At 45.9% G+C, this 142119-nt stretch overlaps 4 protein-coding genes and 5 long non-coding RNA genes across 16 annotated transcripts; 4 read left to right on the plus strand and 5 right to left on the minus strand.

Annotated features, from left to right (window-relative positions):
* Window positions 1-24653: 24653 nt before the first annotated feature.
* LOC138241355 (uncharacterized) lies at window positions 24654-28052 on the plus strand. The gene is made up of 2 exons (XR_011190565.1): window positions 24654-25215; window positions 27301-28052. It is a non-coding gene; the product is annotated as an uncharacterized lncRNA (long non-coding RNA).
* On the minus strand, window positions 25873-38404 carry LOC102682185 (sorting nexin-10). The gene is made up of 7 exons (XM_015358108.2): window positions 38235-38404; window positions 34083-34128; window positions 32731-32817; window positions 32259-32359; window positions 31482-31580; window positions 27918-28136; window positions 25873-27533 (listed from the first exon to the last, which is right to left on the minus strand). Exons 2-7 carry the CDS (start codon window positions 34113-34115, stop codon window positions 27407-27409), a joined length of 666 nt encoding a protein of 221 aa, XP_015213594.1. The 5' UTR covers window positions 34116-34128; window positions 38235-38404; the 3' UTR covers window positions 25873-27406.
* A 73-nt stretch (window positions 38405-38477) lies between these two features.
* LOC107078704 (uncharacterized) lies at window positions 38478-41330 on the plus strand. Its single transcript, XR_001479671.2, has 2 exons — window positions 38478-39135; window positions 40857-41330. It is a non-coding gene; the product is annotated as an uncharacterized lncRNA (long non-coding RNA).
* Window positions 41331-50967: 9637 nt separating this feature from the next.
* On the minus strand, window positions 50968-57035 carry LOC102699099 (chromobox protein homolog 3-like). 7 transcript variants are annotated; one of them, XM_015358168.2, is made up of 7 exons: window positions 56630-57032; window positions 54984-55128; window positions 54851-54880; window positions 54384-54510; window positions 53917-54035; window positions 53012-53186; window positions 50968-51342 (listed from the first exon to the last, which is right to left on the minus strand). In XM_015358168.2, the coding sequence occupies exons 2-6, from the start codon at window positions 55121-55123 to the stop codon at window positions 53057-53059; spliced, it is 546 nt and encodes a 181-aa protein (XP_015213654.2). In that variant the 5' UTR covers window positions 55124-55128; window positions 56630-57032; the 3' UTR covers window positions 50968-51342; window positions 53012-53056. The 7 variants fall into 7 exon arrangements, with proteins under 7 accessions (XP_015213654.2, XP_015213655.2, XP_015213652.2 ...); XM_015358169.2 differs by having other exon boundaries at window positions 50968-53186; window positions 53917-54032; window positions 56630-57035; XM_015358166.2 differs by having other exon boundaries at window positions 50968-53186; window positions 56570-57033.
* Window positions 57036-58583: 1548 nt separating this feature from the next.
* Window positions 58584-63833, minus strand: LOC102684019 (chromobox protein homolog 3-like). The gene is made up of 5 exons (XM_006636053.3): window positions 63559-63833; window positions 61808-61950; window positions 60898-61063; window positions 60300-60394; window positions 58584-60042 (listed from the first exon to the last, which is right to left on the minus strand). Exons 2-5 carry the CDS (start codon window positions 61942-61944, stop codon window positions 59916-59918), a joined length of 525 nt encoding a protein of 174 aa, XP_006636116.1. The 5' UTR covers window positions 61945-61950; window positions 63559-63833; the 3' UTR covers window positions 58584-59915.
* Window positions 63834-64985: 1152 nt separating this feature from the next.
* Window positions 64986-77263, minus strand: nfe2l3 (nfe2 like bZIP transcription factor 3). Its single transcript, XM_015358092.2, has 4 exons — window positions 76200-77263; window positions 72030-72176; window positions 71189-71296; window positions 64986-69128 (listed from the first exon to the last, which is right to left on the minus strand). The coding sequence occupies exons 1-4, from the start codon at window positions 76644-76646 to the stop codon at window positions 67965-67967; spliced, it is 1866 nt and encodes a 621-aa protein (XP_015213578.2). The 5' UTR covers window positions 76647-77263; the 3' UTR covers window positions 64986-67964.
* A 26307-nt stretch (window positions 77264-103570) lies between these two features.
* Window positions 103571-106702, minus strand: LOC138241632 (uncharacterized). 2 transcript variants are annotated; one of them, XR_011190892.1, is made up of 3 exons: window positions 106279-106702; window positions 104118-104228; window positions 103571-103860 (listed from the first exon to the last, which is right to left on the minus strand). It is a non-coding gene; the product is annotated as an uncharacterized lncRNA (long non-coding RNA). The 2 variants fall into 2 exon arrangements; XR_011190891.1 differs by having other exon boundaries at window positions 103571-103863.
* Window positions 106703-111618: 4916 nt separating this feature from the next.
* Window positions 111619-114553, plus strand: LOC138241615 (uncharacterized). The gene is made up of 3 exons (XR_011190871.1): window positions 111619-111847; window positions 112639-112746; window positions 114242-114553. It is a non-coding gene; the product is annotated as an uncharacterized lncRNA (long non-coding RNA).
* A 15459-nt stretch (window positions 114554-130012) lies between these two features.
* On the plus strand, window positions 130013-132874 carry LOC107078678 (uncharacterized). Its single transcript, XR_001479622.2, has 3 exons — window positions 130013-130880; window positions 131806-132221; window positions 132616-132874. It is a non-coding gene; the product is annotated as an uncharacterized lncRNA (long non-coding RNA).
* Window positions 132875-142119: the final 9245 nt, after the last annotated feature.

Here is a 142119-nt window from a genome sequence, read left to right on the forward strand (position 1 = left end):
ATTTAGTAAATGGGGAGACTGGAAGTGGTAGATTTGAATCGCACTTATACTTCCACAATAAATAATGCTGCCCTGACAATGCATGGCTGTTTAGGAAAAGGACTGAGTTTTTTTTTTGCATAATTCCCTCCTTAGCAATTTTGAAATATGACTCTGGGAGCCCAATAATAGAAAGGATTCATCTCTGCTTTGTTCTGGCTGTGATGTCTATGATTGGTGTTATAATTTCCAGTCAATTTCCAGCTTCAGTGCCTGAAAAACATCTACAGGAGCCAGTTAGTTTATTGTTGCAATAAATGGTTTTGTTTCAGTAGCTGAGGTTAGTCAGAGCTGGCTAATGACAGGCTTTAATTAAATGTTCACAACATCTAAATTAAATGTTTTATTCAGGTGGATATTCCTTTTGATTTTTGGCAGTTTTGCTTTTTACCAACAAGTATAAATAAATCAGTTCCATTGCTTGATCTAAACTATGGTTTTTTTGTTACTGACGCAGCGGGCTGGGTGAAAGACGACAGTCATCAGGCGCAGGCCGGTCTCTGTGTCAGGAACAGCAGGGGTGGGCTGTGATGTAAGATGTCCATCATGTTCTTGCCATGATGATTGAGATGCGGCCGTGGAGCCCGTCGAGGTTCCGGGACAGCGGCAGGTCAATGTTTCTTCTCCGAGGCGGAGGGGGCCTGTCTGCAGTGACCGATCGAGAGCCCGCTGCGAGTGTCCCCGGTCGTTCTGTCCCCACGCCTGCGCGTCGCGCCCTGGGACCCGGCCTGTTCGGCGCTCCTGAAGCACGCTCGCCGTTTCCGAGGTCAACCCTGAAAACCGGTTCACACCCTTTTAATCGTTCGTCCACTTTGTTGCGGAGGCTCCGGCCAGCGTTGAGCGGTCCTGCCCTGGCAGCGACTCGTCAGGTGTGAACTGGGTCTTCCGCTGATTTAAACACAGACCCGCCACATCCAGAAGACTTGAGCCTTTATAGGCAGCTAACAGGCTGTGTAAATAGTAGTTTTGACATACTTATTGTGTGTTATGGTATTAAGAAGTCATTGGAAAAGGGCTGTTACTACATTTAATACAATATTTATAACTGATGCTTAAATAGAAAGTTAACATTTGTGTATTCTTGAGAGGGATACATTTTGATTTTCAAAATACAATCTTGGGGAAATTTAAATTAAATTTCCGTGTAATATTATCTACTTTCCCAAATAGGAAAAGAAATAAAATATATTGTTCTCTTGGATATAAATATGACCGTTATCTCTGTATTGATGTCATTAACAGAAAATCAGATATTGAATCATCTCAAGTGATAAATCAAGAGTCTCTCCTTTCCCTTCCCCATTCCCTGGAATTGGGTCCCAGAAGGTAATTGTTTTATTGGAGTGGATTCTGACTCTAAAGCTGGGCTTATGCGAGTGTGATTTAATACTGTCAGGGAAGCGGTTGAGCGTGCACGTTTCCGCACTGGAGCTGTGAGCTGTGACTGGCCGTTGGCTCTGGACTTTGAGCATCTCGGTAGTACGATTGCATGGGACCAGCATGTGTCTCCTCGTTCTTTCGGGCTGCTCGGAATCGCGTAACTTCCACCTATCTGTGTCGTTGTGCTGTAGCCGCTGCAGAAACGGGTGATGCCGTAGGAGGAAAGAGCAGAGCCGGCTGGTGCCCCAGTGTGATCAGCATCACAAGCTCCGATCTAGAGCAGGACCTCTTCCTAGTCAGCGACCCAGAAGGCTGCAGTGATATTTCATCTCCAGGTCGGCCGTGTGCCACTCTGCCCCATAATGACTTCAGGATAATGAGATACTTAAAATTCATGAGAATCTTGCACTTTATTTTTAATTCACAGAAGGTGGAGCAGAGCAGTTTAAACTGCACCATTTAGTTCTTCCTTAGTAGCTGTTTTGCACTGCCCTGTTCCTATATTAGGATTTCAGTACAAGTAAGTTGTCTTTTGTTAAACTTCATATTGCTGGCAATTTCAGTGCCACAGAGCACAATCTGTTACAGCTTAAATACAGCCGAGGAAGCAAAGGCACCTACGTTTCGGTCTGCAGAAGGGTGTGGAAAGGTGACGGGGGAAGTCAGACTGCAGGGCAGCTTCGCGTCCACGTCCACACTGCACAGCTCCTGTGAGGCCTGCTGGTGTTGGTCTCGGAGTAACGTCAGCCGGCCGGACACATGCCTGGGGCCCCTGGGCCGCTCGCTGCGCTGCTGGGCACCCAGCCCCTCTTCTAGAAAGAGCTCCCTGCAGTTACTGTGCTGGAGCAAGAGCAGGCGCTCGCAAACAGGGCAAACGCCCTGTGGCGACAGGCTCCGCTCCGGCCACCAGAGAAAGTCCTCTGAGGACTCCGAGCACCACTGTCCTAATGAGGGGGCTGAGAAAATGTATGGGTTCCAGGATTCAGTGAGACAGAATCATTTATTTGATGATAAAAGTTTGAGAAAATCCCTGCCGAAGCATACTGTAAAGAGCATGCAAAAATTCCCTGTGAAGACCCTATTATTGATTGATTGTTGGATCGATTGATTAATCTGATGCCTCCGGTCAAGGAGACTTGCAAGGGCTGCTGTGAGAAATTGCAGCTGTGAAAGACATTGTTCTGTATGCGTTGGTGGTTTAGTGCTTAATTTCCAGCCCTGTAGTTGTTCATTTTATGCACAGTAAAGTCTGTATACCAGGGTGAATAGATATGTTCCTGAGCAGTGGGTAAAGCTGTTGTTAAAATAAGTTGTAATAAATAATTAGACTTTGGAAAAGAAGTATGCAACTTATCTCTAAATGACTGAGATGTGCTTTTCGCTGACACAAAGGGGTAAAATTACCAATTAGTCTGGAAAAATGTGTTTCTGTAATTCATGTGGTCTGATCATAAAAATGAGGCTCATGAAATATTAAGGAACATAGTCATTTTATCAAGTATCATATAAATCTACATTCAAATTAGTTATTTAAATTAGACTAATAAAGAATGTGGTTGGATACCTTTCAACCTAAATAATGACATGCATGCATTTCTAGTTCTTCAAAACATGGAACTTACTACCCGCTGTATAAACTACCTCGTGGCACAACTGGCGCAGGGCAGGGTACACTACGGACGGGACTCCAGTCCATCGCTGGGCGCACACAGACACACGCCAGGGCCCGTTTTCCCAAGAGCCAGTTAACCCAGCAGCATGTTTTTGGACTATGGGAGGTAACACATAGTTACACATGGTAACACAGGGAGAACGGAGAGAACTCCATATGGAAAAATATATCAGTATACCAATAGCACAATAAAACAATTTGACACATTTTGAATACTGTACATTTCAAATGCTGGCCTCATTCAGAGACACAAGTGTAGACTTTAATATGACATTAGACCCAGGTTTAATCAGAACTCCAAGCTAGTTCAACCAGGTTTGTTCCAGTAGTCATTCATGTTCCAAAACTCACCACTAAGTCCAGGGATACAATTTGGTCAGTAGGAGAATTGAAGCTTTGATGCAGCCCAGGCCTGCACAATCCTCCTCTGGGCAGCGTGACTGTGAGCAGCCCAGGCCTGCACAATCCTCCTCTGGGCAGCGTGACTGTGAGCAGCCCAGGCCTGCACAGTCCTCCTCTGGGCAGTATTACAGTTGTCACTGTTGTGTCTGCTCAGACCCCAGGGTAACTCATCCAGACTCTTTGCTTCTTTAGAAGTGCTGTGGAGTTCAGATCAAGCATTTGCTCTTCCTGCAGTAAGAGATTCTTTGCTTGTTCTTTCAGATCTGGGTGATATGCAGACACTTATTTGTTGTTTGTGCTTCTCATTAGAGGACCTTTGCTCTTCTTTTGGGAATACTACTTGTTTTCCACCTGTGTGAAACCTTTGTCTCACATTATCCTTGGATTTGTGAACTTGGCTCTGGACTCCATAATCATTCCCAGTTCACACAATTAGTATGTTGTTCACAGAACATTACTACATTGGAAATAAACTCTGTGATGGATTGTTGCTATTAATATAATAATGAATTACAAAATTATCAGTCAACCATGTCACATCTCTACAGAGTCCCATGTACATAATAAAATATGTAGTTTGTGCAGCATAAGCAAACAATCTTAAAATCACTTTATAAGCCTCATTGAAAGAGGTCTTGAACAGACAAATCATAAAAATAAACCTGATATCTCTAGGAAAAGAGTTCTAAATTAATTGGAAAAATAATTAACTTACCCTTTCTGGTTTCATAGTGATATCTCACATGACTGCTTGATTACTTTTTGGACAGACACGATGCCAGAACTTGAAAATTGTTTGTTGGGAAAACATGCTACATAATGTGTTCTGTTATATTATTTCTGTGTAGCATTTTAATTCCATTATAGAATATGATTGTGATCTTTACTACACTGGATATTTCTTATCTGCATACTTAAGTTCAGGACAGAGAATATATTTAACGTTAAGTGATACGTTTTCTAAAGCAGAAAATGATGATTGAAACAAATCTGATCTCTTATCTCTGGTTCCCGTTTGTATCTTTTCACTCAGCTGACATTTGTCTGAACAGCAGCTTTATGTTTAAATCTGAGGCAAAGGATGGGAGTGGAGTGATGAATATGTGCGCTAAACCCCATCAACAACAGTGTGACTGGAGTCCCACACCAGACCTTTGGTTAAATCGGTGATTTCGTGAAGGTTCCAGCCTTTACAGGGACAGCAGAGTTATCTTGTCTCTGAAAATGATGTTTATCATTGGGGTCAGCGGGTGAACATGGTGATCTATCGCTCCTCAACAAGCCTAATGAATAGGTCCATAATTATCCAATTTAAAAGATGGCGGGAGAAAAAGAGCCTGCTATAATTTAAATAGTTTTGTTTCCCTGCAGCCAAGATCAGCAAATGATTGACACAGATTAATGATGATTCTTATTTATATGGTGATACTAATTGTACAGATATTTAATAAGCTCACTGTTTCTGAAGTGCATGTTCTTAACCTAAGACTGAACCTTATTTTTAATTCCGTTTCCTTTTGCTCCCTTTTCTGGCGCAGTGCGGGATGAAGCCCAGATACAGATAATTGAACACAAGAGGATTTTCAGTCTTCTGTGGCAGGATGGAAATTGGAATCTTCGGAATGCATTAGGGGAGCAATTCTGCAGTCAGTCACACTTATACGGGCGATAGTGAGAGACGCAGTCAGGGGCTTGTGGCAGGAAGAAACTGTGAGCATTTTGTGGAAAAAAATATATTTTAGCACAGAAAATGTGAAAAGCTGTTGGTGAGACTGGGAGAGGGTTAAGAGGAAACGAGGGAGAAAGGTGCCCGGTCCTGCTGGGCGGGGGCTCACGGCCCGGTCCTGTGTTTGGAGCCACCTTTGCCCGCCTCGTCGGGATGGAGGGGTCATTACTCATTCCTACCTCGGGGCGCAGCTTCTCAGCGGTGTGCCGCCCCACCTACAGGGGCTATTAGGGCCTGCAGACCTCGGAGCGCTGGTGTCATTTCTCTTGGCTGGGAGGGAGGACAGGCGAGAGATTTCACCCACAGCCCTCTCAGCCAGGATGCACACCGTCGGCACCGAGCTGCCTGGGGGTCCTGTCCCTCTGCGGGTGTACCCAGTACCCCCTCATTCACCCTCCCCGGGGGCTCACTGCCTTGCTAGCCAGTGCAGCTGGATCGTCCTCTATTCAGGAATAGAAGAGCAGCGATATTGTTCCTGGAATAAAGAGGGGAGGGGAGTGGGGAGTAGGGAGTAGCGTGTCCCATTTCAATCAGATTTGTAGGAGTCAGCCGGAGTGGCGCTGGAGCCGGAGCACAGCGAGAACAGGCAGACTCCTGTGGACTCATCAGCAGGCCAGGAATTCCAGCACTGCCAGACCTGCCATTTCCCGTCAGTCTGCAGGCCGGTGGGCGAGCCGAACGGCTTCACTCATTCCTGTACCGGCAGACAAAATGGATGCCAGAAGGCAAAAACTTTTCACTTAGAGATGATTTCTTAGTAAAAATGATTTGGGCTCATTGCAGAGGCAGGCCACACTACAGAAGGTACTACCTTCATGAACAAAAATGTTAATACATCTTCGTATAATTGTACATTTTCACATGTGTAAAGTTGTTTTCCAGCTTTTCCTGATGCAGTTTTCCTTTTTGTAGAATCATCAGAATTTCATTGCCCCTGTAAGTTGAAATTGCTCTTAACTGAATTCTGGAAAACCCAGCTTTCCGCCCCTGCTGTCTGTAGCGGCGTGAGTTAACACCCTCTGGCTGCAGAAAAACCCAACAACCCTAGAAAGTTTCTGAGCAAGAGGTGGCCACTCGGTCCATCTAACCTGTTTGGTTGCTTGAAGCTTATTGATCCTGGGATCTCGATCTTGAAGGAACCCAGAGCATCAGCTTCAGCAGTTTGGCTGGGCAGCTGGTTTCACTGGAAAGAAGTGTCTCTTCTTCTGCCTGACACCCATCAGTGAACAAGCAGTGTTCCTTCCTGCGGGCCGGGTTGGATTGGTCCAGCACACACAAGCCCTGCGCCTGTGCTGGCTGTGCAGGAACCGTGCGATGCTGAGCAATGGTCTCTCCCTCTGCTTTCTGTTGCTCATTTTCAGTGACGTCTGGAAAAGCTCCCACTATAGCTTCCCACAGAGCTGACAGTGTCATGTTATCTTTGCTGTGTGAGTCTCCTGTCCTGCTTTTCGATATTAAGCCAATTAGAGGAGACGCCAGACAGGACGCTGCTTCTCTGCAGTCGGGGATGTCGGAGGAAGTGTCTGTAAATACTTGCGTGCCGTGTGGGTTATTTGATTAACTCCAGATCAAGGTCCCATCAGGTCTGCTGCAGAGAGTTAAAACAGCTGACAGGGATCCTGAGCTCAGCAGCTGCTGTGCTCTGGCAATTAGGCGGCGGTGTGAGAGGTGGTGCTGAAGATGGCGTTGAGACAGGAAGAGGAGTCCTTGTCACTCTCCCGTCACTCGCTGAAGACGTGTAGCCATTGATCCCTGCCCGTCTCGGGCTGCTCCAGGTGCAGCAGTGTGCTTACTGCGCATCCAAGTGTGGCCACTTCAGAGGCTTAGCCAAGTATTTTATAGCCCCAGTAAAAGGCTTTTATTGATTTAAATTACTGAGCCTGCTGCTTCTGGCTTCCTGGAGGGCAGAAACTCAATAAAAAGATCTCCACATAGGAAGCCAGTCACATATTGTATTATATAAAAGAAAGAAGTCTTATAATTAGGCAAGTGCAGTTTATTATTCTCTGATAAATTTCGTTACGTTCTGTGCTTGAAGTGGGGATCTAGTCTGGACAAGAAGTGGGACAGCAGAGCTGAATCGGCCCTTCTGCTTCAGAAAGTGTGGAAGACAAAGAAGGGGGTTGTAAACCAGAGGAAACATCTCGGGAAGCTCAGCTAGCCCATTTGGTAGTAACCTGGTCTCATCCAGCCATTGCTGGGAGAGAAGCCATGTTAGTGGATTCAACAGTGAGGCTGAGTAGCTTGTTCCTCACTCCCACAACCCCTGCTGTAACTCTTCGACACCGACATCGCCGTGGTCATGACAGTTCTTTTAAGAGTTAACATTTTGTATCTCATATGTTAAAACTGAAGCAGAATGGCCACTCAAAAAAAATTCAGGAAGAGCTACCCACTGAAACAGGGCGGAGGTGCGTTTTCAGGCTGTAATTTCTCACACAAGTTTCACACCATGTCTTCTCACTTCGCACTGCAGAGGAAGTCCGGTGTCCAAGCGTGTTCCTAACCATCGAGGTCAGGCTCGTTCCTATAAATGCAGTTAGCTATCACTCCTATTATTTATCCCAGTCACCTCCATGCCATATGTTCTCGAGATTAAGAACAAAGCTGGCCAATACTTAATTCAAAGGTTCATTGATTGAAGAAAGAAAAAAGTATAGGCTGTTTTACAGTGTTTGTAGAAATAAAACCTTTTTTATTTTTCTTTTCGTTTGTCAGGCACTCGGTTGTTCTAGTTTTCGCTTTCTATGTGACAACCTACAGTATAAAGCAATTTTAAACCATTTAAGCCATTGTGTATCGTGTACGGAGTCATTTTTATTTAAGGATGAATGCGTATCTGTTGCTTTGGTTTCAGATTAATTGGTATACATCCCTTTCAAATACATGTCTGTGTAGATGTGTGGATTCCTGTAAGAGTGGACTGAAATGACTATATGTGGCTCAATGTCCGTTACGTAATGTTAGACGGTATTTATCTTTGATGTAAGGTTTACTTGAACAGTTGTGTGTTTTTCAAGTTTCCATGTGTGTAGAACATAGGTGTATTGATGCAAAACAAATTTCTGAGAAATATGGCAATGAAGTATAATTGTTTCGTATCATAAATCCTTGGTGAAGGAGCCAGGAGCCCTTTCAGATCTTCCCCAAAAAGTTTTTTCTCTTTACGCACAGAAAAAAAAATCATCCATCATGCTACCAGATGGAGAGACATTCTTTTGCAATCTCTGTTCAGTCGGTGAGGAGTTCATTAATAGAAATGTAAATGGATCTGAGAGCACTTGCCTCCAGAAGTATTAACTCTGTATCTGCAGTGAAAGGATGTGACGACTCCTCTATGGAGATGTATCGGAGGGTAGGGTGCCTGTGTGGTCGTTTTTCCTTTGTGTCCTTCAGGGTCTGTTCCTCAAGTAATCACCCCCACTCTCGCTGGGCAGCCCCGACAAAGCCAAAAGCACACCACCTAACAAATAAGTACCATGCGACTGACATTTGCGTGACACATTTCCCCCGAATTGACATTACAAGAGCCGTTTCATTTCAAAATGTTATTCCTGATGTAATTTTTTTTCATTCATAACAGGCGATTCCATGAATTCACTGTAGCACTAAAGTCGCTGAGAAACATAGGTCAAATTCATTTCATTTCTTTTATGTTTTCCCTCTCACCACTAGATGAAATAAATGATTAAGCCTGGAACAGTTGGCAGTTCAGTGAATGCTCTCGGTTGTACCATTACAAGATCGATTTTCTCAATACAGGAGTCTTTCTGGAGAGCACATTGCTTAGCTGACATCTGTCGCGGTTGTCATGGCAGCGCCTTCTCCAGTGCCGAGATAGGTCAGGCCTGACAGGGAGGCCTTGCCTGCTCAACCTCCGTCATCTCAAGGTTAACAGCCAATGGACCATTGAAATAGGCAATTATAGCACAGTCAATTCCACTTAAGGGAATACCTGAGAAGTAAATATTTCAGATAAGGGAATACAAATAAAAGGAGCTGAATATTCCCCCCCCCCCAAGAAAATCCATTGCTATTATTCATGTAACACTGAAGTGTGTACAGGTGCCTGGAAATGAAATCATTGCAAGAAAAATCAATATTTCAATTGACTTTAAGGCCCTCCGAATGTGTAATATGAAATCGTAAGCCTTTTTGTTGAGCAGAAGGGCTCAGGGATGAAGGAATGGGAGGGGTGTGTGGGAGAATGCACATTCCTAGATGCCTAGAGAGACTCCTGCGCCTTTTCAGGGATGAGCACTGTTACCCACAGCCTTGAGTCCGTGTATCACAGACCATCCTCTTACTGGGAGTTTCTGGACTTTCTGACTTTCAAATGTCATTTAGTTGGGATAGCTGTTCTTCAGAAACTAGAGCTGTAATGCCGTAGAGGAGGGGTGGATTACTGTGGAGTGCATCAGCTCCAGCAGTCCTGAATAATCGGACTTGTGGCCTCCGCAGAGCCGCCTCTGCAGGAAGGCCGGAGTTCCTCGCATCCATGTGGCATACGCTTGCGTTATCTGTTCATTCCTTCATCGTTCTCAGTTTTACTTACTTACGCTGCAGTGATTTAGCAGTGCTCCCCTCTGCAGTGTCTGAGGGTCGTCTTTTTCAAGGCCATGCTTTTAGAGAGTTTACCAGGGTATGAGCGTGTGCGCAGTGTTTTTGCCATGGTTTTGACATCCTGCGACAGTGCATTTCCTTTTGCGTTGGCATGCTTGTAGCACTTCTCACTGTTTCTCTCTGCTCTCCTCTCCACCATGTTTGAATGCTCTTTCCCACAGTTCGGTCTGTTTTTACCACAGTTCGCCACTGCCCCCTGTCGCAAAGCCCGTACTCCATCTGCAAGGTGGCAGGAGTTTGTATGCAGCGGAAAGCTCATTCTTAGTTTCACCAGGCAGTCCAATGAGCAGAAAACACAAATCTCTCTTAAACTTCACTCGTTGTAACAGAAAGGATTAACGAGAGGGGCCGGCCTTTCTGCCTCTCTGTGGCTGGCCCACCACAGGGCATGACTGTGTAGTGTGTTTACTATATGTCAAGGAAGAGAATAGGAGAGGACAGGACACACTGGCTCCGCCCATCTGTAGACTCCGCCCCTGTGTGGGATATGCTGACTCCGCCCATCTGTAGACCCCGCCCGTCTGCGGGACACACTGACCCCGCCTATCTGTAGACTCCGCCCATCTGCAGGACACACTGGCTCCGCCCGTCTTCCAAGTGTCAGTGAGCTGTGATAGCATGTCCAACATTATTAAAATTCTAAATCTGTGCTGTATCCTAATAGATAATTGCTTCTCAAATCTTTGTTCTTGCTGTATGCTTCAAAGAGTAAGGTCATGTGTCAGCTGGTCACACTGTTTGAATGAGCCGATGTGATATTAGTTCAGTACACAATTAACAATAACATGATGGGGAAACATTTTGTGTTGCATATATGTATTCTACCTGAATTAAGAGGACTATTAGTCTTATCAACAGGATCAATAAGCTACTAGCTACCAAACGGGCCGGACAAGCTGCATAGCCTCATTTTGTTTGTAGGCTCCTGTGTTTTAGATGGACACTCGTTCGTTCAGGTTGCGATAGCAGCCGGGAGCTGGGCAGTGGAACAGTGAACTCGACTGTAGACTGAGGTGTCAGCATGTCTTGGACATTGCAGCAGACTGTTGTCTGTCTAGGACTGTGCTGCTTCTGTTTTATGGCCATTAATGACTCAAACTAACACCTACCTTACTCACCTAAAAGCAGTAAGGAATTTTAGGACCTGTTACTGGTAATCAATATGTTATAGTTCGCATATAGCATTGGCCTGCCCAACACAATATCTGTAAAAGTCATGTTTTAAGTCTTCTAGTTGCTGTGTCTTATCGATGTATTTGCTTGTCTGCTCACAGTAGGACCTAGACTTGATGCATGTACAGGCCCTTCCCTTTCCACTGCGTGTAGAAACGAACTGGGAGCTGCTGGCAGTCTGAAGGCCACGAAGTGGAATGATGTATTTCAGTAGAGGAGTGTTGCTTTTGTCTATATTTGTCTAAAGCGCTTTGTTAGTCTGCAAATGTAAAAGTAAAACAGCTGTATCAATTGGGGATTGATTTCACAGCAGTAATAATGGCTTATCATGAGATGGTGGCTTTGTTATTGATATTTTAATTTCAAAGGCTGCTGCTGTGTTCTGTGCTATCTCGGCAGGTTCCTTGGCTAAGCATCCTGTGTGACTCTGGACAAACGTTTTCTTTGTGCAATTACAGGAACAAAGCCCAGCCTGCACGGCTCTATCAGCCCAGCTCCAAACATCCTCCTTCCCAATAATTCTTCACCTTTATCTCACTCTGCCTGATGCTTAATAGGCTGAGTGCTATTTACTTTGGACCAACAGCTAATCTGTTAATGATTGATTTTAAATTTTTAAGGCCATTTGTCTCTGGCAGCAGCTCAGGGCGATGAACAGTGGTCTTAACCTGGCTGATGAATTGGCATTTCTAAAAAAGTAGGATTTAAGTCAGAAGTCCTCGCAGTAACAGTCTACTGACAAACTGTCTGTGCTTAAGAACAGAACCCTGGTGGGCATTTTACTTAAAGGGGCGCTATTTCTTTCTCCCAACAAGCTGCCTGTGTGAGTGGGGAAGGAGAGAGGGGACGGCAGTGTTTCCACGGTGAAGGTGCCGCGTACCTCCGTCCGTGAAGCGAGGGAGCAGCAGGTTCTGCTTTCGTTTCATTGTTCTTGAAACCAGAGATGAGTGGCTTCACCACTGTGGCGCTTCACTTCTCCAGACAATGAGTGAGGAAGAAATCCTGATGTCCGGCAGTGACCTGGAGACCCCGGGTGCCCACCAGGAGTGACGCGCGGTGCACTCCTCCACAGCGCCCCACCCAGGGCTGTAGCTTAACAGCATAACACAGACGTCAGTGGGTCAGAGCGTCCTCAGCTTGCATCTTCTTGTCCACGCTGGTGGTTTAGTGATTAGCATAGATGCCTTCTAAGAATTTGTCCCGAGCTGAATTTCTGACCAATGCATGACTACAGTTCCATCTTGCTGTTTCCACCTTGACTGAGCCAGCAGTGAGAAGGCTGGACACCTGGAGTACCTCCCTGACACTGCTCCAGTCACAATACTCCTGTCTCTGGGTTTTCACTGTAAATGTGAGTTTGTTCTCTGTTGACTTTCCCCTGATACGATAAAAAGGTGTATAATTATTAACTGCATTTCAGGGAGATCTGCTTCGTCCTGGCTGCCACATTATGCAGCAGCCGTGTCGAGTCTGTGTCATGGGCAGGCATGGGTGACAAAGGGTGCCTCCAGTCCGCGCAGCTCTGTTGACCTTGCTGTGAAGCAGATATCATGTGACAGAGATTGGCTACCTCACCAGATGAATCGGGAGCAGGAGAAAGTGTTAAATATAACTAGGTGGACACTGATGAATTGACACAGTAAAAAATCGAACGCTTCAGTAATCAGCCAATGGATCTGATAGCAACAACATTTTTCAGTTTTGTCTAAACTCATCATGTGAGGTAGTTCAGCAAATTCACTTCTTGTTGGCTAATCTCTACATCTCTCCCCAGCTTTTCTGATTGGATTTTAGATCATCATCAGTTTTTCTAATTCTTCGTCTACATGGGAGCAGGCCAGACGGAAACAGATGAGGCTGAATCCGTGCCGTTCAGTGAAGTGTGGCTGGAAGCAACGCGCTGCTATTCCCATTAAACCGGCATCTGGTGTTGGTTCTTTCCGGGGAATTAAAGCTCACAAAATGATTCGCATTTCTGGATTTGTTTTAAAAAATCTGGAAGTGCTGCAAATATTTTAAGAGCTAATGAAATGTGTGAAAACACTTCGGGAAATACTAAAGGTTTTGTAGCATTATCAGCAATAACAGCTACAAGAAGAAACACACCGGCTGCAAAAGAATTAATAATGATAATATTTTTATCACACCATGGCAATGTTTCTGATTAAACTCCTCGTGCAGCTGCACACAGGGCCTTCATAAATAAAAAATAAAACCTGAATTAAGGGGGAGACTTGTGATTTAGTGCGATGGGTTGAGCCTGCTGCTCGTCTTGCACAGATCTATTTGCCTGTAGAATTTCAAATAATGTTCCTTCTCTCTCTGCTCCTCTGCTGCGGCCGATTCTGTCCCTGTCGTTCCTCGGCCGAGCGTTCAGCGTCTGCTCCGGGATTTTAATCGGCTGCGATAAACTCCAGATTTCTGAAATGGACAAGGCTCTGTGCCTCTGCCCGTGTACGTTAGAAATTCTCTTCCCAGGGGAAGTGAGTGTTTCTCTCTTTCGGTTTTGCCTTTAAGAAACATTCTGTTTGCACACAAACACAGTGAGGTTCTGCAGTCTTCACTGCCTTTGTTAGAAGAGAAGCAAAGGCCTGGACATGCTGATTTGCTCATCCACAGAAAAGACGGGCACAAGGGTTGCTAGGAGTAAGGGTGCTAATCTGGCCAGAATTCAGCAGCATAAGTCCATAACTCAGAACCACTGTAAACTTTGAATCTGTCAGTTGTTATAGGTAAAGAAAATAGCACATTTATTTCAGAATTACCCATGAAATAAGCTTACATTGTTCTCCACCGTTTCCATCTATCTGCCTATTCCAGATTTTTATTTTCCTGCAGTACTGGTTTCCTGTTTTATTTCAGAACAAATTTAGCAAAAAGAAAATTATTCTAATGATTTTTTTGTGTAGCTCTCTTGAAGATGGCACGTGCTTGGTGGAAGTGATGGTGAAGTTGGTGATTCACATCGGTCTTTGGTTCTCTCTGAGGGGAAATTCAAGACCTCTGATTCTATCAGCACGAGCTGTGGTTCTCCACACAGGACAGAAGTCAAATCCTAACATGTCCTGCTGTTCTCCTGCTTCCCCTGTCTGGTTTCAAGTGATACTTGCCTCACAGTCACAAGCAAGTTCATAATCAAATTCATCTTATTGCTACAGACAATCGCAATATACAAATCATGATTGATCTAAATTCTCCATTTTTTTTCATTCATTTTGAAGAATTTAAATATTACAATTTGAGATGTCTGATATTGGCTTATCAATATTTGGGTATATTTGCCATTTGTCAGATTTGTAAAAATAACTATTCTGTTGATTTTATTCTTGCCTAAATTCATTTCAAGATATCTTCGAATTAATTCCTGTTCCCATTTTAATGTGCTTTAAATCGCTTCAGAAATAAACTAGAAAATGTTCATTTTTATTTTAGTCTTTCAAACTCATTTTGAAATATCTTAAGGCTTCCCGTTCATTCCCATTAAATGCTGTAATTTTATTAAATTACATTTCAGCATACCTTTAGTTGATCCTAAAACACTTTATATTTAACAGAATAGATTCTTTAGAAAGCAGCTCTTGTATATTTTGAGACATCTCAGATTCATTTTGGAATATCTTAACATCTTATTCATGTGAAATATTTCCGGTTAATCTTGAGAGATGGAAAGTGCTAGACCAAAGAAAATTCGATCATCTTATCCTTTCCCAGTTTCCACCACGGCCGAGGGTGTCTCCATGGCGTGTAGAGAGACCTGCTTGTATTTGACGATGCGAGAGGTGTGTAAACGGCGCTGGCCCGCTGGGCAACAGAACCTGGGTTCTTGCAGTGGGAGCTCATTCTCCCAGCACCCCCCTCTCCACCACACCCCTTTCCAGCACAGCGCCGCAGCCCCCACTTGGCACACCTCTGATGTAGCACAGAGTGCTGCTCCCTCACAGCTCCTGAGGCCCTGGCTTGATTCCATCTCCAGGTGCCTGTCTGTGGGGAGTCTGCTTGCTGTTCCCAGGGCTCTTGTTAGGGTAAGTTTTCTCCTCGTGCCCCAGTGCAGGCTAGATTGGCCCGTGGTGGAATCGGTTGAGCTCAGTGATCCGAAGGGGCTCCTCTCGCCCGCGGCCTGCCTGCTGCTCTGCACACACCTCTTGCTCAGACCCCAGCTGTGGGAGAGGAAGAATTCCCCCACACAGCACTGCAGCACACTGCAGGCTGGGGAGCCAAGCACAGATTTAATGCATTCATCTTGTGCGAAAGTCTCGTGCAAGAGAGAAGCACAGCACTGAGGGAAAGGGAGTCTATTAAGAGACATTCACAGCTCATTGTACAGCCGGGAGCAGGGCTCATGGCGCTGCTTGCTTATTGACATTGCACTTCCTGAGGCTGCAGGCGTGGGAGTGAGGGGAAGAGGGGAGGCAGCTGCCTTCTCTGCTCCTCCCCGGCCCTGCAGCCCCAGCGCCTTTCCGCCTGCCGACGGCGATGGCCCTCTCCTCCTGGGAGATCCTGGTGCTCCGGCATCGCTCGAGTCGCGAACGCCTGTCCAGACCCCGGAAGCCTGCAGCAGGTTGGCGTAGTGACAGAGCCGCCTCAGCAGGGGGCAGCGGTGAGCTCTTCACCGCCCCTCCTTCTCCCATCAGCCTCCTGTCTCTCTCCTTCATGAATTAATGTGCCAGATGTGACCAGAATAATGAGGCAGCTCCTCAGCCATTCACTTGTGCAGACCTCTTGAACAGATTTGTCTTCCCGTGGTTCCTGGTATTTTACACCTGTACTCTGTCCTTGTTTTACCTGTTTGGCTGCAAGTCTCAGTGATTTGTCTTACTGTTCTTCCAGGCCTGAAGCCACCTTTGAGCCTGGTGTTAGTTTATCTTCACAACGCACAACACCCTCAGTCTTTTTCCTTTCAGTTTCCCCTGGTATCTGTAATCAGTTCAGTGAATCCTTGTGGTCTCGCACTGTGAGTTGGATAGTTACTTGGGCTTGTGACCTGTGACTAGTCGCTGTGTGTAGGCAGTTGTACAGGAGCTGCTGTCACCAATGGAACTGTTGTGATTCTGCTGTGTAATTGTTACATCAGATTTAGGAGTACTGCTTTCTCCACAGGTACTTGGTCTTGGATCGCTTCGTTTCTTCAAATATATAAGCTGCTCACACGTTGCAGTGCGTAATTCCATATAACCATGCGTGAACTAGAAGGTGAAAGGTCTCCTGTCTGAAAACGTGTACGTAAGGTCCTTCTAGAACCACGCCCGTCGGAAATCGCCGTCACTGCGCCTCTTGCTTCCTGCTCCTCCAGAACGACACCTCTGTCAGCACACGGAACTGTAGCTCGAGGGCTGAGGGAGAGACAGGCTATTATATATTCTTAACGGACTGCACAGATGGCGTGTTTTATCTTTAAGAAGATCACTGTTGGAACGTGTGGACTTAACCCGGCCCGCACGGCAGGCTCTGAATTTCAAGAATGTCTTGAAGTGCGTCTGAAATAAGTTTTGCATCCCAGGCACAGACCAGGCATATACAAACAAAGCATATGCTGTTTATTTAGAGCGAATGACCTAGCTGCACTCATTAGCAGTCAAAGGATTAATTGTATCTGCAGCTCTCAAATCCCAGGGTGGACATCTCGCCTCCTACCTTGAAACAAAGCTGCAGTGGCTGTGTATAATTGGATCATTCACACGGCAGCTCGGGAGCCTGCAGATCAGCTGGGGATGAGCCCATTTGAATATCAAGCTGTGCCACACTGAGGCTTTGCTGACAACTTCATTACCTCCCTGTATAAAAATGACTGCAGGGTAATGCAAATGGCTCTCAGTCACAGGCATATTTCACTCGCAGGCTGAGGGCATCCTGAGGCATCACAGAGAGGGAGACAGCTTTTGTCCAATTTAATAAGCCGTCTTCAAGAAGTAGTCCTCCTACTCCCAATTTATTATGAAGTCCGGTGCCCCGGCGTCTCTCCGAGCTGAGGGGTGACGTCCCCCCGGTGGTCCTGCCTGTCTGTCAAGGTGCGCTGAGGCCTTTGTCTGCGTTATTATGAATTTCTAATGAATGTTAACTTTCCTTTCAGTGGGCTGTGCTAATCTCATTAATATTACAGAAATGCCAAGTGCGGCTGGGTCTGCTGCTAGCGTTGCCGGGCCGGAATGGGCCGCACCGGGCCGGGCCAGTGCCCTGGTGCTGCTGGCCGGCTGGCTCTGCCCGCGGCCCGAGCCGCCGGTGTGAGGCGTGCGGCACTCGCAGTCTCCAGGACCCCCGTCTCCTGGTGGTGTAGCCATCGACACTCGAGCAGGCCAGTCGGAGCAAATACTGCTGTTGGCACAGCTGTGCTGGGATGTGACTCCCAGTGTTTAATAATAATAATAATAATAATTGCTTACACTTCTATAGCACTTTTCTGGACACTCCACTCAAAGCGCTTTACAGGTAATGGGGATCCCCTCCACCACCACCAATGTGCAGCCCCACCTGGATTTGTTTGTGTTCTTTAGACTGGCTGGTAACTGCGCGCTGGCGACTGCAGCAGGGGGGCGTGTGAAGGCAACAACATGAAAGAACGCGTGGAGGAACCACAAGTAGTTGGACTCCCTAAATACGGAGAGAATTCAAAAGTGAGTCTCTTCCGCGTGTGGTGGATACACGTACAGTAAAGGAAGAAGTAACGGGTTTATTCCCTGCTGAAAAGAGAGGGTGTGAGCAACCTAAAGAAGGCTCCGCGGCCCAAACGTTGCGCTTCCTTTCCTCTCTTTTAAGTAAAGCAAAGGAAAGTAAAGGAAGTAAAGGAATGGGTTTCCTTTTCAAGTAAAGCCTCCGAGCGGCTCTTCCTCACGCCCACGCTGCTGCCGCGCGTCCCGACGGGAGACAGACGCGCGGCGACGGCCGCCGAGCCACACGTCCATGAACGATATTGACAGTTGCCGGCCGCGAGCCGTAATGCAGCTTATACATTTCGTCCGACTTTGCGACCTGCGACTAATTTGAATTGCTGCTTTCTTTGGGGCGTAGCAGTGAAACGTATTATATCCTAAATCAAAACCGCGTGTCTGTGTTTTACACGATAATGGGGCCTGATAAGAATTTGTCTTGAGTAAATAACGGCGGCGGCGGTGTGTGGAGACAATAATCTGCTCCAGCAGAGCTGCCATGTTGACAGGCCTCTGTCCCTCTGGCACCCTGCTCTCAGACAGCGCGCAGCGTGCCGATTAACAGGGCTGGGACCCGCCTGACCTACACGTGTACCGTTAATCACTCATGAGTGGATTAGCTGTGGTCCGCGTGATCGGGGACAGAGCACGCGGAGCGAGGCAGGGGAGCCAGCCCCGATAATGAAGCAACACAAACCCCACCCCTGCGTGGCCCCAAGGCGCCGGTGGGCTCTGGCTGGGCGGCTGTCGGCGTGGCCGCCTGCTGACATTCAAGGGGCAAAATTATTTCTATTATTTGCCTTCGGTATGTGCAGATCAAACATATAATCAAGTGGTGTTGGGTTTCAGCTGATTCTGAAAATCAAATCCAGACTGTGCAAGTTGCTGCCACCAAGACTCCAAGCTCTGCAATACAGTTTATCAACAGGTACACAGTGCTGTGTGCTTTGACATCTTCTGTACTACAGGTGTTGCTAAATGATGTTCAACTGCAGAAGCCAATGCATGTATGTATTATGTGCGTGTGCTCAGAGTCATGCCTGCATACACACTTAAAGAGCTGAAGAGGTGGACTTCGGCGGAGCTGCTGCAGCTGTGTCGCTCAGTCTGGATGAAGACACGCCGCAGAGAAAATGACATCGACCAGAGGTGGATACAGCACTGAAGAGGAGCTTGTCAGTGCGTCGCTGACATGAACACAATAAACTGGGCTGACACAGGCTTATCTCTGTGGGAGTGTATCCTGATGTTACCTCCTGGGACGTAACCAGCACTTCCTTGCTGGGAAAATCTCTCCAGTGAAGTGGCAGCACACCCCTCTGAGGTCTTATTAAAATTTTCCTTTCGACGTTGTGAAGTATGTTGTGTCAGGCAGATGACAGCAGTCTAACGGCTTGTTCTTTGTTCTGTAATGGAGGGACAACGGGAGCAGTCAAACCAGAACGGTGCATCCGGTGTCTGATACCGTCTTGCAAAACTGCAGTGTCGGCACTTTTAAAAAGGGGGTGAGAGGGAGGCGGAAGGCAGGAGAGCGACCTGCTACATCTCCGAGGCAAAGGCAAGGGAAAATTGGATCTGAGAATGAGGAGCCTGAGCCATTATTCGACATGAGGGCCCTACAGCATAGATAATTAAGTGAGATTCCATTAGAAGGAGAGTCAGACTGCTGTTTCTCAAACCGTCGGTAATATTAGCGCAGAGCAGCCAGCCACAGGACAGGGGGCCCTGGAAAAGCCTGCACAATTACACGAAACAGCTTGCTTCCAGTTCGTAATCAAAAGTCAGTGTCGTTGCTACAAACACTAACACCTCGGTGCAAGGCCAGGCAATTCGGTCACGCCACTGTGTCACACCCGCAGCACAGGCTGGGAGACCTGCAATGCGATCGGCTGCCTTTCAGGGGAGGAATCAACATGAAAGCTACGCATTGTGATACCTCCTGCAGAGGCTGACAGCTCTTTCTTCCAAATGAAACCGGCTGCAAGGCCTCCTCTGCACACAGGGAAATCACCCAGATCACAGGAGTTCCTGTCTGGACTGCCTGTGCGTTTTAACTCATTAACATCAGCTGTCCATAAATAAGATTTCATCAGGTAATTAAGGGAAAGAGTGGGAAAAGGCATTACAATTACTATGCAAATATTTCCAATATATTCATATAAGTATTTGTGTAATCCTTGAGAACATTATACCTTATAGATTTACACCACCTCTATATTTAAATGTAACTGAATTAATTTTGCAATAAAAATATATGGACCCAACAAGCGCAATGGGCTAAAGATGTTTGTCTTTCTCATGTGCTCGTCTCATCTTTCTGTTCGATGACAGCTGCATCCTGCTCCTGAGATCTGATTTGCTGCGTTTCTATGGATGAGAATGAGCAGATGATCCTAGTTTGTACGCAAACGTATTTCTGTTCTTAAACTGTCCTGCTGCAGACTCCGCAGTGTTTTACACTAAAAAAACAACACATTTACTTATCAACAATTAACCATAATGATCAGTACATTTTGGAAAAATTACAAGGGTTGAACTTTCTTTAAAATTGTCCTTTAATCTGGATTCTTTTGCAAAAGAGTAAAAAATATTATTTTAAAAAAGAGTTAAATTATCATGAGAAAAATAGTAAGAAAGGTTTGAGAAATATTTTATGGAAATGTAAATATATTGAAGAGATCTTAGCAAAGCTAATGAGTTAATTCTATCTTTTGATTTAAAGTCATGCTGTAAACATAGCTGTGTCTGCATAACCCTTCTTCCAAAGAAATGTCAGATTGTCAGTTTAAGGGAGGAAGGGGGATGATATCTTATAAACTGATGTCATTATTTTCCTTGTCACTGAGCTGTGAAAAAAGCACATCGTCTCTCCACCACACACTGCGCAGCTCGTCTTTGCACATCTCTGACAGAGCTTGGAGACGAGGAATGCTGGACTGCCCCTTCTAATTGGACATTTGCATTTCTGTGTTCTGTTTGAAAGTGTGTGTGTGTATATATATATCATTTTCAAAACCTTAAACATCAGCCAAGATGGGGGGAACCGCATTTCACCTCGGGGTTAGAGGAATGTGTCCTTCCCTGTTCTCAGCTACAGCAGGGCCCTTTATTCATTGTTGTGCTCGTCAGTCCTGGATTATTCTTGTTGCACAAGTGTCCCTCCCAGAGATACCATCGCGGATTGTTTTCCCGGACTCGTTAAGATTTTTTTATTAGAGGCCCCCACAGAGCATCAGAGCTGCCCTAATGGTTATTTATCTAGTTTTTGTTTGAAAGAGTTTTCACTTATTATGGGAGTTCTTCTAAATTCACAAGAGGAAAAAAATAAAATGGAATATGTACCTGAACTGCTTTTGAGCAAGACGTTTTGAAAATGTAACATCTGCCCTCTGCTGGCGTAGTGTGCATCAGCAGCCACAGAACTCCACTGATTCCCTTATTTCCTCTGGCCACTTCAAACATCTTTCATCAGGGTCAGTGTGTCCACAGGGTGTCCAGTCCTGGTCCTGGGGGGTCAGTGTGTCCGCAGGGTGTCCAGTCCTGGTCCTGGGGGGTTCAGTGTGTCCGCAGGGTGTCCAGTCCTGGTCCTGGGGGGGTCAGTGTGTCCGCAGGGTGTCCAGTCCTGGTCCTGGGGGGTCAGTGTGTCCGCAGGGTGTCCAGTCCTGGTCCTGGGGGGGTCAGTGTGTCCGCAGGGTGTCTAGTCTAATGACTAGTGACTTAGTCTAGCCCATTATTGGCTTAATTTGACCAGTTTAAAGAGGAACTGCAGAACTCAGACTGGTTATCAAATCTCAGTAACAAAATTAATTAATTGTTAGTATTGCAAACTTTGACAAATTCTGAATTAAGCACAAAATCATGTATAGTCTCTATGTTGTCACAAACTGTTGGCCTCACCAGGGACGAGAATAAGAGTTTGTGAGAAATGCAAAGTGATGTGGCCCTTCCTGCTCACTAGTCACTGTAGTGACTAATATCACGCAATTAACTAGCAAATAAGTACAGGTTGTGCAGCAGACGTTTCACTGCAGAAATGTTCCAACATGATCTTCATGCTTAATTCATACTTATCAAGTAGGTCATATTCATCTCCAAAACCATCTCAAAGTCGAGAGCAATATTTCTTTTGGATTGTAAGAGATGTATTCAGGAGCCTGCTTGTTTACAGTCTAATAGGGGTATAACAAGTCACTGGTGTTTTGTTGCTTAGTTCTGAATCACGGACAATAACAGTTATATGTGCCACGCATACCAGGAAATTATGTGAATTGGAGGTTTTTCAAGTTAATGTGTACATTTTACTTTCCTTGTGGTTTAAAATGGTCATCAATGCCAATTCATCATGTGCTTATCAATGACAGTTCTTTCCAATCCTGAAAAATATATAAAAATAGCATTTTGGTTCCCTTTTAAAATCTTCAGGTGCTGCAGCTTTAGAGAAACTTAGAAAACGCACGAACACCCCAGGACCAGGTTAGAAAATGTGCCGACACTCCAGGACCAAGTTTGATGAAGTTTTTTATAGCTAAACCCTGCTTAACAAGATTTTTATTGATTTTGTAAATAGTTTTGAACTTGGTGTCCTTGTTTCAGTACTGATCCTAGTTTTGCCTCGTCCACCACAGCTCAGTGTGGTTCTGTGTGTGTTTCCTACACTACAGTGAACAGTCTGGCTTTGCTTCTTGTCTCGTTGTGTTTCCTGAGGAGGCTGGCACCCTTATCCTGACACTTTACTGAATTCCTTGGCAGGAGTGAGCAGGAGTGAGCAGGAGTGAGCAGCTCCTGATGCTCCTATTCCCACAAGCAGCTGGACTAGACTCCTTCCGCTTCTCCTCTCAGGCCTGGTGTCCTGCTGGCTCAGGCTGGGAACACAAAGCCACGCCGGCGGCCCTTCACCGCCCCTGCTGGGCGGCTTGTTAGAGGCCCAGTCCACGGTGCCACCTAGTGTCCCTGCGCCGGTCACCGCAAGTGAGCCGCCAGACCCCCCGGCGTGACTGCCCCCCTCCCAGGGGAGCACATGGCCTCCGACAGTGCCCAGCACTCTGGGTCCACGTCCTGGGCGGTTTGCGGCATGACAGTGAGCTCCCCAGCTTGGGCACATCACACTGCCAACACGTTTACACACTGCAATCACAGCAGCGCCATTTGCATTGTATTTCCCATTCCAGCTGCTCCCCAGGTCAGAACTGAAGTGATGCACTTTTGTACACATTTAATATCAATACGAAATATTTATTGAATAAGTTAAATGACCCTAACCGTAACCTGGTGATTTAGATGGGTAGAGTTTTAGCACCTGCACTAAATAGGAGGACTTTCGAATAAATGTTGCATTTTAATACAGGGAATCGTCACTGAGTATCATTAGCTGGTGTGATGATTTTTTTAGTGCTGTGCAGGGCTGCTTGTAAATCAGCACACAACCAGTGTTCACTCCAGAGACAGCAGCTCCTTTCCATGTGGGATTTTTTTAAAGCACCCCGCGTCCGATTTCGGCAGCTCTGAAATACGTCCAAAGTGACTGAATTAAAATGCAGAGCTGGGCTGGCAGTTTGATCCTGCGTTTCCAGCAGAGGGAAGTGAAAACCTCTCCAGTCCGCTCACAGCTGTGTAGCGATTCGGGAAACGCTGCCTCACTTGAACACTGACATGCTCTTCTTTCCCTTTTTTCATTACCCCTTATTACAAAGCAGGGCTGCTGATTACAAAAAAGGCAGTCTGACTTCTGCAATAGGTCTTTTTCACTAACTCTTCCTGTCATGTAAATTCAAGCTGTTACAATGAATAAGAGTCCCAATCCATATTTGCCAGTCCTAATATGAGATCTGTCAGGGCCCAAATTAATGAGTTCCAAATTCCTTACATCAAGATAACTACTTAAGACTGGTCAATTAATTATATAAATCCTTCTCAATTATTTTGCGCTGTTCAGCTTGGATTGTATCTTACATTACAAGAAGCCCGGTTGACGTTTGTTGTTTTATAGAAAGCTTGTCTTAAAGGTAGGCTCTGTGCAGCCTTGAAGACTACAGCAATTATTGGAGATATGCAATCACTGCAGTTGTGCTCATTTGCTATGACCAGCAGATTCTGTGATGGGTTTAGGTTTGTCAAAGCTGTAAAATCAATGTTGGAAATATTCTTTATTTACAACATGCAAAGTAAAGATTGCTTAACTGTATTCCCATTTGAATAATTTTGAACTGCATGCGTGGTAATGTGTTTGAATAATGTAATAAATTCCTTTGACACTTACGAGTGATCTTTTTCTTGCAGCTCGTTTTATTTTTTTACCATTATTTTGTATATTTCCGTAAAGGCACTTGAGCACTTTTCCAAATAGAAACGAACTTTATTGTTGAATAAGAAATGAAAATACTATTAAATTAACCCAATCATTTATTTATATGAAAATCTAAATGTAAACTGTATTTTGAAATTCTATTTTATTTGTAAATAAAATATCTGAAATGTATTTTAACAGATTGCTAACGGATTATATGATTTCCAACTTGAGGATTAAAATGGTAGGATATTAAATAGATATTATAATAAATCGGTGGATATTATTGATAATTATTAAATACATTCGAAATGGTGAAAAATTAGGTTAAAATCTTTTTGATTTTTTTAAGCATTTTCTAAAAATGCCTTAAAATTTGCAATAGTTTCATAATTATATAAGTTAACCGTGCACGTGTTATTGCACGACAAAGCAAACCATTTTAAATCAATGTGCTTCAGTTTAGCTTCCCACTTAAAAATTATTAGCATAACACATGATAACATCGTTACCATGGAGAGTAAATATAGTATCTAAAACCCAGTATTCTAATTTACTTTTCTACTGTATCGAGCGATCTTCTTTTATTTTGTAGCAAGAAAAATCCATCCCAGAGACTTAGACGGGTAATGTTGTGTCACTCTTGGGTCTGTGATGTACATCCACGCAGGACGTGCTGCTCAGAGCCGGGCTCTGGCGAGCACTAACCGGCCCCAGCACGCCTAGCTCTGCGGGGCACACGCACACAAGGCCCGGCGGTGCTCCCGCCTCACCCACGCTCGCACCTGCTGTTCCCGCTGTTTGCAAAGGTCGAGGCCGCATGTGCGAGTCGCTGCAGAAGTCCGAGAAAACTTGCATTTGTTAAACACAAACTGCGGCCAGGCGTGACCATGCGTGTCCACTATCTCTGCCCCCAACACGGCAGAGCCGTGCTTTCCGATGTCCGATGTCACTCACACGGTGGCGCCCAGGCCGGGGCACTCGCCTCAAACCCACCCAGGCCCCCTGCGCTTTCCCGGGCTCCCCTGCGGCTGGGTTGGCGGCGCGGAGGGGGGGAGGTGCGGGCGAGTCAAGACTCTTCCTGGATGCCTGCCTCTGGTTGCTAGGGGTTACGGCGTTGCTATGGGATACAGCTGGTACCTGGCAAGCAGGAGCATCGCCGCGGCACGAGAGAGAGACCGCGCTGCTGCCAAACAACAATAAACCCCGCACGCGAGCTCGCGCCTCGGACACGGACACGGAGGACGTGGACCCCAGCAGCCGGGAGGGAGGCGGAGTGAGTAGAACCCCAAGCCCTGGCGGCTGGCCAGCCCAGTGCGCACGGAGAGCACAGGCACAGGGTACCGGGACACCGACTCCAGCTTCCCCGGCAGCGGTTTAAGCTCCGATCTCACTCGCAGAGCAGAGGCGGGCATCTTGTCATGAAAGGCCCCGGGCCGATGCGCCTAAGCAGGTGGCGCTTGAGCATGCAAAGGTGTTTGCGGTTTTCAAAGCAATCATCCTTACCGCGCAACGGGTCCGATTCCTGCGCTGGCAGGGGACTGGGGGCTGAACAGCCGCCGCGAACCCGCGATCTGCTCGTCTGGCAGCAACACAGCAACGCGCGTTCCGGCGAGAGACGTGTCGCCACGTCAGACTTACTGGACTGGAATAACATCGTGGGGTCCCTGTGGTTCTCGAGCGCCGGCTTGGGGCCGTGGGATAGTGAAGTTTTCAAGCGAGAGCCGCAGTCCAGCGTGCGTCTCCTGCTCCGCGTCCACGGCTATAAAATAACCCTGCCGGGCACAGCAGTCCACAGACGCGTCGGAGACGTTGGCTACGGCTGCATATTGCCTTAACATTTGCGAACTCTTAAACTTCTAACAATAACAGATATTTGCGGGGAGGTTAATTGTGTCGCCATGTTGAGACAGAGGAGAAACAAACACTAATATATTTTCTAAAACTTTATTGAAAATAGTCAAACGTGATTATCAACGCAAGTGAATCAATTTATAAAAGATCGAAAGAGCTCACTCGCTGTTCTGGTGCGGGAGAGGACAGCTATTCAGGCATCATAAAACAAACTTCAAACAACTCTTCAAAAAAAAACTTAAACGTCGTTTCAGTATTCAGCTACTTACAATACATTAGCAGACTGATTTACTTTTGCTTCACATTTCAGTGTTTTAAAAATAAAAACAGGAGCGAATAAATTACGTCATTGAGCGCGCTCGCAGTTGTGATAAAAACGGATTTAGTCCTGTGTAGATATTGCACTTTTCTTAACGCCGTCATGACTAATCCTGGAATACAGTAGTAACTATTAGCTCTAGCTCAGAGTACCGTGTATTATACAGTACACACGCCGACAAGCGGGCAGACTTGACACCACCGTGTCGAAAAACTACATTTCCTTCAGTAGCGACCGCCTCTCTGCGTCGTTTACTCCGCAATAGTCTGGTCAATCGCCGGCGTCTTAGGTGTGGAGAAAAAAAGCGCGGTCAACGCCGAACAGTACCTGGACGTGCGATGATAACGCCTCTCTGTAAGCGGACTAACACTTCGGGGACACATCACATTCGTGTATAACTAGCAGCACCCGGGCCATAACGCCTCTTCGAAGTTTTGAACGGTGTGTCGAGGGAACAGAATCGCCGTGGCAGTGGGCGATCGTGCCCTTCCTCTCCGAGTCCAGCGGCCCGCCGCGCCCAGGCCGAAGCGCAGCGGATCTCGCAGACGAGTCTGTAACCTTACACACAGACACGCATGAGCACTTTTAACAAACTGAAGACGTGTCGCTATTATAGGGTCAAATAATTCCGAAAGGCTTTTCTCTGGAGCTACTAATAATATTAAATAAAAACGCCCCAAGCTTCCACACGCACACAAGTTGAAGTCTGGCTCCTTTACTGGTAGAATCTTCTTTCTTTTGAAGGAAAAATGACTAACGTTTTATTTGTGTGTGTGTGTGGGGGTGAGAACATGTTAAAGCCTGTCGTTTTAAATGTTTCAGTTTGAAATTTCTCCCCTCGCACCATCAGTGTGTAACGTTACATTCTGGCACAGGAAAGTCGATGAAATTGTACAAGCCTCGCTGTGCAACACGCCACGCATCTCTCCATTAAGGCCACGTTATTTTCCGGAAAGGAAAAAAAAAAGCTTCGATAAATTAATGCACTGTAATGAAAAACGATCTATACATATAAAAAAAAATCACCGGCGGTCTCCGACTGCACTGTTCTGAACAAGACAGAATCCCTCCACAGAGCGGCCGAGCCGAACTCTCGCGGGTACCCGATCCGCACCAGCTACACGCGTGAATGCGTATACACACGAGCTGGGGCAGAGGTCTCCGGAACCTATCTTTTTCATCCACTAGCGTCCTTGTTATTCTTGAAGAAGAAGCGCCGCATCACCACTTGTCCTGCCTGTCCCGCAGCATCAGGAGCAGTGAGTGAGACGGACTGGGCCGGGCGGGCCGGGCGCTACGGCAGCACCTTCTGCGCTTCGGACGGGGACTCCGAGAGGGAGCTGAACAGCTCCGCCTGCCCGGGCTTCCTGCACTCTCGGGGCGCGCTGTCGTCGCTGCAGTGTCCCAGGCCCGAGGAGGAGCTGCAGGCCAGAAAATAAAAAGGAGGGGGGATTGGTTTGCCACAGCACGCTGGAAGCCTGAGTAACGGAGGAGAACTTTAATTATCTCCAGTCACACAGAGGGACAGGAAATTTGGACTTTTAATTAGCCGTTCAGAGTGCAGCCTGATATTTTTTAGCTAGATAATTTAAAAGGAAATAATTCAAGTCTGACTAAATGAAATTCACATAATCGGAATGCAGATAATTGAATTTCCCCCACATTCATTAATTCAGTGCAGAGGTGTAGGCTTCTATGATGAGCTGTCTCAGCTCAATAAAATTTCAGTCAATTAATTTTTTCATTATCTTAATATTAAATCAACAGAAAATAATACAGGCCAGATAATGCAGAACACAAAATACCTCTCGCAGTCAGAATCAGAGTAGGGTTTGCATTTGTCCTTGTACTCCTCCTCTTCCAAGGGGAATCTCCTGTTTAAGCAGCTGTACTTCTGAATAGCTTCTGCCACAGTGTATGTGCTTTGCCCAGAGGCACAAGCCTCAATCTTCTCAGTGCTCAGCTGGGACTGAAGGAAGAGGTGTAGCCTGCTGTCTGACAACAGCACTGCATTCTGCAAGACTCTAACAAGAAGAAACACACCATGAACACACCTTTCAATAAGGACTCAAACCCAATTATTCACAGACACTGCAGAAATATTATTTAAACTACGACTAATCCGTAGGCTTTTAAGTGGTACGGGAGGGTATCCTTAATATTTTAATACAAAAGCTTAAAAATGATTTTGTTAAAAAGGTACAGAGAAAAAAACAATGTTTTTATAATATATTAGAAGTCTAATTAATATTGCCTTTGCTTCTCCCCCCTCCCCAGAACAATAACATTTTTGTAGAACTAAAATAATTTGGAGTCTTTCAAAGAAGTGTGTGAGGAGTTTGTAAGATGTGTCTTTGTTTTGATACAGCAGGTGTGGAACCCCACAGGGATGACGTGCTCTTCTTAGAAGCCTGGAATCCCTTCAGAATCCAACACCAACATCTATCTTATTCCTGTTTAACATCCTCTCCATCTTGAAGATGTGAAACTGCCGGAATGTCCTGCAGCGATCTCCACATTGATTTCTGGGATGTCAAAGCCTTGTGCAGGAGCCCGCAGAGTCTTTTTCGTTTTGTGCTAGATGTTACAGGTGTGACGAAACATTTCAGTCACTGTTGCTCGGCCGAAAAAAGGAGGACTGTTTAATTTAACAATTTTAACCAACATTTATTTTACTAAATAATATAGCAAGATGCATTAAAAGAGAGTTTTTAATTTAAATGTTAAAAGGGCGTTATTGAAAGACATATTTAAAATCTGCTCAGAAATGTCAATCAATTTTTTTATTGCTCTTTTCAAACTTACAACTCCTTTTTGCATTTGACCAACTTTAATTTTCGAAGGGATGCAGTTTTACATATTCACAGATTTGTCATAACTGGTCACACATAACTTGGACCCGTGTATAATTCAATTTAAATCTGTACATTTGGTTGTTATTTTTGAATCCCAAAATGAATACCGCATTGAATCACAATTTAAATGTCATGGAGGGAGATACTAATTATTTGAAAAAGGCATGCAAGCTTGAAGTGCTCATCAAAATCTTCATATGAAAATATTCGTATATTTCCGTTGTGTTTTTATAAAGGTGCAGCACATTTGAATTACTAAAAATCAATATGCCTTGGATTGATAAAACAGGATGCAATTATCATGGCCCTTGTTTAAAAAACAAATATGCCTTCAGGTTTCACAGATGACCTACAGTAAAGCTGTTGGAAGACCACATGTGTGTGAGTTAAATGAAATTCAGTGCAGTGCTCATGATGACACTGTTACCACCCTGTAGCCTGATCAGGCCAGATCTCAGAAGCCCAGCAAGGCTGGTCCTTCAGGACTGGGGTGGAGACCTCAAGAGAATCCTGCTGCTGTGAGGGGTGTTAGTGGACCTACAAGGTCTACGAAACTGTAAGATGCTAAGAGTCGCTTTCCTTCTGTACCAGACTTTCTAAACCAGTGTGAAGTCCTGGGCAACTCTGCTGGAGCTGCAGTCCTTTAGTTGAGACATTATTAAGTCAAAGTCCTTTGTATTTGGTCACTTGGGATAAAACTGCTGCTCCTCATGTCTGGACCCAAGCAAGAGGTTCCTTTTTAATTCAGTTGGTGAAGCATTTTCCAACACGTCCACCTGACCCGCGGGGTCACCCAGGTGAGGTGGGTGAAGTGGGTTCCCGCCGTGCACGTTTACTTATTCGTATTTGCCAACAGATTGCTCAATAACATTTGTTAAACGGATTTAAATAAATTGAAAACGAACACTATGTAACACTAAGTCATATCTGTCTCAATGACTTCCAGTGAAGAATGCTTCCGAAACCCCCCCGTCACTACACAAAATAACCATCATTCCTCGCTACATTTACAGTTAGGAAACATGAATTTGCTTTAATTTGTTGACTATAAAGGTAACTAAACTTTCAAATCCCATCTGCGGTAAGAGTCAGAACGGCACCTCTGAGAGAATTATCAGCCTCGATTCCCCCAGTGGAATCCTATTGCATCCCTGTCCTGCCATCTCCCACCAGCCCAGTCAATGGCAACCAGTTACACAGCCTCGCGCGCACCGTCGGTTTATTATTGTTTTCTGAAATTAGATTTACTTTCTTCACAGAGTAATTTCATCTGCGAGGATATTCAGGATGGTTTCAGGCAGTCCCTCACGCATACAACAACCGCTAATGCAAACGATGGGAGACATTAATTTATTTCAACTTGATTTCACGTCCAAAGCAATTCTTGCAAAATCCAGACCATTGAAGCACTTTAATAAACTTCACTTCCTCCAACATGAGGGAAAAGCCAAGAGAGGAAATAAAACGTGTGTATATATATATAAACAAACTGTATGGCTGCAGAGATTTCCTCTGTACAAGATCACATTTTAGTGCTCCTGGGATCCCCGAGAATCAGCACCACCATTGAAACACTGGTGTCAGATACATTATCCTGCTGAATGTACAGAAGAAACCTCCTATATTTATTGTGTACGTGTATATAAATAGCAGTCTGTAGATTTGAAATGCTTTTATTCCTCTCTAGATCAACATGCTCAACTCCTGCCAATACAAAAGCAGAATGCTTAAATTATATCATCATTTTGTAACCACAAAAGTTCTGAGCTAGAAGCAGAAAGCAGTACTCCCACACACACACACACTGCATCACAGAGTGCATTCCTCTGACTACAATGTGCCGCTCAACAGTCTGTCATTTTATACATCATACATTTAACACAAAAACAAGAGAAAGGTTTAGAATGCGAGTGCAAACAGCTCACAAAATATCTGACGAGCTTGAAGAGTTTATTCAACCTTTGAGCCTCTTGCTCCCGGCTCTCTTCCTACACTGCCCTGTGGCCTGAGAGGCACAGCAGGTAACACACACTCTCAAGCACGAGGCAAAACATCCATATTCAACACCGAATACATGCAGTGAGCTGGTCCCCCATCAGGCCTCGTATCCCCACTCTAGTTCACCAGTGAAGCACAGCTAGTCGAGTGCTAGTAAATCACTAATACAGGCCCTACTGGGGCAGCATGCAGGGTGTGTACAAGCTCTTTATCAGTGGCTAAGAAGTGACTTGTGAAAAAAATGCAAAAGATTCTGAGCTTTAGGCTTTTTACTGGATAACGTACAACCCAACAAGTCAATGTTATCTAAAAAATTGGAAAGGCCAGTCTAGACGTTTGCATCTACCAATCCTTCAAAGACAATACAGTCAGGGCGCTTAAAAATGGACTATTCCCAGAAATAGCCACAAGGTGGCGCAAATGTCACAGTGAACCAGCAACTCAGATTAGGCCACTGTCAACGCTGGACCCACACTAGTAAGCGAAGTAAAAGCACAATTACACATAAATACTCACTCTTCCAGGAACTGCTGCAGGCCTTTCATCCTTTCTGCGACATGCTGCTTGTTAGTCATGCTGAAGAACAGGTTTCTGGGTGGGAGTTCAGGTAACTTTCTAACAGGAGAGAAATTCACATGGTCAGGAGCACAGAAACACATGGCTCAACACAGCTAGCAGGCATATGAGCTCAACTGTTTTAGAGTTTAGGCTTGCTCCCTGGTATGCTGGGTGGAGAGGGATTTATGTGGAGACTGAATTCACTTCACCACCCAGAAGTGTTTTTAATAGTTAATCTCTTCAAGCGCGGCTATGAGCTACATTTTAAACGTGATGCACCCTTCCCATTCAAGCTAGCGTTCAAACTAGAAAAATACATTGCTCAGTAACTTCAAAACACGCAAAATAAACAGCTGTTGTATAATATAAACTGTTATGCAAGCTTATACACTCTGAAAAATGCACATCACAGTAATTTAAAAAAATCTCAGTAAACTGGCTGGGACAGTGTCAGATGAGGTAGTACAGTATATGAAATTAAGGAGTCCAAAAAAAAACAGAGGATCCTTTCTTTTGTCATAATGTTCCAAAATCACATACTGGATCATCCCAACAACACAGATAAAACAAATCAGCAAACATCCCAGTATTTCCTTGCCGATGTCAGTTTGCACTAAAACACTCTTGCAGTGGGGCATGGCTGTGCAATACACAGAAATCACACTGCACGGTAAGCAGATCAGTGTAGATATCCAGCATGTAAGCTGTTAATATCCTGTGCACTCGGATACCTACATTAGTGACGCATTGTCTTGAAGTCGCTGCCTGAGCCACACAAACTCTCTGTGCCGCCTTCTCACACAGGAGGTCTTCCTTTGGAAACACATGCTGTTCGTCTGTGGGGTAATTAGCACAGAAGGCTTCCGTGAAAATGGGCAATAAAGCACAATGGAGCAGGAGGCCACAGGCTGCCCACATGGCTGAGGCCAGGCTTGTGAACACAGAAACACAGGCACTCCAGCGCCTGGAGGCCTGCGAGGGACAGGAGGCACGTGTGGCTCCTCACAGAACTGACATTAACCAGAATAAGCCGATTGCCAGAGACTACCCCTTCAGCCATACACTTGAGGGGGTTTACTTCTGAACACAGTAAAGGCTGCATTTCCCTCCTCACAGAAAGAAGGTGAAGAGTTTGTGCTGGAATTCTGCACCCTCTTTCTTCCCCAAAGCCCGATTAACCTAATTCCACAGGACAGCCTACACTCACATGTAAGCCGATCTCATAGTCCATATAGGAGTGCCAGAAGTCTTCCTTCTGGATTCTGGGGTCTCGCACCCAAATGCTGACGAATTCCTGCAGGAACACGGGAACGAGAGCTGGTCAGAGGGAGGTCCAGATGCGGCTGCTCTCAGTTTTCCCATGGGCATATGGAAAACAACAAGTGACTCATTCCTGCAGAGCCAGCAGCACGGACGGGAAGAATTTCCATCAGCATGGAGACTGCTCGTGACCGGCAACGGAAAATAATCACTCAAGGAACGGCAAGTCTCCTCCCATCACTCAAGGCTCATGTTTCATTTACTCATGCAAGCACAAGGAACAAGTAACAGGCTGATTCCCTGCTGAAAAGAGAAGAAAGAAAATGCAACGTACCAGCTCACACCTGAAGAAGGCTCCACAGTCGAAATGTTGTTTCTGTTTTCCTTCTTTTTTCAGCAGGGAATAAACCTATTACTTGTTCCTGATGCAGCTACCCACCTGAACTAATGCAAGCAAAATGCTTCTTTGCTGACCTGAAATGATCTGCACAATAATGTCCATGGTGATGTAACACTGCATCAGTTTGACCCAATGAGCAAACTTCTTTTTTTAGGAAAGAGGCTAAAGCTGCAATTGTTGTTAAATACTGTTCACGTGATCTGGCGTTTAGCCTCGGTGCCTACCAGATGACGACATCTCCGATCAGCGTTTTCCTACTTGCTCTTAACTGCTCGGCCTGACTCAGTTCTGGAAGTTCCCATCTAGTGCAACTCTTTGCGACTGAGGCAATAAGAGAATTCCCTCAACAGGCTGGATGTGTTTCAGCTCTTCTGGCCACCCAGGCTGTGACGTCACCAGAGTCACCAGTCTTTCCACTACAGAAAGGGGACTGGGCTTCGTAACTCGCAACCGCCAAGCAGGACACACACCCACACCAACGCAGACACTCACAAAAAGACGAGTAGGTCAAGGGCATGAGAAGACAGCAGAATGACAGGACAACTCTGCTCAGCTGGCAGCAGTGGCAAGGGCGATATCATTTCAATACAACAGACATCCCGAGTACGAAATCACACTGAAGCATATTCATTTTCCTAAAGCAAAACATCCTCAACCAATCAACTCAAGAGCTCCACTTCAAGCAACTTCCTTCTGCTGCACAGAGATGACAAAGGGAACTTCCAGACACCTGAGCCTCAAGCATTCATCTTTTGATACTCTGTGAAATTCCTTTTGACTTAACATCCTGAAGCAGTTTTCACAAATTTCGGTGGTTTTTGTTCAGCCTTGTTTTCAGCTGAACACTGAAACTGAATCGTCAACACAAACAGACAAACCAGCCAACAACGAGCACTTACCTTTTTAACATGACTATCAAACACATCCATCATCCAGAAACTAGATCTGTAAAAGAAAAAGAGGTCATGTATTCAATGAGTAATTGCCCTATAATATAGAGCTCTGTAAAATTCCTCTTTTGGACAGTTAAAAAGTCCACAACACTTTACGAACAGTCCATCAGGAAAATGAATCTCGGAGGCTGTGTGAGAAGAGCGTCATTCATCCCTCACAGGAAGGCCATAGGCCTGGAAGACATTATTCCACAAGCCCAACGTGTGTGGGAACAGTGCAACCTGCTCGAAACACATCTGCTCCTACCTTATAGAAGGGATGTACTGGATAAAAACATTCATTTTCAGGCTGAATAAAGTTGCAAAAAGTCCACAGAATGTACAACCTCTGTCTCAATCTTTCATAGGTACAGATGGGACACCATCAGCTCTGCTCTTCTACATTCAACATACAATATATTTATACTTATCTACTTCTTTGCAATTACTATTGCAAATTGATGTTACGCCTTCAGGAAAACTGCAGTCATTCCTAGTCTGTGATTTTTTACATCTTTACTGTGATGCCAAAAGCATCAGCTTCTACCACGTGGCTGGGCAGCTTGTTCCACGCTCCCGAACACCTCTGGATAAGGAACTGCGCCTGTTCTCCGTTTCAAACGCACATCCAGAGTTTCTACTTGTGGTTCGTGTTTCTCTGATCAAGATCAAAAGGGACCGGTTAACATTTCTGTCAAGACAAACTCTAGCCAAATCCCAGATATTAAACCCAATGCTTATGGAGCAACCTGTGATACAATTGACATCCACACATTCATGATTATTAATTTAACTGGTGAAGCGGTTTCTCTCTCCTCCCCCTGATCTGCTGTGCAGTGGAGCTGCTGGGATCTACGGGGACGAAAACTCCCATCTGTGCAATGAATTAGCAGTTTAAGGATTTTAAGAAGACAACGGAATTCTATCCAGATATTTCAGAAAATTCTGTCTGGTAAAGAAACTGGGCCATTAATCACGAATGATACAGGAAACAGAAAAGGGTTCTGCTGAAGATCAAAAGGAATAGGCTTCCAAGAATCTCCAGAGGCCCCTAATTCTACAACACGCCGAGGGATGGACAAGGGGTGCCCAGTTTCTGCCCACCACGTGCTCCGGGCAGAACGCCGCAGTGGCAGAGGGCGAGCCAGTGCTCCGGGCGCCAGGACCAGTCACTCATCCCTGTGCCAGAGCCAGAGCCAGCAGGAGGATGAAACGGTTCCTGGAAACAGCCTGCATCAATTCCTCCTGCCAGCGCTCCCGGCAGCAGATCTCCCAGTGAGCACGAACTCCATGTGCCTGCCGTGCCGTCACCGCCGTACGAACAGACAAACCTACATTCACATGTGCTCGGCTGATAATGGGCCTTTTATAATTTATGCTTCCTTCTTCTAAAATGCCCTATGTGCTCTCCAAGGGCATAAGAGGAAGAACATGCTCTTGTTGCACATAAACATATAAACAGACTACAGTGAGACCAGTGCTTTCACAGATACAGTACTCCAAAACTGTGATCCTTCATGAAACACTACTGAAACGAAGCTGTGGGCCAGTAACCTGTTTTCACTCACCAAGCAGTCAGTGACAGACAAATGTACAGCTTTTAATGTGAAAAATTCACTGTCCCGATTGACATTAGGGGCAGCGATTGTGAAAAGCATTAACATAGTCTAACAAATTCATCAAGAGAGTTTTGTACTCATGCCTTCAGAACTAGTTTTGAAGAGCTTTAGTATGAATTGTTCATCATTCCGGATTGTTATGTGGCCAAACCAAGTGCCACTGAATGTCCTGTACCTGAATGATTACAACACCTCTAATTGCCATGTTCACATTTCTAGAAGCAGAAGAATAAACACCAAGAACACTAAACTTCCACATTATTTCGATTATTCATCATTTGCAATGACAACCTGGAGCACCATGTACACAGCAGGGCCCTTGAAATGCATTTCAGAGCCTGAGAACAGCCCTGCGGAAACTGCGCCCGGAGCTCTGATCGCAGGACCGGCGCACAGCCGAGATCAGACGGGACAGGACCCCACACAGTCAAAACAAACCACCTGCTCATCACGAGGCAGACGGTCCCCGTGTCCCTCCATCACCTCCTCAGCACTGCCTCCATTCTCACCCCCACCCGGTCAGGCTGCTGGCGGAGAAACCAGTCCGACCCACAGTCTGAGCACGTCGTACACACGCTATACTGCCACGGCACCAGTTTACTGCCCAGCTGATCTTTCTGATACTTCAACAACCGGGATACGTTGACTACATTACTAGTGAAGGCTTAATATGTTCAACCTTGTTATTTAAAGTGCAAGAGCTTCCTCACACACAGAAAATGATTTCACCTCTCCAGCAAACACAACCTGACTACAGGAAGTAGATTAAATGATTTACTCAGCAGTAACAACGCAGCACAACAAGCCTCATGCTCTGTCAGGACTGTTCCCCTCTCTGCTGGGGAAACGATTTAACAGCTTGCATAACCGCGGTTTGATAACAACCTGCTGAACTATTTACAGTCTTTAACACCGTCAGCAATAAATACAGCAGCTCCAGGAGGAGCCAGCCACAGTGCAGGTCTCCAGCCCAGCAGCTCAGTGCACATCAGCAAGCTGACAAAGGAAGGTTAACGCAAAATAAGAATGAGAATCAGGCTACCGTTGCTAGCGGTGATCCGCTTGTGATTTCTTCAGCTATCGGCTCCGGGACGGGTTGTGCAGGTGAAGAGCGGGCGTATTAAAACTGTCTGACCTCCACAGGCCAGATCACCTCACATCTGCGTTTGCTCAGCTAGAAACACGCACACCTGGATCGCGAACAAGACCTCGCCGACAACTGACTTACAAATAAACTTATTGGGAAAATCGACAGGCAGAGTCTGAAACCACCTGCGGGGAAGAGACGAATACCCCTCACACACGCACACACGATCTAAGCAATATAACAGAGCGATAAGAAAATGATCACTGCCGAGAGTGAGCCATCACCTGCTTGTGGAAAACGGCTCTGCTGGGCGAGAAGCACAAATCATGCAGGAGTCGCTAGTAAAAGCAAGCAAGTAAGGGAGCGAGAGACGACAAACCACCGCAAACAGCGGCCAGATCTTCTGAGTTTCAGGCTAAGAGGTTCAGAAAGTCAAGGAAGAGCTTCAAAGAGAAATCCTGACAAACATTCAGGTCATGAGTTCATCAGCTCTGCCTTGATTAAAATCAGATGTTTGTTAGCTACCCTTAATCTGTTCAAACATGATGCAGTGGATCACTTAATAATATTAAGACATATGGCATTCCACAGTTAGAATGGTCTAGGATTTTACGGTTAGACTGACATCAGAATGTTTTCCAGGCTTTTAATACTTTCTAAAGGAAGCACGTAATCCGAGTTTAGCCCGACTAGATTTATATATGTGCAATATGCAGTCAACCGTGTTCTTCATGCGATTCTGGTTTATGTTTTATTTTCTTGAGCTCTTTTTGCTAATTACTTTATCGTTGTTGGGCGAAGCATTTCGGAGGGGGCTGGAATGGGGAAGCGGCGAGCTCCCGGCGCTGGGAGTCGCTATGCCGGTCTGCGTGAGTCTGTTTGGTTAGGGGGGCAGGAGGAGGAGAAGTGTTTTTTTTTTACAAGTCAACGATCGTGACTCCAGCCTTCGCTTTTACATGACATAAAGTCCTCCAGCCGACTAGACCGAAACGCCGTCTCCGAGACGCTACCCACGCAGTGTCTGAAGCGCTTTCTGCGGAGGCTCTGCTGGGGGGTGTTTCGTGCGCATCGGCAGCGCTGGTGCGGATCCGCGTCGGAAACGTGGGGTCGCAGCTGCAGGAGGACAGAATGGCTGCCGGGTCCATCACACACCTCACTGCAGAGACAGTTAGTGCCCAGTTATACAGAAACCACCCCCCAGGGCTCCAGAGAGCTGCAGCGTTTATTCGACAGACCTCTGCTAAAGCTCGGCATGGAGGGGCAGGCTCCGGTTTAGGCTACACGAAGGTAACCGGATCATTTACAAGCGGTCGTGGAAACGGCGCTTTCAACAGACGACCACGGCTACGCCGGAAAGAGAGACGCAGTCCAGCCTCATCGCGCTTTATGGTAGTGTAACAGTGTTGCACTTACCGTAGACCGCTGTGTCTGTCACAGGCTGCCCAGCCGGCGGTCAGGACGCGCGTCGGACCAGGGCTCAGACTTGGCGCACTGCTCGCAGACCAGACTGAACGCCGAGCTGTAACACTGCCGGAGTGTCTGTTCGCGGAGACCACGGCTCTCGCAGTTCCTGGAGCTCTTGTGGGGAAAGTGCCTTTTACTCGCACACAAAGCCGTGACGTGTGAGATTGCGAGAGACAAGGAGGCTCTTACTACAAATTATTACACCCCTCCTCCGCTTGCATGATTTTGGGCGTGTTTGATCTCATTCATGAGCTTTCTGTGAATATTTTCTAGCCCAAATGTGGGCTATTTTTTTTGTAAAAAAAGTAGTACAATTTTAACGGTAAAGGTTTCACATGTCTACGTTTTAGCACATGGCATGATCATTTTTTTTCAGATTGGTTTGTGTTGGGGAATTATTTTTTTTATTTTTTCCCCACTGCTGTTCTCACACATCGTTGATTTATTTCCGTTTTTATTTTTGTGTAGCTGTGTGGCGAGTCCGATCCAGGTGATCTGCTTTCCTTCGGCACCTCTCCTGTGAATTCAACAGCATGTCAGACTGGGCAGGGGAAGTGTAGTATCATGGAGGCTTGTTCTTGGGTCCCAGGTTCGATTCCTGTGCAGTTGTGTGTGGAGTCTGCATTCATCTGAGTTGTCTCCAGGTGCTCCAGTTTCCTGACAGCTCTGAACTGGTGCCTGTAAAGTGCTGCTGTGCATGTGTCATCGAGTCAAGATGCAGGGGTGAGAGAACCTGCAGAGTAGCTCAGTCCACAGGCTGATTGTGAAACATGGTGTACGACATGGCCAGAGCAGACACTGCAGGGCCGAGACAGGACTGGTGGAGTCAGTGGACAATGGGTGGCAACAGGTAAAAGATAATAATACAATTAACCTCAATAATAACACTTTTCTTCATGGGACACTCAAAGGGCTTTATTACAGCACACACAACAGAAATAAGATAAAAGTACTGCAAATTAACTCGGTGAAGCTACAGAACATAATAAATTAATCCAAACTCTAATTAAATAAAACTCAGTGAAAGCTGGGGCCCAGTAGCTTTGTAAACCAGTTAAGAAAATTATAGTTAAAATGAAAGCACTTTATAAACTGATGACAACAGCATGGAGCCATGTTAAGAAAATGGATACGAACTGTCAACACAGGCCGAAAGAACAAGAGACGGGGAAGGAAAAGGTTTCAGAAGGTTGAAATCCGTATTTTTAACAGAGCAACAGCGAAAGAACATTAAAGGATCACGTGACGTGTCTCACAGTTTTGGAGGAGTGTGTTTTTAGATAATGAAAGTGAAACATCTGATGTGCTGAATGAATATTTCACCAGGGTGTTAACCAACTGACACGCAGCCTCAGGTTCAGTATTGAATAAGGGGCTGATAAGAAACAGCTGTGTTCCTGGTATGAGACGTGTTCAAGATAAACACATCTCCAGGGCCTGATGGCCTTCAGTCAACTGGAGATTTTATTCAGTGACCATTAACAAAGTCTTCTAACAGTTGCTCAAGACAGGAGAAACTGCGAATGTAGCATCCATCCATAAAGTGGGTGGCCAAATTGAACCATATAATCACCAACAAATAAGTCTTACTCCCGTTACCCATAAAAAAAGGTAACAATAATTAGAAGACAATTAGTGGCTCATCTGTAAAGCAGTAGCATCCTAGGCTAGAGTAAATAATGATACTGTACATCTTGCTTAACAAATGTGTTAGAGCTCTTAATAAAGCTTTTAATACATTTCCTCATGAAAGATTCATTCTCACATTGATGGCAGTTGGCATTTAAGATAATATATGTGTTTGGATTAAGAATTGTTTAATGGATAGAAAGCAGACAGCAGAGATAGGGGGTAATTAGGGTGATGTAATTAGTGGAGTGCCACAAGAATCTGTATTAAGGACTACTCCCTCCATCCAGTTTCTAACTGCTTCATCCAATTCAGGGCCACAAGGGAGTGGAAGTCATCCCGGCAGGCAACGGGCGCAATATGGAGTACAGTGCATCGCAGGACGCACGCGCACACACGCGCACACACACCTGGATCGATAGGGACTACCACTCTCCCTTATTTACATTAATGATCTAAATTGCTAGTGTACCATCAGAGAAACAACCGGCAGATCCTGGAGGATGATTTCACTACTGGAAACTGGTTTGCAGATAACACCCATATGACAGGTTAGCAAACACCAACAAAACTGCAAAGGAAAATCAAAATGCTATGGGTATATTCAAGACTGGTAACACACCTGATGGATGATGTCAATGTGCACAAATCAAATCAAAGTTTATTTATCAAATGCACAACAATTCGGCGTGCAGCAGTACTTGCTGGCAATGAAATGTCTTTTTTTCTGCGAGCTCACCAAAAAAAAGTGTAAAAGGTTACAAATAGGGAGACAAAACACTGAGAGAACTGTATGACACTCTGGAAAACGTGACAAATTTACCTATAGAAAAGACTTGGGTGATTATGTTGACACCCTTTTTATTTTTCTAGGCAAAGTGAGGAAGCAAATGTATTTGCCAACAAGAGTAAACTTATCATAAAACATTTCTTTGTTTCTAGAAACATGCTGTGCATATTCTACACTCTGGAATCAGTCCAGAAATGACAGACAAGACGCATTCCTGGTGTATAAGGAATGTCTCACATTGACAGGCTGAAGGATCTGAGCTTTTTAAGTGCTGAAAGGAGAAGATTACAACAAGACTCGACTCTACATAATCCTCAAAGCTTTGACAAAGTCAGCCCAACAGACTTCTTCAGGGCACACATGGAAACTACAGGGACGTACAGTTAGAACTGAGAGCAGGAGGCAGTTCTTTACATAAAGGGTGCTGGTAGCATGGAACAATCAACCCAGCCATGCTGTTGATGCTGATGTCTGGGTTTTCTTCCAGGAAACAGCTGTGAGATCCTTAGATTAATTAGCTACAAGCAACCAGGCAGGATATGTGTGCAAAACAGCCTCATCTCATTTGCAACCTTTACGATGTGTTTTAAATTTCTAAATAATAAAATAAACATACATCAATGTCATTATAAGTGTTGTATCATGTTTATAGTTCACAAGTCTGCTGTTTAAAGAGAAAACGCCTAGAAGCAGATAACATTCATAACATAACAGATAACATAGTTTCCTGGCTCTGCCACAGTATCCCTCCAACAAAGTAGCAAGATATTGTCTTATTATGAGGAACAGATTAATGATCAGCATTCCAGCACTGATGTTTCCATGAGTCATCATGTACAATCACATCCACACATTGCAGCATGGAGCAGAAGAATCACATCCAGGCATCAGCGTGGTCAGTGCTTGAGTCCCAGACGGGGTACTACTACTGTACCCTGAGGATGGTACTTCTCTCAGGTTGTTCCAGTGAAAGTTCCAGTGGTATAAATGCATACAAATGTAAGTTGCTTTGGAAAAAGAGTTAAAGAAAAAATAACATTTTTACTCTTTGAATTTATATGAAAGTTATGTCTCGCTTGTGTAAGAGAATTTATCTGCAGGAGGTCAAGTTGGACTTGATTACTAAGGCCCTGATTCAAATTACTGTAATTCATGTTCCCAAAGTGTGAAAGAGAAATCTGATCCTGCCTCTCTTGCGGGTCCACTTCTGTAGAAATATTGTTTGCCCAAGAGGTTATCATAGATCAGCTAAAAGAACTACATTGTAAGACACTGGTGACATTACCTGTGGGCCACCAGTGTGCAGAGCTATACCTTCCTTACTGTGTAGAATTGTAAAGAAGGCACGCACAACTAAGAATGTTTGGATTAAAAAAAACTTTTTTGACTATAATGCTTACGGCACTGCAATAACTCTAGGCGCAACATGAATGCAGTCTTTATTAAAATATATAATAAACTATTTTGAGGTCTCTTTAAATTCTGCATTCTTAAATGTTTTGAAGTATGTTTGCACAGATAATCTTTTCAGGTCCTATAATATTCCAAGCATTCTGTGAGCTGTTTTCTTTTGAATAAAGTAACTGCAAGGCCATTTCCACACAATGGAGTGGATTCAGATCTCAGCTACCAGAGTGCTAGAGTATACAGTGGGTTTAATCAAGACAAAGATCTTATCTTTACTTGGGCATCAAACAGAAGTATTTCAGAAACCTGCTGAGCAAGAACAAACAAAATTGCAGAAGTGTTTTTGTAGCACTTGACAGTTCTACAATTCCTGACCCTTTTAGTCAAGGTTTAGAAAGAGGCACTGAAACAGCTCGTTAAGATAGTTAATGATTTGCTAGTGTCACTTAATATCCTTCTCTTCTTTTGAGATGGTCAATCACAGCATCATGAATCACTAAGAAAATGACAGTGTTCACTGCGTGGTCTGTCCACTGGTTACTTTAAGGACAGAGTGCCCGAGCTCTGCTGATGCTCTTCTCCCTCTGAAGACCCGACTCCACAAAGTTGAAATCCCAAAACCCTCATTTTTAAATCTCTGAAGACTTTTCTTTTGACTTTAGCTTTGTAATTTCAGTTTAATTTAGTTTTACTCTTGGTTTGTTCTTTTCTTTATTCTCTTTCTAGTACTTCCTTAATGTGTATTACATTTCTGCCACTGAACTGCTTGTGCTTTCAGTTTCATTACAAGTATTCTTTTTCATCATCTTACTATTAATAATGTTATTACTGCAACAAGAACCAAACATCAGGTCTGCACCACATGACCACTTCTACTCTGTTCTCTTTTGAATTTGGAGGAATATATCGGCTCTATTTGTTAGATGAGAAGAGTTTTAAGTTTAGAATGAAGTGTTATCAGCCGAGAGTCAGTGAGTGTCCTCTGTCATCTGCAGTGTTTACAGCTATAACAAAGCTTTCGGCACAGAGGCTGATTCTCAGTACTGCGACAAGAAGTGATGTGCATATACTGTACAGCCTGCTAGTGTCACAACAGCTGCTTCTCAGAAAAGTCTTACCATGAAATGTCTTTTATGTTTGTACTCTAAGGCTTATTTTTTTCACCATTGCCCTCCTACATTTCCAGCCAGTGTGAGTACATGCCTCTCTTCTCGATTATGTAAACGCATGCTAAGGGTTTTTAGCACATACATTTTCAAATGAACTTTGACACCTCTGAGACTTCCCTGGTAAAGATCAAGTGAGAATAAGCGATCTGTTGTTCTTCAGCACTGGGCACAGATCAAGTCGATTTCTTTGGTCTTTGTTTTAGTGGAGGCATTCAGATTATTTCTAGAAATGAGGCCTTTTTGTGCTGTGTGATTGCCAGCAGTGGTGTAGAAGACTCTACCACACCTCTCAGCAGTGGTGAGTCAACAGGGCTCTTCAGTAAGAACAGGTCTTGAGCCACTAGCGCACAGGGGGAAATGAATTGACAAGCTTCGTGAGATAATGTAGACGACAAATACAATGTAGATCAGTGTAGTGAAACAGACCACAGTCGATGCAGTATTCAATGCAGGGACGTGCTCAGATATCGACTGGAAGGATCCTGCCAGATACAGTTTATTAAACACTGCAATTCTAGAGGGAGTGCTCTGGGGGGTCTTTGAAATTTAGCCGCATATTGATGATCTTGTTATCTGTAATGAAACAATGGAAGGGAGGAACTTTATCTTCCAAGGACTGAAACACTACATTCTTGTCTGATGCGGTTTTAATGTCTGCAGGGGTCACTCAGCATGTGACCGGCAGTCGTGTCTGTAGGCCTGAACCGATCAGGAGACACAGCCGACTCAATACAACTTTAACACCCCCAGGAGGAGGCCGTTGGGTGAGATAAGTGAGACTGGGGGTGGAGGGGGATCAGGAAGGCCGCCGCCTCTCCTACACTAGACTCCCACTTTCCAGTGCTGCGTCTGTCCGCTCTCTTCTGTAGCCACTCAGACATGACCTTACAAAAACAAATGTTTGAAAAAAGAGACAGCACATTAAATGGCAAAAGATCTGAATTTCAGTATCGAGTAAACAGAAAGCTGATGACATTTGGGAGAAACAGTAAAAGGAGTCAGCATTAGAAACCCCGCGATGGGCTGGCGTCATGTCCAGGGGGTCCCCACCCTGCCCCCACTGCTTGCCGGGACAGACTCCCCCTCCCCATGACCCTGAACAGGATGAAGCAGTTGGAAAATGGGTGGGTGGACATTTCTTCCTCACAGATCTTTAGACTGAATAAACTCGGGCTCTGACAACCAAAAACATGTTTGGGATCAACTTTTCCAATATAAAAGCCACAGAAAAGCCAGGAGGAATCACAATTTTTCTTTGCTGTACAAATACTGTACAAATATTTTTGTAAGAAAATGTATATATGTATGTAATTTATATTTGTAAGAACTTTTACAAATATAACCAGTGGCCCATCTGGCCCATTGTGTAGTTAGCTGTCAATTGATCCAAGGATCTCATATAGCTTTACTGAAAAGAATCCAGGGTATCAGCTTCAACAACATGGCTGGGCAGCTTGTTCCACACTCCCACAGCCCTTTGTGTAAAGAAGTGCCTCTTGTTCTCAGTTTTCAATGTACATCCATGTAGTTTCCACTGGTGCCCTGTGGTTGGTGTTTCACTGTTCAACACAGCGTTGATTGTGTCAGTGCCTTTGAGGATATTTATTACTGTACTGGATCAAAAGCTATTGGTCTCCCCTTCTGGGGATCAAGCCCTGGTCTCCCCTGTCCACCTGTGCACTGAGCGCTGCCCACAGGGCCAGCCAGCCTTCCTGCATCTCACCATTAAAACATTGGTGAAGTATTGCAACAGCCCCGATATTCTCCTCTAAACTCGGCATCACTGGCCCAGCAGGAAAAGGTGATTGTGCATGTGCTGCTAGTTTAAGCAATAACGCTGGCTTGGAAAAGTCACACAATCAAATGTGCTCTGGTACACAGTAGTGATTAATTCTCTGAGAATCACACTGTAGCTGCGATGGGGTAACATGTCTCTGAAAGTCCCTTAATTGTTCTGAAAAGGAACAAGTGGAGGTTAATTCCACACTGAAAAATAGAAGGAGAAACACGTTTTGGCTGTTGAACTTTCTTCAGGTGTGAGTCTGTACTTGGATATTTATCTGTACCTGATTCAAGACTGTACAGGTTACTTGGACAAATAGGCTAAACAGCTGAAATGTTGTTTTTCTCCTGTCTATTTTTCAATTTTCAATTAACCTTTACTTGTTCATTTGCAGCCAGTGTACACAAACACATTGACTCCCTATTCGATCAATAATCATTCTGTTACAGTTATTAGTCTTATTAAAACACTCTACAGCAGAAAACTGTTACAATGCTGACCTTTCTTACTCCTTTCATAGGGACTCCAGGACTCTGACCCCAAACAGGTTAGGATCACATCTTTCACCAGACCCTACTGGTCAAATATATTCCTCTTAAACGCCTTCGTTTACTCACAGATTTCAGATTCCATTAGTTTGGACTCTCTTTCTCTCCTCCTCGCCCCTTTCCTCCATATTCCTGCTCCCTTCCCCTCTCTCACTGCACTGAAACGTTTTTTTTTTTCTTCTACTCTTCATCGTGAAATTTACCTCTGCTTGTTCGTTAACAATAATGATAATCATCAATGAATTATGTCTACAGAGACAACTGATTCTCAGACCAGAGCGTGTGGCCCTGCGGTTTATAATCACACAGCTCCTGTCCGCGGGTGAGGCGGTGCTCAGCTCAGGACGAGTGCGACAGTGCAGCCCACACTGCAGCTGGGAAAGGGAGGTTTCCTCACAACAGTCCATTCACAGGCCCTTCAGGGATACAGACACAGGCACACTGTGAATATGCATAGCACCCTCAGCGCACATCAGGGCCCTCTGTGCCAGCAACAGAGTGGAAGTGTGGGAATATTGTTTCTGGACAGGACGATAGTTCCTCCCAGGAGGAACAGGTGAAGGCTTTTTCCATGCTGAAGGAAGGGAAGAAGAAAAGTTTCAGCTGTGACACCTGAAGGCGGCACCACAGCCGAAACATTGTTTCTTTTCTTCTCTTCTCAGCATAGAATAAACCTTTACTGGTTCCTTTGCAGCCTACGCCTGCTGACACAGCTGAACTAAGTTCCTCCCAATAGGAGCTTTGACCTCCCCTGGCCACAATTACACTGACCTTTCTGCCAGTCTCCCACACAGGGAATCCACGCAAAATTATCCTTGACCTCAGACGACACCTTCCCCAGCCTGCCAGGAATCCACAAGCCTCTCATCTACTGGCTTCACTCTTCCAGGGTTCTGCTGCTGTCCCACTGTTCAGCTGAGCCACTGGGGAAGCCAGATGGAGTTATTATCTCAATTTAGTGCCAGACAGTGCTCCGAGTTTACCTTTCACCCACAGAACACAGATTTGTAAATACTTATTAAAGCAGGGGGTTGCGAGTTAGTTCGGAAACTATAAAGAGCAACCTGTAATTAAAGGGCCTAACAGCACACAAGGACATACTGTATTTTGGGTGATGAGCGTTGTGTTGTCAGCCCCTATTTAAATAACCAAGGAGGGGAGATCCATGTGGTTCTTAGAGGAACAGAGCTGTATCAGGGACAGATTATCCAACCAGTAACCGAGGGGATGAGACGCTGGTCATGTGGATTGAAGCCGCAGGGAAGATGAGTCAGCGCATCACTGCACCGAACTGGATGTGGTTGAGCAGGCAGAGAATCATCCCACTGACCTTCAGGATAGTGGAGGCATACACACTGTGATGTCCACAGTAACCAGTAAGATGACATACTCTGAAAAATATTGCCGACACCGGACTGGGTATTAGTGCTCTTTCCCATTATGCCAGATGCCTTCACCCCATACAGGTTGCTTTACAAAAGGATTATTAGTGAATGTGCTGGGGAGTCTTAACCCTGCCTGTGTTGATTAGAGTCCCTTATCTGAAAAACAGACTTCTCCTCCCCCCACCCCAGAGTACAATCCCAGCTGAGTGACACCAGACAGCTGCGCAGCTTCGGACCCCAGTTTCGCCCAGATGTCCTTTCCTGCTCACAGCAGCACAGCTGTCTTTACGACACACACGGGGAGTGGGCCTGACTGAGTGTTTGTAGTGTTGCGATCGCCTCTTCCTCTCAGGAGGAGGACTGTGTGCACCAGAGCTCCTCTGGGCGCAGAGCAGTGCAGACCTGCTGAACACGTTCCTGTACAAGACAGGCCGAACCGCAGGAGTCCATCGGGCCATCGTGCCCATCTCGCTCTCCGGCTGGGCTGAGCCCCTGTGGGAACAGTCAAGCTCTTTGCCATCTCGTTCTCTGCACTCCGGTGCAGCCTGGAGCAGGAGGGGAGAAGAGTGCTCTGTGGCAAACTGTTGCAAAGGGCACTAGAGCAACTGAAAAACTGAGTGAGTAATGAAGGAGAAGCAAAAGGACAGGAGGCAGAGAGTTAAAGCTTTAGAGTCCATCATTGCCACTGGCTTCCTTCCTCATTAACCGAATCCTGTAAGGGACCAAAGGCTGTAACATCTCCTACAAGATGATAAGAAGCTTTATTTAATTATGTGTCTTTAAAAACCATCATCTCAAAGCTCTTTACACCATAAATATCCACATTTGACAGTACAAGTAAGATGAAAATCTTACGCAGCTATACATGAAAACAAAGCAGCTTCAGAAAATAAAACAATCACCAAAAAATCCTTTGTGAAAGAGTATGTTTATAAGCTTGGTTTAAAAGTGCCCACTGAGCCGAGTCCCTGATTTCCTTTGGGATGGTGGTCCAGGGCTCTGGGGAGCAGCAGCACAAGGCCCCGTCACCCTCAGTGTGCAGACGAAACCAGCCAGTATTAACTGAGCAAAGGTCACATGGAGGCAAACAATATCTCAGATAATATTGTATATCAGCTAGATACTGAGGAGTCATACTATGTAGAACCTTGGACATAAGCAGGAGGATCTTAAAATCAACTGAAAACATGGCAGGTGCAAGATCACTCACTTGTGACCTAGTCAAGATTCTAGCTACCCAACTCTGAATATACTGTTAATCGGTAAGTGTAGTTTTAGAGATTCCTACAAGTAGGATGCTACAATAATCAATCCCAGAAGAAAAGGCAACACAATTCCGTTTTACTATTAGATAAGATAAAATCACTTTATTAGCCATATACAATTTCTTGTATTAGGAATTAGTCTTTTCGCATACCCCAGCTTGCTCTCCATGAGACACACAGACAGGGAGAGAAGCTGGGGGTCAGCCATTTATACAGCACCCCTGGAGCAGTTGGGGTTAAGGGCCTTGCTCAGGGGCCCAATGGAGTAGGATTCCTTTGCCGGCTGCAGGATTTGAACCGGCAACCTTCCGGCCACAGGATCCTTAGCCAACACTCTGCCTGTATTATATATGAACAAGTAATAGGTTTATTCCATCCTGAAAAAAAGAAGAAAGAAAATACAACGTTTTGGCCTTGGGGCCTTTTTCAGGTGTGACACCTGAAGAAGGCTCCATGGCCGAAACGTTGTATTTTCTTTCTTCTTTTTTTCAGCATGGAATAAACCTATTACTTGCTCCTTTGCAGCCTACGCATGCTGACGCAGCTGCCCACCTGAACTACTGTATTATAAATGCTGTCTGTATTATAGATACAGACAGCATAGGACACAGCTTGGCATTATTCTGTCAATGAGGTTTGAAATTCTGTCCAGGCTGGACACTTGAACAAGGTTACGGCACTGGTTTTACATAACTGAAAGGAGAAACTCAATTACATAATATCAATCTTTTGACAATTAAGATGTGAAATGATTTGTGTCATATAAACCTATATCAGAAATGCAGTAGGAGAGCACTGAAACAGTTTTCTCAAGTATCAGGTGAAGTGTAGACAAACATGAGTGTCCTCTGTATAAAAAAAATAATATTCCGACCATGTAATTTAATATTTGAGTGAGGGAAAACAAATTGTAGAGGGGTCCCAGTAATGAGCCCTGTGGAACACCTGTGGATCAACCCAACTTCAGAACTAAAACCAAGAAGAATAAAATGTCGAGCCTCGGGTAATACTTGAGCAGCTTAAGGGCAGAGTCAGAGAAAGCAGTGTCTGTAGCAGCAGTGTCTGTAGTCGGAAGTCATGCTTTGCAGCACCACATGTAGCACTGAGATCTCTGAGATTTCAGCAGCGTGCCTGAATCAGCAGTAATGAGATCGTTAAGATTAAGAGCTCGTTAAGAGCTATTTTGTAGCAGAGCAATTGTGTGAAACCAGTTTGAAAAAGTTCCAAATGTTCATACCGAGATGTAAAGTTGCAGGAGAATATTTTTAAGTACGACTTAAGTTTCATGGCAAGACAGAGATGAGCTGGAAGTGACTCATGTCACCCAGGGCCACTGCGGATATTTAGGTCATACAGCTGCTAGCTCCGTGCCTGAGCGCAGTCGGGGGCCAACAAGCAGGGGCCGGTTTTTATTGTGACCCATTCAGGGAAAAGTGCAGTAAAATAAGGCTGTAGAGAAACCCCACTCCAACCATAAATATCAGCCACGTGTCTCATGTTTGTAGTTTAATACTACATCTACTGCCTGTTTAACTCACCACCACTGAGTTGTATCAAATTACTTGTGTCAGCTGTCTGCATTCATGCTGGTGTCAGGGCTGTTCAGGCTAATATTCAAACTTCCATGACTACAAACGTCCTATCCACTTATATAATGCAATTTAAAAAACACTGCAATGAATACACAGCCTTTGCAAGATTCAAATGATATGTACAGGAATAGCAAAAGTACAATTCTAGACATGCTTAGTAAAAAATGACTAATGCACACAGCACAATGATGCTCCAGCAGCGCATGGTATGGAAAGAGATATCACACTTCCTAATTTATCGACATGTACAGTACCTATTGAGAACAGGCTTATCTGGGATAAAAGCAGCAACAATGTACAGGTAAAAAACCTGCAAAATCATATCTGAGATTTGGCACCATTACATTACAATATGCTGTGAGTACAGGCTACACTGCTACACTGCTTCTGTTTGTAATTCAAACACTGTGTGAAAGTGAGCCGCATGAGAAAGGAAGAGTGGGAAAGCAGAAGATCAGAGATGTACCTTGTTTGCTCTGATAATATACTTCTTTCCTGAGGTCCTGTTTCCTAAGGAGACCACATTGAAAAATTACCCAACAAAATTGAACAATTAGAAAAAAAAGTGGATAACTTGATACACAGACTCCACCCACGCAGATATTTTCCTGTGACTTGCTCAACACCGGAACTTCTGTCAGTCATCAAAACTCCCTCATTAAGAAATGGTTTCAATTCTCACACTGCAATCTTTTGCCCCTTTGCACACAGACTATTTTAACACCAACAGACACATGACTAGTGACAAAGGAGGCTTTAAAACTCAGAACATGTGTAATATTATGCTAGACCACGAACACAATACTGTACCATCACCTGAAATTTCCATTTAAGTCTGCTTTCTGCATGATGTCCTTACTACACAGAAAGTACAATGACTTTTCATTATTAATCTCCCTTTACAGTACACAATTCCTGGCAGCTCCTGAGAGCTCACTGGCAGGATGTTTCCAGGGGAAGGAAACTGATGTTACACAGTAGAATTGCTCACTTACCTTGTGCAACACTCCTATTTGTTCCCACGGCAACTCATTGTATTGAACCACTTTCAACAACAGTGCTTTGCTACAACTGTTAGATTGTTAATGAAGTTACAAATAAATTCAACACAGGCTTTTAATTTAAGTGGAATAAAATTAACAATTTATTTTTTTATCCATAAAGGGTAACAGTTTTTTTCAGTGATATTTTATATTCTCTTCTCTCTCTTTCTTTCGATATGGAATGAGGATGTTAGCAGGAAAACATAAAAAAAACAAAACAAATGAAGGCAATCTGGTGAACTGAGCTTGCCTGGTTGTTAGTGAGACAGCACCACCTTGAGTGCACTGGTCTGGACAGGGAAGGAGAGGGTATCTGATGGAAGGCCAGGTCCACATGAGGCCCAAAGCGGGAGATGAAAGGATCAGTCTGGCCCCCTCAGCCCCACATCACAGATGCACTCCTCAGCTCACGCAGGTCAGCACAGCGAACAGAGAACAGAGCCGCGCTGACAGAGAGGGAGGACACACTGATGCTTAAGATAAGTTAGCAGTATCCAAAAGTTCATAAGAGAACAAAATATCGGGGCCTGATGCTGGCACAGTCAGACCATGTTTACTTTTTTCCATGAAATGGCACTTTAAGCCTCTTTTATTCTCATTTTAATCCATTTATAGACTCTAGGGCTGTTTTTTGGGGAAGTTCTCCTTGTCTGACATCTTTTCCCAAGAGGAAAAAAAACAGGGGCAGGAAAAATTCTACCAGTTGACCAACATTTTCATCCTGTTCCTTCTAGTGAGAAATATACTATACACATATCATGTGAGCTTTACAAGGAAGTCAAACAATAAAACAACTGCAAACTTGCAAACTAAAGACAGTTACACAGTAAGACAATGAAACTATGAACTATTTCAAACCATCGTCAGCAGACAATACTCTACACTACGGTTTAAAATTAATCTGTCCTGAAATCAGAGACAATAAAATACAGATTTCTGGGAGAGAAATGACAAAGCTGTGCTGTGATGTTGTTTTGACATCATTCACTATTAGATGTTTTGAGATGATGCCCTACTCATCACAAGCCTCCAGTTTTTAACTTTTATGCTGTTTACAAAGGCGCTGTAGTTGCAAAATGAGAATTACAGTAAAACTGGCTTCTCTTCAAGAGCTACTGCCAGACAGCTCGCACCAGGGAAGCAAATCAGTCTCACTTCCCGCCACGCAGCCCACTGAAAGGGCCGTGGTGCCACGCGAACAATCTTCCCCACGTCACTTCCTCCTGGCCAGGGCCTGTCTGACACTCCTGCTGGGGGGCTCTCCTTGGGTGCCACACCCAGCGAGACAAAAACCAGGACAAAGTAAAACAGCGGGTGATGTGCTCTGTGCCCTGCCTGCAGCTCTCCCTTTCCCAGGGGCCTGTTCTGGCACCCAGAACAGACGTTTCTTCTTCTAAACCGTCACAAAAGCAGCAAGGTGCTGTTTCAGGACTCTCGTGTCACTTCGTGTTGTTCGGTCACATTTCCCAAAACTGCCTCAAGTTCCTCTTTGCAACTGGTGCAGGCTTTGAATCTGGGCAGAATCTGGTCATTTATTTTCAAACCTCAGAGCTGAAGTGGAATTACTGAACTGAAAACATGTGTTTGTTGAACGGTTTAGAATTCAAGCATATCGTCGGCACAGTACAGTCAGGGACCCGTGCAGAGCAGGAATGGGCAGTGGTAACGCTAGCTTTCATCCCTCCTCCAAACACGACAACTATCAACTTCATTCATGAACACTTTCGAAGCCCAGAGCACTACACAACAGCACACACAGTTTATAAAAATGTAACAAATGACTTGGGCAAGATGGATCACCTACTGCTGCAGGTTTGTAGAAGCCTTTAATTGGAAAGTACCTGTATAACCTAGAGGACACCAGCCCTTTAAAGCCCAGAGCTGCTCAGACCTGGGGCAGGTTATAAAATACAGAAGAACAAGCAGGGCCAGCAACCACAGATCACGGCTGCATTCACATTACATCAAACGTATTGCCTGGACTGTGAGACTGAACCAAAAGCGTGTGGGAGATCACTCCTCTTTCTTTGAAACAGACACCCAGAAGCATGGAAAGGTTTGGAGAACAGAACCAAGTACATGAGCTCAGAAATTCAGTGGAAAGCAGCTTTAAACCTGTTTTCTCCTCCTACGTGTCAGCACTGGAAAGGACGCTGGGATTCACGATTGGCGTTCGCCTTCGTGGCCGGAGTGCCAGGTCAGTCTCTCCTCGTAAAACGCGATGACGACCTCGGGGCACCGGACACTGGCCTCCCTCGCTGGCACCAAGCCCACTTCTTCAGAGCCCTTCCTGAGTGTGCAACACAAGAGAACAGAAATCAAGCAAGTCCTCCTCCAGACACCACCTGCGCTTTCCAGCCAACCGTGATGCCCACAGGCAGCGACTCAGCGGAACCCAGCTGCTGTTGTGCAATTTGGCACAGTACGTCCTCGCCCTCTCTTTTCAACCCGGTTCCCTGTGCTGTGCACTAACAAACGTAAACCTTTCTCACTTAAGAAAATAAAACTAAAGCAGCCTGATCTCTGAACTATATGAACTAAAAAAAAAAGTCTCTCAGTTCTACCCCATCTCATTTCTGGTGTCTTTCTTTTAACCAGCAAATGAGCCTGTCCAGAAGCCCACTTGGACCATCTTTATCCAGGGGGATATAATTTAAAGAGGTAAACTTATGACAGCCCTGATTTAAGGGCTCCTCATTCCCTCACTGGAAAAGTGGGAATGTGGCAGCAGCTCCCGTCTCTCAGTCTACAGGTCACCAGCCCTGCACTGGAAGCAGGGACTGGTATCTTTCCACAAATTAGCTTGATGTGCTGAGAAAGTCACTCAGAGAAGCAGAGTAGGTAGGAGAGGTGGTCTGCGTTCTGAACCCTCGTTCAGGATAGGAAAACAGTGCATTACCCAGCACTCCCAGAGGACCGGGTCCCGACAGAGCCACGGGGAACTGGACACGCACCAGAGTGCACCTGGGGAATGGCTCAACAGCCTGGAGAGACCGGCACCAATAATCCAATCACTTTACCATTTCAGCAGGAACATGAGCTCCCCTTCGCAGTCTGTGGACCCAATTATACACTCGGGTTCGAGTCCGCTGGCAAATCCACGTGGAGGCTCAGCTGACTCCTGACCACGACTCTGCTGCTGCAGTCAAGGAAGAGAGGCAGACATCAGTGACATCACACGTCAGTGCCTGCGCAACAGGAACACCTTCACCTTCACTCTCTGTTTATGTCTAGTTTTAAACCGTATTCACTCAGCATCCACCATTGCACACACGTGCCACTCCAGGAGTGAATTCCTGTTCATTCTCAATGCAGCTCAGAAATGATTAAACATATATAAGCTTGTCTGTTCCCATGGAAATGTGCTGCGAATTTAAAGGGATATCCTGTTTCTACAGGAACTCTGTTCACAGACTGCCCGTTCGCCCGTCCAGGACACAAGAAGAGTCTGTGTTAGCAGCTCCACCTCACTTGGACATCGTCTCACCTCTCCGCTGTCCGGCTGCTCCCTGTCCTGCTCCGGCGGCTCCAGGGAGACTCCCACGCGGCTCTGGAACTCGGCGATCAGCTCCGGGCAGTCGAGGTTGTCTTCCGGCTCCCAGGTGTTGTCAGCTCTAGGACAGAAGCGTGCTCTTTAGCGCACGAGCATTTCCATTCTTCAAAGGGGTGAATGAATTTCTGCAGGAGGTTCGCATCTCCCCCAGTGAGACCCTGACTGACCCTGGGGTCCCGAGGGGAACCCTGCCCTGATGGGGAGAGACACCCCCACATTTCAGCACCATGCCTGCCGCGTGTGGACGGCCGGTTCATAACCTCTGTCCGACACCTGGAAGAGAAACACTCTTCCTGGTCCGACACCCTGTCTAATTTTCACTAAGAGGCTCACCACAACTTTAACACACAGGTGCAAGAAGGTGTAAGTGACACTGAGTGATAACTCAACGTGCTGCTCACTGTGTCTGGAGGGACTCTGACTGCCGAGGCCTGAGGGGAAAACAAAAGAGCACAAGAGAGTGAAAAGAGAGTGAGCCCGCTGGCTGACACCTGAGCCCACTGCGGCCACAGAGCGACCTTCCAGGCTGCTTACTCGGGGAAGCCTTTCCACTTGAGGAAGTACTCCACCTTCCCCTCCGTGACGCGCCGGTCGATGATCTTCTCCACCACGTACTCCTGCGCTGTGGCCGCCTCCTCCGCTCTCCGCTGTTTCACGTTCTGCTTCTTCCTCATTGGCCCTCAAGTGAAAAACAAACAGGCAGCAGACCTCCAGCGCTCTTCCTCTTCCTCGGTCAGTCACATGAGCACACAGCACAGAAACACACCCCCCAAACTCAGCAAGTCAGGTTACACCTCGGACAGGACACAGGTCTGTCACACGTGCATTCACACACGGGACAATTTCAGGGCTCCAATTAATCTCTCACCAGGAAGGGGCGGGGGGAGATGGAGAGAGAGCCCCAGGAAGAACATGCAAACTCCGCACAGAAGGTGCTCCAGGTCAGAATCAAACCTGGGACTCAGGAGCTGCGAAACGTTTGGAGACTCCCAGCACCCTGCAGCTCCTGAGGACAAGCTTGAGTCAACAAGCTTCCTAAACCGATCAAAACTCCCTTTCAGAAAACGGATGATTTAAGTTCTTCCAATCAAGCCTGCTGGATCAGAACTAAGGAAAGGTCATGGATGACTGGATGCTCATCTGGCTTGTTCAGTAAAATAAAATATCTAAAATTTCATCCTCTGTGGCCTCTGTGGGTCTCCTCCACCAGCTGGCTGGGCCAACCGTGCTTCCCCAAGACCGGGGCTGTCCGAGCAAGTTATATTTTAATCATTTCAGGATTAGGAAACCCCTTGTGAGTGCAAAATTAAATGCAGAGTGAGATTTGGAAAATTAACCCAGAAGGGGTTTAATTACAGAACACAGCTTAAAAAACTGAAGCACAAAGAACCTCAGAATGAAGGGGTGACGCTGAGGAGCTGGAAATCCCTAAGGAGGGAAGTGATTCCTGAAAGTTTCACTACCTCCGGCGGCCTCCTGCAGACAGCTGGCCGTCAAGCCACTGGGCACTTGGAGCAGCACCCCCAGGATCCCCGGGACAACATGCAAACTGCACACGGAATGCACTGCAGCCCCAGACCCCAAACCAGGAGGCAAGAGGGGAGCAGAGTGGCTTAACTTTTCCTTTTCCAGGGGTAAAACGAATTCAGAAAAAAAACAAACTTTTAAAGGCGTTGTATAAATAAAAAGTATTATTAATATTAATTTAAAAAAAACAGCTGTGTACAGCTTGTCCCGTTGTGAAATAAGCATGAAGGATGCGGTACGAGGCGAAACTATTTCCCCAGACTCTCGCTGTGCTCCGAGTCCTGGACACAGCCTCCATCGGCCCTGACTGCCCACAGCTCATCGCCAAGCGCGCCGGGGGACTTTTCACAGAGGACATTTCAGTGCTTCCGATTGGAAAGGACGGGTTACTCAACACTGCCTGTGAATTGCACATGAATTCCGCAAGCTGACACAGGTAGAGCGAGTTTAAAGTCACATTTAATTCCTCGTCCGGCGTCACCAACTTCGCCGCTTCTTTCGCGCTTCAAAGTTACTGCGACACACAGGTCTTAATAAAAGATCACGGCTAGGGCTGTTTCGGCGTTTATTTCGCATCCCATTCATATATTTACCGTGCGTTTGCTGGAGTGGAAATTAACGCGGCGGTGAACCAAAATGAAGAAGCGATTTACCTGACTGCTGTCTCTTTCTTTTGCGTATTCCAGGTAGATAGCTACGACAAACGGGCTCGTAAAAAGCTACGTTAAGTGCGTAGCGAATGCCATTTTGTCGCGGTGCTCGAGTCGCTGCTCGTCGCGTACCAACAAGGGCGGAGGAATAGAAAAAGGTCCGTGGAATCAAAAGCTTATCAGCGCATCCCGTCAAAGTCCGATATTTAAAATCAAGCACACGGCATTGCCGTATTCTGTCAACAACCTTTTCACGGAGGAGTTAAATTTTAACAAATGGCCGGAGCAGACGCACGGAGGAAGTGGTTTCTTGGGGAAAGGGTCAAGTCAGGCCGGCGGGGAGGGGAGGCGGCGGCGCTGAGCGCCGGGAGTCCAGGGCACCGTGCAGCGGCGGCGGCATCACACGCGTGACGTCAGCCGCCCCGCCGCCCGGCACACGCGGCGGTCCGGGGCCGCTGTGCTCCCGTGCGCGGAGAGCCTGCGAGACCAGCGCCACCGGGCCGGGCCTGACACGAGAGAGCTGGGCTCAGGTGCTCACAGCTCAGGTCCTGAAATCGATTTTTATTTCAACACCAGAAATACCGAAAAAAAAGGAGGCAATATGAAAATAGATACAGAAATAGACACTTCTTAGCCAGAGGAATTCACAATTGTTAAAAGCGGACAATGATACTTTTTGCATATTTCCATTGTGTGTCTTGCCTTTTGATCCTTTATATTTCTGATGGAATTTAAATGAAAAAGGATTTCAACTTTAAAAGCATGAACAGAGGGAGCAGTATTAGATCATTTACTTCCGTGGATGAAGTATTTCGCCAAAATAATTGACAGATTAATAATAAAAACATATCCTTTGTCCAAATCAGATCTAACAAAATATAAAATATCATCAAAATCTTTCAATTTAACATTTTCCTTAAAATGCTTAACAATAACATTTTGTAAATCTATCCAAAACAGTTTTGTATATATGCAGTTAAACAGGTGTAACAAAGATTCTTTCCCATTATTACAAAATACACGTAAGTCACCTTGTTCATGTTTAAATCTAGAAAGCGTCAATTTAACTGGCTCGTTTTTCTGCGTGCGAAACGCTTTGGGTACATGACGGTTTTTTCTTCTGTTGACCATCGAGTGACAAATCTTTACCTCTTATTTACTTTTTAAAATTAGTTATTTGAGCTGTTTTAAGAGGACCCCCAGCTCAAAAAGATTACATTTTTCCTCAAATGTTCGCGAATAGGCGCCTGCTCGATACGAGGTCCGGTTAGGGAGCCCCTTCAAAACCGCCCTCACCCCGTGTGCCTGCAAGACCCGAGTCCTGGTCTTCTTCAGGCGCCCCTAGCGGCCACGAAGAGCAATAAGACCTGTTTTGCCAACTTAGCCTATCTACTGCGCCCACCCAGCACTCCGTTTTCACTGAACATTTTATGTTCAATATTCCAGCTCTCCGCTTTGTATTGATCTATAACACGGCGGTACTTGAGGATCAGTGCAAGCGCCCTGCTCGTTCCACCACGACAGGGCTGTGTCCATGTGAAACGCAGCTCGCTCATTGCTGGACAAACAGCACCACCCAACGCGAGCAGCACAGTGAGACAGGGGTCTTTTGTTACCTTGGCCGTGAACGCACTCCTCCTCCAAACTGCCAACACTGCCTGCAGTTGGAAGTCAACCCCCCTCCCACCACATCACAGCACCCAGGTGCCAGACAGCAGAGCGAAAACAGACTCACAATGTCAATTTCAGTAAAACAATTTTTCCAATGCATTTGTAAAGGCCACGTTGCATTTTATTGAAAGCTTGCTTGACAGACCTGGTCATCACATTGTACACTGTGCCCACAGCAGTGCACGTTCTCTTCCAACACACCTGTACATCCCTGCGTACCTGGGACAGTCCCAGGTCCTACAAGTGAGACGGACATCTGGAGTCAAAAGCAGCTTTAAAAACAGAGCAAGCTTATAAACTTTTATTGAACAATTGAAAATTTACAAAAGTGAATACAGTACATTATACTGCAAGATCAGTATCATGTACAAGTTCAAACTGCCAAATGTAGCAATCGCCATATCAAACCGAGACACTGGACTCCAGGAGCAGGGCTGAGCAGAGGGTCAGTTTCCTTTGAGCTTTACCAGTGCGACAGAAGGAGGTCAGTACTCTTTAAACCCAAGAATTGAAGAGTCAATTTCCAAAGCCACCAGTCCAACGTCCGATTCCCCCACCCTTAAAATTTGGGAGCTCCCAGTTTGTATTTCATGCCCAATGATCGGCTCAGTTTCCCAGGAACCCTGACAGCAGTGCAGGATGTGCGAAGCGAGTTCGCTCTCAGGCCATCCGACCCAGCGACGGGCTCAGCAGGAGCCCCACTGCTCGGGCTCCTCTGCAGGGACTGCAGGCCTGAGCGCACCTGTCCCATCACAGGTGCTGCTGTAGTCAGAAGTGTCCCACCTCAAGAGGAGAAACAGCCCACACTCAAACAGAGAAAGTCCAACGATACCTTTATTGTAAGACAAGGGAAAAAAAAAAAACACCCCAACAATGACCTTTTCACAGACATCTGAAAAAGCAGGAAACCTGAGCCGCTTGGTCAGCCCTCCTGAACAGCAGAGATGAATGTCGCACAGCGTGACCCATACTCTCTGGACACAGGGGCAGGACGTGCACGTATGTCAGTGGGATCAATTTAAAAAAAATTAAACATGTGCAGCACAACACTGAAACACCAAATACAGTCCAGGCAACAACCGATCAAGTCAAACCGGTTCCCAGGAATAAAAAAATACAAAACATAAAAGATGCACATCGGAATGAAGCTCACAATGACATACACTCCAAAAACAAAATATAACTGCACGAAAAAAGAAAGCTTCAAGACCAAATCTGAACAAATCAATAGTTAAACCGTAGGTTGTTCACGGACTTAAAAACAAGCGAGATCCTGAAATCCATTCAGCCTTGATGCGAGCTGGACCTGAAGCAGTGCGACTGTACGGTGGTGTTTTCCCCGAGGGGTCGAAAGCGACTTTGACAGCCACCCTCGCAGGGGAAGTGCTGCGTCTGAACCCCCTACCGGCCCTGGCCCACAGGAGATCAGGAGAGACTCATCTCAGAAGCCCCCGCTGGCTCACAACTAAGCAGCTAAATTAACAAGCAGCCTGCATTCAGGACAAGACGTGTCTAAAATATGTACACATGAAAGCAGTCTCCATCTTGACAGAACTGCTCTAGGATAAAAACTAAATGTTCCCCTGCAAGATGAGAGACGCTGCCCCAGGCGAGGGCTCTACTGCTGCTCGTCTTCTGGGCAGGAATGCCAGGTTAGCCGCTCCTCGTAGAAGGCGATGACGACCTGAGGGCACTTCACGTTCGCTTCCTTCGCCGGCACCAAATCCGCTTCATCCGAGTCTTTCCTGAGCCAGGAGGAAAAAGGCAGATTCACTGAACGTGCATTTTCAGACCCTGCTCATGAAGCACTAGAAGCTCCTGGCAGTACTCAGGGTTCTGGCACACATTTCAACCCCTCTCCTGCTGCACATGGGTTTAACTTTCTGGTCAAGCAATTCTGAATTCTTAACATTCTGAATGCAGCAATACTGTATTTAACCTAAACTACCCCGACAAGCCCAGAACCGAGCGCGCTGGAGCGAGAAGGAAAGGCAGATCTCACCACTTCATCAGGAACATGAGCTCCCCGCTGCTATCGGTGGCTCCTATGATGCGCTCGGGGTCCAGGTTACGAGCGAATCCTCGCGGCTTGTCATTCTGCAGAGGGGGAGAAAAATAAAACATTGCCATGGGCTCCTGCCAGCAGCCGGGCGTTCACGGCATGCAGACATGTGGGCACGGAGACCGGGGACACTCAACCCAGCCCGGTTCCCACTGCAGGGGGGGGGGGTCTGCGATCAGCACCTCGATCTGCTGGACAGCGCGTCAGGGATCTACGAAACAGCCCCTTCTTCTGCTCTAGGCCCCTCAGCGCAAAAAGCCCCATATGAAGGCGAGTACCCCATTCATGTTTTATTGTTTAAAAGGAAGAAAGGTCAGGACATCATGGGAGGTAACAGTCCATGCTACAAGAGCTACAGCGACAGCACACTAAGACTGACTGATGTTCACTCCCATTCATTCTATGTCTGCCTGCACCCCGTTCTGTGACCGCGCGCGGGACGGGGAAGGTTCTTCATGATGCAGTGTGCTTTCTTCACCGAGACTGGGACCTCCAGCAATTCACTCTTCAGCGCAGCAGGCCACGCGACAGCACTTACAGCCTCCTTTTTCTTCTTGGCTTTGCCTTCTTCCGACTCGCTCTCCGAGACGGATTTCCTCTTGTTGGACTCCGTGCGCTCCACGGTGGACTTCTGCGAGGCCAGGAAGGCTTCGATGAGCTCCGGGCAGTCCAGGTTCTCCTCTGGCTCCCATGTGTTATCAGCGCTACAAGAGGCAACAGTGACACTCACTCACTGTAGGAACACAGCTTCCAACTCAGAACTACAGCACTTTTACTTCACGACCGAGCCTGGCGCAAGTAACCGCAGTTTCCTAGTAAATCCACTCGCCGAGAACTCGGGTTTAGCATTTTAAACACACTGAAGAGCTCACTGGCTCAGCCGAACAGATCTCTTGAAACGCGGGCTTGACTGAATACCTGCACAGTTTTTTTTAATCATCAGAAATACAAATTCCATCACTCTTAGAATGTTTCAGTGTATTACACAATCTGGGGAAAAAAAACAGAACACCAAGTACAAAAAGTGAAGTGTTATTGCACTAAAAAAGGAACACGACAACAGTCGTGTCTCTAAACAGACCTGGGCAGTGAGCCCCAGGCTCCAGCGCCACTGTGTGGAGTCGGGTCAGAGGGAGAAGAGCATCAGCAGAGCTCTGGTGAAGAGCAGGATTACACATTCATGCTCAAAGACTTATGACTTTGGAACCTGACCCTTTGGAGATTGATATGTGAGGAGGAGAAACTTAAAATCCATTTCACAAGGGCTCGAGGTCAGAGTTCACGTGTTGAGCGCTTTTCCTTGGTACACAGGCTGAAGACTATTCACTCCCACATTGCCAGCTTTGGCAAGAGTGCTCAGAAGCCATATTTCCCCAGGAATTGCTGAAAAACCGTTAACCAGAACCCATGCAGCCAACCCCCACCCTCAGCACGAGACTCGCACTTACTCCGTGAAGCCCTTCCACTTGAGGTAGTATTCCACTTTGCCGTTCACCACGCGGCGATCGATCACCTTCTCCACCACGAACTCCTCGGGCTCCGCCTCCTCCGTCTTCTTGTTCTTCCCGTTCTGCTTCTTTCCCATGGTGCCCTGCGGAGCCGGGGGGGGAGAGGGGGTCAGTAACGAGAGCCGAGTTCGATGTGCCACTCCAACAACCCAAACTGCAACGTCCCGGGATGAGCAGCGGAACATCGAGAACGAGGGGAATGTCACGCAGGTGGAACAAACCGCAAGTCCTTCCAGCTGTGGAGCTGCACCGTACTCTCTCTCCACGCTGGACAGCAGCCCATACAGAAGTACTAAACCCTGACGCAGGGCCCTAACACAGCCTGCAGCTCACCAGTACCTGGAGGGGAGACCTCCTGGGAAAGCTGAGGTTGCTGCTGGAAGGTGTTAGTGGGGCCAGTAGGGGGCGCTCACCCTCCGGTCTCTGTTGGTCCTACTGCCCCAGTACAGTGATGGGGACACCATATTGTTATAAAGGCGCCGTCCTTAGGATGAGAAGTAAAACCTAGGTCCTGACTCTCTGTGGTCAGGAAAAATCCCAGGGCATTTCTGGAAAAGAGTAGGGGTGTAAACCTGATGTCCTGACGAAATTTCCCCAGGCTTCATCACTCTGCTCTCCTCCCCACTGAGGGCTAGTGTGTGGGGAGAGTACTGGTGTATCATCCAGGTGGGGCTGCACACTGGTGGTGTAGGGGATCCCCATTACCTGTAAAGCGCTTTGAGTGAAGGGTCCAGAAAAGCGCTATATAAGTCTAAGGAGTTATTATTATTAACAGCAAGAGACGTTGCCAGGGGTTATCGCACACCTGTGAGGTGCGGGCACTGTTCGCGAAACCCGTTAGGAAACAGGAGGACTGGTCCTCCCCGACACACCGCAGGACGGGCTACTTTCCCCAGCTGAACCCCCCGGAGCGACTGCCGCGCAAGAGCCACTCCGGCGTCGCCGCCTTTGTGCAGCTGCGCTGCAGCCCCGGGGCCGGCTTGACCCTTCCTCCGGACATTCACCTCAGGCCCCGACTCACCGGCGCCGAGAGTCATTTCATTAGGATATTACTTCCACCGACACCGTCCCGGTTTCCCTCCTTTTTAAACGGAGAAGAAACACGCTTTTTCCAAGATGGCCGGACAGCATAGCATGCCCACGGTCTCGGAGAGCCCCGGCCGAGCCGACTCACGCCGGACACCCGGGGAACAAAGGGTCGTCGGGACGTCCCAGCCTGGCCGGGTGCCGAGGCCTCCTCGTCTAAGACACCGAAGAGTATTAAAAACCCCACCAGACATGGACGGGGGATCCCCACAAGTTTAGGGGCTTCCCGGCATCCGCAGCACAGCGGCGCCGGCGTCTTCGGACACCCGGGACCGAGAAGAGCGGCGCCCCGCAGCGGGAACAGGGGTCTCCCACACGAGGGCTAGACCCGCCTGCAGCCCCCGGCCTGCAGCCCCCGGCCGCCCCGCTCTCCTGCCACAGGGGCTGCTCAGCGGGTATCGGCGTCTGAAGTGTTGTTGTGCACAAAATCCCCGAGAAGAGAAGTCGGATCACAGCGTTCCCCCCGGGCGGCCCTCCCGGGACAGCGGGGGGGGCGGCCGGTGAGGTCTCCGAGCCGCGGCTGCGGGTCAGCCCGGCTGCACAGAACTGCCCCCGGCCCCTCGCCCCACAGCCCCGCCGCCTGCCCGCGCCGAGCGGCCTCTTACCTGCGAGCTGTCCGCCTGGCGCCAAAACCCCCGACCTCTCACAACCCGGCCCGCAAACTGCTCCCCGTCCGGACCGCCGCTGACCAAGCGCCCTTGCACAGCACAAAACAGCACAGCCCTCACGCTCCGAGCACGCACTAGTCTGACCCGCTGCTTATTTTTATTCCTCTTTCTTCGGTTCAAACGCAAACACTATTCTCCAAGGAGCGCACGCCGCTTGCGTGACGAACTTCACAATGGTCCCGCAGCGTAAGAACCGCGCGCAGGGGAGCGTAAAGGTGAGAGTTCACAGGAGGTGACGTCACGGCTAGCGTCGGGTCTCGCAAGCGTTTGTGGGATACTGGTGGTATCAAGTAGAGTTCGCAAGAGGCGTGGCCATCAAATTATTTCACGTTTGCAGATTTTTTTTAAACAAGAGAAAAGGTAACAGTACATGCACTGCTGCTAATCCACACTATGCTTCTTTCACACCGTTCTTTGGTTTCCAGATGCTCTTTATTCAATAGGCACCTGATTGCTGTTAAGCCCGTTTCCAACTGTTGCACTGGGGCGGCAAACTTTCTGTAATAGTTAAAATTGTACTGGAATTTTGTCTTCATTGTTGATATCACTGAGGACACACAGGCCGTAAGATAAAATATATAAAACTTATCTTTGTTGTTTTCATTTATTAGAGAGTTTATTGCACACAAGGCAGAGCTGTCTCACAGCTCCAGAGTGTTAGAGCTTTCTGGCTCCTGTCTGCATGGTCTGCCTGCATTCCTGTGGGGTTTTACCAGTTTCTAGATCAGCTCTTCCAAAACATTGTGTAAATGTAACACTCCCACCTTCAGGAATGGTGAAAATAGTGTCAAGGGTTTAGCCTGACCTATATGCTGCTCCTGTGATTCATGCATCTATTAGGCATATATCAAACAGGTACTTCATCTGGACCTCCCTGTAATGAGAGTTGTTGACATTAGAAAGTTGTAGGCTGTAGCTGTGGACCTCATAGCTGGAGTCTGGGGATGCAGGCTGGACACAGGATCATTCTCAGCCGCGCCCATCCCAGGATCTTGGGAAACAGGCGGAGCGGAGTCCGAGGACAGGGCAGCCAACAGAGCGGACGTCATGGAAAACAAAGACGGAGAACAAGAGGAGTCTGGCAAGAAAATCAAATCTGGTGCATTCACCCAGAGCATGACCTGAGAATAAAGAGCTGTAAGGGCAGGAACTACAGCCAGATCTGTACCAGACGTAGTGAAGATGCCTCTGCTGTTTCCAGCTCTCAGAGCTGATCTGTACCAGACTGCCTGAAGACATTTCTGTGCCTCATGTTTCCTGCTTCTGAGGTATCGACACAAAAAAAGCCACGAGCCTTTTAATTATGTAAATAGAAAAACACTGCAGTGAAAAGGAAGTTTGAAATGACTGAAAGACTCAGGGTAAACAGTTGGTTTGTTTCAGTTTTTATTTTTCTGCAGTGCATCTACAGTATAGGCCACCAGATTCATTAAAAACACAACATCAAGTCAGAAAGCACCAGGTAAGTAGTATTTTTAATCCAAAGTCCATAAAAAAAGATAATTTAAATCAAATAGCATAAATTAAACAGAAAAAAAAACTATGCTAAGAAACAACAACAAAAATAAAAAAATATTGTTCATGGTGCAATTGAACCCAACTGGAACCCAAGCATTTCAGGAAGTGCTTCTCCTGCAGTTTGCATCCCCACACAGAGCGGAGCCAACAGAGCAGAGGGGCAGCATGTGGACTGACAGGGGTCACTGCCCACTCCCATCCCCACAGCTTGGCTGCCCTGGTGTCTCGCCTGCCAAAAGCTTATTCTCAGCCCTGCATCTGAAGCAGATTGGTTTCATTTCCTAGATGGTGTTGTAGGTCTAGGTGGTATAATGGCATTATCTCATCAGTTTTGTAGATCTGATCTTCAGTTATACAGACTATCCAGGGCCTGCAGCACAGAAGGACGACCTGTGTGATTATTATGCACAGCAAGGGCCTGGATACAGCCTTCAACATAAAACCTGAAAGGCCCGTGTCTTTGTGAAGTTGGGCACCAGGGTCAGCTGGCTGACCTGGGCTGGCACCGCGATGGCAGTGGAACAGCGAGAGAGGAAGGCGCCGCCCTGGGCGTGCTCACCTCACTGGGAAGCAGGCGAGGGCGGGCAGGAAGACACCTGAAAGGCTCCGAAATCAAACTAGAGCGGAAAAGAGGAGAACAGAAAAAAAAACTTATTTTCAAAACTCCATGACTGCAACTGGGCTCTGTACCTGCTGGGATTCTGTCACAGTGGCTCGTGGACCAGAGCAGAACCAGTGCCACCCGCTGCACAGCAGCCAGCTGCACGGCGCCAGAACACCGGGTCACCGCGGGACAGTCGACACCGTCCAGGGTTCAAGGGGGTGACATGAGCCCCGAGCCCTCTGCACGACACAAATACACTCGCAGGGAGGTCGGAACGCCTTCAGTATGCCATGTCTTTGTCATTTCTGATGCCATAAGAACAGCGGTAAAGATACAGTGCCAGGTACTTGCACCCGTTTCTCAGAAAACGTGTTCTCTCCAAGAATCAGCCTGGCATTTATCCCAGTTTGCAGTCACAGAAACCCTAGTGCAAATATTCCAGACAAGTAAACACTCATCAAAGCTGATCCATTATCAGTGCAGACCACCACTGTCTCGGCAAACCCGCAAGGAAAATAACTGGTTTTGTGCTTTTCATATTTCAGAAGAACATAAGAAAGGTTACAAACGAGGTCCGTCTGGCCCCTTTTGGTAAGTTTTTAACCTTTCTGTGTGATCCCATCTGATTCTTTACAAAGTACTGTATCGAAAGTCATAAAAGAAAAAATAACCATTTTCAAAACTGTAATACATAATACAAACATTGTAAAATATAGTGCATATAGAAAATGCAGCTGTTTGATCCACAAAGCGCTCTTTGAAAGAAGCCTCCCAGAACATTAAGGCCACTTAAAAAAAAGTTTGAACTGTTTTTAACGGTGTTCAGTTACTCTCCACTCCCACGAGCTGAAGTTTACATTAATCAAGCATTAATCAGCTCAGTGAAGGCATTTGTTGGAAGTTTGTAATGTCTAATGTTGTATAATCGCACTTGGAATTTACAGACTTTCAGTAAATTGAATAACCCCGAGTAACAGAAAAGAATCAAAAGCCGACGAGTCAAGTCAAGCTATTAACTAAACCAGTAAGGCATGTCAGAACCGTGAGGTCACAGAGGTCTGAGTGACGATCTGCTGTGGTACCCCCCCGTTCGCCTGGAGACACATGGCCAACGCTCACCTGCAGACTAGCTGCAGTACAGGTGGAGATCTTGCCGAACACAGGGAGCACAGTGGTCACCCTGCCTGTACTGCCTGATCGTACACCCGGGAAAACTGCCGATTTCAAATCCAGTTCATTTCGAAGGCATCCAATGATTTCAGTCTGATGACTGAAACGGAGGATGAGGATCTCTGCAACACCCCCACAGTGCAGTCAGTGCAAACTCCTTACTCGCTTGTGTCCGAGGGAGAGAGCAGACTCAACCTCGTGCAAAATGGAGGAAATATTCCTGTGAGCAAGGACAGGGAAACATGTTCCATCAAACAACCGCTCTCAAAGACTGTGATGTGTTCTACACACATAGAAATGTCAACCTGAAATTATGTGCTGAAGCCATTAGCCCATTTGAGTATTAAAATGCTACATGACACGCATGTCTGCAGCCAGTACTGTCTTTGAGTTCCTGATGAGGAGTAAAGGGGAGTAGTGAGAATGTAGTACAGTAGGCAGCTGGATCAGCATGCGCAGTCTGCAAAGGAACAGGTGACAGGTTAATTCCATACAGAAAGCAAAAGAGAATGTTTCAGCCTCTTCAGGTGTGCCTCTTTTAACTTCCAGTAGTGAAAAAGAGCCCTGCTGGAAAACGGTGTCAATGAATAATGCCGCAGGGTGAGACGGTCAGCTGCCGGCCTGAACTAGTGGGAAATCACTGGTGTGGCCTGTGCCGCAGGTGAGCGGCACGTGTACTCTGCGCTCCCAGACTGTTAAACACGTGCGGGAACCTGTGGGGCAAATGAGCTGCACTGTGGGAGGATTGGAAACCAGTGACTTTCCCAGGTCAGCCGGGCGTCTGCCTCCACGCGCCGCTACTCACTAAAGCGGCAAACCAAGGGTCTGCATTTGGACACTGTCCTCAGACCGGTGGACTCGTCCACTGTACATTTCTACCGTGTTTCCAGTGTTAAAGCTACATTTATTATTCCCCTCTCAACTTAAAAAGCCCCGGTTTCACTTCTCCAGAAGAGCAAGAGCGTCTCGGCCTTCTTCAAAGCGCCCCCCGCCTCTGGGCCGGCCCCTCTGACCGCGAGGGGGATCGCTGACCGGTCCGGGCGCCGCGCGGTCAGTGCTGCTTGTCCTTCCTGGCCCGGTCGGGCCTGCGCCGCTGCGCGCCGGGCCGGTGGGGCACCAGCAGCACGCTGCCGTCGCTGTGGCACTGCAGGGCGTAGCGGCCGGGGCTGACGGGCCTGCCCTGCTCGTCCCGCAGGCGGCGGAACACGTCCCGGTACAGCTGGCCCAGCCGCTGCTTCAGGCAGCCCAGCGACTTGCTGTGCTGGGCCCGGTCGCGCAGCAGCCGGTCCCGGTGCCGCCGGAGCCGCTCCACCTCGCCCTCCAGCCCGGCGATGGCGTCCAGCTTGCGGCGCCGGCAGTTCTGCGCCGCCACCTTGTTCTTGCCCCGGCGCCGGATGTCCCGAATCAGCGCCACCTGGGCGTCGCTCAGCTGGAAGCCGGACAGCAGCTCCAGGAACTCCTCCACGGGCATGTTCACGATGTCCTGCACGGACAGCGGGAGGTCCAGCGCCCGGGCCCTCCTCTCGTCCCGGCTCAGCTCGTCCTCCTCGCCGCCTTCCTTCTTGACCGCCCCGAGGGGCCCGCGCCCCGCCTGCTGCCCCCGCGGGCCGGACCCGCGCTGGGGCGGCGGAGAAGAGTACGTGTGGTCGTGCAGGACGCCCTGGGCCAGCTGCGCAGGTGAGCGCCCCGTCCCCTGGGGGCGACGCTCTTTGAGGCTCCAGGAGGCCCCCGCGGCAGCGTCCCCGGACAGCGAGTCGGAGTCGGTGCTGTAGCCCACGGCCCCCTCGTCCTCGCAGTGGGACAGCGAGGACGCCTCGGAGGCGCTGGGGGAGCCGGGGCTGCGGAAGCTGGAGTCCAGGGACAGCCCGGAGTCCGAGTCCAGCTCCTCCAGGATCCGGCTGTCCAGGCTGTCCAGGCCGTCCAGGCCCAGACCCATCAAATTGATCTGCTCAAACACCGCCTCGTCGAGAAACCCGGACAGAGAGCTCAGGGCCGCCCCGTCTCTGCTGCTGTTCTCCACCAGCGGGAAGAGCTCCGCGGTCAGGTTGAGCGCCCCCAGCAGGGCGGGGTGTGTGGCGTGGGCCTGCTCCAGGGACCCCCCCGGCCCCGTCCAGCTGGCGCGGCCGTCTCGGTCTCCGGACAGCATGGCATCATGAAGACTGACGTTCCGGCTGATGGCATCAGGGATCTGCTGTGGGTCTTCGATTTCCATGTCCTGAAACCCCACAACAGAATGTTTATATAGACCGTGTTCGTGTCTGGTACAGACTCGGCTGTTTTTGCAAATCCTTTCACTAAAAAGTTGAACACATTAGCACATGATCAATATTCTAATAGTACAATATATTGGATGTACAGATAGAAACAATACAGAAATAAAACAGTTAAAATGCAGACTAGGCCTGTATTTTAAATTAATTAACACTGCACTTGCACCTTAAGCAACAATTCTAAAACATTTTTAATGTTTTCTTTATAATACACTGAGCAATAAAAGAAACCACTATTTCTGCACGTATGTTATCAAAAACAATGTAGATTTTGTATATTGATGATTGATTATTCAGGACTGGCCACAATACAGTTAAGACTGGACGTTGAATAACCCCTAAGCTATTAGTTAGAGAGCAGATTGTTCACAGGTAATCAGGTGATCTAGCCTGGTGGAAAATAAAAAAACACAAACCCAGAGGAGCCAGTACGCTCTGCTATTCAAGAGAACAGCAGCTTCATGCCCTCTGCAGGATAAATTATATCTGCACATCACTGCTCATCCTCCGGGTGCTGACAGGCAGTCACATCCCACACAGGAAAGGCTGCCCCTCATCGACAGAAGTTTTTGAATGGAACAATCTGAAAGGCCATGAGCCCAGGCCCCTCGCGAAGAGCAGACTGGACGCCGGGCTGCCCGCCCTCCTGCCCTAGTCTCCTGAACACAGACTGGACGCCAGGCTGCCCTCCCGCCCTAGTCTCCTGAACAAAGACTGGACGCCAGGCTGCCTGCCTGCCCTAGTCTCCTGAACACAGACGGGACACCAGGTGTGCTACTCCAGCCTCCACAGCGCTCCGCCTGTATGACCGAGGGCAGCCTGGCTGCACAGCTACACTGCTCAGGTCCCGGGACTCACAGGCTGCCTGCCTGCAGGATCAACAGCCCAGCAGCACAACACAGGCTCAGGCTGCACCTGTGACAGCCGGGTTCATGAGGGAAGGTGGCAGCTACACCATGGAAACTGTACTCGCCCACTTCAACCCCAGTGAACATCTGTGGGACCAGCAGGGAGGGATAAACTGAGACATCTAGGACCAGATGTCCTAGACCAGCAAACAGACACTGGGGCACGAGTCCCACAGGACAGTATCCTACACCCGGTGCAAAGCAGGAGTCACATATATGGCCTGTATTGCTTCCTTGATTTCAATTGCAACAGTAGCCACACATTACCAGCCTGTGACTTTCACAGAAGACAGCCTATTGATCAGACTTCAGTCCACACAAGGAATTCACCCATTTCCTGCCTGTCCATAATATATCAGTGCACTTGCTAAGTGTAAAACAGCAGACAGATAATCAAGAAGTTTAAGGTTCATCAGGCTTGATGTTTTGTAATTAGTTTGTGTGGTTTTAAGGACTCTCCCTTATTTTCTCTAAGCATTCCCACTCTGTATTTTCTGTGAGAACTCATCACTCTGGTGGTAAAACAAAGCCGGTGTTCACACCTTCCTCATTTTGTTTTAAATGAGCAAGTACAGTATTCAAACTCTTGACTAATCATTCTAATAATTGTATATTTGAATATTCTGACACATCCCTAATGCAGAACAATTAAGAGAATGCTATTTCCTTATTTTATACATGACTCACAGAAAAGCCAGATGTATCTATAGCTTCACTGGGCTGATTTCGGAATGTTTACACTGCTGTTCGACAGAGTCTCCCTCAGGAAGCTCCAGAGCTGGGTATCCCCGAGTAAATACTCCCAACGCCCCCAGCGTCCCGCCTGACCAGTGTTCATCCGCAGAGCCGTCTGGGCAGCAGGGATGGCTGAGACTCGGGACCGACCCGAGACACGACCCTGGACTCCCCACCTGTACCTTTCACACGGCGCAGTCCGCTTGGGTCCCTTAGTTACCAAGGACAGACTCAGGCACAGAATACAGGTAGTAACGGCGGCTTTCTTTCACACCCGTGTGAAACAAGGAAACCACTGGATCGGCTCCCTCGCTGTGGATGCGGATGCGTGTGGATCAGTGCGTGCGGACGTGCGGACTCACCTCCAGATTGGACAAGGACAGGAGCTCGCGCCAGGGGTGCTCCACGCCAGCCGCCAGCAGGGGTTGCTGTGCCAACACCGAGAGGGAGGAGGCGCTGCTGAGCACGTTCTGAAACGCACAAGCACAGCACACAGGGCCACTGAAATCTGGAGTCTCACTCCCTTCATGAATGTATAGTTCTTCATAAACGTTCCACCTAGCGTCTCCCTTTGGCTTTAGGGATTCCTGGAATATGTTACGAAACGGCTCTGCTCTTTTGAGAATTATTTTGTAAAGGGCAGCAACACGCCAGCAGATCCCGTTTGCTCTCTCTCAGCACATCAGCTCAAAGTAACTGGAAAGACTCATCTGAAAAACATCCTAACTGGGTCCCTTACATAACATCAAGCCCCATCTCCCCCCAGTTTACCATCCTGGAGCAAGAGAAGTGACAGCAGCAGTGGTTTGATAAGCACAACTCTCTAAAGGCTACCCCCGTCTTCTTGAGCCTTTATTTTGCTCTCGCAGTATTGTGCCGTCACAGCGAGTCTTGTGGGAGAATGAAGTGAAGGCACAATGGGGACCGAACAGGGAGGAGAGTCCAAGCCCTCTTTTCTGTCTCCAAGGCAAGAACAGAGGTCTCTCTCCTCCCGGGTCTGGACGCTTCTCCTCTGTGCTTCACTGTGAAAGAGCCAGTGCCCTCAGAGGCAAGGCAGGACCCAGCCCTCCATCTTCCAAACGCCCTAGCTGAAAGAGCGGCTGAGGACAGATCAGGTGTCTGAGACGTCTCTTGGCGTCGGCCCTTCCCAAAAGGGAGGCAGAAGGCCCTACAGACCCCGAGGAGGACACCAGCCTGCTGTACCTCTCTGTCCAGCGTGGAGCTGTGCGCCAGCGCCTCCTGTGGCGACCCCTGGAGTTCAGGTGCAGCCGCGCGCTTCTCTGCCTCCCCCTCCTCTCCTGCCGCGGGCTCGGGGCTCTGGCCTGCATCCTGCCTCTGCAGCTCACCATCCTGGGGGAAGCCAGAGTCCAGCATGAAATTAGACTGCGATCAAACACCAAGGCGTTCAGCCACCACCTGTCTGGGGAAAACACAGACCTGCCTTCACAGACCAAGCAGTCAGATGGGATGATGGCAAAAGGACAAGTCAGATTGAGGCAATCCTACTAGGGGAGGAAACGCAGTAGAGCTGCAGCAAGCCTGTCTCTCAATAATAATAATAATAATAATAATAATAATAATAATAATAATAATAATAATAATAATACTAATAATAAAATACAGGGTGTGATCTGTCACAGCCTGAGGAACAGACAGTGAGCCTGTCACACAGTAATGTTTTATGTGTTGCTTCTATCTGTCCAACAGGTTTTGTACTGTGAATGTTGTGTTAATTGTATCTGCTGTGACCACACTGTAACTCACTGGTTGTGCCAATAAAGCCCTTTGAATTTCATGGCAGTAGGACCGATCCTTTCAGGGTTATTTTCTGCACCCTGAAAGCGTCTGTCGGACAGCTGTGCACTGTACGCACCAGAGTGTGCATGTGGGAGTGGTAATGACAAACGATGGCTTTCAAACCCCAAGGAGCAGCTGCAGGAACATGATCAATAAAGGAGGCATCTGGTTCTGTTCCTCTGCTCCTCCCTGACTGAGGGCTGTGCTCCTAGCTGTTCCTCTGGTTTCTACAGCACAGCCCATCGATCACCCCACATGACTGATCACCTGAGTCAGCACCGTTCGCAGAATCCCACAGACACAAACAACCGCTATTACTGCCCCAGAGACCACAGGCACAAGGAATCGATTCCAGCCAAGCGCAGCAGGAACAGCACACAAGCCCTTGCTGAGGCCTGGGAACGGGCTTCATGCTGCAGGTACCTGGTGTCAAGAATGGGTCAGCACCACGAAATCACTCATCCTGTCACATGTAGCAGATCTGACTGTTGTGCACACGGTAAGACCGGACTAGCTGCACTTTCAAAAACCCTCAACACTGCCGGCCCCAAACTAGAAAGGGAGTCATGTCCACAGAAAGGTGTGGCAGGGAGTCAAAAAGGGGGAGACCTTTGGTGAGCTGCCAGGAATGGGGTGTCACACAGGCCTATTCCAGACATACTCCCAGTTTTCCCAAAGGCAAACACAAAGAGAAATATTTAGAAAACGCAAAACAGACAAAGTTAAAACTGGTGGGTAGCTGCGTCAGCATGGGTAGGCTGCAAAGGAACAGGTAATAGATTTATTCCAGGCTGAAAAGAGAAGAAAGAAAACAACGTTTCAGCCGTGGAACCTTCTTCAGGTGTCATGTTGTGTTTTCTTTCTTCTCTTTTCAGCATGGAATAAAGTTAAAAATTGACTTTCTGTGCCTGATTTCATATGGAATGACCCAGAATCTCTCAGCTCACTGAGTCTGGAATCCGAGCAGAGACCCCATTCTGACAACCAGGCTGAAAGAGACACCATCCAGCAGACTCTTCCCACTCTCCTGTGCAAAGATCAAGATAACAGTTCTCCAGCAGACTTGAATCATCAGTCTAATAATGAGAGTTGCCTTGAAGTTCATTTACTCATTTTAAAAACCAATGAAAAACACAAGCCAAGCTCAGATGAAAGCACAGCTCCAATGTGCAGATAGCTGTCCTGCGTGGTGCCAGTATTGAGACAACACAGCACAGCACAGCAGCCTGAACTATATTTAATTCAGACTTTAATTATACAGAGATCCACAGAAACTGAGATCTTCCAGGAGAGAATACGTGCACTGCATTAGTTTATTCCTCCTGTGCATGGAAACAGACTGTCAGTAATTATTTCTTTGTATTTAACATTCTTCCTCACAAGGCTTGTAGTCACCCAGGTTCCAAACAGACAATAATATGGCTTGTCCTGACAGTTCTATTGCAGAGCCATTTCTGTCAGGATGTGCCTGATGAACAGGAGTACTGTAACCTCTACAGTCACACACTCCGACTGGTTTGGGAGTCAGGCTGAGAGCGCGCTGCTCTGTCCCTGTCCTGTCAGCAGGAGGCCTGACTTCAGCCCAGATAGCAGTGCAGTGAAAGTCGGGGCCCAAAGTTCTGCTTTACTCTCTGCTTCTTGTTAAGCAATAATTAGTCACAGCCAATTCCTGTACCCAAAGACAGGAAACCAGACACATTCACTAAAGCAGGACAAAAACAGATTTTCTCTCAACGGTTATGTAATGTTCATTCTTTGTGGTTGCATAAAAAAAGCCTCAAATTGTAGCTGTTAAAGTTTCATTTAATGTACTCTGTAAAAGGACAAAGGGTTTTCATCCCTACGATGAGATCCCAAGGGTGGACATTAGGACATCGCAAACCACCCAAAAACGAGTCCCTGTTCTCGGCAGTCAGGGACTAAGAAAAAGGCACACAACACACAAGCTCACCAGTTACCAAAGCTGCTCATATGGAGGCTGTATGTTTCACTACTCTCCTGAACACAGCCTGGACACCAGGCTGCCTGCCTGCCTGCCCTACTCTCCTGAACACAGACTGGACACCAGGCTGCCAGCCTGCCCTACTCTCCTGAACACAGACTGGACACCAGGCTGCCAGCCTGCCCTACTCTCCTGAACACAGACTGGACACCAGGCTGCCAGCCTGCCTGCCCTACTCTCCTGAACACAGACTGGACACCAGGCTGCCAGCCTGCCCTACTCTCCTGAACACAGACTGGACACCAGGCTGCCAGCCCCTGCCCTGCTCTCCTGAACACAGACTGGACACCAGGCTGCCAGCCCCTGCCCTGCTCTCCTGAACAGATGTGACGACGAGGACACTGAGGCAACAGCTAGCGGCCATGAAAACAAGGCCCTTGCTGGCTTCAGGCTCCGAAACGGCTGAGCGGGGTGGCAGCTCTGCCTGTGGCGGGTGTTGACAATGGGGATCGCGGTCAGGCTGGGCTGCTGCTGCTCGGGGACACCAGAGGCACACAAAGCGCTGGATTTGGCTAAAAGCTTCTCTTTATAACAAAGAAGTCACAATCAGGAAACCAGCACTCTGCATCACTGCAGCATGGAGATCTGTTCTGGTGCTCTTTACTTCAGCCTAACTAAAGTGCACAGAGCCGCAGGGTGAGAAACAAACAGTTTACCCTAACATAGCAGCACTCGCCCCACACGGAGCCTCTGGAGTTTTATTTACCTCAAACTGACGAAAAAAATGACTTAAACTTGCCTGCCCTGTAGGGCCACCTCTGAAACTGGTTTCAAACTGGTGAAGGTTTGAATAACCAAAGTCTGTTCCTGGTACGGTGTTCGGCAGTATACACGGCCAGCTATTTATCTTCCTCTCTCGTGGTCTCTGTGCCCCCAGCCCAGAGCACTGGAAGACACAGGACCGGCCCAGTCATCCAATCCAGAACAAAAGTCTTGAGTTCCTGGATAGGCCAGAAAAACTTCACACGGCTTTGTTACAAACTTGCAAACACATTTAGACAAAGCTAAAAAAAACTGGGACGATTCTAAGTAAAACAATACACCTCCCCTGCCGGGCACAGCGCTTCCTGACCGAAACTCGCTCCCATGTTCCGGAATTTCCACTGAAAGGCAGGCCAGACTCTGGGCACAAGAGCTGGGGGGCAGCGTGGGAGCTTTTCCCCCGAGACTGGCTAAAGCATTTCAGCTCTTAGGAAGTCGGTTATGAAAGACCGGCGTGTGCATGTCGCTTAAAGAGTAGAAGATTATATGCCCACACAGACACCTAGACATGCCTGTACAACACACGCCGGACACTGTGGAGAAATGATGACTACCGTATCCCGAGGAAGGGCACACCTTAAAAACAATTTTAGCTGAGAAAAAAAAAAAGTCGAGCACAGTAAGAGCCACAGTAGCGCACAGGCGTTACAGCCGAAATCCGGCTCCACGCATTGACCCGCAGCGTGGCCGGCCACACGAGGTAACGCGACCGTCCCTGAACCCCGCGACCCCGGCCTGCAGCAGGTGCACAGCGCGGCAGGCAGGCTGGCTGTCGGGAGAGCGGCTGCGGTCAGCGCCTGAGACACGCTTACCTCTTCAGCCAGCTCGCAGGCGGGGCTGGGGGGCGGTCCGGCGCTGTCCCCTCGGTCCGGACCGCCGCTGCCCCCGGACTGCGGGTCTGGAGCCGCGCCGGCGGCGCCGCTGTCGGAGTCCCGGGACACGGAGTGCACCAGCCATGCGCTCAGCTGCGTGGGGAAGCGAGGCGTGCCGAGGGCTCTGACCTCGGTCAGCAGGCGGCGGGCGGTGAAGTACTGCTCCAAGTCGGGGCACTTGGGGTGCAGGCTGTGACCCTCCCAGGTGTCCCTCGAGCTGTGGAAAGGGGTCTGGATATAGGCTGAGCTCGGCCCCTCTTCGGTCTCCAGGAGCGGTGAAAAGTAGCCGTTCAAGTAGGTGTCGACATCAACCCGAACTCCGACCAAACTCAACAGAATCGTAAACTGGATCAGTCCTTCCGTGAAGTATTTCTTGACGTATTGCATTTTAAAATATATATATATACACACACAACAATAAAGGAAACGGACAACAAGATGCTGTAAGGTACCTGTCAGGCGCTTGAAGTTCAACGGAAACAAAGAGCTGAGACAAAAGAGCACGCTGTCGGCCAGACAAAGCCAGCGCCGGCGCCGGCAGGACACTTTCAGTTTGCAAACCGGTTCAACACAGAAACGCACAATTGCAACTTAAAGGGGCGGTAAAAGAGTGAAAAGCACTCAAAACGTTACGTTACCCGGTAAAACGTGCCCTGCAGTACCCTTAGCAGTTTTACTTTCTCTTTACATGAAGGTCTTCAACCCAGAAAGCGGACCCCCCTCGCTCACAGCCCCGTGAGGAGGAGACTGGCTGGCTTTGCGCAAAGCTCTGTAAGCGCCGCAGACCGGCCCCATGCCAGTCTTCCGGCTACACGGCGGGCGAAGCATCACGGGAGATGTAGTTCTCCCCATGGCACAAGTGAGGGCTTTCGGGCGTGACAATTTGGAGCTGGGACTACCGGTTCCATGGGGCCGTGCGGGTCTTTCTGTATCGGTTTGCTGGTACTGTCAAACGGCGGCGATGTGCCTGTGTGAGTCTTGGCATGCACTATGTATTCTCCTGCCGCTATCGACACACAGGACATGTCGTGCACGTCTGTGTATCTCATTATGTTTTCAGACCATGCGCTTGTGTAGACGCCTCTTTTTTATCTTTCAGACAAAGGAGGGAAGCGACGAAAAAAGATCAAACAAAATGTTAAAATTGTATAAATCAAGGTATGCAATGGTCAACTGGACTGAACAATGCACTTAACACCCCATCCAGAATACTGTGAACAAATCGGATCTCCAAGAAACAAGAAAAAGTGGTACTGTATGCAGAAAACACTGGTACAGATACAGACTGGACCTCTTCAGAACCCACAGTGAAATACGAACTGCAGGACACCAGTGGAAACTACAGCCACGTACATGTGAAACAGAACCACAGGGCTGACTTAGGGTCTATTGATTTTTCAATACTGGAAGCAGGACCCCTCACAATCTTCTCTTTTCAAGCCTAAAAAACATAAAAACGTACGAATGGTTACTAGTGAGAGGAGGCCATTCAGCCCAGCTAGCTTGTTTGGTAGCTAGTAGATATTGATCTAAGGATCTCGCCCATCTGTTTCTTGAATAAAGCCTGTCGTGACTTTAATTGCATGGCTGAGCAGCTTGTTCCAGACTCCTAAACCCCTAAACCCCCTATTCACATTTTAACTGCAGTATCCACTCGAGGCCTCTGGTCTGTGTTTCTGAAGAAACACGCTAGGTTGGCTTTGTCAATGTTTTTGAAGATTCTGAATATTTGTAAGAGGTTCCCCATAGTCCTCCTTGTTCACAACTAAAAGGGCTTCAGTTCCTTCATCCTGTCAGGGTAGAACTTCCCTTGATGTCCCAGAATGCACCTGGTTGCTGATTCCAGAGCAGCAATATCTTTATGGAACAGGGTGACCAAAACTGTTAACAGTACTGTAACTGAGCCCCTGTTAGTGTGTTACACAGATTTTACATGACATCCCTTAATTCATATTCTACACTTTTAACTACATTTTCTAATATTCAGTTTACCTTTTTATTCTTTTCCCAAATTGTCTGAAAGATGAAAGAGATGTGTCAAGATAAGCATCAAAGTCTTTCGTAAGTAGCCTCTTCAAGCGCTGCATTTCCCAATTTGGAATGATAGATTATGTAAATATAACTGTAATAATTACTGATAACTTTCCCATAGTCTCGGTCATTCATACAAACCAGCAGTGGTCCTAATACAGGTCCCTGGTCCCCCTCTAATTATTTCGCCCCAATTTGAACATTTGCCTCTCATCTGTACTTTACTTCTCCTATTTATTATCCAATTCTCAATCCAATTGCACACATTCCCCTTAATGTCTTCTGCCTGTAATTTGAGAATTAGCCTTTTATGTAGACCAAAAACCTTCTGAAAATGCAAATATACTATATCACGTGCTCTGTGTGTTTTCGTGACTGTTGTTGCTTGTTTAAAGCACTCTAACCAGATGGACAGGCAAGACTTATCTCTTCTAAATCCCTGAGGACAACTCCTTAGGATGTTATTACCATGATGGTCAACCTCCAGTTTAGTTCTTTGATTCATTTCCATTACCCTGTATGTAACAGAAGTCAGACTCATTGGTCTGTAGGAGGATCAGTCCGGGGTGAGACTCCTGTCTTGGGGACAGTGGGAAGAGCTGTCCTGGGTGAGACTCATAATCATCTAGACGTTTACCATTTTTGTCTTGGATACAGTTTACTTTAACATTGAAGTATGTTTAGCTGCTTATGTACAGAAAGAATGTATTTGTTTTAGCCTCCGTTGCAAAATTCCTTTCTGGCTCTCTCTTGGCCTTTCTTTCTAATTTCCTTTGCAGCCCGTGCTCACAGTCCGATGTACTCCTTTTCTTTACCTGCATGCTGTTGGTTTTAATCTTTTTATGAAGTGCTTTATTTTCCCTTACATTGACCCTAATGGGTCCTTCTGAACCATTTGGGATGCGGATTCCTAGCTTTTGTTTTGCTCACTCTTTGGATAGACGTGATCTGTGCTTCAGATTTAAAACTGGTTTAAATCGCTACCGTCCGTATCCCACCAATGCTGTGCCCATCCTAGCTCCTGTCTGTGCGTGCCCTGTAATCTGTTTCAGGGCTGACGTGAGTGAGAGGAGGCTCACTCTGAACACGCGGACAGAGGAGTCAGCTCCCTCAGCCTGTCAGTGAAGGACCTTCCCTCCAGTTGCTCTTCTCTGGACACAGCATCTCAAGTGAGGTCTTAATGGTGCATTGTACACATCACCGCCTACCTTTATACACGTCTGTCCTAATAGCGCTTCCTCTGATTGTCTAGAAGACATAAATGACGCGTCACATAAACACCTCGGGTTTTTTTTTTCACTCGTAGCCTCAGCAAGCTCAGAGGCGCCCGTTTCAGATTGGCTGTTTGCCTTTGCTAACCCGCGTGTATTACCTTGCACTAGGTCAGGCTATGAGAAGCGTCACCTGGGCATCATGCTTACCCAGCTTTCGCATTCGTAGAAATGGAGAAAATAACCCCTCTGCCCGCTGCGTTGCTGTTAGCACTTGTTAGCGTGCATATGATTTACACTGCATGGAGATCACACGTGTAAATGCAAGGTGGCGCATTTTTCTAACTCTGGCGATTATGTTTTATTCCCCCCCGTGGGAGGACGACAGAAACACCGTCAGACCTTGAGCGCCCGTGCGTGCGGAAGACGTCATCCTGCCTGATGGCAGCACAGCTGTCCGGCCTCCTCCTGCTCCGGTGCAGAGAACCGGCCGGCGTGCAGCTGCTGCTCCCGAGCGCACAGCTGCAGAAGCCAATCTGACCTTCGACCCCGTGCCGCACTAACCAATCAAACAGTGGGTCGTCTGGAAACCCAGAATTTCCACGTCGGCAGAAGTCAAAATGGAAGAATTTAAAAGGAGCTGGGAGTTTCAGCACAGCTGGCAGGTAAAGTTTCTTCGAGAACAGTGTTGGGAGAGAGGTATGTATAATTAATTGCACTTGCGTGTGCACTGTGAACGTTACACCACAATGTGCGAGAATAATCCACGCGTGCAGTTGAAATAGCTTTTTACCTGCTGGTAAAAGAAACCGGCTGTGCAGGTAAACTGGAGGTATATGTACATTTCGCATGGTGTTCCCTCTAACAAGGTTGAAAACGAGGTGTGTATCATTTAATGTTCTGTTTGTAACTACCGAAGCGATTAACCTGCGAAGCGGTGGTATTGCTGCACAGTCTGTTGAATTAGAAATTTGAAAACAGGACCTCAAGAAGCAGCTACTTTAGAGGCTTGGTGTTTTTTTTCTATTGCTCAAGCAATTATACTATAGTTTATTTCGAAGGTTAAGATTGTTTGCATGTCGCAGAAATGCTCCTCAAACGCGCTTTGCTGTTGCTGTATTAAGTTTTGAGTCTCACTGAGAGTGACGTGTCAATTCGTAAACTGCACAGTTGGGGGTTTCACACTCTTGCGGAACACTGATTTTAACTTAAGAAAACGTTTTGATAGTTGTCTGCAACCCATCTTAACTTGTATTCTCAAAACTCGAAAAGTCACCGTGTTTTGCAGGAGTAACGGATAGTTTATTGTAGATTTGGAAATGCGTTGGGACTTTAAGAAACCAAGAGAGGAGTTTGTGTGTTGGGGGTTGGATCTTTGCGAATTTGTTTTTGAGAGCAAAGTTCTGTAACACGTAGACTCTGAGTACGGTAGAAGTCAGTGCACTACAGAACTTGGTTTTCAGAGACCAGTGGACACGCCGCGGCAGATCGGTGGAGCACACGACCAGGTGGGGCTTGTCGCTGAAGTCAAGGTGGTATTTAAAGCAGAGTCCCCTGATGTTACTGCTGCAGATTTGCATAACAGAGAATATTAATGTTCCTCGTGGGAAAAGCTCGTGGCGTCATGTAAGGTATCTAAATCGTCTCCTAATTCTGTCAGATGTCTGTCCTTTTCCGCCTACTGTACGCGAGCTGGTGTGTTCGTGTTCGTCTCCTTTGTTTCTGCATGTCTGTCCGAGGCTGTTGTAAATTACACGCCTGCATTTGAGAAGGCAAAGAGAAACTGAAGCCCGTGTAGCTACTCGTGCCGTTAACCGAGGCTAGCTGGGGAACGCTACTAAACCTGCGGCTTTTTTTCCCTCGCAGAACAGGAGAAAACGAAACGTTTCGCCTGTGGGGCATCTTCAGGCAACAGGCGGAGGGAAACTTGCAGAACCGTTCTCTCGTTTTGTGTGGGGAATTAAACTACTGGCTTTTCATTATGAAGTTATCGACAGTCTTTGTAGAATTAGAGATTGCCAAATGCTGAGGTTAGGTAATGCCTGTTTTTTTAATGATGTTAATTTGACACTCCAGAGGCAGTGATGAAGAAAAACCGCAGATCTGATAAATTTAGGGGATATTTTAAATTGTTCTATTCTAGGTTATTGCTAGACAGGGTAATTTCTGAACAGGTTTATAAATGGAAAAATGATGTCTCTTGTAACTGTATTTTCATAAAGCATTACAGATGTAAATAAAGTTTTTTTTTTTTACTTTGTCTTCTGTTCATTTAGGTTCTATAGAAACTTCCTTATTATTCAGGGCACAAATCCTTATTATAATGTATACAGGAAATCTGTATATTAAACACAGCTAGGTAGGTGAATGTTTCCTATATGAAGCTATTGGATTAGTGTAATATGTGCTGAAAGAGGTGTGTGTGTTTATATATATATATTGTTGTATGTCTAGGCCTATTGTTTTGGATGTGTATTTAATGTTGGGTCTTTTTTTATGCAAAAGATGGACACCTTTCCACCCTTTTGGATGGACAAAGTTGTGTAAATAAATGCTTGTCATTGCAAAGGATCTGAAACACTTCCCAGACAAGAGGGGACTTTTATTTGCTACTGACTCCACCTGGGAGACGCACAGCGGCCATTCTGCACCAGCAGGAGGAGAGAAATTTCTGCACTGACTGAATTAAAGGGGAACTTTACAGAAGCCAGACTGCACAAGCCCAGAAAGGAGCTTAGCCCATCTGTTCAAACCCCTTCTCTACCAGGCTGGGCCCTGGGCTCTTTAAGGACCTAGTAGTTGGGAGCAGAGTTTAGCATCTCGTTTGAAAGGGGACTTCTGTAGGATGAGTTGGTATTCCAGATATAATTGGGAGTATCTTGGATTCTTGCATATTAACAGTACCTGTCCATTCAGATAGGTCATTTCCTGTTTTGGGGAAATACTAAATGTAACCTTATGTCTCCTTTGTGTGGTGAAAATGTAAACAGTACAGAAAAGTATGGAATGGGTTCTTGTTCCAATTGGAAAAACCATTAGCACTTCACCTGCCGAGAGAACTGATTCACCATGGGTAAGAACTTCCACTGAACACAGGAAACATAAGCAATGAAGGGATTTGACTGGGGACCCAACCTGCTTCTCTGATTAATTCCAAATTGTTTTTTTTTTTTTAATGCTGGAGGGTCTGATCTCTGGTCTCGGAGGCCTGGATGCCCCGTTATCTCAGAGCTGTCGGGTGTGAGGAACAGGCACAGTGTCACTGCCGCATTCTTATCTCAGGAGAGCTGCTGTCACAGGTGCAGCCCGAGGCTGTGTTGTGCTGCTGGGCTGTTGATCCTGCAGACAGGGCAGCCTGTGAGTCCCGGGACCTGAGCAGTGTAGCTGTGCAGCCAGGCTGCCCTCAGTCATACAGGTGGAGCTCTGGAGACCAGAGGCAGCCCTGCTGCTGGAAGGTGACGTTTATTATTGCACCTTAGACTTCAATTGAGTAAACTGTGGATTAATGAGGCTGCACAGTAGTTAGTATTGCTGCCTTATGCTGCAACGCTGGGCTCAATTTGCAGGGTGCAGTCTGTGTGGAGTTTGTATGTTTTCTTCATGGTTGCATGTTTCCTCCCACAGTCCAAAGCTACACTGGTAGGTAAATTAGCTTCTGGCAAAATTGGCTCCAATGTTTGTATGTGTGTGCTTGACTGTCTGCCCTGTCATGGACTGGCGTCCTGTCCTGGAGGTGTGAGTGTGTGTGTCCCCTGATGGACTTGTGCCCTGTGATGGACTGGCATCCTGCCGTGTGTGCGTCCTGTCCTGGAGGTGTGTGTGCGTGCGCCCTGTGATGGACTGGCGTCCTGTCCCGGGAGTGTGTGTGTGCCCTGTGATGGACTGGCGTCCTTGCCAGGGTGACACCACCTTGCACGTTGCTTGCTGGGACGGGTTCTGACTCTCCTGTAACCCTGAACTGGCTTAAGGGGGTCAGAACATGGATGGATGGAAGTGGATGAATTTAAATACTTTTTTTTTGCAGATTTACGGTTTTGATGCTCAGTACTTAACAGAACATTTCTTCTGCTACTACTATGTTGTTAGGACCAACATCTCTGACTCCTTGTGGATAGTTTTTCTGTTCAGCTGTGGGAAATCCAGACCAAGGTGTGTAGGGTCCTTTAAGAGCTTGCAGACAGAGCGATGGTGAAGATACCAGCTGATTGGTCCTCATGGTGGTTCCTCCAGAAGACAGCCTCCCCCTGTGGAGAAACAGTGTGCCAGTGGGGCTGCTGGTTCACGCTCCTGTTCGAGACGAGGAACAGGGTGGGGACACAGTGCTGCTGGGTGCGAGGGTGGGACTGGCTCAGGAGTTGGGTTAGCAAATAGTGATGCTGCGTCTTTAATGGCAGACGGAGATTGTGCTAATCGGAACCTTGGAAGGGGGTCTGATCGTTAACACCAAGCTCCAAAACCTCATCTTCGAACAGCTGAGGAGGGTCAAGACGAGGTCAGAGCTCACAAGGTGGGAGAGGGGCCCATGTCCAGCAGCCATATCTCCCTGCAGCTCACCACTGGCAACCTATTGAAGTTCAGCAGTGTGAGCCTGGTCTGGACCTGGAGGGGGCACCTCACCCTGCAGTCTGTGTGGGTCCTAATGCCCCAGTATAGTGACAGGGACACTATACTGTAAAATAGCGCTGTCCTTCGGATGAAATGTAAAACCGAGGTGGTCATAAAACTCTCTGTGGTCATAAAAAATCCCAGGGTGTTTCTTGAAAAGAGTAGTAGTGTCACTCCAGTGTCCTGACCAAATTTCCCAGTGGTCTTTACCAATCATGGCCTCCTAATAATCCCCATCTCTGAACTGGCTTCATCACTCTGCTCTTCTCCCCACTGAGAGCTGGTGTGTGGGGAGCAGACTGGCGCATCATCCAGGTGGGGCTGCACACTGGTGGTGGTGGAGGGGAGTCCCCATTACCTGTAAAGCGCTTTGAGTGGAGTGTCCAGAAAAGTGCTGTAGAAGTGTAGAGTTATTGCTACCCCCCAGGCCTTCCAATTGCAGTGCGTGAGCTGAGACAGCACAGGAGCCCCCTGCTGGCAGGCCCGTGGCAATGCAGCAGTCTAACACAGGGGTCCGGCTGGGCCACACTTGTGATTCGTTTCTCGCTACAGGTCTGAACGAGGCCCCCAGGCCTGAAGCTGGTGAGCGATCACAATGCCCAGCCCCGCGCTGCAGTGGATTGTGGGAATCCTGCTCTGGTAGAGCGGCCCTCCTGCAGTCGTGACACACAAAAAGCTAGATCATCGCTGAAAGTGGTCTGTTTGAAATAATAAAGGATGAAATTATATTAAATACAAAGGAGACGTTTTCTGGTTGCTGGTGGCAATGTTCATCTTTCCTGTATCTATATTAGAAGAACGTGAATTTGGCTCTGTTGCGGATATGGAGACGGGTTTTAGCACTGTTGTACCGTATCTTGTCTTGTACAGTGGTGGGTGTACTAATGTAGTTATAGCTTGCAGTCTAACTGAAGAGTGTGAATCACAACTGCTCATTTGCGACATGGGACGCCAGTGCTGAGGTCAGTTTTTTTTAGGAAGCAACAGGGCGATTTTGGAAAGAATCTGTCAGAATCCAAAACGGCAGGTTAACACCTCCATTAGCCACGTTCCGTTTCGAAATACTTGTCAGTCACACAGGAAAGCTGCAATAATGTATCAAGTACTGTCTGCAGCTAGCAAGCGAAAAGACCAGAGCATGGCAGAGACTTTTGGCTGCTGGGTGGGTCGTGTTACGTGTTCTTTTCTCGTCCGCCCTCGAGGCCACTCCACCCATGAACGTCCGCGCTGCGGCTGGTGTCGCCCGTGTGGGTGGAAACTGCTGCTGTGCAGTTCTGCGTGGTCATTCGTGTGAGTGGCAGGCAGTGCTGTCTGACCCTGCATCCCCGTACCAAGACACCACGCACAGGCTGGACACTGTGTCGGCTTCAAATCCGGCAGCTGGCTGTGAAATCGCCTTTGTTTACAACATGTAGAGAGCATGTATCTGAAAATACTTTGACAATACGTTTAAAAAGTTAACGATTCAAAAAGATCCGTTTTTTAGGAGATTGTCATCTCACATTGAAATTAAATGAAATACATTTCTCCTGCTGTGTGACCGGGAGGTGTGCACCGTTTCTTTGAGAAGAAGTAAGACGCGGCAGGTTTAACGATGCGGTTAAACTGAAAATGTTGGAAAGAAATGTTAAATGTGTTTTTATTGTACTTTTAACACTCGCAATCCTCTTCGAACGACAGCGAAAGAAAGAAATGTCATTTGACAACTTCCTAATTGAAAATGGATAATTAACGGTTTTCTCCAGTTACACTCGGGTGGAGAGAGCTGTGATCTGAGTAAGGTGGTCTTATGGCGCACTCTGCTGGACAATTGAGAAATTATAATTTTATAAATATAATATAAATTATTGTCCTATTGATATTCACAGGACTTTCACAAAAACATCTACGGAAGAACTTTCTGAATGCCCGGACGAAGCTTTTCTAAGATGATTTCACCTATATCACACTGACAACTGCACTGGAGAATGTTTTGCATATCACGGATGTATCCATTTCATTTTTTAACCAAATTATAATTCACATTTCAATTTCAAAGAGTTTTATTGGCATGGCCTATCAATGACATCGTTACCAAACCAGTAACAATTTGCAAAACATTTGCTAACATTTAGAATAATAATATGATTTGAGAGTCTCATGCTGGCTCTCAGACTGAGAGGCAAATAAATTCAAACGGCTTCATTGTCATGGTGCATGAATTACAGTGTTGCCAAAAAATGTTAGCTGGCAACATTCACAGACATTTGGAACAGTAAAATTACTGTAAGAGCCTGACTCTCTGTTCCCCGGGCTGTGACATGAGATAGCACACTCCTCCATAGCTCTACTGAGCTTCTCTCTCTCCTACGATAGGCCTAGAAGCTGTGATATCTCAATTCCAATTCAATTCAAGAAACTTTACTGGCATGACCAATTAATTTCAGTGTTGCCAATGCATTTACAGTTAACACAACTTCTACAGACATTTACAATACAGACACATCAAAAGATATTTACATATGATTGAGAGACAGGCTCACTGTTCCTCAGGCTGTGAGAGGAGATCATATACTGGGCTGCCAGTTCAACTGAGTTCCTTCCCCCCTCTCCCAGTTGGTTTGTGAGCTATTCTGATTCTTGAATCATAATTCTGGGATTAGATTAGTTAATTTGGGGATGAATGTTTGTATAATCCCAGAAAAATAATAATAATATTTGCTTACACTTAAATAGCGCTTTCCTGGACACTCCACTCAAAGCTCTTTACAGGTAATGAGGACTCCCCTCCACCACCACCAGTGTGTAGGCCCACTTGGATGACATGACAGTACACTCCCCACACACCAGCTCTCAGTGGGGAGGAGAACAGTGTGATGGAGACAGTGGGGATTATTAGGAGGCCATGATTGGTAAGGGCCAATGGGAAATTTGGGCCCTGGGATTTTTAATGACCATAGAAAGTCAGGACCTCAGTTTTACGTCTCATCCGAAGGATGGCGCCTGTTTACAGTGTAGTGTCCCTGTCACTATACTGGGGCATTAGGACCCACTCAGACCACAGGGTGAGCGCCCCCTGCTGGCCCCACTAACACCTCTTCCAGCAGCAACCTTAGTTTTTCCCAGGAGGTCTCCTATCCAGGTACTGACCAGGCTTAAGTGGACCAGGACCAGGCTTAAGTGGGCTGCCAGTTGTGAGTTGCAGGGTGATATGGCTGCTGGTAGTCTGTCACAGTGCAGTAGGAAGTGCACCTCTGTCTCTATCTCTCCCCGCTGGCAGTGGGAGCACAGCCTGTCCTCTCTGGGCAGCCAGGTCTGCCTGTGTCGCCCAGTTCCTATGGCCAGGCTGTGGTCACTGAGCCTGTACTTCATCAGGGTCTGATTTTTCTTGCTGTTACTTAGGTTGGTGAAATATTCTGCTAGCGTGTATTGTCTATTTAGGGTTCTGTAGCATTCCAATTTATGTTGTGTTCATGTGTGTGAGATATTGCTGTTTGATCTGTGCTGTGATATGGTTGAGTCTGAGTTGTGGTGCTCTAGCAGTGCTGTCCTGAAGCTGGCTGGTGTCAGTGTGGCTTGGGCCAGAGAGCCTCTTGGCTCAGCAAGGCATTTTGATGGTAGGAATTTTGGTCGCTGCTTCTTTTGTGTAGCCAATACTATATTACTCTTTTCTGTTTATATCTATGTATCTCTCTCACTCTGTAAAGAAGCATGCATGGAATTAGGGTTGCAATGAAATATAAGGATATAAATATATATAAATATAAATATAAATATATCCAGCAGCCATATCACCCTGCAACTCACAACTGGCAACCCACTGAAGCTAAGCAGGTGTGAGCCTGGTCAGTACCTGGATGGGAGACCTCCTGGGAAAAACTAAGGTTGCTGCTGGAAGAGGTGTTAGTGGGGCCAGCAGGGGGCGCTCACCCTGTGGTCCATGTGGGTCCTAATGCCCCAGTATAGTGATGGGGACACTATACTGTAAAAAGGTGCCGTCCTTCGGATGAGACGTAAAACCGAGGTCCTGACTCTCTGTGGTCGTTAAAAATCCCAGGGCGTTTCTCGAAAAGAGTAGGGGTGTAACCCCGGCGTCCTGGCCAAATTTCCCATTGGCCTTAACCAATCATGGCCTCCTAATAATCCCTATCTATGAATTGGCTTCATTACTCTCTGCTCTCCTCCCCACTAATAGCTGATGTGTGGTGAGCGTTCTGGCGCACTATGGCTGCCGTCGCATCATCCAGGTGGATGCTGCACATTGGTGGTGGTGGTGGAGGGGAGACCCCATTACCTGTAAAGCGCTTTGAGTGGAGTGTCCAGAAAAGCGCTATATAAGTGTAAGCAATTATTATTATTATTATTATAAGCACAAACAACTACCTCACATAGGATACAGTACATAGTGTTTCTTTAAGGAAAATAACAACCCAAGAGCGGGTTTTGCATACCTTCTTCTTCGCTTGAAATAAAATATGACCAGTTCTGCACAACACAAATTGACCAGGTAATAATTAACTGAAGATTCCGCCTCCCCACTCTCCCGCTGTAATAGGGATGAAAACGTGATGTGAAAGCTCCCCCTGCTGACAAGTATAATCACTACACTTACAGCCGGGTAGCACTTCTGTTAGGCCTCGGTTTGCATTGAAATTTCAGCTTTGTTTTGAAGTTATGTATTGTCGTTAAGTGGGTAATTATGTGTTGCCAGACTGAATAACCTCGATTTTTAAAACGGTTAAATATCAATTAAAAAATTAAATGTCGCTATTCAAATACGATAATAGCATGAATAAAAAATGATATATGAGGGTTGGTTCATAAAGATATCCGCCCGTTTCTGCTTTCGTGCTTTTATTGCGTGTTTTAACGTGCAATTTCACTCTGTAGCCACAAATAAAGATTTTCTAAGTTTAAAATCTTCAGGTGAAACTTAAGACTTGATGCCACGCCGCTGGATTCAGGTTAAATAGCTTTCACCGTCATGTTGATTTCTAAACGTGCCCTTATTTCAACAAAAACTTTAGTTTAGCTGTCGTGTTTAATAAGTGATGCCCGGTTGAATTAAAATGGTACTGAGAACAAAATCAAGTTTAAATTGAACAAGGCACGCCGAAAATTAAGTGTTTTTTACAATTCTTTTGTAATTATGTTTTTTTTTATCTGCTGCACGCACGTCTCCTATTTGTCAATGGGTTCATGTCGTTGTGTATTTCCCCTCGGGGATCGTGAAGGAAGCCAGCGGTATGCAGACCCGAGTCTGCCCGCGGGCGGGGGCTGGCCACCGCATGACCACACTCTGCCCTTGCAAAACAAGTCGCTACAGAACCCACACCCTCAAGTAGCGGACACGCCTGACCGGCGTGGGGATGGCGGCGCCCGTGGACGTCCGTGTCACCCGCTCCTCGGCTGAAGCTAATATCTTCTGATATTATATCCGTTGATATTGCAGTTATCGATTTCAGACAACACAACGGCGCTGTCCGTTGCTTTCTTGGACGTTATGAATTGAAACGTCCCGGTCGGTCACGCAGCGCCTCTGCTTGCTCTCTGTCCCCAGGCCAGCCCCTGGCCTCCCGAACGCCTCCGATTTACACACCTTTCCCTCTGGGCAGGACGAGACCTGAGCTCTGCCGGAGGAGCCACGGGAGCGGAGGTTTGCCACTTGGCTCAGAGCTGCCAGTCATGCAAGATTTCATTCCCTGTGATGTGCTCCACGCGAGGACTTCTACCCGAGAACCTACAAGGGTACAAAGCAGAGGAGGCCTCTCCAGCCCACTGCGCTCACCCAAGACTACTACCCGACCAGTCTTTAAAACAGTGCAGTTTTGTGAGACATTTTCAGGAACCCTAACGGCGTTAAGGAGTTTTGAAACCCAGGTGGGCGATAAACTGGGCTTCCTTCTACCCCTAAAACAGCTTCGGCATCCTTCAAGATGAAAAGCGCTAGGTAAATGCAATTAGACTTCCTAGAAGTCATCTTTCAACAGAACCTTAAACATTGCGTTTTAAAGAGTGCTTTTAATCGCAAGGCGTTCGCCAAACGCCTCCCTGTTTTCTCCCAAGACCTCACTCACGCGTGGGGACCCACTCCATCCGCTACTGACCTGCAGCCAGTGACGCATTTTCACACTCCTGAGCTCCCTGAGCGGTCTAAGGATGTACAGTTGATGCAGTGACCCCCCACTCCTCTCCCCCGCGACCCCCCACTCTTCCGTACACGTGTCATTGCTCCGCGTGCAGGAGTTCTCCCGCGGTGTCTCGCGGCTTCCTGGCCCTCGGGACCTCGCGCTGTGCACTTTGATGTAGAGCGACCGCGTGCGCTGGAGCGCAGCAGCGGATCAGCTGACCCAGACCCAGACCGCCCGGCCAGGACAGCTCTTCCGGGGCAACAGCCTCAAGCCTGACGAGCTGTACACTTGCGTGGGAGGGGGGCGCTGCAGAGGCGGACCTCTGGGAAGCCCACCGCTCCTCTCGCGGGAGCTGGAGGCGACGGCAGGCGCGTGGGACAACCTGCCCCCCCCCCGGGCGAGTCTCTTTTTGCCTTCTTTTAAGCCTTCTTATTGACTTTTAGAATACAGTATATACCCTCGCCTTTATTTCTGATGACTCTGACAGTTTACATATGAACGAATGAAAACGAGTTAGGGACGTTTTATTAATTTAAAAAAATGTGTGTGTGTGGGGGGGGGGATTAAGGAGTGATTTTTTATTGCTCTGTTGTTGTTTATAAATTTTTATCCATTGTTAGAATTAGAAAAATATTTCGCTGTTAATGGGCTGCAGTTCCTTTAAAAAGTTTGCTTCTATTTAAATAGGTGGGGCCCGCGAGCTGTTTGTGAGACAGCAAATTTGCATCCTGCTCTGTGATTTGCATCCTGCTCTATGATTGGTCAACGTCTCACTGGGCGTTGATCTGCCCTTATTTGGCTCTGCCTCTATTGACGTCACCACCTACAGCGCATGCTTATTATGCTTCACGCTTCTATTGGCTAGTGTCATTGTGACCTCATAACGATGGGCGGGGATAGGGTAATACCACCGCTACCGGAAGGAGGTGTGTTCTGTCTGCATTCTGATAGGCTACAACGTGATCGTCACGCCCAGAGCTGTCCCGTGTGTGTATTCCTCCGCGTTTTAACCCGCTCGCCTCGGAAAATAAATATGACACGCTTTATGCAAATTAATTTCCGATTGAAATATCAATTGATATTAATTATTTTGCCAAAAAATCGAAATTATTATAAAGTTATAGGATATAAAACTTTTTATTACATTACAGCATTTTTGCGTTTTTTTGCATCACAACATATCATTAACAAAGATAATGAATTTAGATTTAGGACAAAGAAGTCCTAAAATAATCTGAAATCTGTGTATTAGCGTTATTCTGGAACAGATTCAAATTTTAAATATCGTATATTTTCATCGCGGTCTCACTGTGTATAGGTGTTGTGCAGATGTACTAAATTGCTCTTATTGAATAATCTTAATCTACATCACGCAGAAGAAACAATTTTAAACAAACAACAGAGAAAGCCTCTCTATACCTTAATACGTGCTTTGATATTTTTTTAATGAGGAAAATTTATTTACATTTTACCGGCATAAACTGTAAACAGACTGCAACAGAGAAAATAAAACACATTCGAATCGATACATTTTATAGTGTTTTTCCATCACATATATTCTTCCTATATTTTAAACACTTTGTCAACCACAGTGAAAACCACACCGTAGCCCGTCTATAATCTGTAGCCAAAAGAGCGGATTCAACCGGTTTGATCTATAAAACTTAATTCTTTCCGCATAGACAGAAATGCAGGAAATCTAATATTACATGACACTGCATTATACAGAAAAGCCTGCTTATATTAGAAACTGCTGTATGCGCATGTATGAGCATCAAATTAAATGGATTGAACTGATTAAACTGTTTTAATCCCCCTAGTAGACAAACACAGTCACTCATTCTGCTTCTCCACTAATAATTTTGATAATTGCTACTTTCAGCTCTATTTTAAATGCTGTAAAATTATTTCGCATCTCAGCTCTGATTTATCACGTCAGAGACTGAAGACCTGACTGAAGTTGCGGACAGTGGACGTGAAGGTCAAGCAAGACTTTAAAGAATACGTCTTAAAATCCTTCAAAAATGTTTAATAGCTGTTAGGTAGAACTGCAATGGTCTTTTCATCACCTACTTCATCAAAGTAGGAAGGGAAGATAAACAGATAATATCCACCTAGCATGCAACCCTTACTAGTTGTTTAAATTTATGCATCGGATCAGTTTCAGGTCACAATCTGAAACTTAAAGGAAGCAATTTTCCACAGCGACGGCGACGGCTATCACAATTTATAACAGCTCCGAGAGCACCTCCTGGAGATTTATTGGAAATGACGCCCTAAAAGGAAATTATTGATTTATATTTCGGTATTAGTGTTAAATACATATTGAATTGTAACAAGACTACAAAGCGGCAATCCTCACATTATATGGGTATCGTTTACTAGTATTGTTATTGATCAGGCCAGACAGCAATCTGAAAGACGGACATAAACCGTGTCCGTCTAGGATCCGGCCTGCGAGGGTGGACTGGGATACTGTTTAGAGAGACAAATGACACATAATGTGTTTTTAAAAAGGGATAGGCGTTTCGGAGTAAAATTGATCAACATTATCCTTCCTGAATGTGCGATCAAAGTGCTTCTGCAAAAAAACCAACGACTATTAAATTACTACAGCTACTATAGAAAACTTCTTAACACAACTATTGTATGTTCCCGGATTGTAACAGTTGGACTGTATAGTACATTTTCAGTGTAATTCAGTAATTACATAAGTATATAAATAAACAAATAAAAATATGTCCATTAATGAGATAAATCAAACAACTTTTAAACACGTCGTAATTAGAGAAAGTAGATTAATCTGCATATCAATTCACTGTATTCAATACTGATCGTTTTACATTATCAGCACTTAACCTCATTTTGACATCAAATGTCATTTAATTTCTTAACTAAATCTTGCAAAAAAATGTACGGTTTAACTAGAACTATTGAAAATGTAATTTCATCTGCAGGAACTTTAAGCGTTGTTTGAAAATGACCAAGTGATGTTTCTTCAAAGGTTCTCAGTTTTCCATCTTTAAACGTGCAGATGTGGTATATTGCGTTATAATGGAGGCCAATGCTAAGCCGTCGGTTTTAAACCCTGATGTAGTGTACGCTGCTACTTGAAACAAGCATCCGTGTGTTCTGAATACATTGAAATAAACCTCCACACTGCATGATTCATTACTTGATTGGATTTGGAAGACTTTGTTTTATTATCAAATAAAAATTATATATTTTTTGCATCCGGATCCATTGCATCATCTCTGTGAAGATGTTCATCTATTTGTAACAGCCAGCACTTTCCTTTCTTGGTCTCAACCTTCAAGACATCCATTTACAAAAGGCAGGAGAGCGCCTGTTTCAGTGTGGCGTTTCCTTGGTGTAATGGAGAATCCTGATACTAATACAGTGACTCTGAAAGCAAAACGATAAACGTCTCATGTGATAACTGCACGATCAAGTTTAAAGTCTTGTCTGTTGCATGTCTCCCGGAGTGCTTTGAAATTGCTTTAAAAAATCGTCCTTTCCTGTAGATCTAAAGCCAGCAGCAGAACATTTATTAATCCGCAAGTATTTTCATAACGATACAAAGAGCATTTAAATCAAACTCCTGACATTCTGGGCAGATTTATGGCCGTGAAACTCTTAAATCACGCCGCAGTCCAGCCCATGCCATTAAAACAGCGATTGGTCGCCGCGCCCGTGACGTCACCCGGGACCAACGGGTCTGCGCTGCCCCGGCGCATGCGCAAGGGGGTTGGGAGTCAGCGCAAGGGATTGTGGGACAGCGCGCTGGAGCCCTCCGGAGCGGAGCACGAGCTCAGTCCGCGCGGAACTCGGAGCCGAGCAGCAGCTGTCTGTCTGAGCGGCGCAGAGTCACACCGGGCTTTATAGGGCCTTTTCATAACTGTGCCTATATTATTAATGTGCCTATCGAAATGAAGACGTGCAGTACGGACTTCATTGTCGTACGTCGTATGTCAAAAATTGGAAACGTTGCTAGTATGGGAAAACACGATCAACCGAAACGTGCATCACGTTTTACGTGTCATTAGTTGGCTATTTGTTGTTCTTGTGCTTGGAGGGTCAGTGGAACTAACGGTGCGGGCAGGGTGACACGCAGGCTGAATCACAAGAGAATATACACCATACTGTTCACACTGTTCATAATAATGTTCATAATATTCACAGGATCATAAACTGTTTCTCATAATGGCCCCTCTTAGTCTCTTTACAAGGTTGTCATTTTTATTTGCGGTTCCATAAGTGAGGCGTGTTGATTTCGTGTGCGAGCCTCGCGCAGCACCTCTCCTCTCGAGCCCCAGCCGGCCGACTGCGCGCCCGCTCCTGCCGGCCCCCAGCTCCGCGGTGATTGACAGCCGCGCCGCAGCCAATCAGCAGCGGCCTGGGCAAGCGGCGGCGGCGATTGGGCCACGTGTTCCATGACGTCACTGGAATAGATGGCCATTCAGGTGCCGGTATGCAAATACAGATTAGTGACGCATCCCGTCAATCTGGCTCACTCATTGGCGCCCCGCAGTGGACACACGGAATAACACCCGTGGAAGTGAAAAACGCTTGAGGTTAAAGCCTGTTTTCCCGAGAACTGCTGCTTTGTCAAGATTCATCATCAACCCAGCCTTTGGCAGTCAGCTTAACTGTACCCGGGATAATCTTTACTTGGGGCCACGGCAGAAATGCAAAATGCTGAGTTTTCAGGAAAGTACCTGAAATTTGTTCTTCCAGTGAGCAACAAAGGAAACCATCCGAGATACACACACAATTAAGTTCAGCAAAGTAAGCAGAAGATGCATTCGAATTGCAATTACAAAATCTCATAAGAAGAAAGAAAAACTAAGAAGAAATTATAAGCGATCAGCTACACCTTTGCCATGGGTTCAGTTTTGATTCGACATATTTTCAATAGCCGAGAATACGCACGTGGTGCACCGTTTCCAGGCTTTTTCGGTCACTGGGCATGTATCGTAGTGCCCACCAGGGGTCGCTGCACACCGGTTTTCGAAGAAGCACAACCGTATGAAACTCGTTTTCAGATGATGAGGGCAAGAGCCTTAACAGGATTAGTGTTAGAAGTTAATAGCATTATACTTACATGTACTTTTTAAATTTCCTAAGACACCACGAAGAATAAAACAAGCTCACGTTTACCTGTTTAAAAGTTTAATATTTTCAATTTTGTGAATGGCTCCCAAGTCAGGTTTGCAGAGACCAGATGAGGAAACTGTGCTGTTTACTTTAACAACATGAGAAATTAAATTTAGCCATTATTATCGAAGTAAAACAGTTGTCATGCATGTCAGATAACTGAAGCAGAGTTATCCAAACAGCGCTTACTGTAGATGCTTATCTGCTGCTCTTACATGAGGTGACAAACACACTTATCTCTCATCTTTGATTTCTGGACTACCAGCCCTGTTCCAGCTGTTAATTGGCAAGATAAGGCGAGCCCTGGTACGAGGAACCTGAACTCCAGTCTCTCTTAAACTCAAAACGTTTTGTCATTTTCCCACAATCCATCATTTTCACAGGCTTATAGACAGAAATCTCATGGAATGTTGACTTTGCATGTGCCATAAAAGATTCAATCTCTCAGGCCTTTGACAAACCAGGCAGAGTAAATGACAGCCCTGTGGGAGAAGTGGAATGATTATTTTTATTACTGTAAAATACACCCCTCTTGATTGTTGCAGAGCGGGGCTCCAAGGGGGCGTACACACAAACATGCACACACAAATGCTAAAAATACTCATCAGATAAGACAGAGTGCACTTCAAAGCAGCAGATCGAACCGCTAGTCTGTTTGCCACAGAGGGGGCTGTTGAAAACAGTATCTAAAAAAATAACAGCCAGATATCTTCCTAATCCTTTGCTTTCATTGTGCAAGATGAAATGACTTATTACCTATTAAAAACTGTGACCTTTAATGAGCAGAATTGCAGGACTGTGAGGAGAGCCCTGAGGCCGCAGAAACCTGATTCCAACTGTAACCCTTTCCCATGCTGAAGTAATCCAGCAGAGCACACTGGCACTGCACACTGGATTCGGAATTAGCTACGCTTAAAGCCATTCATACTTCTAGGGCTAATAAACACCTTTTATCATTCTATTTAATTTTCATTGCGTTCTCTCACTTGTTTCCCTAGTTCTTGGTCATGAATGAGCACACAGGGCCCGTAAACTGTGCCGGATCTCAAGTGGGAGAAGCATAAATTCATGGTTTCGAGCCCCCTGAGAAGAGTGCAGAGCTGTGTCATAATGGTGTATTCATCAGCAGGCACTGAGAGCTCCTTCCTGCAGGAGAGACCTCATCACCCGAAACACAAGGTGACTGATTTGTGGTCAGAGTGCGCACTCGAGAGATTAAATGCCGAAGATGGAAAAGGTTTGTTAGTCCAAAGTTTGACTTTCCCTCTGCTTGTAGGTTTTGGCCTTGTCTCAAATTCTCCACCATTCCTGGTTCAAAAAAAGAGATTGACTGGCTCCAAGCGAGCAGTGTGGGTCTGTTCTCTTAGGTGTTGACAGAATATTTTTCAGCTGTACCAGAGGTCAGGGATTTTATGTCAGACTTCAAGATACAGAACTTGATAAACATGTCTGCCTTCAGCAATTGGCAGTATTCTTTGTGGAAAAGAAAACAAAAATTGTTACATAAACAAAGAAAATGGCGTGAATACCAGAGAATGAATAACAGAGCTTAGAGGTGTGACTGTGCTCTGAACTCTGTATTTCAATTTTCTGTGTATGTAGTCATATTTCATGTGGGCTTTAGTCGTTTTATAAAACATTTACAGCTAGTGATCCCGCACCAAGGACTCGGTGCTAATTATCCAACTCGGTGTTGTGTGTTTCATTCATTTCTTGTCTTGAGCTAAGCTTAGGACCCGTTTCAGCGAATTCTTACAGGGGGAATGAGATCTTTGAGCGTGGCAAGGAACAGCAGTCATAGAAAAAATGGGAGAGGGAACCACTTCGTACGCTGTATTACTGAAATCAAACTTCGAGGGTGTTTCGAACGCGTTTATTTGTGATAAATGTGCTCATGCACCGCTCGTGCAGTGCTGCCGATGAGAAGATTATCTCCTGAACCACGGGGGTCACGGGGGGAGCAGGGGATGTGTGCGGTTTAGCTCTGCCGTCTCGCAGCGCCCGGCTCCGGGTTCGACTCCAGACTAGGGCGCCATCAATGGGGCCGTTTGCTTTGCGCGCTCAGGTTTATCCCAGAGACGCGCCCTGCGCCGCCACTGCCCGTCCTCGAACCCGGCACCGGGCTGTGGGAACAAGCGCCATGTGCAGCGCTGCTTCCCTGGTCCTCCGCCGGCCGCCTGTCAGCTGCGCGTCGTTATAATGATTTTCCTGCCCATTTGCAGGCAGGCCGGCTCTGGCGCGGCACCCTCTTCCCTCGGAGGGTTCCGTCTGAGCAGATGATGGCCCCTAGGAGCGCCGTCGCGGGCCGCTGCGTGGCTTTTCCAAACCGCCGAGTCCCCCGAGAGCTGATTAAAATGTTTCCTTTCTGAGGGCGGCAGTGGCTTTCTGGGGAAGATTAATGCGCTGTTGATCTTCCTCGCAGTGACCCGCCATTGATCATATTATCGCAGGCAGGTACGCGCCTCCGCAGGCGGCAGCTGAGCCGCTCCAATCGATGCCGGTTCGCCGGGTTCGGCGCTGACGGGGCGCGCGCTCGCCGGCTCGTGGTTTCCGTGCGCAGCCCTCCTGGGGCGCGTGACACGATATTAATACATTATTGACTAAACAATGCTAAAAGGATTCATTTCTCTTGTTGAAGGTCATGTGCAATATGTTCAAGATCACTCTGCTGGTGCGGTGGAGTGCTAGCAATTTGCTTCTTGCCTACTTATCGGCTGCTCATGGCCAGTAAATCACCCTCCAGGATGTATATTTACAAACCTCCTTTCACAATCTTTCACGGCAGCAGGCTGCCGACACGTTCCATTACAGGAAGAGGGTTGCGTATTGATTCACGGCTCTCTGGCCGCCCCGGCGATTCATTACCCCCTCGTACAGCTCCCGTTCTCAGCTGTGGAGACGGAGAGGTGTGCCGGTGTCCTGCCACGAGCTGCTCTTCCTAGTCCTCTGTCACGCGTTTCGGCACATCTGCGTGGAAACCTCAGGAAGTCAATTCAATTCAATTCAAGGTGCTTTATTAGCATGACCAATGGGTACAATCAGTGTTGCCAAAACAAATAAAAATAATAAAATTAACATGGAACAAGACAAAAAATAAGTCTCAGACTGAGCCCCCGCCGGCTGCAATGCCGTGTTTCAGGAAGACAACCTGCACGGGAAGATGAGGAGAATCTTGCTATTTTCCCAAGTTATTTTTCCCCTCACAGCTGCTGCAAGTTATGGCTGATAATTACTTACTGATAAAGTCTAAGAAGCCCTTGCAGATGTTTCGATCAATGACGGTAAAAATCTTAAATCTTCTGTTTCATCTACAGTACGTCCCACGCTAACAAAATATTTTGTGAGGGCCGTTACTGTTTTCTATTTGAAACGTTTAATATAAACATTTTATATTCATATAATAAAGTTCCTGTGCAAAAACTGAGTATAACGCTGAGATTTTGGTTTCACATTTACTGGATCACTGACAGAAGGAAGGTCGTTTTCGACCTGGACGCTGCTCTTGCTCTTGTTAATAAGGGAACAATGAAAGAGAATAGGCTGTGGAATATTGTACGATATGTACGGGAGCTCAGCAGCGCCGGCCCGCAGGTTGTCAGCACAGGGCGCTCTCGCTGGCGTCGTCCTGACAGGACGCACAAGCTCAGCAGTTGCGAGGAAACGGAGGGTTCACCTGGAGTACCGGGGGCTGGGTAAACACTTCCCCTGCCGGGGTCCGGCCCCGCTGGCGGTGCCGGCGAGAGCGCCTGTGATTTGCAGCCCGCGCTGAAAGGCAGCCCTGCTTCTGCGGGGACAATGGAGGTGACTCTAACGTTAAAAGGATTCTTTTAATGGCTTTTCTGCCTGCATCTGACCCCTCTGTCCTCTGCTTATTGTGCACCATAATGCTGGCTGCCATTCAGGCAGGAGTAATTAATGGGATAAGTGGAGGCCAGTGGCCTGGGTGAGGCTCCTTGTGGGTGTCAGCCCTGGTGTGCGCCGGGAGAGAGCTGGGGCGTTCGGGAACAGACCCCCTCGATCAGTGGCCTGGGGAAACTACAGCCCACGTGAGGCTGCCCTTCCTTTCACAGATCCACTCTGGCCATCCCGCAGGCAGAGGACGAACGGCCATCTCATCCTCTTCTGTGCATCCGAGAGCTTTTCCCTCTGCGCAACAGCTGACAGGTTCCCCTTCAAGACCTGGTCAGTGTGCTTAACTGTGCAGGATGAAGCCTTCCCCCTGCAATGTGAAGCAGTCCCCAAGGCTCTCCTGCACGAGAATTACGAGATTTGTGTCCTAAAGCCATCTTTGATCAGACATTTCCATGTAAAGTGTGGCTCAATAAAAGGAGCACAATTTGTTTCTGGTTGTCCGGTATTAATTATGAGAAAATTAATAAGATGTGACTGTTCAGGAAAAGAAAACTGCACACAAACAGATCGGTGAATAAATTAGATTTTTTTAAGTTGCATGTTATGTAGGTTCAAGGGTCAAAAAGTATTTTCTCAGCCCTTAGGTTAATCCTTAATAGCTGACAGATGTGTATAAACTCTGACTGCTGTTATGTTCATTCCTAGATCTCAGCATTTCTTGCAGTAATTCTACATATTTGTAGCTTTTTTTTTAAATGAAGCCCTTTAGTCAGTGGTGAATATGCTCTTTAAAAAGGTCAACACCATGTTTCCCTGTCAGAATGGAGCTCAGTCCAGATGTTCGGACCTTGTTCAGCTCTTCTGAGCACAGTGTACACTAAGCAGAGTCCAGGCTCTGTGCTCGAGCTGCTCCTGACAGAGCTCTTTTATTGCAGGGCTTTCCACAGTGTGCCAGCGCAGGCCTGCCTCTCTTCCTGCCTTTCAGAAAGACATGCAAGAGTCGTGTCAATTCTGTTTTTTTTTTTCAAATTTAAGCTTTTGGCCAGATTTCTTATAATGGTTTTAATGATTGCATTTTCCTCTCTCTCGGTTTACTTTAAGGTTTGTAAGAGGACATGTTCAATTTTACAAGTGCTGCTTTATTGGGCAAGATTACCATCTAATAACCATTCCTCACAGTGGAACAGGTTCCTTTTGCACATCAAATTGCTTTACAGCTTCAGATGTTTTTATGAACCACATAAACATATTTAAAACACACTAAGTCTGTTTCATGTGCTTTGTGTATTTACCTATATTTTAACATTTGGGAAGTTAATTGTTTCTTTAAGAAAAGAGGATTTTGAATACTATGGTAATTGTTTTGCAAGAAGGACATTGAGAGAAAAATATTGATTTGTGTTTTTATTGAAAAATAGATTATATAGTGTGCAAGAAAATATTTCTTAGGCCAAAGCACATCTGATCTATATTTCTAATAATGACAATAATGAGAACCTTCTGAAATCAGCAGCTGTGCAACATCAAGGATCATTATGATACCAAAAAAGAAACCTGCCATCTTTTCACTTGTTTTGGAGGATTAAGATACAGTTTGCAAATGTTCCAGTATGTTGTAAAATGTTTAGCCAAAGGGCTTTTGAATTGATGAAGTAGCACAGGTTTATTTGGTCCAAATAAATAATTGACTGCGAACGCTAGTCAGCTAATTAGGTGATATGCTTCACTTGAAGAGAACAAATTTACCTGTTTGTTCACCATGCATGTCAGTTTAGCAAATAAACAATCGTTTCCTGTTAGTTTACCGAAATGTACTTTTCCCTTTAACACCAACACCGTGCCCCTGTGTAAATATACTTCTCCATCTGCAACCAGAACGCTTCAGGCGCTGCAACCGGAATGTCATCCGTACAGACACGGTCGGGCCGCTCTGGAGCGTGACCTTCATGCTGTAGCATTGCATGGAAGAATGCAACAAAGAGACAACGGATACCAGTTAAATTAAACATTCAATAATAGATACAATCTGTTACAAAGGTGGTCGCTATTAAATGGCTTTGAATAGTAATTTGATCTAAAAAATGTGGGCAAGACAAGCTCTACGAGTCTTCGGAGCAGTGTTTTTTTTGTTTGATCATAAAAAAGCACGTTTAGTTTAAACCGGGAGGGGTGCGTTTTGAAGGAGCATTTCTGAAGGTATTTTTTCCCTGTCCTTGAGGGCAAAAAGGTTTTTTTGTGGATAAGAGGACGCGCAGAGGCTGTGGAGATCAAAGTGGCTGAGCTCTTATCGGGATGAGAACGTGCGCCCGCAGAACCGCCGGTCTGGTGGGGAAAAGGTCACGGAGCGAGCTGCCTCTCCGCTACCCCCCGGACCAGAACCTAATATCCCCTCCCTGCTCGTGAAAGGGAATCTGCTGTAGGCACTTCAGATTTTTCCTACACCACCATTTTCAAACACAAGGAATGTCTTGCTGAATGCTGTGTTGTTTTAAAGCTCAGCTTGTGACCGTCAATTACAGCCCTTTCAGAAGGCAGAGAAGCAGCTAGCAGTCTTAGTGGGAAACTGTAGTTTTCACGGGGAGATTTATTCAGAAAAAAAGGGTAAACCAATAAACCTCACGGGGAAATATCTGATTTCTGTTTTCTGCGAAAGAGATCGATTTCCTCTTCTGTACTTCTGGCTGAACTGTAGTGTGAGAAGTGTATTTACTCTTGTTTCCGAGGTTTAGGGAAAGCATGATATAATTCTTGAAAACTGCTGAACAACGTCCGGAAGGGGAGCTGTGATTGTGATTCGCCGCTCGGCTGGGCTTTATTGGTCTTTCTTGCTGTCCCCCTTCAGTGCAGCCTCGCTTATTCAACAGGATTTAATTACAAAGGAAAGCCTGACCCCCAGAGAAGTCTAAAACCACAAGAGCAATTCTAAACTATTTTTTCTCCCACTGTTTAACTATCGTCATCCTAATAATGAATTACTACTGATCTCCTTTTGGCCTTATTATGCCAATAATATGCATTAGTAACTAGAGGATCAAAAATGAATTTTGCCATGTGCAGTAAAAAGTTTACATTTAATGCCACACTAATTGCTAATTGAACAGGGCATCCTAACAATCTGTTCTTCATTGCAAATATGGCAATTGTTATTTTAAAACTGAGGACCTGAGATGCTGTTACACAGTCAGATTTTAAAACGTAGAACAAACAGAAAAGCAAAAGAGGAATTCTGTCCTGTCTGCTTTGAGGACACGCCGGTGATCCCTGGGCTCCTGCAGCTGTGATCTCCTCTCCCGGAGAAGCTCTTCCTGCTGCTTTCTGCTCTCTATCTAGAAAGCGAACATTTTTATTTTCATTTCTTTTCGGCCTTATAAAGTTAGGAAAAGCAGTGCAGCTGAGGACGAAAGGGTGAGAATGAATGGATTTTGGCGGGCAGGCCCGTTTCGCTTGCTTGGTATTTTTCCTCTCCGAGTGCCGTCAGATCAGGTCAGAGTTATTCCTGCACGTCCCGGGACGGGGGCTTTTCTCCCCAGTGTCACCTCTGACACTGGCACAGAGCCGTGAGGACTCGTGGGCCTGGCATGCGAGCTGTCCGCGCAGGGGCGATAGGCGCAGTCATGCACTTCGTGCTGGAATGCTTGAGGAACGCCTTGCGCAATTAGTCACATGGTAGTCTTTGCCCGGTGGTAAGATCCAAAATTTGCTGGTATCTTCTGGGCACACACACACACTCATCATCTATTAAAGAGCATGCTGCATTAACATAAAAGAGAAACCACTCTTCTCGGATACACAGCATGACATGCTGACATGCAATCAGATCTGGATTCAAGGCATTTCGTGAAGGATGGCAGATTCACGTGTTACAGGGCTGTTCAGAAAGAGTTGTCTGGGAAGAGATTGCTCATTCAGTTCTGCCTTGAATGCAATGTGATGAAGCAGGTTTGGAGCAGAACTGTGTTTGTGAATGAATACATTTTACCAGAGTTGATTTTTACAATGTGTACCATTTGCTGCATTTCATTTTAAGAAAGAAATCAAAATAAAGGATTGAGATGGATTCACGCATTTTTATGTTTTTAACAGCTCTCTTCAAAATTTGGAATTGGTTATATGTTTATACCCTTTATGTCGCAATATCATGAATCCTTATCTTACTTTAACTATAGAGAAGAGAAGATTCATCTTATTTAACTTTCATATCTGCTTAGAGTTTTAATCACTTAAGAGAGATTCTGTTTGTATTAATTTATAACATACTTTTACAGAAGATTTTAAAAACCTTTACAACACAGTTCAAAAACATAGCTATAAAGTATTTTTTACAGAAACCATATCATGTCTACTTAACACAAACTGCAAATGTTTTAGTTTTAGTCCTTCTTGCACGACACATCATACTAATACACGATGTCATAACCTGTAGAATGTATTAGATGCAAATCAAAAGCTGTTTCTTCATGTTCTGCCATATTTAAATATCACTTCAAGACCTCAGTGTTGAGAGGCAAGAGTTTAACAGCCGAGATCCACTTCTCCCAGCAGTCTGTCCAGGTCGCATGTGGCCTGGGAGCCCCTCTGCAGTCACGGGTCACTAACTCTTTCATTCATCAGGCTGTTCACAGGAGACACAAGGCCCTGCTGAAACACGAACACACAGAGGTTCCCCCATCACCTCCACTTTCTGCTTAACTGGAAAATCCAGCAAGAGGAAAGGTCAGACAAATCTGACTATTGTTTTACCTAAACATGGAGTTAGAAGTAGGGGTGGGCAGAATTTGCACAAAACATTTTAAAACACACCCTCTCTTTTCCCTGAGGTAGCTGGAAGATAACTTGGTTACTGATAAGAAATTGTACATAATCAAAAAAAGTGAACAACATTTTCTTCTTACCTTGGTACTGTATGAAAAGTTCATCATGTTGGTGGTCCTATTTTTAGTACATTTGTCTCAGTTTTCGGAAGGATCATTTGTAAAATCTTCAGGTCTTCTGATTTTTCTACACTTTTGAGAAAATAAAGAACTTGAGTGTGTGCTGACTTTGTTTGGTGAAAATTAACATGCACAAAATATTATTAGATACATAATACAGGTCTAAGTTGTTTTTCTTCCAGGGTTCTCTTTTTACATTTGTTAATAAGCATTTATTTATATTTTTATTTCAGTCAACTGGTTGTTAAAATAAGGAGAGACTTGCTAAAATAAGGAGAGACTTACTTAATAGGCAAAATATTTGTACTGGACATATATACACATATCACAAGAAAGTAAATGACTTAAACATCCATACATTTTACGAGTTCCAGGAAGCTGATGTCCTTAAATAAAGTTAGACAGTAAGTCGGTTTGCGCTGAGAGAAAATCATTCTATTTCTGAGACAGGTAAGACCAGCAGACCCATTCTTTCCAGCTGGGTGAAACAGTGAAATCAGATGCTGCTAATTTTTATGGTTTTCTTAAGGGCAACATGTTCACTTCTGCAAGGCCAGCCTCATGCCTCTGTGAAAGCTATCGTCTTGGGCCTGTCGTGTGATGTGATATTGTTTTCAGGTGGCCCTGACTCTGCCCTGGTAATGCTCATGTATTAGGGCGGATGCTGTTGCATGAGGGTGAGCGGTCGTACCACCCAGAGATATGTGATCTTTTCCTATTCCTCTCTGAAACCCATTCGGAAAGTTTCACCGCTGATTTATTGCATCGTACACAGGGGCAAGACTGTGCTGTTGGCTCTGTAAGGCAGCAGCTCCAAATTAGGGACCCATGTCTAATTCAGTCAGTAAATGTTGACCTCCAGTAACTGAGTCTGGCAAGGAAGAGGAGGGGCAGAGATGCTGAAATGAGTCAAGTCAGGATTTTCTAAAAGGCATCATTGCATATTCCCGAAGTCCCTGAGTCAAACATGGATTTGCAAGTATTTAAGTGATGCATCAGAAGGCACCTAATTTAGTTGTAATAAAAGAAAATCATTTTACTGCCTTGCTAATTTTTAATTTTTAAGCACATTGGTTTAGTGACAGTTGGTCAGGAAAACTGTGAATTTAGTGTGTTACAATTTATGCTTCAGTTATTTTGTGAAAGTTACAGAGGCATTAAGTTTCTTGTAATTAAGAAGACTAATTGGGCTCAGAAATTTTAAAAATTTACAGCAACCGTGAATAAGTTTTCATCCACATTATGTACAGTTTTGCATAAAAAAGCAATCATACTCTCTAAAAATATCTAAAAAAATACTGATTTTTAAATTGTACGGAAGTTTTTCTGCAGGTGTATTGCATTGCAGTCTTCATTCTTGCTAACTCTAATGGCTTCATCTCAAACACCTCATCAAGTAAAACAACATAAGCAAATGCACTGAAATCCTGAATATAATGAAGAGAGAACATTGGGAAACCTTTGCTTACTTACAATAAGGGACAAAACAAAGGTTGCACAGCTTTCCAAAACTGTAAAGTAAAAATATCTTAAATGTTTAAAATATGAAGCAGCTGCAGGTTGGTCCTGTGAGTCATAATAAGCTTAAGCCTCAGTGGTCTTACAGAGGTCTGCAGACTACACACGACTACACACGACTAAGTAGTGACGCTTTCCAAACCTCCTGGGTTTTCCACATCCAGCATTACTGGAACAAAAGCCTAAGATTTTTGAATGGACTCAAGTAACACAGATGGTTTTTTTCCAGTTCTGATATATATTTTTTGCCTGTATGAAGTCAAGAAAGCACCAAGGGTGACGACAGATTTATACCGAAGTTTCCATGATCGATCATGAAAATTCATCGTCACCATTAAACCAAAAAGTAACAACGGTTGTGAAGGCAATGTGCATTTAAACAATCTGTGACATTTAAGAGGGGGCACGATACTGTTCAGTGCAGAAGAATTAAGTGGTCTTAGTGGGGAAGTAAAATTTTTACACTGGCATTAAGAGAAAAAATGCTGGCTGCTGTTGGCTTGCAGACCCCGCTAAGCTCCCTTCAAAGACATTTCTGCCTGACAGCGCAGATAACACAGCGTCCAGGACGATGCACAGCAGACGGAGCTCTGGCTTGCTTTACCTGCACATGCATTGAGAGGTCCTGCAAAGTCCAGGCTTCCGTGTGACGGAATGAGAAGTCTGCTTCTGTCTGTTGCAAACGTGTCTGCTTTTGATCTTCTGCGGATTGGCGCGCCCTGGCCTTTGACAAGATCTACCTCGAGTCCTGCTCATTCTAAAAGACATAGCTCTTCATCTGAAAACAGTCAAACCAAGAGAAGGTGAGGCTGATTGATTTGTTTCAACAGGTGCTGCTGTTTAATTTGCCCGAACTTTGAAAACCCTTGGATGAGGGGTGCTGACAATCAGCTTCAACACAGAAACATTTTTTCTCTTCGGAATAACTGCTGTGTCAGGGTAGAGTGGAGGTTTTCAAAAGTCCACGGTCTTGTCTACTTGACATCGGCACCTCCTCCTTTCAAAAGGTGCCTTTCAAATGCCTCATATTACTCTGTGCCATGCAAGTCCCAGCATGAATGTTTCTATCTGCCTCTTGCCTCTCAATCACCAACTAGACATATCTGTTACTTTCCAGTGGTATTTCCCATCATTTCCGAGCCAGCAGAACTAGCAATGACTTTGGAGAACATCCAGCATTAAAACAGATTGGAAAAAAATATAATCTTACAAAATCTTTTTTTATGCTGCTTTTAAGGAAAGTGTCCAGAAAGATGCGGAAGAGTGAAGTCGAATAGTAATTTGTTTCTCACCAGTGCTTGCCTGTAGACATGGCACAGGACTGCGAATTGTACCGGCCTGGAGTGGCTCATACATTGCAGTGCACGGTTCTAAGACTAGTCAGTACTCATCCATTGTAGTATCTGGCTCTCACACCTTTGCAGAGCTCAGAAGGCTTTGTACTTTTTCACACTCCTGCTTTTGTTTTGAGAAAGAGTTGGTGCCACTCTGTATTCAGCATTTGCTGGGTCATTAACTAGTGGGCTTTCCTATTGAATAATTGACCTGCTGCAACAAGAATGTCTCCTGGGTTGTAGATCAGGGCACTTCAATTATCTGGTATTTAAAAAGCCCTTACATCACAGAGACTGCACAGACATTGGGTCTCATAGTGCGAATTGGATTATAAAATAATAAAATCGCTATCACTGTTTCATTAGTGTTACAGAATTAACAACCGAGTAAAATTCGATACAAGAGCAAGACCGCGAGACAGTCCTCAGTTAGTCTTCCCTTTAGAGTGTGTGACAGCACCAATAGGCTGAATGATGATGTTCTCAATTGCTTCCCATCTCTCAGTATATTTACAACATGTTGTTCACTGTGCTCTCAATGGTAATAACGGCTGTGAATCACCTCGCTGTAAAAGCTCAGTGTAAAGTGAGCCACGCATCCTGGTCTTTTTCACTGACTTTCTGTATTATTGCCCATTTCTTTAAAACTCTAGTTATTTTTGATATGTCAGGACTCTTAATATAACTGTTGCAGTCATGATGAGGCTCATCAAGATTTAAAAAGTAGATTATTGTTTTTGGTAACATTGCCACTTTCTTGCCTGATGTTGTCGGATGCTTAGTGAGGATGGGTAGTTGTGGGATAAATCTGGGATAAATCGTAGCATCATGCAGCGCCTTCAGACATGATATATGTACATATGTTTTATGGATTTACCAAAGTGTCATGCTGCATGTTCTGTGCACATATACGAGACAGCAAGACAGAGCTTGCACTCTGGGACTGTTCATGTGGGAATCATTTGTGGAGCAAGATCGTTTTTTCATGTCTGACAGACATAAAAATCAAAAGCAGAGAATGTCTGGGTATGGTTGGGTGGGATGTTGATGTTGAGTGTGCCATGGGATGGAAAGGGCCGAGGAACACGGATACAATTAATAACCAGTTTTCTGCTACAAGTGTCGAACCAATAGGTGGCGCTCTTCCTTCTGCTGCAGAAATTATCTTATTATTTATATTATTTTCTCATCCTTCAGGTGAGATGATATACAGAGGTGCAGAATACTTGGTCATTAAAGATCCCTGGACCCTTTTTGTAAGACTGGGGATTACTCTTCACCCCGGTGTCCTGACTGTTTTCCACTGTGGACCCTCTAGGCTTAATGACTTAAGTGTAACTGGTGAAGCAGGGTCTCTCTCCTGGGGTAAAAAGTGCTGTAAAATTGCATGCAATTTGTATGATTCTTCTATGTTTCTATGTTTTCTACAAACAGGACCATAATAATATATTTTGAATCGGGAACTGTGACTTATGATTGACTTCTTTGGACCCTTAATCTAAACTAATAATGGTGTTTTAGTCGTTGTTTTGTGCATCACTGAGGTAAAAGCCACCCACATGATTTCTCCCGTGACCCGGAGCTCCTGAGGATAAATGCACATGAACTCCATCACTGGACCATCTAGCATTAGATTCCTCTGTCTAGGTTACAAAGGGAAAGTTCTATTGTCCTGCTCTGTTAATGCACTATGATGTGCTGACCTGTCTCGAAATGAGTGGTTTTCTGTTTCGTTCTGTGTGCAGACTGGAGGTTGCGCAATGCTCTTCATGGACTACGGCAACTGTCCCAGACTCCTGTAAAGCCAGAAGCTTTATTTGCTGGTGTCTTTGGTTTAGTCATCAGTCATCTGTGTAGCTGGAGGCTGTGGATCAATGATTCCCATCTTTCCTGTTGTAAGAGTAAACAGATGCCTTTCCAGCCCCGGTAGGGCTGGCTGCTGACTGCTCTTCCAGTGACAACTGATACCCTGACTTAGCCTGAAGAGGTGTCCATAAGCAGCCACTTAATACAGGGCAGGTGGAATCAGGAAGAGTGCATCAGACATACATTATTTATAAAGAAGTCTAAATGATTCCTTAAGGAAGGACACCTAACAGGTCACCTCCTGGCACATCTGGTCTCAGGTGCCAGGCTGCTGAGAAGCCGAGTGAAGACAGCGTGCTGTAGCCTTCCTCTGACGCTCTGTCTCTGTCCCTTCTGGGCTCACAGTCAGCGCGGAGAGTTTTGGCTTCTGCTTTTGGTTCAGAGGCTCAAGGTGTGTATTCATGTGAAATGGCTGATTTGATTTGATCAAAAACAAACAGTGATGTCTTGGCTCAGCAGCGAGTAAGAAAAGTTACTTGTGAGATAAGTACTCAGCATTATTAGCTAAATAAGGAACATTTGAACATCTTTTTGCACTGTAGAAACACAGATGGATTGCATGAAATTTTAAAAAAAACTTTGCTGCAATTAACCAATACAGATAGTTTTTGGCAATGAATTGACTCTTCTGTCAATGGAAAAATTGCTTTCCATGTGTTAATGTTCTAACTAATGTTCTAACTAGCAACACTTGTGTTGGATCGTCCAGTCCGGCGGATGCCCGTGTCCAGACTTCACTAACAGGACAGGCCGCTGTCGCTGCTGCTGCGACGCTGCGAGGGGTCGTCTTGACCTCCGGCTCTTTCCCGCACCAGCGCCGCTCCTTCGAATTATCATATAGCTGCAACTCCGCTGTGCCGCTCAGGACTCAGACCTCATCGACAACAGGCAGCGTGCGGAGCGGAGCTGCAGCCGGAGAGGGCTGATCGGGCTGCCCTGCACACCGTGGGCGTCTTCATTGAGTGAATGGGAACGCCCCTGGCCTGTGGGCACAGTGGGAGGGTCAGAGCGAAACTCAGCTGCTGCAGCTGAGGAGCTTCGTGTCCCAGGGCACTTTCTAAACCGGGAACAAAGAGCCCTCTTGCCAACCAGTAGGAAGAGGTCAAATGTACCATTGAATCAATTCTTTGCATCGTTTCAGTGTTTTGAGGCACCATGAGACCAAAACTTTTCCCCCAGTGGGCACGGTTGTGTCTGTAGTGGTAGTATTGAAAGCGATTTTCCCATGTTGCTGCAGTGCCTCTCCAGGCTGCGGCCCGGCAGCGTGTTGTTCACAGTCTCGTCCCTGCGCAGAGAGGGAAGGGGGTGTCGCAGATGTGTGGAGAACTGAAAGAGAAACAGACTCTGTGTCGATGGAGCAGATGGAACATGTGAGGCAGCCCTTATCTGCCCTGAGACACTGGGTTAGTGACAAGTCTGATGGTGGGTGTTAAAGTATGCCAGCTTGTACACTGACAGAGTGGTAAAGACCCAGAGTGATAAGATACCAGTGGGTTATATGGTGCTACTCAAACACTCTGAAGTTCTGAAGTCATGGTAGAAAACAAGCTTCAGGTGAGGACAATATTTGAAGTGAATTTCTCAAAGATTAGAACAGCAAAGAGAAGTTTGGATTTCGCACTTCTACGTACTTCAGAGGCAGCATTTGCTTATTATAAATAATAATACATGTGAATGGTAAGCACACCCTGCTTCTACAGTAAGCAACACTACTGCCAGAATATCCCTCCCTTTGCAATTTAATACTATTTTTCATTTTTTTCTGTTAGAGCATGGTTACACATTCCTTTTAACACCTTAGTAGAACTTCTAGTTAGGAAGAGTGATACTTAACTACAAGAAACATTAATGTCAGGTTTGTATGTTCAAGGAGTCATTAATTACACACATGCACATTCTTTCAAATTTCCACACAGCTCATAAATAGCCTGTGCCTGAACCGAATTAATTAGAAAACAAAAACTTTGCAGCACAAATTTTGGATACTTAACCAATATGTTTGATATGGAAATAAAGTACTTAAAAGCAATAAAGCATTTTAAGATGTAATTATTTGCACAAACAGTTATCTTTTGTCAGTAGTTATTATTTTTCAGAATAATTATTTTTTTTGTTGGAACTGGAAGGCCGATAAATTGCCAGCAGTTTCAACAGCAATTCATGATGCCGGGAAAGCTCTGCAGTCTTAGTCCTCGGAGCAGTTCAGTTCATGGTTATTTCCGAATGGCAGTCTTTGTGAAGAGTGCTGTTCCTGGGATGCTGAGTTAGAATTGTGTCTTCTGTTGTACAGTAAAGAACTTCAAGGAAAAAGGACATTATTTCTGCATAAATTAATTTTTGAAGGCATACCTACAAAATCAATTAAGGAAATCCTAAGTGTCAGACATGAGGTGCTGTGCAAGGCAAGCCAGACGGATCCTCTCAGACAGACTGGAGAGGGGTCAGGCAGGCACCGTACCGAGGGGCACTGCACACATAGCAGAGCCGGCTGGCCTGGGCCTGTTCACACCACTGGCTGAGCTGGGCTCAGAGGACCACAGCCGGCTGCTGTCTTCGCTCCATCTACAGCACAGACAGCACAGCACAACAGTGATCTGAAAGGCCACTGGGGAGCCCAGCGCTGGCTGAGAAAAATGCTATAGTGATCTTAGAACTGAAACCTGCACTTATAATTTGACTACTGCTACTGCTGTTACTGCTGCTGCTGTTACTGATAATAATGTGGCAGCACAGTTCAGCTGGGTACAGAGGTGTCACTTATATCGAACTGAAAATGTTTCTTGCATTATGAGGGATGAACCAATTTGAAGTGCTGCTCACCTACATATGAAAGCGGGCCGCTGCAGTATGATGTTCTGTCTGGATCATTGAGGGCCCTGAGCTGACTCGGATGTATGGAAGACCAACACAGTGGGAGGAGGAAATTATATCTGCGTTTGGTGTTTAGGGACACTGGCTAATTTTCATGAGCAGGTACAAACAATTTAATTATGGATAAAGACACCTAGCAGAAACTTTTTTATAGGTACAGTATACACCATTGTAATTTCCATAGATGTTGGAAGTTTGGTCAGCTGTTCACATGTTGTGTTCTGTAAATCTTGACAGCTACTCTCCTATGTATTTTTACAACTATGTTTGTAGTTTAGCATGATTTTTTTCTGTTGAATCTCAGCCACCTACATGGGAGACCTCCTGGGAACAGGTGTTAGTGGGACCAGTAGGGGGCGCTCTCCCTGTGGTCTTTGTGGGTCCAAATGCCCCAGTATAGTGACAGGGACACTATACTGTAAATCAGGCGCCATCTTTCAGATGAGAAGTAAAATCAAGGTCCTGACTCTCTGTGGTCATTAAAAATCCCAGAGCATTTCTCACATAGGGGTGTTACTCTGGTGTCCTGGCCAAATTTCTCCCTGACCTTTACCCATCGTGGCCTCCTAATAATCCCCACTGTCTTCATCACACTGTTCTGCTCCCCACTGAGAGCTGGTGTGTGGAGAGCAGACTGGTGCATCATCCAGGTGGTACAGGGGAGGAGGGAAGTCCCAGTTACCTCTAAACTGCTTTGAGCTCAGTGTCTAGAACAGCCCCATATAAGTGTAAGGTGTTATTTCTCAAAACAAATTAATGTTGTACGTGTGGCCATCTAATTTCATTGTTTGGTACTGCAACAAAAAAATAACTATAAAAGTTAATATATAATAGCTTCTGAGATCATAGGGAATCAGTAGTCATGAACCTGATGAATAATGTTTTCTCACAAGCTTCCAGATCCTGTCCTGTAGAACCCCAATCCTGTTATCCTCACAGCTGAGCGCTTAAGTACTGCACGACTAACTGAACTGTGAATGCCTCTCTGAACTAAACAAAAGGTAGGTGTTTTTTAAACAATCGCCTATGTGTTTCGTTTCTAATGGACATAAAAATCAGACCTCTTTCCAGTTGGTTTTAAATGTTAGTTGAAACAAGTCCTAATTGGTTATCATTTAGTTATATACAGACACAGGCCTTCATGTTCTTTAATATAATCTTGACTTGTTCTTCTGCGCTCTGTTCTGTTTCTGTTCCCTGGTGTCCAACTTGGCCCCAGATCCCTCTCTTGGTTCCTGTTGCTCCTGATAACTGCTCCTTGGCCATGAGTCTGTCTGGCGTCCTACGTCCAGCACAGCCAGCAGGTGTCCTACTGTTTACACAATCCCTGGTGTCCAATGCAGATCTGGGTCCCCTGATCTTTGCCATGCATCTGTCTGGCATCCTACCTCCAGCATAGTCAGCAGGTGTCCCACAGTTTTTCTGCCCTCTCTTTTAATTAGAATGTCCGCATTTCCATATTTTATCTGTACTTGTACCATTTCCATATTGTACCTTCCATCTATATTTCTGCATTGGGATTTTGGGGTCCACTTGTTTCTTTTTGGGGGTTGTGTCTCCTCATCCTATGGCCAGGAGACTGCCCCTTAACCACGCGTGTAAAGCCAAAACGTCTTAGAATTAAATACTCAATAAACATTCACAAAGCATATGGTTCTTGGATGTCCTTATTCCTCATGAAATGCAGTGAAGTTATGCTCAAGCTTTACAACACACTGATAAGATCTCATTTAATATGGTGTGTTCAGTTTTGCTCACCTTAGCACAAGAAAGGTGTTAAAGCTTTAGAAACAGTGATTGATTCCCCATTTCAGGGGACAGTAATATACTGGCTTGTTAATGGGGCTGAATCTCTCCAGTCTAGTATAAAGGGGATAGGAGATATGACCCAACTATGTCAGATCCTAAAGGGTGCACACAGGGTGACCCCAAGGGAGTATTTCACACACAGTAAAACAAGGAAGCACAGTCACAGCTGGAAGCTGAGATCTGAGAAACACTTCTTTACAGAAAGAGCTGTGAGTATCTGGGAGAGGCTCCTAGCTGCATGGTTGAGTCAAATAACTCAGGGTCGTTTCAAGAAATGGCTGAATGGAGTTTTACTTCAGCTGTTTAGCTGTTAAACTATTGAATGACAAGATGGGCAGAATAGCCTCTTCTCAATCACATCCTTTCTTATGTTTTTACAGTATGTCTCCATTTATACTCTCCCACTAGAAAATCATATATTATTTATTGTAGTTCAGGTGAAGAAGGCTCCACGGCTGAAACGTTGTGTTTTCTTTCTTCTCTTTTCAGCATGGGATAAACCTATTACTTGTTATTCATTGTAGTTGAGTGGTGCAGCTTTATGCATTCTGTCACACCAGGTCATGAAGAGCTTTAACCACGCGAGCAGAATTACAGACTCTCACAGTTTTCGGCCTAAAAAGTGTCGCTTGTTTTCTGTTTTGTTTTCTGTGTTTCCACTCCGTTGTTCTGCTGCTGATCTTGAAGAAATTTCCCGAGCTGAGCAGGAACACTTGGATCAACTCCTCACGCGATCCAGCTCCTCTCGTTGGTCTGGGACTGTCCCCTCACCCTCCTAGCAGCTGTGCTTGCTCTGCTCTGTCCTGCCTCTGCAGCAGCAGCGTCTTTCTCATACTGTGGTGACCAAAAACATCAGTTTGTTCTTATTTTTGTACAATTGCTGGTGCTTACAACTGCCTTCTGTCTTTCACAGGCTTCTGTGAAATGTTACTGTGTGCAAAATATGAGCAATATAATTGAATAATTCCATTTTCCTGCTCGGTTTATTGTTGAAAAGGTCTTAAAGCCAAACATGAATGAAGTTTTCTTTTTTTCTCTCTGAAACGTAAAAGTGCAGATTTTTCTTTGTCAGGCGATAGGAAATATTTATCGTCATTCCGAGGACAATGTAAACTGCCTTTATTAAAACAGTCGGTTCGGGTCAGGGTGCTTGAGGAAATATGAGCCCTGCTTTGCACCAGAGGTCTGGGAGCTGGCAGTTTCTTGCCAAAGTGTTCCCAGAAACCCATGATGTCATGGCAGCTGCTGATCGCCTGACAGACAGTTTCCGCAGCGCAACATGAGGCCCTTTGCTGTTCATGTCAGCCTGACTGGCACTTGAATGACACCAATGAGAAGCGATCTGTGCTCCCTCTGGGAATGCTGGCCTAATTGATGGACAGAATGTGTGGAGAAAGAGTGTCTTTGAACCTGAAAAGAATCTCTTTTTTCTCCTCACTCCCTGTTCCTCTGTTGCTTTCTCCCTCTCCATAATGCTTCTTGCTCCCAATCTCTCCAGCCTTTTCTCCTTTCTCTTTTAGGTGTTTTGTTCTAGGGGAGTTCTTGAGCTTAATGGAACTGAATGACTTTTTTTCCTGCACAATCTGTCAGTCAAAGGCTGGGCTCCAGGCGTGTTAAATGAAGTCCTTTCAGAAGCTGGCAGGAGAGGAATGTGTCAGTCATCTCACAGACTCTGTTGTGTTTTAAGGTGCCAGAGGGGTGATGGGGGAGCACAGTTGGGCCTGGCCAGGGCACATTCCCAGCAGTAGCTAAAAGGCCCTGACACATCCAGGTGGCAGCGCCAGAAAATCAGTCCGTAAAACCCATTCTGGAGGTGCAGGGCTGCAGGCCCCCAGGCGCTGCGGTTTGCAGCCGACTGTGAGCTGGCCGGGCAAACAGAGGGATGAAAGATGAGCCCTCCTGAAAGTTTCAAACCCCGATAAAGTGCTTCTCAAGTGCGTGATCTCAGAGGTATAGCTGTTCTGTTTATTTCTGCTCTAGGGGCTTGAAAAAGACAGAGAGGTGGCCAAGAGGAAGTCTCTGCGTGCCGCAGCTTTGAAATCCACAGAAGTGAAGAAATTCTACTGGAAGAGTCCTTGAGCTGCACAGTGCTTATTTCGCACTGTGGGCGAATCTTGCCGCACCTCGCCCAGATTCTGGCCATCTTCATGGGACTGCATGCCTGGCCCGCAGTCTTGATTGTAGCGCCAGTTGCACAGGGAAATATCTTGCCCCAATACAAATTTTGATGCAGAAACGTGCTGCATGTATTGGGTGTTTGCGTGAAAATATATGTATGTGATGTACATAGTACATGCACATCGATATGAATGTGCCTCTAAGATGTAATGGGCATCTTTATTTTAGAATGATATATTTTAACCAAAGAAGGGGTGTTTTAAACTTTTGTTCTGGCTGCTTTGGTAGTGCAAAGCCTTCGAAATAGTATTTTTGTCATTAAGAGTGACTGAAGCCAGAGGCCGAAACTGCAAGACAAGCAGAAGTAGAGTGTGGCTCACCCAGTTAGGTGAGGACCCCAGTCCGTGTCCTGACTGTGTGTTTGTCTGCAGAGGTACTGAAAACGACAAAGGCCTCAGCTCTGCGGTTGCACTTTCCCTTTGATTATGATGTAGTCAATAAGTGTGTATATAAAGAAAGTAAGAAGTGGAAAACTTTCTGGAGAGTGCTGACAGAGCTGTTTGAACTACTGGGTGGCACCTCCACCGGTTTTTAAACTTTTTTTCCTGTCTTGATTGTGAGCGAAAAAAGAGAAACCAAAAAAAAACCCTTCCAAGTTAAGAAAACGTAAGGGATGACAAAGCGCTTCACTCACTGCTGGTGAAATGTGCAGTGTGGTTGAAGAAAGCTGCACAGTTGAAGAACTAATTCAGAGTCAGATTTCTGGCGCTGTGGCGCTCAATTTTGGTCTCCCATGACACCTCTAACTGTTGATTCAGTGGAGCCTGCTAACCTTCTCTCTCTTGCAGAGAGCACTTCATAGACTCCAAATAAACTGCATTCTTCGCTGTGATTGTTTATTCAGCAGTGGGTTTGTTTTTGTACTGCCTTCTCTTCTCCATTCGGCCTCTCTCAGGATCAAGTGCTCCTTTCAGAAGCAGCCTGTCAGAGCCGGTTGCTGTGGAGACGTGGGGCCTGTGACCCTGCCTGTCTTGCCGTGTGGAGAGAGAGAGAAGCCTTCAGCAGGAACCTCCCGGTGATTTAATTTGTCTTCCGCAAACGGCAGAGATGTTTATCTCCGAGACATAGGCAAATAAACCCAAACTGGTACAATGTAAACTGAAGCAATCAGGAACTCTGTACTTTACGGTTTTGTTAATCTGTTTGCTTATGTTTGAATTTCCTTTGAAATGTTCAATTTCTATAAACATGTAGCAGAATGACTGCTGTGGTTTCCAGTTGATTGGCAGAAAGCATTGTGCCAATACTTACCGCATCTCACTCCTCCTGGGCCCACGTACTGACAGTTTGTGTCAGTGCTCATGTCTGTCAGTGGCAGTAAAGGTTTGATTTCACTGCAGAAAATGAATCTTGAGCTATTCTGGACCTTTAAGAGTTGGGGCACTTTCCTGAAGCTTCAGTCCCAAAGCATCTGGGCACTGGTGTGTCAGAAATCAACGGCAACCTCTGTTTGTGTATCCCTGACACTTGTTTGCTAACAAAATCTATGTTTTTCAAAAGAGGATTATTGTTGCATTCAAGATTGTTTCTTCTCTGAAGCGAAAGGTTAATGAACTTATCCTACGGGTCAGTAGTTGGATCTCCACATGTTCGCTTCAAGGAATTTCAAATTCCCACACCAACGTGAAAATGTAAATGTTGCTGCAGTAAAATTTCAGTGTCGAGTTGATACTTGTTGAACCAACATTTTCCAAGCACTTACAAAACATACAAAATATATTTTTTTTACTGATTTAAAAGCTGTGTTAGATTAATATTTAAGGGTCTGTGTGCCCAGTGAGGAGTGTTTCATGCACAGGCGCTGCGGTCTACAGCCATAGACAACTGTGGCAGAACTGGGTTACAGCTACACTATGTGTGTTTGTTATTTTATTCGAGTTTCACGTAGCTTTACAAGAAGCAGACAACCCAATTTTCTCATGAGATTTTGGTGTGTTTTTCTAGGCACTTCGCGATTGAGAAAATGCTGGATGAAAAACGTGTGCAAGAGCAGTTCCTAACGAGAGGAGGCCACTTGGCCTCAGTCCCACGATTACTGGAGGTGCAGGAGCTGATTGATCCCAGGGTCTTATCCAGAAAGCATTTGAAGGAAGCCAGGCTATCGGCTTCAACCACGTGGCTGGGTGGGTTGTCATTATGGAAGGAACCAGAATGTATGCACTGTGATTGTGGGTGATAGAGAAGAGAGTGTATTTCTTCAGTAACTCTCCCGTCTGGCTGAAGGACTGTGAGCTGGTGACAGTCCTGGACATCTCTGCGATCTCTGAGATTTGACTCAGCAACGAAAAGGCAGCCCACAGCACACAGCGGCTTGTGTTGTTCGTGTGGCTCTGGTGGCTAACACGGGCGCATAAAAGCACTAGAAAGGCACAAAAACAGCAGGACGCACTGCCCACCTAGCCCATCGGCTAGTTAGTAAGAAGCTATCTGATCCTATGATCTCATCCAGGTTGTTTCCTAAAAAAAGCCAGGTCAGCAGCTTCAACAGCACAGCTGGGCAGCTTGTTCCCCTCTCTTCTGCACCTGGACCTGGTGAGGGGGATTCATGAGAACCTGAAGTGATCTTAGTTGAAAAGCCCGTCCAGCAGGAACACTGCAGCCCTGGGGTTCAGCTGCCCTGAAAATTGAAGAGCTCTGCAGGCACCGCCCACAGACTCCTACAGCCATGGCCAGGAGCTTTGTTTGCAGCCCACTGTGATCTGGATCTCTTTGTTTGAAGCACCCTGTTGTTCTGACATGAGAAGAACATGAGAAAGATGACAACTGAGGGGAGGCCATTCAGCCCAGCCACCTTGTTTGGTTGCTTGTGTTGGTTTGCTTCTGAAGCCCCACCGAGTCTCCTGGTCTTACGCGGATCAGTCGCTTAGACAAGAGAAGTCGCCATGAGTTCCAGATCTCTGCCAGCGAGCTCTTCAAAGCTGCCCACGAGGCCTGCAGGGCTATCGCTCTCCAGGACCCGGGCTGCACACCCTGCAGCTGCCTGAGCAGGGCTTTCGCAGAGAGTAAAGAGGAAAACAAGACTCAGGGTCATCAAAGCCTGATCCCTCCCAGAGGCACACGCAGGTACCAAGTGTCGTAATCACCAGCGTAGGGGCGTGACTGGCCGGTCCAGTTGATTGCGGGACCAGAATGAAAGAGCGACGCGGAATTGTGGGACACGGAGTGAGAAAGTGCTGGAGGGCCTGGAGGAGCGTGTGGTGGCCCCGGCCCCTCGCCTGCCGGGCCCCTTTGCTCGTGTGGGCAGCGCTGCGGTGCCATGAGCTCATGGCCTCACTGTCAGTGTGTTTACCCAGCGTGATAAAATCCCCTTTCTGGGCTTCTTATGAATAACACAGCCCGGCCCAAAGTAAGCACCAATAAAATCTAACGTCAGTTAAAATTATAACCCGTCGGGGCCTGCAGTTTCTGCTGTTTTTATTTGTGCTATTATTGCCAGTCCTGCACACTTGGGGCCAGATGATGAAACTAGCGTCTAATTACAGTGGCTTCTCAGGCAGCCCGTGGCGCGACTCTGAGCCAGGCTGGGGGCTGAAATCCAGCTCTTTCCTGGTCACAGCGGCTCTAGAGCTGAGCAACTGGGCAGCAGGGCCTGTGTGAGACCCAGAGGTTTTCTAATACAACCTCACTGCTCTTTCTCCCTTTACACCGGGATCAGAGAAACTGTAGAAACCCCAGAACATTGCTTTAAACCTCAAACAGATCAATCAAGGGGGCATAAAAATGGATTAAGAAATGGATCAAGCAAAGCTTTTCTTGTTTGCTGAGTGCAAGGCTGTTGTCAGCTACAAATCGGGTAGATGGATTGAACAGCTGATTAAAGAAACCTTTGTGTTCTCAGCACATTATTACCACTTGGTAATAGAACTGATGATCTGAAATAGCTGACCAGAGCAGAGGGAACTGACAGCTGACCTAGTACTATTTTTCAACATGTGTATGCGTTCGGCATCTCAAGGTACTGTGTGTGCTTGGAGTAGCACTGCATAGCACTACCCTCCATAGTACTTCTTTATCAAGAACATAGTTCAAACTAATCCTTCCTTATAACTCTTGTTCATAGGCCTCTCTTGCAGTATGGAATTTAATTTGCTTCTTCTGGAGATTGAATAATTTCTCTCACCACCTTGAGAATTTTTGAAATTCCAGTTCGGATTATGTCCAGGCTCTCTGTTTTGAAGCTGAAGAAATGTTTATTTTTTTTTCTAAGCTGTTCATCGTGTTAATTGCATGGCCTTTGAAGCAGCACGCATGTGTGTAAAACCAGGCATGTGGTTGCTCTGTAATGAACTAATTTGACACTGCACACAAATGTGTAGGGGTGTCTTGATTCAAAGAATATTCTATAATGACTCCAGATTCAGTTGCAAGGAAACATCTTCTTCTCCTTCCTCTTTCTTGGCTCAATGTTCAATCAAGTTAGACGTGAGCACACAATAATCCTGTCTCAAAGGCCTCTGGGAAGCTTTCAGCACAGTGGCCAGAGTGCTTGACCTTCGGCCTCCCGAACAATCAGGGAGGGCAGGGTCTCACTGCAGCTGTCCTGCTGGTGTCCTGCCTACTGAAGGTCAATGAATAGCAGCCTTTAGAAATCTTCCAATGGCATAAACACATCATAGTACCTTGGTTTTATTCTGTGCCCACATGCATGGTGTTTGTTCTTTTAAATAACATACCATAAATTGGAACTATACATTTGCTTTTTCCAAAATTAGTCACTTTCTTGTTGTCAGGCTGTAGACTGTAGAAGGGAATCCTGTTAGATTTAACACAAGTAAAATTTGCTGTCATCATAGAACTAAACATCACCTGCCATTCACACTCTAAAATAAACTAAAAGTAATTAGTAATTCAAAGCAGAAATGTACATTTTTTAAAATAAAATAAAACATTCATTTGCAGTCAGCTGAACGTATTGCAATGAGGTGAGCAGTGTGTTTCAGAGCAGGGGACATGTGACTATCAGGGGTAGCCAGCTCCTGTCAGGCTGGCTGGTTCATATCAGAGCTCTTAAATATTTAATTGGCTGAGTGTTAGCTTAATTGGTCAAAAGGAACATTTCCTGAGTCTGTAGTCATTGAACACTGGATGGTTTATAAATGCGGCAAAGTGGTAGCTCTTAACTCACAGGATTGGTTACTAGACCTGCATAGAATTCAAAACGCAATTCTAAATGCTAATTTTTATGGAAGGTATTTAGATACCTGGTCCACATTTACATTCTTAGTGATTTCAGCAAGTGTCTTTTCGGCAGATTCTTCCAGGGGTAGCTCCTTTCTAAAGTAACTGATTTGCATCGTAATGCTAGTCCTCAGGTTTTGTGTGGGCCAGTCTTCAATCACAGTATTACTGAACTCAGGCTACATCATACAGTTAATAGGACCAATTGGCAAACTGGTAAACAGGAGAAGTACAGTTAATCAGAAAGCATTTACCATAAAACTCCACATAATAAGCAGTTCTCATATATGTCAGACATTAGTACAGAAAGAGTAATATTGGCTCTGTAGAGGTCTCACACACCATGTTCAGTGCAGTGTCCTGGAGAAATTCCTCTCTGAGCCGGAACAATCTGGCCTCCCTGAAATTCCCACTTAATTCAATTGGTAAAACAATTCCTCTCTGCTTTACCTGATCCGCTGTGCAGTGGGGCTGCTGGTGCAGAATGATCACCGTGTGTCTCCCAGGTGGGGCTGCTGGTGCAGAATGGCTGCTGTGTGTCTCCCAGGTGGGGCTGCTGGTGCAGAATGACCCCTGTGTGTCTCCCAGGTGGGGCTGCTGGTGCAGAATGGGCACTGTGTGTCTCCCAGGTGGGGCTGCAGGTTAATTGGTTGCTGGGAGAATTATCTCTGGTGTGAATGAGTGTGTTTGTGTCTGTCTGCCCTCGGTGAACTGATGTCCTGTCCAGTGTGTATCCCGACTTGTGCCCATTGCATGAAGCAGTTAGAAACGATATGACAGCTATTAATGATTACACCTGCAATAAACACAATGAATCTGACATTAATAGACACAACATCTATAAACACAACATCGCAAACAGCCCACCGTTGTCAGTTAGAGCCAGGGCCAATAGGCAGTGTTGTTTTATGTGATTTATGTATTACCTCTTGAATTAATTGTATTTACTAATTTGGTTATGTAATTAATTAATATGTGATTGATTAATATATTTAAGTTTATAAAAGGAGCATAACATGCAAGACTTTATACAGTGCTTCTAAAATGTATTGATGGTAAACCTGTCTTAGTGTTACGGTTTAATACAACAGGAAAAAATAAAAAAATACTATAGGAAACTGAAAATGTTACTCTGAGAGCATTTATAAAGACCTGGGAACGTTCTTTTGTTCAGGATGAAGAAAGCTTTTGACTTACTGTTCCTTGCACAAGTCTGTTGTAGCAGATGGAAACGATTATTTGAAATAATAAACCCTAGGAGAATCGGAACATTCACGGGCCAGCAGATGTGTCGATCTGCTTTGCAGTTTAGCAGAGTCATTTATTTCAATCACCGAGTGCTGGACGTCTAAAGAATCTCAATTTAGCACTCTCTCGGATTGTGCGAAACAGTACTGACACACTGATCGGTCACTTTTTAAAGCAGTTTATTTGTGTTTGCCTTGTGTTGTTAAAAGCTTGTACTACTTTTTAACAACAACATGTTCTTGTTTTGATTAATCAATGTTTGTGAAAATTAAAGCTTTTACTCAGCAGGTCTTTGCGGTGCCTCAGCAGAAATAAATCAGTGGCTCCGGATGTTAAATGTGATACTCTAAAGAAGTCAGAGCTGTACAGAATCCCTAGCAGGTATGGTGTCCTTTTTAAACCATGTTGAAAAGATATACTGTAGTTGTTCCATATCTGTGAAACCAAAAATCACAAACAACACATAAACATAGTATGTTTAGAAAGGGAAAAGGAGCTAATCAAACAGCTCTGAAGATGAGAAAGATCCTCTTGTAGTTACATTGTGTTACATTGTCACCGATTCCACAGTAGATGAATGTACAGTAATTAACTGTAGTGCTTTCTGTAGGAATACTGGGCAGCTTGTTCCAGACTCCCACCACTCTCTGGGGAAAGAAGTGCCTCCTGTTAGTTTTTAATGCACTTGTGTCCTCTGGTTCTGACGACATGGTGCGGGTGGGATGTGGGGTGACAGTGGGGTGAAGGGTGGGATGTGGGGTGATGATGGGGATAATGGGGTACGGGGTGGGATGTGGGGTGACAGTGGGGTTCGGGGTGGGATGTGGGGTGACAGTGAGTGTGTAAAGTGGTGTTTTCGAAGCCCGCTACCCTGCTCGGGTGAGGGGAAGAGGGGGAGGATTAAGGCTGTCCTGCTCTGGAACATGTTTCCAGAGATCGGCCTGAACACGTGTGCAGGGTGGACACAGCTCAAGCCTGGAGTGAAGATGCAGGGGCACTGGAGAACCAGAATCACCCCAGGCTGCAGCGCAGGAATGTGGTGTCTTCCTTAGAGTACAGCTCAAAATGACTGACTAGCATGACAGTTTCATATGCTCCATTAAATTACTTGCAAAGCCCTGTAGAAGTTATTTTCAACCCTTTTGTCTGTTGTGACAGTTGCAAGTGAAACACATGAAATCTCCTCCGTAATCAAGGACAAAGGTTTCCTGTTCATCCTTGGAAGAATAGAAGAGTGTGCTCATTTTGTAAATCTCACGGAGGAGTAAAATTGGATGATCGCAGTCGTGTGTGTCCTTCCAAGGTGGTGATGCGCTCCTGTGGTTTCTGGGCCAGGGGCTGAGCCCCTCGAGCTCCTGGATCCACAGCCTGACGACCGGAGAGGCCTGACGGGCGGCTGTAGACACATGGAAGCACTCTCTCTGCTTCGGGCCCCAGCTGCAGGCTTTCCAGCAATACGCAGAAATGAGGTTTGGTTTCTCAGCGGCAGAAGGTCTGCTGGTTTATACGTGTTTACAAAAATAAGGCCTTGATTACAAGCTCGTTGGAGATCAAATTATAGTCTGAGCACAACCCAATAAACATAAACCTAAAATCAACATCACACATCTCTTTGTGGAGGAAGAGAAATGCTTCACTCTGTGCGGTGATTAAGATCAAGGCCTGGCAGGAGTGGTGGCTGCCTCAGCCCCCCGAGCTGGTGCTCTGGGGCCTGGCGTCTTCCTGCTGCCTAGGCGAGTCGGATCAGAGAGATGAGCACTGGTCTCGCCAGGGAAACAGCTGGCGCACGTGTGCCCCCCCCCTGCGGGTGGCGCTGTGGAGCCCAGGCATAGTGTCCTGCAGGAGAGGGGATTCTCTTAGATTCTCTCCATGGCTGTTTCTGTGTGCCGTTTCCTTGACGGGTGATATCATTAGTTATACTGGGCCTGGAGAAGTCTGATTGCTCCAGGTGGGCCTTTTCTGTTTAAAAGGACACACTTGTGATCTGTTGAAAGCTCACGTCTTCCACCTCCGTCCCCTTGGCGTCTGTCTGTAAGGTTCTGCCACACGGCGAGGCAGCTGGGCTCAGGGGGACGGTTATTTCCACAGGCCGGCAGGCTTGCTCACACCTGTAAATATCCTCCGAGCCGCGAGTCCAGACTCACAGAGCCAAGTTTCCGTCATTGCCCAGATGCATTCGCTGAGGAATAGAGCTGGAATCAAAGATCATTTATTTTTTCCCATGCAAAAGAGGGCTGATCAGTATCAAGTTCACAAAGAATTCGTTTTCGGAGCATGGCTTTTTTAGGCCGCTCTGAGGGGCTGAGACTCGGCTGCAAAGTGAAAACCAGGTCCTCTCCTGCCATAGTGCCTGTCAGGGGGGCTGTGGCTCCAGCTGAGCAGCAGGACACCGGGAGGGGATACATCCTTCCCATGAGGCCCCGAGCCGGCGCACACGGCGACGTGAGCACATAAATCCTTCTCTCACACTCCGCCATGCTGAGCGCCTGACAGGCTGGCATTTGTGTAACCACACTGGTGGTTTGGCCTTGCTGAAAAGTGACCGTTAGTGAAGCCATTTCAAATAACAGACCCCGCAGGCCCTCGCAATGATTCACGACATTTCCAAACATTTTATTGCGTGTGAGGTCAGAGGAAATGACTTTAAGGTTCCCAAGCAATATTTGAACAGGACGCTTGGGGAGGCCATTGTGATTATTGGTCCGACATGACTTCTCCTTTCTTTCCATCTCGAAATGAAAATGTTCAGGAGCAGCCTCACAGGAAGGCCGGTTCTGTCCAACAGCAGCAGGTCTTTAATCATTGACTGTGAATGAATGACCAGGTATTTTCCTTATTTTTGAATGACAATTTTTTCCCCCATTTTTTTAACTTTCCATTTCTGTAATCGCCTAGCAACGCTTTGTTTCCTTCAGGAAAAGACCAGCGAACAGCACACTTCTGTTAGATTAAATGCTTAAATGTCACAGTTCACAGAGCCATACTGCCTCAGGATAGAGCTGCATCACACCTGTCAGTCTGCAAGATGTTTCACCCTCACACACATTAAGCCTGGGTGTTGGGTTACGGTTCAGGGATTTGGTGACACACCTGTCTCTTCCTAGATCAAATCCATTTCACACTGGCCACACACAGGAGTGGAGAGAACCCAGCGTCCCTGGCGGGACCCTGATGCTGAGCACTGTGTGAAATGCACCTCAAGGGCATTTATTGCCCCTGAAGGAAATTGAGGGAACTTACTAGCCATGGTTTAAGTGAAACAGCCCCAGCAGACTATCATCCTGTAAAAGTTTGATATGTATACGTTTTGTGTACATATCACATTTTTACTAGTTTGAAATAGATATACATTTAGAATATGCTGCATTTTTGCTGGACCCTATTGTAACGAGATGGGGTTTGTCTTTTTACACAAGACTAGGGTCTTGCATTCAGGCCGTGCTGTTCATCCTAGAGCGACCCAAAGTTCTGTGTAGGATCAAGTGACCTGCCTTCTCAGTGCAGTCCTCTGTACAGCTATCATTTCCACAGTTTCAACTAATATTGAAACAGAAACAGGGACCATTAGGACTTGTACTTCCATAAAAAGATGTATTTCAGTGCTGTCTATGAAAGAATGTCAGGTATTGGTAGTGTTTGTCCTGTATTAGTGGCTGGTTTAACACTGCACTGTATAGATCAATCCAATGAGACAAGTCCAATGATGTCCACTGAGGAAACCATGATGGTAGTTATTCGAACTGCAGACCAGTGGGTCAAGTACACTTAACAAGGGGATGGATGTGTACTTCACAAAGTCTTCATGGTGAAGTCTCACAGAGTCTCTTCTCCAAAACAAACCTCTCAAAAAAAGACTTTCTCCAACAACCCATGTCAAGTGCATGGGCTTGTTAGTCAGTCAGCCAGTCACTCCACTCCACTCCTTTCTACCACTGTGAGATAGAGGCTCTATTCACTTCCTGAAGAGAAAAACAAAAAAAACAACAACCCAACTGGAAGCCTTCACTTCCTTGCTTCAACTGTTACCTTGACCAATTGTCTTCTGTCAACTGGTGACTAAGGATGGCAGGTCATTCCTCACTGCCTGAAGGAAAATGTGGTTACAGCCAAGAACCTCCATCTTGTCCAAGATAACCAACATCTTACAGACCATACCTGAGCCTATTTCACATAAAACCTGTATAAACTCCAGTTTCCTGCAAAGGAATAATAAAACAATTTAAGATTTTTTTACAAAAAAAAAAACTATGCGATAATCCTAAAATCTTTATGACATTTTAAGAGCATGTTTCACTTCTCTCTTTTCCCGGATTTCGAAAAGCAGCCTTTTCTCTTCTGAAAAAAAAAGACACAAGCTAAAACAATGGGTTCTTCTATTCATATGCTTTGCTATTAATTATTAAGTTATTTTCCTGTCAATAGATAATTTAGTTTTAAGAGCCTTTGAGTAAATTCAATCAATTTCAAACTGTCAAATAGTAATTCAGAAGTGAACAAATCTAACAACCATGAACACTGATGCACAAAAGAAATGTAAAGTTATATATATTCAATGTAAAGGTCCATTGGATATTATCATATCTTTTAAACAGATGAACCTATTTCAGATGGACAAGATGAGGTGAAGAGTTGAACAAGAACACAAAATGTGAATAAAACATCCATGAAAGGATCACGAGTCATGTTCAATATGAAACATAACATACTGCGAACATGCCAACACTGCCCGCTGAGTACAGCATCAGGCTTGACCCATCTGAACCACAAGCAGCAGGTTACCCTCCTGCTGCACAGCGGTGTTCTTGTGTTAAAGGAGGCTGCTCTCCACAGCAGCTCACTCCCACTCCTGAGCGAACGCCACACCTCACCGCCCTGCGGCGACCGCTGACGCCAGCGAGCCTGTCTCTCTGCTGCACACAGGGCCCCTGCACAGCCTCTGGACATGGACACTTTCGACGCTACGGTCATTCTGCCGATGCCCAGGTTACTTCTTCCTGGAACCTCTCGTGCTGTAGCTACTGCAGGCTGTAAACAGTTACTGCAGGAAACTGCCCCAGGTGGGTGTGCTGATCCCAGGCTGCTGGGGTGACCCTCTGCTCTCTTGGATGTACAGCAGTGTGGAGCACTGGCCCCTGAGCAGCCTGTGAGGGCGAGAAATGCAGATCGGTCTCATGCACACATTGAGCTGAGGTGCTCGTTATTTTTTCCTTGAATAATTTCTCATGTTGTCGTTACTGAGGTCAGAAACAGCTCTGGATCGGATGGATTTTGTGTTTCTGAGACAGTGAGGTGCCCCTCTGCCTGACCCTGGCAGAGCTGGTGTCCTGGTTTCTCTGGACAAGCCTTTTAGCCTTTTGAGCGCTGGAACAGAACGTCTCAGTCTCCGGGCAGCTTCCATCATGGACAGCCTGCCCTCAATCACAGCCGTGGACACCTTCATTACACACGGATGACGTGGTCCCATCTCTCACTGTCCAATTCATGTTTTTATCACACGGCTCACTACTCAGATTCTTAAGCAAGAATCCCTCAGATCCTCAGTACCTGCCATTCCTATGAAACTGCATACCGTGAGCTCACTATCTAGTCATCCCAAAGAACACACTTATGAAAAGAGTAATATAATTGATTTGTCCAATAAGCTACCTTTGTAAAACTCAGAACGTTGTGTTTTCACTAGGCATTGGTTAAGAATTATATTAACATTAAAGTTTAAAATAATGACAGATCTACAATGGGGCTTTTTTATCTCCATTCCAGTCCTATAGTGGTGATGGCATTGCGCCCTGTGTACAATTCATAATAATGCAGCTCAGTAATGGTTTCTACAAAAAACAAAACTGTTTTTGAGCTGCTACAAAGTTTCAGAGGCTCATGTCTGTACTCCAAGTCGCCATGGTGATGCAACAGAGAGGGTGCTGTTGCCAAGGAGACAACAGCGGACCATATGCACAGCTGAAGAGTGCTCGACACCAAGCGGTGGGACAGAGATCAAATTGTCTGGGGGTGACGGAGAGCACGGCTTACTCTGCAGCTCCTGCTTCTGCCCCATGCTGGTCTCATTTGTCCCACGGCAGCTGTCCCCTGCCCATCCAACCCCCACAACCGCCCCTCTCCTGTGGCGGAGTCGAGGGGTAGCATCTCCATGGCAGCCGTGACTGTCCTGGGCCAGCCAGCAGGGCCGTCAGTACCCCTCCACCAGGAGAGGGCAGCTGGTGTCAGATGTGCTTGCCAGGCCTTTCTGCCTGGCCGTGCTGTGCTGTGCTGTGCTGTGGGTCTGACTCTGACTCTGGCTGCGCTGTGCTGCGCTGTGCTGTGCTGTGCTGTGCTGTGCTGTGCTGTGCTGTGGCTCTGACTCTGACTCTGGCCGTGCTGTGCTGTGCTGTGCTGTGGCTCTGACTCTGACTCTGGCCGTGCTGTGCTGTGCTGTGCTGTGCTGCGCTGTGTTGCGCTGTGCTGGGCTGTGCTGTGGGTCTGACTCTGACTCTGGCCGTGCTGTGCTGTGGCTCTGACTCTGACTCTGGCCATGCTGTGTCGTGCTGTGCTGCGCTGTGCTGCGCTGTGCTGCCCTGTGCTGCGCTGTGCTGCGCTGTGCTGTGGGTCTGACTCTGACTCTGGCCGTGCTGTGCTGTGCTGTGCTGTGCTGCGCTGTGTTGTGCTGTGGCTCTGACTCTGACTCTGGCCATGCTGTGTCGTGCTGTGCTGCGCTGTGCTGCGCTGTGCTGTGGGTCTGACTCTGACTCTGGCCGTGCTGTGCTGTGCTGTGCTGTGCTGCGCTGTGCTGCGCTGTGCTGTGGGTCTGACTCTGACTCTGGCCGTGCTGTGCTGTGGCTCTGACTCTGACTCTGGCCATGCTGTGTCGTGCTGTGCTGCGCTGCGCTGTGCTGTGCTGTGCTGTGCTGCGCTGTGCTGCGCTGTGCTGTGCTGTGGGTCTGACTCTGACTCTGGCCATGCTGTGTCGTGCTGTGCTGCGCTGTGCTGTGCTGCGCTGTGCTGTGCTGTGCTGTGGCTCTGACTCTGACTCTGGCCGTGCTGTGCTGTGCTGTGCTGTGGCTCTGACTCTGACTCTGGCCGTGCTGTGCTGTGCTGTGCTGTGCTGCGCTGTGTTGCGCTGTGCTGGGCTGTGCTGTGGGTCTGACTCTGACTCTGGCCGTGCTGTGCTGTGGCTCTGACTCTGACTCTGGCCATGCTGTGTCGTGCTGTGCTGCGCTGTGCTGCGCTGTGCTGCGCTGTGCTGCCCTGTGCTGCGCTGTGCTGTGGGTCTGACTCTGACTCTGGCCGTGCTGTGCTGTGCTGTGCTGTGCTGCGCTGTGTTGTGCTGTGGCTCTGACTCTGACTCTGGCCATGCTGTGTCGTGCTGTGCTGCGCTGTGCTGCGCTGTGCTGCGCTGTGCTGTGGGTCTGACTCTGGCCGTGCTGTGCTGTGCTGTGCTGTGCTGCGCTGTGCTGCGCTGTGCTGTGGGTCTGACTCTGACTCTGGCCGTGCTGTGCTGTGGCTCTGACTCTGACTCTGGCCATGCTGTGTCGTGCTGTGCTGCGCTGCGCTGTGCTGTGCTGTGCTGTGCTGCGCTGTGCTGCGCTGTGCTGTGCTGTGGGTCTGACTCTGACTCTGGCCATGCTGTGTCGTGCTGTGCTGCGCTGTGCTGTGCTGCGCTGTGCTGTGCTGTGCTGTGGCTCTGACTCTGACTCTGGCTTCCAACTGTGAGGAAGAGCCCTTGCTCCCTGGTGACCAGCTATATTTTTTCATAATAATAATTAAGATAAGTTAGTTCTGCTTCCTGTTGTTTTGCTCAAGAGCCTTGTGGACAGTGACTGTTGCAGTCCTTCGTTTCAGGGTTAATGGGAGAAACAGGCTGGAAGGGTGACATGTTTTTTGGGGTGTTTCAAGGAAAGGATTTCATACACTGCAATAGACTGGTGTCCCATCCATAGTGCTTCCTGGGATGGGCTCTGCACCACCATGACCTGGAACTGGATACGTGGGTATTGAAATTGATGTGAATATGATGGTGAAGTTTTCATTCTTCTTATTTGCTGACTCATGTCAAGTTAAAATGATTGCTCCAGAAAGGGACAAAAGAAGCTGCTCACTCTTTAGCTATGGGAATGGAATCAGAAAACTAATTGAAAAAGTCAAATTTAGACAGTATATACGCTATATATCCATCCATTTTCCATATGTTATGAGTCCTTACATATCCTGTGTGTAACTCATTTTGTGACACTAGTCAGCCACAAAGCACACGCAGAGGACGATTTAGTGCTGCCGACCTGCCTGGACAGCATGTCTTGGGGAGGGGGGAGGGAACTGTGAGGGAACCTGGAGATGACCCAGTGGAGAACATGCAAACTCCACACAGAGAGTCACCAGGCCAGCGCTGGACCCAGAAAGCAGCACTGAATGCCACCCTGCCACCCTGCCATTAATATACACCCAACATGTACAATATATATCCAGCAGACACTCAGGACCTACACGAGATTCTCCAAAATCACTCTTGCCATTTGTTTTTTTTTTGCATTATTTTAATTCATCCTATTGTCGAGTGCAGTTTTTTAACCTTCCTGGGCTGGAAAATAAACCCAAGGTCCCGGGAAGCTTGAGCCCAAGGTGGAGATAACTGGTCTGTAGCCCTTGCAGATTTCTTTCTGATCAGCGACGGAGTTGTGGATTCCCTCAGTCCAGCTGCGCTGTGTTAGTTATTGGTGCCTCTGGATACACGGTCAGTTGTTTTTAAGCTTCAAGGCAAAGTACCCTTAACACTCACTAAGTGGTTACATGCCAGTATTCAATCCCATGACCTATACCCACTTAGTGCTGACAGGAGCATTTCTGCCACACATATTTTAGCACTGAATGCCCATCAACCATATGGCGAGCTGCTCCTCAGGGTAAATTCAGCAGTAACAACTCACAGCTGGAGTTTACAAAAAGACAACACCCTCTGGTGACAGGCCACTAATTGACAAAGACAAGCCCGGCACTGCGCTCACAAAGTGTTTGTTTCACATGAAACATGTTGCCTTGATCGATTCAAGCTTGTGGGCTGGAAGCTTTTCCAAACACTCGAAGAATTGAACATTACCGGCTCATGATTTAAAGCCTTTTTTTGAAGTCTTGAGTGAAATACGCCGGCTGGGGCGTTGTGAAATACCAAAGTTTTAAAATTTTAACCGAACCATTAATTTAAGGTGGCAAGGCAATTTTGAATGTGATTAGGGTAACATTCTAGCCCGGCAAAATAATTCAGAGAATTTACAAACTTACATAATCTGCTTTGAATATGTCTGGCAACGTTTCCTCAAGCTCACCTCAGATGCCATTTCCACTGAGTGAAAACCATTCCATCAAAAGATTCTCTGCAAAAGGGCAGTGAATTACTTCACCTTAGAAGAGTTCGCAAGTGAAATTCCTCCTGAAATGTCGTAGTGAGGACAGTGGAAGTGTTGAAAACCAAGACATGTCACTATGGCATGAGTAATCAATAACAGTCAGACCCACACATGCCTGTATTTCACTAGTTATAGATTTGTTATGTGTGTTACTATGGTCACCATGTTACTTGCCCCCAGCAGGCTGCAATGTCTGAGGAAGAGCAGTGCAGCCTGGCTGCTGGAGACTGACTTCTCCCTTTTCTGTTCCTCCAGGCTGAAGATCTTCCGGGTCAGTTGTTACACACAGGAAACAAACTGTCATGGTGGATCACGGTGCTGTGCCCATCGTGTGTTCCTGAGTGCATGAACGTATCATGGGACTCTCCGGGTGAATCTTCCACGAGATTGTGGAGCTGAAATGTTAGGTGATTTATTGCCAGTCTTGTTCTCCATGGCCAGTGAAACCAGCTCAGTGTTTTAGAGGGGCTACAGGGGGACTGTAAGTGAGTCAGAGTTTCTCAGCTCCACTCCTTGGGGTCTTTCACGTCTCCTTAAGTCATGAACAGCTCGTCACCTGGCAGAAGGGTAACACTGACCCAGTGGAGGGTAAAACAGGCCAGTTCCCACCTTCTCTGCCTCCGGCGGTTGACGATTCAGAACAGAGCTCCTACTGGACTCCGGACCGTGAGGTACAGAGCTGGGAAAGGCTGCAATAGGGAGTAGCTGGAGCTGTTCAGGCAGAACTCCTCCAAACACAGGAGCAAGCTTTTCAGTTAAAGTTCAGTCTTTTCATAAATCTCTGCTCCAGGTTCGGTTCTTTTCATTTTAAATTTACAGCTATTGTTCTCCTACCTGCGCCTAGCCTTAGTCTACATTTAATGTCATCTGCTGGGCATTGTCACAGCCTTGTATTTGCCTATTTTGTAGTTTCTCCTGTAGTTTCTACAGTGTTTGCCAATGCTCCTTTATTTGCAATACATTTAAGAAGCTGCTGGAAACACACGTGAACAGTATTTCTCTGTGATTGGCACAAGAGCTTTCTCGCGGGCCAGTCTTATTTCTCTTTCTTTTTTCACTTGGCAGACCAGTGAGCTAACACAGCGGCTGTGATCCATGGCAGATTCCTATTTAATTAAATCCAATAAACACCTCATGTAAATGATGTCTGCGTGGTCTCTCCCACGGAGTGGCTGCTCATCAGCTGAGATTGCAGCTCTGGGGCTCGACTGGCTGCTCTGTTTACTGTCATGTTTCAGTGCCTGTTTTCTGTCACAGGAACTAATGACACATCGCTCTTCAAAGTCTCCTTTGACTATGATATAATTAAACAAATAAAAAACAATCCTTCACTGAGCCGAGCAGCATGTTTTTACTTGTATTTTATATTGTAGGGATCTGTTCAGCTACAAGTGAGGTGTCATGAATGATTTGGAGAAACAGGAATTCTCAAATACAGCCTTTTATAAATAATTTACTTTAATCATAACTATAAATGTCCTTTCAGTATCTACAAATGTTTTGGCTGTTAAAAGTAGCAAAGTAGCAAGTTAGTTTTTACTCAGGCTAATTTTTGGAGTGATTTCATAGTTCTACAGAGTCCTTATTGTGTGCTTTAGCAAATGTGGCCTTGTCTATTACTGCAAGCATGCAGGAGAAGTAGGGCTGGGAACCCAGCTGTTTGCAAGGCTGGATTTCATTCAGGCTGATGTGCAAAATGAGACCTTTAGGGCCGACAGTCTTTATATACTGGTTAAACACTAGAAAAGTCTCTGGTACGGAGAGTAGATTTAGCTGCAAAATCCCATTACTGCTATTGAGAGGGATATGTGGGTCTGTAAAGAAGTGACCCTTCCAGAGCATGCCTGAAATTCAGGCTCTTTCCTGACCACAGCTGGTTTAAATCCAGCTTTGTCAGAATACACAGTACAGTTCAAATGCGCATGAGAACTTAATCATAAGGTGTTACGTGTTGTTTAATGATTATTTATCAGCATGCAGTGGTAGCAGTGATGGGATAGTAGATGGAAAACTGGAAGGTTGTGGGTTCGAATCCTAGATGCTGTTGTACCCTTGAGGAAGGTGCCTCACTCAGACTGCTCCAGTATGATAGGGTGGCGTACACATGCACCATCCTTAGGTTGTGACTGTGATTAAGACTTTGTTTACAGTTGAGTTATCTGGTTAAAAAAGGGATTCGTAGCCCAAACCTTGTGTTTCCAAGGCACTGGGGCCCTTGTGCCTGCATGCCTGTGTTGGTCTTGTCACAGTAAGAATGAATGCAGGGTATATCACTCCCGGCACAGACTCCAGCCTGTCTGACTGGCACACACACCCCCTGAGTTATAGCCCTGTGTTGAAAGGCTTAATGGAAAAGATGTGCTGACAATGAATATTTTCAGATGTGATGTGCAGTTTATAGCCCATTATTTGTCCAAGGTCAATCACCATGTACCTGGAAAACTGACAAAGGTAACCTGAAAAAATGAGTTTCCACTAATATATGCAAACGTATCCAGTCACTTATTCCATGAAAAGAGTCTTTTAGCAGTTTAACAGCAGAATGTACTGTATTTAGATGTATTTAATAAGAAAGACGTGCATTTCACTTTACCTTGTTAGAAATATAATATACTGTACACTGCCTTCAGGACATATTCACTTCCCTGAACAATTGCAAAAATTGTTGTGTTTTGACCAGAATTTGTAATGTGTTGAAATTATTTTATTTCCCTTGATACAGGCAACATATGCAACGATTTAAAGTACAAAATGATTTTTTCTTGTGTAGTAGAAATTTCAAAGGGGATATAAACATTGAGCCCCTGGGTTTCCTATAGGCTGGGTAGCACCTTTGACAAAAAAGTGGGGTGAAAGAATCTACAGTCAAATAACTGCACCCTGGTTTCATTCAGTTCTCTCTTTCCAACCAACACTAATGACATGAAACAATAGCTGCAAAAAAGCTCCAGTTCCCCAGCTATGCACGCAATGTTTTCCATCTTAGCTAATATTCTATTTTTCTCACAGCCAGTATGAAATGACCCTGCAGCGCACTAGTTTTCCAGATTGCATTTCAGCAGAAACACTTTGAGCCTGCAGCTGAGACTGGAGATAGACTGGTTTTTTAAATACCTGATTCCTATTAATGAGGGCAGCTTGAAATCTTGCTTGGGCAGAGCAGGAAAGTGGTCGCTTTGTCTCCAACACGATCCCTGAAAAGAAAATTTGTTTTCAGATTAAGCTTTTATTGGCAGTGAACGTTTGCAAACCACCACGACTATCCCCCTTCAAGAAAAATGCCTTGACGTGACAGAATCCGAAATGGATTTACATTGTCCAAACTCAGGATTGTCTCTTTCAATTAGAACCCTATCGAGAAGCAATCTGGAAGCCATTACTCAGTAAGTCTTCACAGTAATTGCTTGCAGCTGAGAATCTAGGCCGCTGTAACACAAGAATAAAGGAAAACTCACTAAAGTAACAAGTGCAATTGATTCCATTCAGAATTCCCTTGGTGTGCTGCCATGTCAGGCCCTGTGTAAGAGGAAACAAGGGCTCCCTGGGCCAGGAAATGAACTGGCAGACATAGGATGGTTTGTGTTCTCCATTCTCAGCTGGTTCTTGTTAAAGAGGAGACTATGGGACTCCTGCTTTTGTCAGTGTTTTCCCCGTGATAAACAAAGCTGTTACAGTTTTAAATAAAGTTAAGTGCTTGGGAAGGATGATTGCTACATTACAGCATGGCCTTGTGTTATTAAGGCTGCCATCCAATTACTGCTCAACAGTAATGGCCAACAAGTTGAGCCATCACTAAAAGAGGGTATGGCGCTTTTTAAAAAAGAAACTTAAAATACAGTCTTCACATGATGTTGATATCTAAAATACATTACAAACATTGTGAATCCTTTAAAAATGGAATTATTTGAAATTAAAACTTGGTCAATGTGTTCCTCCTCATTTCTGTATTTGTGTTTGTGATGATTGTGTTTATTAAAGTGTTTTGATAAATTTAGGACGTTTTCGTCCGGAGGTGCTCATGGCCCGGACCCTGGTGCTGTGGAGACCAGGTGTGGGTCTGACCGGAGGAGCTGCGGGTTTCAGCACTGCCCGACACCTCTCCAGGAGAACGAGAATGAGAGTCCAGAGGGAGGCTGGATTCCTGCTCTGGGAGTGCTGCGAGTCTGTGAGGGCCTGCTGGAGTCTGGGGAACAGCTACACCCTGGGTGGGGCCGGAAGCAGGCCTTCTCGTCTTTTCTGCGTCAGGCTTGGGGCTGGTCGAACCCGATTCACTCTCCTGTGTCTGACAATGGGTGATGTGGTGTGCAGGGCAGTGTTGAGCTCCCAGGACAGTTCTCACTTTATGACTCTGTCTTCTGCCACAGCAACCACTTTTTTCTCCTCCTGTGAATCTGTATTTTATTACTTGTTGTCTTAGTCTGACTTGACTGCCATTCACAGTGTTAACTAATGACTTCCTTATACCCTGAGCTACATGGGCTGAACATCTCAAACACCTGGAAACGGCCATTTTCTAGAATAACAGGGGATGGGGAGGGGGATCAACAGGTTTTTTTCCCTGAAGGTGTTTCCGATGAGATGCACACATCAATAAAGACCTCCTGTTGTGTCTGAAAAGAGTTAACACACACACTGTTTGAGCAACTAAGAACTACTGTACATTGCTAGTTCATGATAGCTGTGTGGAGCAGTAGTCAGGGTCCTGCATGTGGAAGGCAGAGGGTTCGAATCAAAGGGTAGGCACTACTACTCGTTTATAAATGGGGAAAATATAAGTTGCTTTGGATAAACTTATCAGCCAAACAGGAAGAGTAGTTCAAACAGCCCTTGTGTTCTGCCTGCATTTGATCGGCCTTTGTTGGAATGAGCCATGGTGACATAGTGACAATTATTTTCAGCGGATTGCTTTCACTTCAGTTTGAGAAGGATAATAAACCAGAGCACCGCTGGGCAGCAGGCCTCCTGTAGCTGTGACGGACCGAATCTCTCCCCAGTCAGAGCAGATCGCAGCCTGTAGTCTCTCCACTGCTGTTCTGCAGCAAGGTCTACAGGATCTGTCATTGCTGCTTGACAGAAATGAGGAAAGACCAGTCCCAAAGAGATGAATCGCCTCTAGGTTTTGCTTCACTCCAAAATCATAATTGCTTATTTTACCTAACCCATTCGTCCATCTTCTAACTGCTTCTTCTTATTCAGGGTCGTGGGGGAGCCACTGCCCATCTCTGTGTTGGCAAGCAATGGGCTCAGGGCAGGTCACACCCTGGACGGGCACCAGTCCACCACAGAGCAGGCACAGACACACATACACACACACATTCAGGGCCAGTATTCCCAGGTGCCAATCATCCTATCAGTGTATCTATGACTGTGGCAGGAAACCCATGCAAACATGGGGAGAACATGCAGACTGCACACAGATCGCAGCTCAGGTCCAGAACTGAACCCAGGGCCCCAGAGCTCTGCACCACCATGCCCCCCTAATCAACCTCAGTGTTAGTCTAATTCCACCTCCTGTCTTTTTAAGGCCTTCAGTAGGTGACTGGTACCACCTTCCTGGTTCAGACCTTAGGATTCCCTGGTCTAAGCCATCCTGAAGAGCTCAGCACCTGCGGTGTTGTTGTTTTGTATTCCTGTTACAATGGAGCTTGTCTAAAGTGCTGTTCCTGTTGCACGGGGCTGCAGACACTGCTGGAGCTCCAGCTGGTGGCTGGTGAAATGGGAAAGAGACTCGGCTGGAAGGTTCTGGGTCATGAGCTCCCACGCGACAGCACAAACAAGAGCCGTTACGAAACCCAACCACCCACCCAGACATGATGTCAGGGCTGCTAAAGTGTGAATCATATTACAGCACGGAATAGAGTTTTATAGCTGGACGTGAGGAGGCTGTGGTTCATGGCTGCTCTGGATTAGAAAGGAATGCAGAGTGAACACGTCTGGTGTGGACACATCAGAAGACGTCTGTTTTTTCAAAAATATTCTGAATATTAATGGTCTCATGCACACAAAAGATCAATAAAAGATCTCAATTGAGAGGCGGTGAAAAGATTGACCTGGGCAGCTAGCAGGGCAGGGCTTCACTGAGAGCAGCACTAGTATCCTGCTCATACAAACTGCTGCTGCTCAGTGTCAACTCACCCTTCTGTATGAGGAACAAGGTTTTAGAGTAAATCAGAATTTGGGGATTACTTTAGTTATATTACAAATGCATCTGAGGAGCCCATCCTTTGAAGTGTTCTTTGTCGTTTTGGAAGTGTTTGGTCCTAGAGCTCTTATCCGCAGGGATCTCCTTGAACCTTAATTATTCCCCAGAGAGTGGCACACTTTCTGTCACAAGTGGCACAAATCTCTTTTGAAGAATTGTATGTAAGAATCAGTGGAGTTTGAACGTCTGGATAGCAACAGTGTAACTAGCAGATGAAAGGTTGTAAATTTTTTCAGCAAGCAGTTTGCACTCCACAGTGGTGATGTAACACACAGTATCCGGCTGGGAGCAAAAAAGATTTTTCCACTCTGTGTTTTTCCACAGTCAGTATCACTGCAATTTCCCTCACGGGATCAATAAAGCATCTTTCTATCTCTGGCCCAGGGAGGGTGGAATCGGACAGCCTTGCTGACAAAATACAGAGACGATTAAATCAATCAGATGTGATTTCAGGATGACAATCAGACAGCATGAGAAACGGCACAAACAGGAGGAGACGTTTGACCCATCTAATTCATTAGGTACTTAGTAGTTATTGACTCAACACTTTTCATGAAAGAAGCCAGAGTATTGGCTTTAACAACAGGGCAGGCCAGCTTGTTCCACACTCCCACAACCCTTAGGGTAAAGAAGTGTTTCCTGTTGTAGGTTCTAAATGCATTTGTGCGGTTTTCTACTAGTTCAGGTTTCACTGCTCAAATTAGCAAAAACTACTGCCGATGAGAAAGCAATGAATAAAAACGAAATTTAAAAAAACTACCGAAACGATTGCAAGGAGAAACAGACCGGGAAAAGGTTTTACAATAGTAAGGCTACAATGAAAAGAACAGTATTCCTCGTACTAAACCTGAAGAAGCCCGTTTTGCAAAAGGAATAATCTGTAGATTCTTTCTCAGTTCAGACTTGTCTCCTGCCATGCTCGGCGCTGGGGTGTTGATCGCTGAAACCCTCCCGGTGCAGCTGCTGCCCCCGGCCGGGAGCTCCGCGCTCACGCACGGTCTCTGCACTGCCCCTCCTCTACATTAGAGCGGACAATCCTGAAAGTGAAAACTCTTTTAGTGTTTCATTCACACCCGGGGAGCACGGCTTGCAGCTTTATTAACCCGTGGTTTGGCAGATATGGGTGCAGTCTCCCGAGGAGCCAGCGAGTCTTGTACTGTGTGGAAAAGCGCTCCTGGCAAAACACTGTCCGTCGCTGCAGCGTGCGGACAGAATGTACCGTCCAGCACGGCTGGGGGACATCGTCCATTTTACAGCTGTTGGCGTGGACAGGGTGCGTTAAGTGTAGCTGGCTAAAAAACGAAATGCAGTTTTTAACATTTTTTCCCGCCAAACCGCTATACCACACAGTTCGAGTTACATCTCCATGAAATGCAAAGTTTCTGACAAACCCAGTTTTATTACACGCTGTTCTGGAGTAAACAGAAGGTCAGGTTTGCTGCAAGGGAAATAAACGAGTCATGCCCAACTTTAGACATTTTTTAAAGGTTGAGGGTGTAACATCTGGTGAATTATGTTATATTTTTTTTTTAAAAAAAGGATGGCAATTGCAAATGTAAGTAATGTGTTGATCTGAACGCTGTACACATCCCAGATCTTTCGGAGAAAAACGACGATAGATTGCTGTGACAACCTATTGGCTGTGGGCTGGATGGAGCTGGACTTTTTTGTTTCAAAAACCTAATTTCTCTTGTTTTGATTGGAGACTGTAAATGTGTTGATGTCGAGGTTATTTTTTTTAAATGGAGTTTCAGGTTCCAATTTGAAAACAAATGGAAATCAAACTTTTTTTTTTTTAAATGTCAGGGCCGTGAAACAAACAGCCAATTAGCGGCATATGTGAGCTCTCTAACGAGGCCTGAGGACCCAGGCGGTCTGACTCTGATTACCCTGCGAGAAGGGCCCCAGCGTTACCGAAATTTACACAAAAACAACAATCCGATGACAAAAGAATAGCAGCTGTGCTCAAGAAAAGGAAATTGGTTGCAACAGACTCTCAATTAAACACTGGAAATGATCAAAGTCTCATCTTCCTGGAAGCTGTGTTCTTCGCTGCTCAGGAAGTGTTCTGATCGTCAAGGTACAGACCCTGTTCGCCGTAAATAAAGCAATGACCCCCCAGATCAAATCAATCGACAGAGAGAATGTTTGTAGCACCTATTTATTCCAACAGTGTTAAATTTGACTTTTCTCGTCTATAGCGTATTAATTCCAAACGTGAATTAAGGCGCACAGGAAAACAAGTTTGAAACTTTCTGTGGGTCCTTAACGAAGTCATTTTGACAAAATAAAACTTCAATTTAAATGGTGGTACACCGAAGTGACGTTATAATCTTTTGTGGTTACTTATTTTATTTTTCCTACCTTAGTTTTCTGCACACAACAGAGAACTAGATGAATAATTAAAGGCCAGACACTATTTTTCTCTGCTTGCTCTTTTTCTCCATTAAAATGAGTAAATACAATCAATTTGATTTGCTGGAGGACATTTATATATATATAAATTTAACACGTAATTATGCTACACAGAGATAGTGTTTAAAGTTCACAAAAAAAGATAACATCATTCTGATAGATTGTAATTCACAGTTTTGCCTTTTGATATACGAGTTAAGATATACAGTTGATAACTGTATTTTTATAGTTAATTGTAATTATAATTACAATTATAGAAACTTATAATTAATTTGTAATTATTAGTATATAATCTCGAGTACATATTTAACACTAGTTTAAAAACACCAAGAAAAGTGAATGTATTTTATAAACATTGAAAAAAATTGACTTGTTAAAAATCAATGAATAAAAACATGCCTGAGTATGATTTGCAAAAGCTGGTTTAGAAGTGCACTCTTATCATTTGTATTTAACAATAAAAAAATATTGTACAGGAAAGTATAAAAATGGAATTAAAAATACTCGGGTAACTCATCTTTTCCATGTTTTTCTCTTTGCCAGAAACTACAAAACAGTATAATCAGAGAAAAATAAGCAACAAGTCTGTGCAGCTCAGTCGTAATATTCAGAGCCCTCCTCAGTCAAAGGCCTGAATTTAAATGAAAAAAAAAACCTAAACAAACAACTTTGACTATCTTAAATTAATTCAAATTATTGTTGTAAAACCTATACTGCATTTTCTTGATTATTACGACTTGAAGTTTAGATGTCACGTCTGTTTGAGCTCCGAGCAGATGCTTTGCTGAGCTGACAGGATCAGAGCTGCGCGCGGCTGGACGGCACGTGACGGCACGCTCTCAGCTCTGACGTCGCAACAGTCATTTAGACGCGGCGAATTTCCCCACTTAATTTATTATTTTTATTATTTGAGATTTTATTAGTGAAGAATATTGGAAGAGTTAAACCGAATGTTCAAATTTTAAAACTTTGTTTTTGTTAATCCGTGCGTAGTTCGATTAAGAAACGTTTTACCTTCAAATTATTATAATTCTGGAAAATAAAACAGCATTTTATTAAAATCAGTATATAAATAGTACATTTTGGACTATTAATTTTACCTTCTATTACCTTTAAAGTATTTGGAAATGGTAGGTTATACTTTACATTATTTTGCCAATCTAACAAATATGATTTGATACTATAAATGTTTATTAATATTTAACCTAAATTTATATTTAAAGATAAATATTGAAATACATTAATGTGCGCTAGAGCTGTCTGTTTTAGGTGTTTAATACAGGAAGCAATACATTATTATATATGAAAATGGGGTTATGCATTGTAACGTGGTATTTTTTTCTCTTTTTCTTTAAACATTTTTTGTAAGATTATTTTGTCTGTTTTCAAACTACCATTATATTTGGCATCAATGTTTATTTTGGGATACTTTAAGGAAGTCTATTAATTCAGTCAACTTTGACTAAAATGTGAAGGTGACCATCTGTTTTTAGTGAATGACTCCAGCCTCAGGACACAATTACATTAGACCCGGTGTTTTCCGCTGCTCTTTCCTGAGATTAATTCAAAAATTAAAATCCTTCTCCCTTCTATGAACATTAACAAAAAAAGCCCTAACTATGGCCTCGATTTAAAAATCAATAGCAGCAAAAATAAATAATATAAACAGATGAAAGTCTAAGTCTGCTTTTTGGCAGCAGGGAATTCTTGCCTGTCTGAGTGCAAGCTGTACAGCCCGATTGCTTTTTCACTCCTAACAACAGATCTTGCCATTCTGTTAATCAGGTAAAGAACACTAAATATTGTACCATTTAATGTAAGAGCCTTTTCATTTTCAATCAGTATGCCTAGTTTTAAATAACTGGTAACATTACAGATTCACTCTTGCCTTATGCAACACGTGATGCGTCTTGCATTCTCTTTTAAAGAGCGAAGGTGAAGCACAGGCTGTA

The sequence above is a fragment of the Lepisosteus oculatus genome, chromosome 10, assembly GCF_040954835.1.
Source record: "Lepisosteus oculatus isolate fLepOcu1 chromosome 10, fLepOcu1.hap2, whole genome shotgun sequence".
NCBI lineage: Eukaryota > Metazoa > Chordata > Actinopteri > Semionotiformes > Lepisosteidae > Lepisosteus > Lepisosteus oculatus.

What these genes read in the sequence shown, in the direction of transcription:
- LOC102682185 (XM_015358108.2), bottom strand. Translation starts at nt 34,115, where the DNA reads ATGATGGATGTGTTTGATAGTCATGTTAAAAAG. An exon ending in ACTATGAGATCGGCTTACAT is followed by an intron (nt 32,360 to 32,730) that starts GTGAGTGTAGGC and finishes ATTACCCCACAG; the next exon opens with ACGAACAGCATGTGTTTCCA. An exon ending in CTGCAGCAGTTCCTGGAAGA is followed by an intron (nt 28,137 to 31,481) that starts GTGAGTATTTAT and finishes TCTTCTTGTTAG; the next exon opens with AGTCTTGCAGAATGCAGTGC.
- LOC102699099 (XM_015358166.2), bottom strand. Translation starts at nt 55,123, where the DNA reads ATGAGGAAGAAGCAGAACGTGAAACAGCGGAGAGCGGAGGAGGCGGCC. An exon ending in AAGTGGAAAGGCTTCCCCGA is followed by an intron (nt 54,881 to 54,983) that starts GTAAGCAGCCTG and finishes TTTTCCCCTCAG; the next exon opens with GCCTCGGCAGTCAGAGTCCC. An exon ending in CTCATGTTCCTGCTGAAATG is followed by an intron (nt 53,187 to 53,916) that starts GTAAAGTGATTG and finishes TTGCACACTCAG; the next exon opens with GAAGGGCTCTGAAGAAGTGG.
- LOC102684019 (XM_006636053.3), bottom strand. Translation starts at nt 61,944, where the DNA reads ATGGGAAAGAAGCAGAACGGGAAGAACAAGAAGACGGAGGAGGCGGAG. An exon ending in AAGTGGAAGGGCTTCACGGA is followed by an intron (nt 61,064 to 61,807) that starts GTAAGTGCGAGT and finishes TGCCTCTTGTAG; the next exon opens with CGCTGATAACACATGGGAGC. An exon ending in CCAAGAAGAAAAAGGAGGCT is followed by an intron (nt 60,395 to 60,897) that starts GTAAGTGCTGTC and finishes CCCCCTCTGCAG; the next exon opens with AATGACAAGCCGCGAGGATT.
- nfe2l3 (XM_015358092.2), bottom strand. Translation starts at nt 76,646, where the DNA reads ATGCAATACGTCAAGAAATACTTCACGGAAGGACTGATCCAGTTTACG. An exon ending in CCTGCGAGCTGGCTGAAGAG is followed by an intron (nt 72,177 to 76,199) that starts GTAAGCGTGTCT and finishes GGCTTCCCCCAG; the next exon opens with GATGGTGAGCTGCAGAGGCA. An exon ending in TGTCCTTGTCCAATCTGGAG is followed by an intron (nt 69,129 to 71,188) that starts GTGAGTCCGCAC and finishes GTGGGGTTTCAG; the next exon opens with GACATGGAAATCGAAGACCC.